At 44.1% G+C, this 122,230-nt stretch overlaps 3 protein-coding genes and 1 long non-coding RNA gene across 11 annotated transcripts; 3 read left to right on the top strand and 1 right to left on the bottom strand.

The window, feature by feature from the left end:
* Positions 1–25,000: 25,000 nt before the first annotated feature.
* LOC311136177 (phosphoglycerate kinase-like) lies at positions 25,001–43,321 on the top strand. The gene is made up of 11 exons (XM_084170276.1): positions 25,001–25,137; positions 33,991–34,041; positions 34,172–34,327; positions 34,534–34,678; positions 38,517–38,620; positions 38,952–39,071; positions 40,310–40,424; positions 40,695–40,874; positions 41,199–41,376; positions 41,716–41,814; positions 42,068–43,321. The coding sequence occupies exons 1-11, from the start codon at positions 25,073–25,075 to the stop codon at positions 42,106–42,108; spliced, it is 1,254 nt and encodes a 417-aa protein (XP_084026402.1). The 5' UTR covers positions 25,001–25,072; the 3' UTR covers positions 42,109–43,321.
* An 8,128-nt stretch (positions 43,322–51,449) lies between these two features.
* On the top strand, positions 51,450–95,620 carry LOC311136502 (angiomotin-like). Of its 4 annotated transcripts, XM_084170649.1 has the most exons (15): positions 51,450–51,552; positions 54,456–54,506; positions 73,641–73,850; positions 74,415–74,473; positions 74,603–74,663; positions 75,946–76,975; positions 78,524–79,166; positions 79,400–79,544; positions 83,775–83,867; positions 84,225–84,370; positions 86,373–86,522; positions 88,083–88,411; positions 88,744–88,979; positions 90,096–90,344; positions 91,088–95,620. In XM_084170649.1, the coding sequence occupies exons 1-15, from the start codon at positions 51,465–51,467 to the stop codon at positions 91,204–91,206; spliced, it is 3,609 nt and encodes a 1,202-aa protein (XP_084026775.1). In that variant the 5' UTR covers positions 51,450–51,464; the 3' UTR covers positions 91,207–95,620. The 4 variants fall into 4 exon arrangements, with proteins under 4 accessions (XP_084026775.1, XP_084026776.1, XP_084026778.1 ...); XM_084170650.1 differs by lacking the exons at positions 51,450–51,552; positions 54,456–54,506; positions 73,641–73,850 and having other exon boundaries at positions 73,969–74,473; XM_084170652.1 differs by lacking the exons at positions 51,450–51,552; positions 54,456–54,506; positions 73,641–73,850; positions 74,603–74,663 and having other exon boundaries at positions 73,969–74,473.
* LOC311136503 lies at positions 59,998–63,165 on the top strand. The gene is made up of 2 exons (XR_014613870.1): positions 59,998–61,023; positions 62,351–63,165. It is a non-coding gene; the product is annotated as an uncharacterized lncRNA (long non-coding RNA).
* Positions 95,621–96,603: 983 nt separating the features above from the next.
* On the bottom strand, positions 96,604–118,088 carry LOC311136176 (mitochondrial fission factor homolog B-like). Of its 5 annotated transcripts, none has more exons than XM_084170271.1 (8): positions 117,824–118,080; positions 116,215–116,430; positions 115,831–115,970; positions 113,010–113,101; positions 112,232–112,297; positions 101,887–101,961; positions 101,664–101,739; positions 96,604–97,708 (listed from the first exon to the last, which is right to left on the bottom strand). In XM_084170271.1, the coding sequence occupies exons 2-8, from the start codon at positions 116,423–116,425 to the stop codon at positions 97,577–97,579; spliced, it is 792 nt and encodes a 263-aa protein (XP_084026397.1). In that variant the 5' UTR covers positions 116,426–116,430; positions 117,824–118,080; the 3' UTR covers positions 96,604–97,576. The 5 variants fall into 5 exon arrangements, with proteins under 5 accessions (XP_084026397.1, XP_084026398.1, XP_084026400.1 ...); XM_084170272.1 differs by having other exon boundaries at positions 116,215–116,433; positions 118,049–118,070; XM_084170274.1 differs by lacking the exons at positions 101,887–101,961; positions 112,232–112,297 and having other exon boundaries at positions 116,215–116,433; positions 117,700–118,088.
* Positions 118,089–122,230: the final 4,142 nt, after the last annotated feature.

Below are 122,230 nucleotides of genomic sequence, written 5' to 3'. Positions count from 1 at the left end.
GAATCTCAAATATAAAATCTATTTTGATTTGTTTAACCCTTTTTCGGTTACTACATGATTCCATGTGTTATTTCATAGTTTTGATGTCTTCACTATTATTCTACAATGTAGAAAATATTAAAAATAAAGAAAAACCCTTGAATGAGTAGGTGTTAAAACTTTTGACCGGTAGTGTATGTGATGAGTAAAAAAAAAAAAGTGAGTACAAAAAGGGTAAATGAAGTTAGTCCGGGTAGCTATTTGGTTAACTATTTAACCAACTATACTGAACAAAAATATGAAACGCGACATGCAACAATTTCCACGATTTTACTGAGTTACAGTTCATACAGAGCCCTGTCGATGTGAATGGGGACGTGCTCGGCCCTCCATTTCTTGTAGTCCATGCTCCTTTGTCTTGCTGACGTTGAGGGAGAGGTTGTTGTCCTGGCACCACACTGTCAGGTGTCTGACCTCCCTATAGGCTGTCTCTGTCATCGGTGATGAGGCCTACAACCATCGTGTCATGAGAACCTACATCATGAGTACCCCCCACTGGTACATATGTGGACCCCTTGTGCAATGTATGTAGGCCCTACTTGTCTGAAATTAAATCACATCAACCTGGTTCTCCAATATGTCATGACAGAAATATGTCTGTATGTCTGGTGTTTTCAGTGTTGCAAGATATATTCATATCTTTGGTTGAGTTCCCCTGCTTAGACGTCATGGGCTTTTCATTCGACTGACCGATTGCTATAATATATGGTTAGCTGATACGTAAAATACCTATGCAGGCGTTGTAACGTCTCGATCACACCGACAGCGTCATTGCGTTTTGAACACCAGACGTACATTAATTTCCAATGGAACGCTGCATTTGCCTTGCAGGATTGCTTTGCAGAGGCGGTTGCAGTGCGTTCTGTGTGGTGCATACATTATCCAACGTATGCCTCAAATTGTATGCGTAGACAACAGAAATAGTAGCAAAAGGTGAATATTAAACTTTTGTTGCACACATATCCACTAATAAATGTATTACTCGCATTGATGCAGTCGGTCTGATTGAGGCGTAAGATCTGGCATGCATCAGCCCTTATGCCGCGTTCAAAACAACTGGGAACTCTGAAATCTCCTACTTCAGTGCGTTCAAGACAACTGGGAACTCAAGGGGGGGGGGGGGGGGCAGACACTAGGCAGACACTAGGCCCTTGTTTTTTCCTTTCAATTAAGACCTAGACAGCCAGGTGAGGGGAGTTCCTTACTAATTAGTGACCGAGTGGCGCAGCGGTCTAAGGCACTGCATCTCAGTGCTGGAGGCGTCTACAGACCCTGGTACAATTCCAGGCTGTATCACAATCCGGCCGTGATTGGGAGTCCCATAGGGTGGCGCACAATTGGCCCAGCGTCGTCCGGGTTTGGCCGGGGTATGCAGTCATTGTAAATAAGAATTTGTTCTTAACTGACTTGCCTAGTTAAATAAAGGTTAAATAAAAAATGAATAACAAAATGTATCAATCAAGTACTGTACAAGGGAGGCCGAAAACACACTGACACGTGCATTAAATTAGAGTATACAGTGCGTGTCTGACTTTTAAATAGATTGTCATATTTCCTGGAACATAGAGGTTTATTGAGTCAATGTCAAAGTAGATTCCGTAAATGTAGATCTACTTTGAATGCATTAGTAAAGGTGAGCAATGAAGTTGAAAAAAACTCTGGTCATGAAAGAAGTAATGGCTACTGTCTTTTTTGACATTGAAAAGGCTTATGACGCTATGTGGAGAGAAGGCCTACTGATTAAGATGGAAAGACTTGGTATTGGTGGGAGATTATATAACTGGGTTTTGGCCGCCTTATTTAAAATCGCTCTTTTCGAGTTAAAATAGGATACATTTTATCTGATGGAGTTGACAATGGTATTCCTCAAGGCAGTGCTATCAGTCCTATTTTGTTCAACATTATGATTAACGATGTGTTTTCAAATGTAGGTAGGGGTATTGGGGCTTCCCTATATGCTGATGATGGAGCTATTTGGAAGAGGGGAAGGAATGTCTCATGATCAAATCTATTCAACTAGCTATAGTGGATGTTGAAAAATGGTCAATTGACTGGGTTTTTAAACTGTCAGTGGCAAAGACTTCAATCAATTTTTCAATTTTATTTTATATAGCCCTTCTTACATCAGCTAATATCTCGAAGTGCTGTACAGAAACCCAGCCTAAAACCCCAAACAGCTAGTAATGCAGGTGTAGAAGCACGGTGGCTAGGAAAAACTCCCTAGAAAGGCAAAACCTAGGAAGAAACCTAGAGAGGAACCAGGCTATGAGGGGTGGCCAGTCCTCTTCTGGCTGTGCCGGGTGGAGATTATAACAGAACCATGCCAAGATGTTCAAAAATGTTCATAAGTGACAAGCATGGTCAAATAATAATCAGGAATAAATCTCAGTTGGCTTTTCATAGCCGATCATTAAGAGTTGAAAACAGCAGGTCTGGGACAGGTAGGGGTTCCATAACCGCAGGCAGAACAGTTGAAACTGGAATAGCAGCAAGGCCAGGCGGACTGGGGACAGCAAGGAGTCACCACGGCCGGTAGTCCCGGCGTATGGTCCTAGGGCTCAGGTCTCTCAGTTGGCTTTTCATAGCCGATCATTAAGAGTTGAAAACAGCAGGTCTGGGACAGGTAGGGGTTTCGTAGCCGCAGGCAGAACAGTTGAAACTGGAATAGCAGCAAGGCCAGGCGGACTGGGGACAGCAAGGTGTCATCATGCCCGGTAGTCCTGACGTATGGTCCTAGGGCTCAGGTTCTCAGAGAGAAAGAGAGAACGAGAGAATTAGAGAGAGCATACTTAAATTCACACAGGACACTGGATAAGACAGGAGAAGTACTCCAGGTATAACCAACTAACCCCAGCCCCCCGACACATAAACTACTGCAGCATAAATACTGGAGGCTGAGACAGGAGCGGTCCGGAGACACTGTGGCCCCATCCGAAGAAACCCCCGGACAGGGCCAAACAGGAAGGATATAACCCCACCCACTCCGCCAAAGCACAGCCCCCGCACCACTAGAGGGATATCCCCAACCACCAACTTACAATCCTGAGACAAGGCCGAGTATAGCCCACAGAGGTCTCCACCACAGCACAAACCAAGGGGGGGGCGCCAACCCAGACAGGAAGATCACGTCAGTAACTCAACCCACTCAAGTGACGCACCCCTCCCAGGGACGGCATGAAAGAGCACCAGCAAGCCAGTGACTCAGCCCCTGCAACAGGGTTAGAGGCAGAGAACCCCAGTGGAGAGGGGAACCGGCCTGGCAGAGACAGCAAGGGCTGTTCGTTGCTCCAGCCTTTCCGTTCACCTTCACACTCCTGGGCCAGACTACACTCAATCATATGACCTACTGAAGAGATAAGTCTTCAGTAAAGACTTAAAGGTTGAGACCGAGTCTGCGTCTCTCACATGGGTAGGCAGACTGTTCCATAAAAATGGAGATCTATAGGAGAAAGCCCTGCCTCCCGCTGTTTGCTTAGAAATTCTAGGGACAATTAGGAGGCCTGCGTCTTGTGACCGTAGCGTACGTATTGGTATGTACGGCAGGACCAACTCGGAAAGATAGGTAGGAGCAAGCCCATGTAACGCTTTATAGGTTAACAGTAAAACCTTGAAATCAGCCCTTGCCTTAACAGGAAGCCAGTGTAGGGAAGCTAGCACTGGAGTAATATGATCAAATTTCTTGGTTCTAGTCAGGATTCTAGCAGCCGTATTTAGCACTAACTGAAGTTTATTTAGTGCTTTATCCGGGTAGCCGGAAAATAGAGCATTGCAGTAGTCTAACCTAGAAGTAACAAATGCATGGATTAATTTTTCTGCATCATTTTTGGACAGAAAATTTCTGATTTTTGCAATGTTACGTAGATGGAAAAAAGCTGTCCTTGAAACAGTCTTGATATGTTCGTCAAAAGAGAGATCAGGGTCAAGAGTAACGCCTAGGTCCTTCACAGTTTTATTTGAGACGACTTTACAACCATCAAGATTAATTGTCAGATTTAACAGAAGATCTCTTTGTTTCTTGGGACCTAGAACAAGCATCTCTGTTTTGTCCGAGTTTAAAAGTAAAAAGTTTTCAGCCATCCACTTCCTTATGTCTGAAACACAGGCTTCTAGCGAGGGCAATTTTGGGGCTTCACCATGCTTCATTGAAATGTACAGCTGTGTGTCATCCGCATAGCAGTGAAAGTTAACATTATGTTTTCGAATAACATCCCCAAGAGGTAAAATATATAGTGAAAACAATAGTGGTCCTAAAACGGAACCTTGAGGAACACCGAAATGTACAGTTGATTTGTCGGAGGACAGACCATTCACAGAGACAAACTGATATCTTTCCGACAGGTAGGATCTAAACCAGGCCAGAACTTGTCCGTGTAGACCAATTTGGGTTTCCAGTCTCTCCAAAAGAATGTGGTGATCGATGGTGTCAAAGGCAGCACTAAGGTCTAGTAGCACGAGGACAGATGCAGAGCCTCGGTCTGACGCCATTAAAAGGTCATTTACCACCTTCACAAGTGCAGTCTCAGTGCTATGATGGGGTCTAAAACCAGACTGAAGCATTTCGTATACATTGTTTGTCTTCAGAAAGGCAGTGAGTTGCTGCGCAACAGCTTTTTCTAAAATTTTTGAGAGGAATGGAAGATTCGATATAGGCCGATAGTTTTTTATATTTTCCGGGTCAAGGTTTGGCTTTTTCAAGAGAGGCTTTATCACTGCCACTTTTAGTGAGTTTGGTACACATCCGGTGGATAGAGAGCTGTTTATTATGTTCAACATAGGAGGGCCAAGCACAGGAAGCAGCTCCTTCAGCAGTTTAGTAGGAATAGGATCCAGTATGCAGCTTGAAGGTTTAGAGGCCATGATTATTTTCATCATTGTGTCAAGAGATATAGTACTAAAACACTTAAGTGTCTCTCCCGATCCCAGGCCCTCGCAGAGCTGTGCAGATCCAGGACAGCTAAGCCCTGGAGGAATACGCAGATTCAAAGAGGAGTCCGTAATTTGCTTTCTAATGGTCATGATCTTTTCCTCAAAGAAGTTCATGAATTTATCACTGCTGAAGTGAAAGCCATCCTCTCTTGGGGAATGCTGCTTTTTAGTTAGCTTTGCAACAGTATCAAAAAGAAATTTTGGATTGTTCTTATTTTCCTCGATTAAGTTGGAAAAGTAGGATGATCGAGCAGCAGTGAGGGCTCTTCGGTACTGCACGGTACTGTCTTTCCAAGCTAGTCGGAAGACTTCCAGTTTGGTGTGGCGCCATTTCCGTTCCAATTTCCTGGAAGCTTGCTTCAAAGCTCGGGTATTTTCTGTATACCAGGGAGCTAGTTTCTTATGACAAATGTTTTTCGTTTTTAGGGGTGCAACTGCATCTAGGGTATTGCGCAAGGTTAAATTGAGTTCCTCAGTTAAGTGGTTAACTGATTTTTGTCCTCTGACGTCCTTGGGTAGGCAGAAGGAGTCTGGAAGGGCATCAATGAATTTTTGTGTTGTCTGAGAATTTATAGCACGACTTTTGATGCTCCTTGGTTGGGGTCTGAGCAGATTATTTGTTGCGATTGCAAACGTAATAAAATGGTGGTCCGATAGTCCAGGATTTTGTGGAAAAACATTAAGATCTACAACATTTATTCCATGGGACAAAACTAGGTCCAGAGTATGACTGTGGCAGTGAGTAGGTCCAGAGACGTGTTGGACAAAACCCACTGAGTCGATAATGGCTCCGAAAGACTTGTATGTTCTTCTCGAATAAGAAAGTTTCTGATAATATACAGTTGTTTCTGTGTGGACAGTGCAGAGCCTGTTTCTAAGTACAAATATTTGGGTCTATGGTTCAATGAGCAATATACATGGAAGGATCATGTCGTAAATGTTGAAACAAAGTGTAAGAAAGTGTTGAATCTTATGCGCTCAGTCTCTGGTTATTGTTATGAGAATTTCTATCACAATGTTTCAAAAATGAACTTATTACTCAGTCTGTATCCCAGAGGTTGTAAATCTCTAATAATCAGACCAAGCAGCCCAGCATACAATCATCAGGGTTTATTCATGAGAACATTCTAAAACAAAATGGCCGTACAATATTTTTATATGCACACGTCAGAGAAAAAATCCCTCCCCTATGTAGGCAGGCTGTAGTTTTCCACTTTATAATTGCTCTCCTGACCATCAGTTCACACACACACACACACACACACACACACACACACACACACACACACTCACAAGCCTAAAAGTTTCTCTCCTCCCTAAATTCCTCAGTTATCTTGGTTTCTCAGTTGCCTGTAGACAGTTATCCTTGTCCTTTGTTGTCTGGCCTAACTCTTACTCACATTGCTAAATAGTAGCACAATGTCATAATCTTTACTGGTCCTTCACTCACACATTACCAGGTAGTAGATTCTAACACATCTCACACAGTTTCAGAGTGTAATAATTAGTCACTACTAAGAAAGTACTAATCATACTTAAAACAATAACATTTCACAACTATATTTAAGGGTGGAACATTTAGTCATTACTTTTAACCTGATTCCTATATCAATCCACCCTTTGACTAAATTATCCACACTTTAATACACAGAAAATCATTACAATTACTTTTAAACTAGAGATGTATAGTTCTAGGAAAACATCCAGTCTCAAACTATCTGAATCGTCGTCGTCCTCCACCAAGCCTGGTGGGTCATATTCTTCATCCCTTAGGTCGGAGTCCGGGATTGGGCCGTATCTCACCATCTGCTGTGATACTACATTCTCCAACGCCTTTCTCACCAACCCTCGGACACAGGGAATAAGACAACATCCACAAAGAACAAGTATACCCATAGAAGCTATAGCTGCACCCAGAATAGTTACAACAATAGTTTTCCATTTACCAAACATGTTATCAAACCAACCAGTCATTGATGTATTCACCCCCAAATTCTCAGCCCATTCTTTACTTAATGCAGTGAGACCTGCCAGTGCTCTAGTTACTGTACCATCTGGGGCTGTATTGTTGGGGATAAACATACAACAATGACCTCCCACCATCTTGCAAATCCGCCCTTCTCTGCTAAAAGCATTTCGAGAACCAAACTATTCTGCAGGTCATGAGTGAGGTGGCGGATAGTTGGCCTGAGATTCTCTTCACTGCATCCCTTGTCTAATTAACAAACCTTTGTAGATGTAATTAATCCAGTCAACATTTTTATCAATTGTAACCCACCAGAAAAACGTTGTAAACCCTTCTCCAATTTGATCTGTGATTCGCATTACTTTGGTGTCTATAACACTGATAATCTCCTGGGTTCATGGTGAATTGGGGTGCCTTAGTATTATTCTTTTTAAGAGTGGTTATTTTAATATCAGAACAATTAGGTGAGGTTTGGTTTGATCCCAAATCTATCACACAAGAGAACATAGTCTGAGGCATAGGTGCAGTTAGAAGGGTTGGCCTACCTGTTGAACAGGCATAACAATTAGTTTGACCCAACACCCTAGCTGTGTAGTTCATCCACCTTACCCAGAAGTTCTCATTTGAAATTCCTTCTACTTCTCCTTGGTTCATTTCCTGCAAGAGGAAATATTCTACCCTTGGTGGTTTAGTACTATTTAGGATTCCTTCTGAGGGCCTTCCAAGGGGTATTAGACTATTTGTTGATACCTCTGGTGATAACATTGGATCTACCTGCTGATCTGTCTCGGAGGTGGAAGATTCATTTCTCTCCTGAAAAATGAACCTCAAACATATATCTGCCCCGTAATCATCAACACAGGCCCAATAGTTCCTTGCTATGTCATTTTGCATAATTGACTTTACCGTTATCACCAGTTCCGTTTTACATTTATCATGGGTTTGTTTAATTCCCCATCGGTGTACTGCGTCCATTCCATTCTCATAGTATGTTCCCCAGGTATGTTTAAACACCCTTGCCCAAGGACATGAGCGTTCCCCAGTGCAAATGTATTTACCATACCTTCTAGGACCTAACTTTCTTGTACACGCCCCCTTCTTACCAAAGCCCCCAAAACCTCCTATCTCTTCATGGGAGAAGTCGAAATGGTATCTTGAATCCCCCATCTTGTCCTAAACTGACTTTAACTATTAAAATAATAATTCCCCCAATAGTCTTTCTTGGTTTCAGTATTTCTACGAGATCGAATCAGTGCATAATTTCCCTGTTTAGGTTGACCTGGATTAATCCATAATATGGTTAACATGATGATGCAGCTCAGAGTCCCCCAAAATCCCCAAAACCGCCATCCCAATCCTGTCCCTGACCCACCTGCCTGGTACTTCCCCATACCCACACCTCTATAAACACCCCACAGTGATGAAAGGTCGGGGTAGGGTTTCTTCGTTAACAGAGTTTACCCCCGAACCCTAGTGGTTCAGTTCTTCTCTTTAACTCTGTGTGTGTTCAACGGTGTTAGTATGTGGGCCTACCTTTTTGCAGTGGGTAACGTGGACCCAAGTGGCTCTCTCAGCTATTCTTATAGCGAAGGCAGTTACCAATAGGACTTGGTATGGTCCCTCCCAGCGTGACTGCTTTCAATCCTTTTTCCTCAACGATTGGATCCACACCCAGTCTCCAGGTTATATACTATGAATCACCTTCTCCTTTAATTCTCCTGTAGGACACAAATTCTTAGACATACGGGTGTGGTTAATAAACTACCTTCTCACGTGTTCTGCTAGGGTGCTCTCAATTTCTATTTCTGCCTGCTCCGGTCCTCCTAACTCGGGCATTCTGTATGGTCTACCAAATCACTTCTCCAATGGCAATAACCCTTCTTTATCTGGAGTTCTCCTGATTGTAGTTAATACTATCTGTCACGCCCTGGCTCTGGGGACTCTTGTATGTTGAGCCAGGGTGTGAGTTTTCATTGTTTTGTGTTCTAGTTTGGTATTTCTATGTTGGCCAGGGTGGTTCCCAATCAGAGACGGCTGTAGCTCGTTGTCTCTGATTGGGAGCCATACTTAGGTAGCCGTTGGGCATTGTTTTGGTGTGGTATCTTGTTCCGTTTGGTTTGTGTAACCGTAGGACTTCACGTTTCGTATCGTTTGTTGTTTTGTTCTCTAATAAATAAGTATGTTCACTCATCACGCTGCGCATTGGTCCACTTCCTCCAGCGATCGTGACAGAAGATACCACCATAACTGGACCAAGCAGCGTGTCCAGTAGCCAACGCCAGAGAGGACTCTAATGAATATCAACCTCGACTGGGTCAAGCAGCGTGAGGAGGAGAGAGGCTGGACTTGGGAGCAGAGGAGCGAGAGTCTGGCGAGAGCCATGGAGGCCTGGCCCACGGGGAGGAGAGACGCCCAGAAAGTTTTTAGGGGGGGGGCTCACGCCGTGGACGACGGGGCCGCAGGAGGCCGGGATGGAGTGGTTCAGCGGGTTGGCAAAGGAGGCCGCCAGGTTAAGGGAGTCACTGGTCACCAGGGGGAAGGAGAATGTAGAGGCACGGCGAGAGGTACTGGGGTGTGTTGCCAGTCCGGTCCGGCCCGTTCCTGATCCCCACGTAGGGCCAGTGGTGTGTGTCCCCAGTACGGTCCGGCTTGTTCCTGTCCCTCGCACCGAGCCTGTGGTGCGCGTCGCCAGCCTGGTCCGGCCTGTTCCTGCCCCTCGCACCAAGCCAGTGGTGCGCGTCGCCAGCCCGGTCCGGCCTGTTCCAGCTCCCCGCACCAAGCCAGTGGTGCGCTTCGTCAGCCCGGTTCGGCCCGTCCCTGCTCCCCGCACCAAGCCAATGGTGCGCGTCGTCAGCCCGGTCCGGCCTGCTTCGTCAGCCCGGTTCGGCCCGTCCATGCTCCCCGCACCAAGCCAATGGTGCGCGTCGTCAGCCCGGTCCGGCCCGTCCCTGATCCCCGCACCAAGCCTGTGGTGCGCGTCGTCAGTCCGGCACAGCCCGTGCCTGTTCCACCGGTCAGCTGCTCCACTCCGGAGGGGCACCGACCAGGGGCACTTTGGGGGGTTAGAGAGGGAGTGGGGGTCATGCCCGGAGCCGGATCCGCCGCCGAGGCGGAGTGCCCACCCGGCCCCTCCCCTGTTGTGTTTGGTTGGCGCGGTCGGAGTCCGCGCCTTTGGGGGGGGTACTGTCACGCCCTGGCTCTGGGGACTCTTGTATGTTGAGCCAGGGTGTGAGTTTTCATTGTTTTGTGTTCTAGTTTGGTATTTCTATGTTGGCCAGGGTGGTTCCCAATCAGAGACGGCTGTAGCTCGTTGTCTCTGATTGGGAGCCATACTTAGGTAGCCGTTGGGCATTGTTTTGGTGTGGTATCTTGTTCCGTTTGGTTTGTGTAACCGTAGGACTTCACGTTTCGTATCGTTTGTTGTTTTGTTCTCTAATAAATAAGTATGTTCACTCATCACGCTGCGCATTGGTCCACTTCCTTCAGCGATCGTGACACTATCGGTAGACATTGTACCCCATTTCTTCCTGCTCTCCTGTGTGTTTTCCTTAACCCCTCTCTAATCATACCGTTCACATTAGTATTCTCTTTCTAGACTGTATCTAAAAAAAACTTTTTATTTATTTAAAGTATTTAATCTTTACTTCGTCTGTTTATCTTTAATCGTACCATCTACCATCATCCCCCCTCTTGACACATGTCACACGTGTCAATATTACCACATACCTAAACAATCACTTAGGTAATATTGGTCATTTATCATCCAAGTGCCATCCCTTATTTATTTTTGAGACTGTCCCTTGCTTCTTTATTGCTCCTATCTTCCTGATCTCATTACTAAATCAATGATCTAGGTAATAGCTGTTTCGCATTAGATTGTGCCTTCCTCTGATTACTGCAGCTCATTGCATTAATTTAGTTTCAAATACCAACTTGTTGTTTATTAAAGCATAATAAAATTTAAATTTAAATGACAACATTTGATAATACCTCAACTTACTTCTATCCCGTAAAAGTAATCCAAGATTAGTACAATTGACTAGCAACAGGTATCCCTCATTCAGGGAAAGCTCTCTCTCTCTCTTCTGTTATTTTATGGTTCAAATCATATATATTATTACCAAATTATAATCTTCACACTTTTCACAGTATTATAAATTACCCTCAACTTGGTAAAAGAAACTATCTTAAAGTCCTCCTCTCATGCCTTTAGAATTACCAGTGTGGATGATTAATTAACACCAGAAAGTCAAAACAGAGTTCAGAGGCAATTGAAATCATTCAATGAACTGTTCCATCCCATAGTTTACTAAACATTCCCATCATCCTAAATATTTCATAAATGTTACTTATCCCAAGTGTTCATTAAGTCCTCATGACATTTATTCTCATAAGAAATCATATATATCCTAAACTCAGTCAAAACAGAAAAACTCCATAAAATTCACTGTGTGTGCTCCTTTAAGACTTACCTGTTGAAAACCCCCTAAAATTGAAATAACAACCCTTTATAAACATCATACTAGGTGTGTTGTTTTTTATTTGAAAAACCCAATTGAAAAACAACAACCAAAAATAGCCAGGCCCCACTTAATTTGGTAACTCACTTTTACGACCTAAATACTGCCTAACTCCACTAAACTGCTCCCCCTATCCCTGGGCAACATTCCAATGAGATAAGCGAATCTCTTTCTCCTGGAAGAGAAATTATTCATTTTGTTAACCTTCAATTACCATCAGTAATCTAAAGATGGTAAGTACACACAAAACATGATACAGATATCCCCAGTCCTAACTCATCAATAATCGTTTGTATCAATCTAATTCCTCATAACTAATCCATAAAACCACTCAAAATTCCTCGAGTATACAATGATTATGTTTAATTGATTACCCTTCAGATCATATCCTCTTTAAATCTCACAATGATTATTGAACCCCTAAATCTGCTCCATGTGATCTCATCTCAAATGATCCATTATCAATTATTTGATCAACACCATAGGAAAATCTGTCTCCCCTTCTATTGTTCCTGTCGCCCCTGTAAATGTCATATTTCATTCATTAGCCAATACAATCACATACTCCGTGTAAGTAAGACATTATATTTTATCCCAGGCATCCCCTTAACATAATGCTATAGGAGACTTCCATCAATCCTGGAAGACACTATATAATACCACGTTTCATTAAGTTCACTACACCTTCTAATATAAACCTATAACCCCTTTCTATTAATTTAATCATCGCAACCTGTTGCATTGGTGTTTTTAAAATATAAACCTATTGTTTAATAACTTCATACTTATAACCAATGTTTATTCAATCCATCATCCTAATAGTCACAACTATATCCCATTGTTCAACGTATCATAAACAGTTTATCATTTTAGAAATCACCAATTATTTTCATACACCACTGGTGTTACTCAACCTATACAATAAAGTAATAACCATTAGAATTTGTCAAAGAAATGCATTTCATTCAACTATTCAAACTTCTGCTCGATACAGTCAAGCAAGTACAACTCTTTTACCCGCGAACTAGAACCATAAATTATTTTCCTTTGTTCTCAATTCAAATCATTGTCCCAACTCTATAGCAATTTTCAGTTCGCTATTCAATTTCTTTAACTGTTCTCTCTGATTAGGCCCTAATTAATAAAACAAATACTTGCTATCGTTGATAAGCATACATTTAATTATATTCCTATCATTTGAACTATGTACTGTCTCTCACCCCCCCCCCCCCCCCCCGCTCCTTCCTACACAACGGGGGAGGCGCGGGGACCTGCCCTAATCATCTTCCTTCTTACGAAATCATGTCATTAGTACTTGTAACCACAACCCATTACTACTTAATAACATATTTTCATAGACCTTTCTAGAATACTCATCTACTTAAGCTATCTAATTCAACCTTTCACATTTCCCAATCCACCTAGTAATCTAGGTCCATAGCCCCAATGCGAAAGCTTTACCCACTGTCCCTACCTGGGTTCGAACCAGGGACCCTCTACATACATTGCCAGTCACTCCACAAAATCTGCGATCCTTTCAAAGCAACTACTTCCAGTTCATAGAGCAAGTGACATCACCAAATGAAAACCGCACTAGCTCTCACCTCATTCAGCAACACAAAAACTATCTCTCCCCGCACCTATTCCTGTTGAATAAGTGAGTATTTCTATTTAACTCAAACCACGCTACAAATCTTCCATTCAACATCACCAAACCAAATACTCAGTAGTATCCGGTTACCACCCATACCAGCCGTTGAATTCCACTCATACATACAGATTTCACCTTATGCCATTGAAATGCCCAATAAAACCATAATAGTTCAATGGAACCCTATATTGGCTTTCTACTATATTATACATTACTTCTATAACCACATTATTTTTTACTTTTAGTCAAAACAAACAAAACATCTGTTCCCAGAGCTGCAACTTAAACTACTCTGTTATACTAACCGCTATGTGTTGCTAGGACAATCTCTTTTCTCACCCTTGACGTATATCTATGTTTGGGTGAGCAAGTCAATATATAATTATTCTTCCAATTATTATTTTATGAAATCTCTCTCATTTAACACATCCCCTTCATCAAATATACTCCCAGCAGACCTGAAAAAACAAAAACAGACTGTGATTTCCAGGACACTGCCCCTTTGTTTCTGGCCTCACTATCTCCCCGAGAGTTGGCACTCCCTTAAGGTCTCTCCCAATCTGCTCTTGGTAAACTGCAAACCTTTTAACCTCAATATGTGTTGCTGTGCTTTTCTCCACCCTATCAAAGTATTTTTAATGGTCCTGCTTATCTCTGGTCTCATTCCACTGAGGAACACTATATTTTTAATTGCTGATGGTAGGGCGTATCATTCCCCTGTCTCTGGTCTGGCTTGGGTATGCCACTGTTTGCATTAAACACATCTTTAACCCTCTCTAAGTACTGGCTGACAGTCTCACTATCCTCTTGTTTACACTCGTGTGCTTTAGAGAAGTCTGCATGACGATGGTAATGTTCTCTGAGGCTATTACACAATTCAGTTATTTTCCCAACATACTCTCCGTGATCGGCCCATGGCAAAAGTGCCCTCTGGGCATCCCCTGAAACCCACTGCCCTCTAACGGCAGCCCAAACCTTACTATTCCTGTTTTGGGGTGGGTCATTCCTTCTACCGCTCGGTTGCTGGGGCCCCTTCTTCCCTGCCAATAGATTAGGTAAGGCTATCAGTGGGTACTGGCCCCCTCCTACTCTCTCATCTCCTGACTCATACTGACTCCCTCCTGAGCTTAGCTCTGAACTGGACCTTTTTGGGGTTCAAGTCTCCTCAGGGACCTGGGTCTTCCACCCTTCGGTCCCTTGACCCCCCTATTGTACCCTAGTACTCTAGTTACTTTCTTAGCCTTCTCTTTCCGTCTCTCTCTCTCTCTCTCTTTCTAATTTCTGCAATGACCAATTGGGTTGCTGCTGTTATTCCAAACATTTCCTTAGAACCTCAACTGTACTATCTTCCTTTGCCTTATCCTCAACCCCCCTCTGTGCTGCCTCAGCTTCCCCTTGGTTCTGGTAAGGGGGTGGAAACTCCAAAATGGCAGCCTGCTGTGGCACCCTTCCCCTCACCACTACCACCTCATCGTCTGGATTTATTCCTCCAGGCCTGATCTGCCAGGGAGGTGTATAGTCTTGATCTAGACCTTTCTACAGGGGGAGCTGTGGGTTCTGTCTTAGACCTCTCTCTCTCTCTCTCTCTCACTGCTTCTTTCTCCTTTACACACCTTATGTATCTGTTTAAGCATCGATTCGAGTTTATCTGCATCCAGACGTCCCTCAAAACCATACCTCTCCCTCCACCTGGTTACATAATGGAGATTTCTTCTATCCCTGGATTCCATAAATCTCTCATCTCCGGTTGACCCTGGGACCTCCTTGGAGGGTTTGCTTCCCTTATTGGCAGGACTCTTTGATCGTCCTATACCCAAAACTTTGAACAATTACTTTATGGCTTTTACCAAATTCCTGAATCTCACCTTTATTTGAATTTAGATTACTTCCAACTCTCTAATAATTGTTTTTGTCACTTTAACTGAGTTGTTAGGTATTAAATAATTTTACAATTTTGCTTTTAATGATTTATTCGATCTTTAATTAATTTCTTATATGTTTCTTCCTCAAAATAGTCAATTATACTTACTTACTTCCTCACACGACCTATTTTGGTCCCTGTCTTTGGAATGTATTCTTAGATGTGACTTTTGAGCAAATATTAAGTCTCACACAAGATTATTGGTTAACACTATCGGCAACTTGGATTTGTACTTAGACAAATTACGGCTCCAGTTTCATGGAACGGATAGAGTTACTGCTAATCTACAGTTGTTTATTACTTATAATATTCTATTTCTCACACATACTATTTTAAATTCCCTTTACTTGATATTTATTGACGATCCCAGACCGTTTCACTATCACACTCTCTTCCTTTGAAGTTTCACCCCCGTTTTCCTATTTATCTAGAATACTCACGCTAAAGTTTACTCCCTTCTTGTATACTTTTGACAATCCTCTTTCATATTGTCTCAACACAAGGCTAGTTTATGTTCGGTAATGGCCTCTCTACCCGGAGTCTATTTCGGACCCCCCCCCCTTTGCTACACCAGTCATATTTCCTACTTATTTAGAATACTCACGCGTGGTTTTCTCTAGATAAGCGTCTAAAAACACGATGGCAAGACTTCCTTGAGGGATTTGGTAATCATTCTCTGTCCTTTACAAGAATTACAACAGTTATTGCAAGTTCAGATAATTTCCCCCAAAATCATGAATAAAGACTACTGACCTTATTCTTGTAGCTGGGACTCAATTTGGTTGGATCTCGTCACCGTTCCTGTCGTGAACCAGTTCACCGCCGGCCTGGATTAACCCTCAATCTTAGAGGTCAGGACTTTGTCCCACGGATCCTAGATCCGCCCATGCACAGTTTCGGGGTTCCCTAGGACGACAGACAACGGGTGTTGAGATCCGGCTCGAAGGACCAAGCTGTTATGAGAATTTCTATCCCAATGTTTCAAAAATGAACTTATTACTCAGTCTGTATCCCAGAGGTTGTAAATCTCTAATAATCAGACCAAGCAGCCCAGCATATAATCATCAGGGTTTATTCATGAGAACGTTCTAAAACAAAATGGTCGTACAATATTTTTATATGCACACGTCAGAGAACAAATCCCTCCCCTCTGTAGGCAGGCTGTAGTTTTCCACTTTATAATTGCTCTCCTGACTATCAGTTCACACACACACACACACACACACACACACACACACACACACACACACACACACACACACACACACACACACACACACACAAGCCTAACAGTTTCTCTCCTCCCTAAATTCCTCAGTTATCTTGGTTTCTCAGTTGCCTGTAGACAGTTATCCTTGTCCTTTGTTGTCTGGCCTAGCTCTTACTCACATTGCTAAATAGTAGCACAATGTCATAATCTTTACTGGTCCTACACTCACACATTACCAGGTAGTAGATTCTAACACATCTCACACAGTTTCAGAGTGTAATAATTAGTCACTACTAAGAAAGTACTAATCATACTTAAAACAATAACATTTCACAACTATATTTAAGGGTGGAACATTTAGTCATTACTTTTAACCTGATTCCTATACAGTGGGGGAAAAAAGTATTTAGTCAGCCACCAATTGTGCAAGTTCTCCCACTTAAAAAGATGAGAGAGGCCTGTAATTTTCATCATAGGTACACGTCAACTATGACAGACAAATTGAGATTTTTTTTCTCCAGAAAATCACATTGTAGGATTTTTTATGAATTTATTTGCAAATTATGGTGGAAAATAAGTATTTGGTCACCTACAAACAAGCAAGATTTCTGGCTCTCACAGACCTGTAACTTCTTCTTTAAGAGGCTCCTCCGTCCTCCACTCGTTACCTGTATTAATGGCACCTGTTTGAACTTGTTATCAGTATAAAAGACACCTGTCCACAACCTCAAACAGTCACACTCCAAACTCCACTATGGCCAAGACCAAAGAGCTGTCAAATGACACCAGAAACAAAATTGTAGACCTGCACCAGGCTGGGAAGACTAAATCTGCAATAGGTAAGCAGCTTGGTTTGAAGAAATCAACTGTGGGAGCAATTATTAGGAAATGGAAGACATACAAGACCACTGATAATCTCCCTCGATCTGTGGCTCCACGCAAGATCTCACCCCGTGGGGTCAAAATGATCACAAGAACGGTGAGCAAAAATCCCAGAACCACACGGGGGGACCTAGTGAATGACCTGCAGAGAGCTGGGACCAAAGTAACAAAGCCTACCATCAGTAACACACTACGCCGCCAGGGACTCAAATCCTGCAGTGCCAGACGTGTCCCCCTGCTTAAGCCAGTACATGTCCAGGCCCGTCTGAAGTTTGCTAGAGTGCATTTGGATGATCCAGAAGAGGATTGGGAGAATGTCATATGGTCAGATGAAACCAAAATAGAACTTTTTGGTAAAAACTCAACTCGTCGTGTTTGGAGGACAAAGAATGCTGAGTTGCATCCAAAGAACACCATACCTACTGTGAAGCATGGGAGTGGAAACATCATGCTTTGAGGCTGTTTTTCTGCAAAGGGACCAGGACGACTGATCCGTGTAAAGGAAAGAATGAATGGGGCCATGTATCGTGATATTTTGAGTGAAAACCTCCTTCTATCAGCAAGGGCATTGAAGATGAAACGTGGCTGGGTCTTTCAGCATGACAATGATCCCAAACACACCGCCCGGGCAACGAAGGAGTGGCTTCGTAAGAAGCATTTCAAGGTCCTGGAGTGGCCTAGCCAGTCTCCAGATCTCAACCCCATAGAAAATCTTTGGAGGGAGTTGAAAGTCCGTGTTGCCCAGCGACAGCCCCAAAACATCACTGCTCTAGAGGATATCTGCATGGAGGAATGGGCCAAAATACCAGCAACAGTGTGTGAAAACCTTGTGAAGACTTACAGAAAACGTTTGACCTGTGTCATTGCCAACAAAGTGTCACGGTTTCGGCCGAGGCTGCTCCTCCTCCTGGTTCGGGCAGGCTTCGGCGGTCGTCGTCCCCGGAGTACTAGCTGCCACCGATCTATGTTTCATGTTCGTTTGGTTTTGTCTTGATGTTGTACACCTGTGTCTTGTTAGTCCTCGTTAGTGTCCTATTTAGTTCTCGTTGTGTGTGTTTGTCTTTGTGTGTGATTGCTCTTCTGTTTCGTGTTGGAGCTACGTACTTCCCTCCAGTGTTTTGGAGAGGTTTTTCGCACATGTTAGTGCGCCGTTTGTTTGACGCCTGTGTGCGCCGTTATTTCGCCTTCGGGCTTATTGTGCTTAGTTTCTACGTGAATATTGCACTAAAGTCTTTTGGACTGAGCTTCTGCGTCCTGCGCTTGATTCATGCACCACACCCACCTTCAGCACCCCTTGACAGAATCACACACCAAAATGGAATCAGCAGGATCTGCAGTTACGCCTGAGTCGCTCGAGGAGCATGTTCGCGGCCAAGATGACCAGATACGACAACTGGGGACCGCTCTACAGGACGTCATCAACACACTGCACCGATGGGAGGCCAGCGGGGTACCCACACCTCCACCTACCCTGCCAACCCCATCGGCCGGTCCACCAGTCCCAGGTCCGGAACCCAGGGGGATTCGGCTCTCGCTCCCGAGGGCGTATGACGGAACAGCTGCCGGGTGTCAGGGGTTCCTCCTGCAGGTGGAGCTCTACCTGGCCACTGTACACCCGGTGCCCTCGGGACACGAGAGCGTTTCCGCCCTCATCTCCTGTCTCACGGGCAAGGCGTTGGAGTGGGCTAACGCCGAGTGGAGGAAGATGGACGCCAACACCATCTCCTACGCCGAGTTCAACACCATCTCCTACGCCGGGGGAGCGTCTAGTCCACCTGAGACAGGGGAGGAGGAGCGCACAGGCGTTTGCTCTAGAGTTCCGGACTCTAGCGGCGGACGCAGGGTGGAATGAACGGGCCCTCATCGACCATTTTCGATGTAGCCTACGGGAGGACGTTCAACGTGAGTTGGCCTGCAGGGATACCCATCTCACCTTCGACCAGTTGGTCGATATGTCCATCCGTCTGGACACCCTGCTGGCCACCCGTGGACGTCCCGAGGGGGGGTCCGTCCATTCCGCCCTCCGGCACCTCCGAGCCGAGCCCTATGGAGCTCGGGGGTGCCGGCGCTAGAGAAAGGAGGAGGAGGAGCCCGAGGGGGCCTGTCTCCTGCACCAAGTGCGGTCGTGGAGGGCACACTGCGGCCAGGTGCTGGGGAGGGTTCTCCGGGGGAGAAGACAACAGGCCACGCACTGGGGGGGCCTCCCAGGTGAGTAGACGTCCCACTTACCCAGAGCTTTCTGTTGCGCACTTTTGTATACCTGTGTGTTTTCCACAGGTTGCACCTCATTCCCAGCATAAGGCGCTAGTAGATTCAGGCGCAGCTGGGAATTTTGTTGATCGGAAGTTTTGTTTAGATTTAGGGATCCCTCTCCTACCTGTTGACAAACCTTTTCCCGTTCATGCCTTAGATAGCCGCCCGTTGGGGTCGGGGTTGATTAGGGAGATCACAGCACCACTTAGGATGTGTGCGCAGGGGGGTCATGAAGAGACTATACAGCTGTATCTGATCGACTCTCCTGCGTACCCAGTGGTGCTGGGAATTCCCTGGTTAAGCACCCATAACCCTGCTATTTCGTGGCAACAGAGGGCTCTCGATGGGTGGTCTGCTCAGTGCGAGGGGCGATGTCTGGGTGTTTCCGTGGGGGCGACTTCGGTGGAAAGTCCAAACCAAGTGCCCGCACTGCACATTCCGCCTGAATATGGGGATTTAGCTCTCGTGTTTAGTAAAACTAGGGCGACGCAGTTGCCTCCTCATAGACAGGGGGATTGTGCGATTGATCTCCAGGCAGGAGCAGCGCTCCCACGGAGTCACGTGTATCCTTTGTCTCAAGAGGAGAGAAAAGCTATGGAGACTTACATAGCCGAATCTTTGAGACAGGGATACATTCGGCCCTCCACTTCTCCCGCCTCCTCGAGTTTCTTTTTTGTGAAGAAGAAAGATGGAGGGTTGCGCCCGTGCATTGATTACCGTGGTCTCAATCAGATTACTGTGAAATACAGTTATCCACTCCCTCTGATTGCGACCATGACAGAGTCATTGCATGGAGCGCGGTTTTTCACAAAATTGGATCTCAGGAGCGCGTATAACTTGGTGCGCATTAGGGAGGGCGACGAATGGAAGACAGCGTTTAGTACCACGTCAGGTCATTTCGAATATCTCGTCATGCCATATGGGTTGATGAATGCTCCATCAGTCTTCCAATCCTTCGTAGATGACATTTTCCGGGATATGCAGGGACAAGGGGTGGTCGTGTACATTGATGACATTCTGGTGTACTCGTCTACCCGAGCCGAGCATATAACCCTGGTGCGTCGTGTATTGAGGAGGCTGTTGGAGCACGACCTATATGTCAAGGCAGAGAAATGTCTGTTTTTCCAGGAGTCGGTCTCCTTTTTGGGTTATCGGTTGTCCGCGTCAGGGGTGAGAATGGAGGTGGATCGTGTGTCCGCTGTGCGTAATTGCCAAACTCCAACCACTGTAAAAGAGGTGCAGCAGTTCTTGGGCTTTGCGAATTACTACCGGAGGTTTATCTGGGGTTTTGGACAGGTGGCAGCTCCCATCACGTCCCTTCTGAAAGGGGGTCCGGTGCGCCTGCAGTGGTCAGCTGATGCGGACAGGGCCTTTAGGAGACTGAAGGACCTGTTTACGTCGGCTCCGGTGCTGGCGCATCCGGATCCCGCATTACCCTTTCAGGTTGAGGTAGACGCGTCTGAGGCTGGTATAGGGGCCGTTCTCTCTCAACGGTCCGGCACGCCACCTAAACTCCGCCCCTGTGCTTTTTACTCAAAAAAAGCTCAGCCCGGCGGAGCGTAACTATGACGTTGGGGACAGGGAGCTGTTAGCTGTAGTTCAAGCCCTTAAGGTGTGGAGGCATTGGCTTGAGGGGGCTCAACACCCTTTCCTCATTTTGACTGACCATCGGAACCTGGAGTACATCCGGGCAGCGAGGAGACTGAACCCTCGCCAGGCTCGATGGAGTATGTTTCTCACCAGGTTCGTATTTAAAATCACGTACATCCCTGGGTCCCAGAATGGTAAGGCAGATGCGCTGTCCCGGCGGTATGACACGGAGGAGAGGTCCGTTGAGTCCACTCCCATACTACCGGAGTCTTGCCTTGTGGCACCGGTGGTGTGGGAGGTCGATGCCGAAATCGAGCGAGCGTTGCGTACCGACCCCAGCCCTCCACAGTGTCCTGAGGGTCAGAAGTACGTTCCGCTCGAGATTCGGGATCGACTCATTTACTGGGCTCACACGTCACCCTCCTCTGGACATCCGGGTATTGGCCGGACAGTGCATTGCCTTAGCACTAAATACTGGTGGCCCACTTTGGCTAGGGATGTGAGGGTTTATGTCTCCTCCTGCTCGGTGTGCGCCCAGTGTAAGGCGCCCCGACATCTGCCCAGGGGTAAGTTACAACCCCTGCCCGTTCCACAACGACCATGGTCCCACCTCTCGGTGGATTTTGTGACAGACCTTCCCCTCTCTCAGGGGAATACCACCATCCTGGTCGTTGTGGACCGGTTCTCTAAGGCCTGTCGTCTTCTCCCTATGTCGGGTCTTCCTACTGCCCTACAGACCGCTGAGGCCCTATTTACCCACGTCTTCCGGCATTACGGGGTACCCGAGGATATAGTGTCTGATCGAGGCCCCCAGTTTACCTCCCGTGTTTGGAGAGCGTTCATGGAGCGTTTGGGGGTCTCGGTTAGCCTTACCTCAGGGTACCACCCGGAGAGTAACGGGCAGGTAGAACGTGTCAACCAGGATGTGAGTAGGTTTCTGAGGTCGTATTGCCAGGGCCGGCCGGAGGAGTGGGCACGGTACATTCCCTGGGCCGAGATGGCCCAGAACTCTCTCCGCCACTCCTCTACCAACCTAACCCCCTTCCAATGTGTGTTGGGTTACCAGCCGGTTCTGGCACCTTGGCAGCAGAGCCAGATCGAGGCCCCTGCGGTGGATGATTGGATGAGGCGCTCGGAAGAGACGTGGAACGCTGCCCACGTCCACCTGCAGCGGGCCGTACTTCGTCACAAGGCAAGCGCCGATCTCCACCGCAGTGAGGGGCCGGTGTACGCACCCGGAGATCGAGTCTGGCTCTCTACCAGAAACCTACCCCTCCGCTTGCCCTGCCGGAAGCTGGGTCGGCGGTTTGTGGGGCCCTTTAAAGTCCTGAGAAGATTGAACGAGGTGTGTTATAGGTTACATCTACCTGTTGAGTATAAGAATATTAACCCCTCGTTCCATGTGTCTCTTCTCAGGCCGGTGGTAGCTGGTCCACTCCAGGACAATGAGATAGGGGAGACTCCTCCGCCCCCACTGGACATCGAGGGGGCTCCAGCGTACACCGTTCGGTCCATCTTGGACTCAAGATGCCGGATGGGGGGTCTCCAGTATCTCGTAGAGTGGGAGGGGTACGGCCCGGAGGAGCGGTGCTGGGTGCCGCGGAGGGACATCCTAGACCCATCTCTCCTGTCGGAGTTCCACCGGGACCATCCCGCGCGCCCTGCTCCGCGTCCTCCTGGTCGTCCCCGAGGCCGGGGTCGGCGCACGGCTGGAGCCGCGCGTCAAGGGGGGGGTACTGTCACGGTTTCGGCCGAGGCTGCTCCTCCTCCTGGTTCGGGCAGGCTTCGGCGGTCGTCGTCCCCGGAGTACTAGCTGCCACCGATCTATGTTTCATGTTCGTTTGGTTTTGTCTTGATGTTGTACACCTGTGTCTTGTTAGTCCTCGTTAGTGTCCTATTTAGTTCTCGTTGTGTGTGTTTGTCTTTGTGTGTGATTGCTCTTCTGTTTCGTGTTGGAGCTACGTACTTCCCTCCAGTATTTTGGAGAGGTTTTTCGCACATGTTAGTGCGCCGTTTGTTTGACGCCTGTGTGCGCCGTTATTTCGCCTTCGGGCTTATTGTGCTTATTTTCTACGTGAATATTGCACTAAAGTCTTTTGGACTGAGCTTCTGCGTCCTGTGCTTGATTCATGCACCACACCCACCTTCAGCACCCCTTGACACAAAGGGTATATAACAAAGTATTGAGAAACTTTTGTTATTGACCAAATACTTTTTTTCCACCATAATTTGCAAATAAATTCATTAAAAATCCTACAATGTGATTTTCTAGAGAGAAAAAATTCTCATTTTGTCTGTCATAGTTGACGTGTACCTATGATGAAAATTACAGGCCTCTCTCATCTTTTTAAGTGGGAGAACTTGCACAATTGGTGGCTGACTAAATACTTTTTTCCCCCACTGTATCAGTTATGAATGGGGTGCTGACAGACAATCGTTGATGGATATTTATAGAGCTCTGATCATTTAAAGTTATTGATTACGGGTGTATAGTTTATGGAACAGTGGCGAAGACTTGGCTTCAGAAGCTGGACATAATCCAGTATATAGCTTTAAGGATATGTATTGGTGCATTTAAATCAATGTCTGTATGTGCCTTACTAGTAGAGGCAGGTGAGATGCCTTTGGATATACGGCGTAAAAAGTTGTCATTAGCTTATTGGGTTAGGTTGAAAAACTGTCAGGTTGAGCATCCCACTGCTACTTTTCTAGATGACTGTTGGGAATATACTAGCAGACAAGCCAGTGGTTTTGGTTGGAAAGCTTGCTGATGAGAGTGGTTTGAGGGAGTCGGAGGTTGGCCCTTCTGTGGTGATAGGGCACGTTCCTCCATGGTTACTCCCAGATCCTGTTGTTGATCTAACCTTGGTAGAGAAAAGCTTGTGATTACTTGTGACTTAGAAAGTTAGCACTTACCTAGTAGATAGTTTCCTTCAGCAGATGTTCCCAGGTGCTGTTTTGAGATAGCCATCTTGAACAAATGTATGCACTGTCAATCGAAAGAGTAGAGCCAAGTCTTTGCAATCGCAAAAAAATGTCTTTGAACTAATAAGATTAAAGAAGTTTCATATAAATTCATCCACAAGTGCTACCCTACTAAACATAATCTTTAAACGTTTTTAAAAGATATTGATGTTTCTTGTACCTTCTGTAATGAACAACCGGAGACTGTTTTACATTTATTTTGGTATTGCAATTATACCCGGAAGCTGTGGCAAGATATCTGTTGATTAGTTTTAGATCATATACATGCTAGTTTTGCCCTTCTACTTGAAAATGTGATATTTGTTTTTACAAAATATAGCAAAGACTATGCAAAGCCTTTCTTCTTAATAAACTTCATTGTTTTAGCTAAATTCCATATTCATAAATTACATTTTAGTCGAAAACCTCTGTTTATTATTTTTGAGAATGAAATTCAACAATATATAAACACAATGTCTTCTCATAACAAAAAAGCAATAACTTTAAATGATTGTAATTTTTACAAGGTCTTTATATAATGTATTGTTTTGTATTCAGGACGACTGGGGCGGCAGGTAGCTTAGTGGTTAAGAGCGTTGTGCCAGTAACCGAAAGGTCGCTGGTTCTAATCCCCGAGCTGACTAGGTGAAAAATCTGTCGATGTGCCCTTGAGCAAGGCGCTTAACCTTAATTGCTCCTGTAAGTCGCTCTGGATAAGAGCGTCTGCTAAATGACTAATTATTATTATTCCCCTGGCTGTTTGCAATGTTTGTATACTCCGTTGTATACTCTTTGTTTTTCTATATTGTATATTTTGAATTGCTTTACAATTATTTGTATTGTATTTTATTTTTAAATAATAACAATAGTCTTCGAGCAAAACGTTACGTGACTTGCGTCACACGCCGTTTCCCGTTAAATTGAGCTTTCAATGGAGGGCATGGCTCATATGACTGGCACTGGCATAACCCAATGGCAGTGCTGATGCAGCAGTTCCGTACTAGCTTTTGACCAATACACCGTCGATGGGCGTGTAACGTCCCGCCCACCCGAAGTGCTTCCTCGCTGCGCGATAGTCATTTCATTCGGGAACTACCCATCAGCAGAGCGAGGTAAAGACAGAAAAGCAGGTGCAAGTAAACTATCCAAAATGTCGCTGTCAAATAAACTCACCCTGGACAAGGTGGACGTGAAGGGGAAGCGCGTGATCATGAGGTGAGTTCCATTTATGAAGCTTCAAATTGAGCCATCGGAAAGGGTATTATTGGTGCCTTCAAGACAACTTGGAACTTGGAAAAAAACGAGGTCAAATCAGTGATCTTCAGATCGGAAAGTCGGAGTTCTAGAAAGATGCCCGAGGTTCCGACATGGAATTCCGAGTTGGATGACCGTTCAAAACGATTTCCCTAGTCGGAGGTCATTTTTTTCCGATGTTCTAGTAGGTTAACGCACTGAAGTCAGAGATTTCCAAGTTCCCAGTTGTTTTGAACGCGGCATTAGACATCGCTAGCAACCATCTTTGGCACTGTGATTTGTAACAGAGAGACGCTTGATACTTTGTAGCGTTGGAAACATTCACGATACGTTATCGAAGAGCTACATTGAACTTCATTGCAGTTACAAAGTATCAATTTGGGTAGCTATTAAAAATATCGCCTAGTCAGACCGTTATTAGTGTTCTTTCGTGGTGATACGGGTCCTCACTAGTTACCACAGCCACAAAGTCAGAAATACCGCTTATTTCTACAATTTATTTTCTGAAAATATGATTTTAAACCTAACCTTAACCACACTGTTAACTTTCTGCCTAACCCTAACCTTTAAATGAACAACAAAAAGCTAATTTTTGTTTTCATGAATTCTTACGATATAGCCAATTTTGACTTTGTGGCTGTGAAAACCGGTGATACATTTGCAGTCTGCATGTAGGCTACATGTGACAGATCAGCTAGCTTGCCACTAGCTAGCTATAATGAACAAAAATATAAACGCAACAATTTCAAAGATTTTACTGAGTAATCAGTCAATTGAAATAAATTCATTAGGCCCTAATCTGTGGATTTCACTAGACTGGGAATACAGATATGCATCTGTTGGTCACAGATACCTTTTAAAAAAGGGTAGGCTGTTGATTATGGCCTGTGGAAGGTTGTCCCACTCCTCTTCAATGGCTGTGCAAAGTTGCTGGATATTGGCGGGAACTGAAACACGCTGTCTTACACGTCGTTCCAGAGCATCCCAAACATGCCATGGAAAAACTGGGACATTTTCAGCTTCCAGGAATTGTGTACAGATCCTTTCAACATGGGGCCGTGCATTATCATGCCGAAACATGAGGTGATGGCGGCAGATGAATGGCACGACAATGGACCTCAGGATCTTGTCACGGTACCTCTATGCATTCAAATTTCCATCGATAAAATACAATTGTGTTTGTTGTCCATAGCTTATGCCTGCCCATACCATAACCACACCGCCACCATGGGGCAATCTGTTCACAACATTGACGTCAGCAAACCGCTCGCCCACACCACGCCATACACGTGGTCCGCAGTTGTGATGCTGGTTAGGCGTACTGCCAAATTCTGTAAAATGACATTGGAGGTGGTTTATGGTAGAGAAATTAACATTAAATTATCTGGTGGGGTGGACATTCCTGCAGTCAGCACGGCAATTGCACACTCCCTCAACTTGAGACATCTGTGGCATTGTGTTATGACAACTGCACATTTTAGTGGCCTTTTATTGTCCCCAGCACAAAGTGCACCTGTGTAATGATCATTCTGTTTAATCAGCTTCTTGATATGCCACACCTGTCAGGTGGCTGGATTATCTGGGCAAAGGAGAAATGCTCACTAACAGGGATGTAAACAAATTTGTGCACAAAATTGGAGAGAAGCTTTTTGTGAGTATGGAACATGTCTGGGATCTTTTATTTTAGTTCATGAAAGATGGGACCAACACTTTACATGTTGCGTTTTATATTTTTGTTCAGTGTAGTTAGCTGGCTAACATTATAGGTTTACAGAGTCACGTCTAACAATACAAATAATTGTTTTCTATTTCCGGGGTAATATTTGTGTAAACTCTGGAAAATTGTGTTCTGTGGGTGTCACTGAGTAGGCTGTTACCCTATTTCATGGGGTGCACAGTCCATAGTTAAGGCTGTACAGTGCAATTCGAATATTCAATACGCACAATAGGCTGACCAGGAAGGTGATTTCCCACAGTCAAAGTCCTTCAATAAGAGCTAAGACAACATTTGTGTGAACTCTTGAGGTTTGTTTTTCTGTGGGTGTCTCTGAATATGCTGATACCTCATTTCATTTACATTACATTTACGTCATTTAGCAGACGCTCTTACCCAGAGTGACTTACAAATTGGTGCATTCACCCTATAGGGAGGGGGGGGTAGAAGGATTACTTTATCCTATCCCAGGTATTCCTTAAAGAGGTGGGGTTTCAAATGTCTCCGGAAGGTGGTGAGTGACTCCGCTGTCCTGGCGTCGTGAGGGAGCTTGTTCCACCATTGGGGTGCCAGAGCAGCGAACAGTTTTGACTGGGCTGAGCGGGAACTATGCTTCCGCAGAGGAAGGGGAGCCAGCAGGCCAGAGGTGGATGAACGCAGTGCCCTCGTTTGGGTGTAGGGACTGATCAGAGCCTGAAGGTACGGAGGTGCCGTTCCCCTCACGGCTCCATAGGCAAGCACCATGGTCTTGTAACAGATGCGAGCTTCAACTGGAAGCCAGTGGAGTGTGCGGAGGAGTGGGGTGACGTGAGAGAACTTGGGAAGGTTGAACACCAGACGGGCTGCGGCATTCTGGATGAGTTGTAGGGGTTTAATGGCACAGGCAGGGAGCCCAGCCAACAGCGAGTTGCAGTAATCCAGACGGGAGATGACAAGTGCCTGGATTAGGACCTGTGCCGCTTCCTGTGTAAGGCAGGGTCGTACTCTCCGAATGTTGTAGAGCATGAACCTGCAGGATCGGGTCACCGCCTTGATGTTAGCGGAGAACGACAGGGTGTTGTCCAGGGTCACGCCAAGGCTCTTCGCACTCTGGGAGGAGGACACGACAGAGTTGTCAACCGTGATGGCGAGATCATGGAACGGGCAGTCCTTCCCCGGGAGGAAGAGCAGCTCCGTCTTGCCAAGGTTCAGCTTGAGGTGGTGATCCGTCATCCATACTGATATGTCTGCCAGACATGCAGAGATGCGATTCGCCACCTGGTTATTTCATGGGTGCACAATCCATATAAGGCTGTACAGTGCATGTAAGTATACCCCCAATTCAATTATGCAGTCAAATACATCCACGGTGGGATTTCAAGTTTTTTTTGTTTATTTATAATTTATAAACGAATTACATGTGACAGATCAGATGGCTTGCCACTCTAGCTAGTTAGTTAGCTGACTAACATTATAGATTTACAGAGTCATGTCTAACAATGCAAATTATTGTTTTTAATCTATTTTTGGGTTAATGATTTCTATTGACTGTAAATACTTTTTATGCATGCTTATGGTGTTATCGCACAGTTTCTAAACCCAGAGGCGCAACATTGCAAGACTTCCGGAAACACTTGCGAAACAGACCAGGCTGGGGTTTGAGAAGTCAATGAGAGAAGTGAAAAATTCTTCCTCGAAATCTAAAGGCACAACCTAGATTCGAGCCAATGTCTTAAGTAGTTGGACATGTTATTACTCCAACCTTGTGAAAGTGACAAACTGGCACATTTTCGTCCAAAACAACTTAATATCGAAGGAGTGCCTTTGATTTGATGGCCTGCACATTCGCAGTTCGGCGCGAGACGACCGTTAGACCCGATGACGTGTTTTTGCGCATGCGCTTAGCTAGCCAACAACGCCATGACATCGCCTACATGTGTGATCTGAGATTTCTATTGGAGAAGCAGTTTTAGCCTCTCTTCCTAATGTACTGTCTTTGGTTATAGTTCATTTTTCACATGTTGATTATTATTTTTTACTCTGTTGCTATGGTCACTGGCGGCTGTAATCCTCCATGTGTGGAATTCGTGGTTCGCCTTCAAAATAAAAGTTATTCATTGAAAGTGATGCAAACGGATACAAATAGTGAAATCATTACATATTTGGACTTGCTAATGCTAAACAATGTTGGAATGTTACATAATTTTGTAAAAACCAAAAAAACTATTAGTTTGACAATAAACTGAAATCCCACTGGATGTATTAGACTGCATAATTGAATTGGGGGCATACTTATATGCACTGTGCAGCCTTACCTATGGATTGTGCACCCAAGAAACGGGGTATCAGCCTACTCGGTGACACCCACAGAACACAATTCTCAAGAGTTTACACAAATATTAGCTTCTTAGCTCTTATTGCAGGACTTTGACTGTGGAAAATCATAGGTAAGGCTATATAGTGCATAGAAGTATGCCCCAATGCAATTATGCAGTCTAATAAATCCAGTGGAATTTAGTTTTCTGTTTGTCAAACTAATTATTGTGTTTGACTTTAAATTATGTAACAACATTCCAACCCTGTTTAGCGTTATCTAGTCCAAATATGGCATGATTCCATTATTTGTATCCGTTTCTATCACTTTCAATGAGGGACCTTTTTATTTTGAAGGTGAACCGCAAATTTCACTATTGTGGCTAATTGTTATTATGGCTTGCTTCACATCAAATCACATTTTATTTGTCACAAGCGCCGAATACAACTGGTGTAGACTTTACCCTGAAATGCTTACTTAGGAGCCCTTTCCCAACAATGCAGAGTGAAAATTTGCACAAAAAAAGCAAAGGGTAACACAATAAAATAACAATAACAAGGCTATAAACAAGGACTATCGGTACAGAGTCAATCTGCTGGGGGTACGAGGTGATTAAGGTAACATGTACATGTAGGCAGGGGTAAAAGTAACTAGGCAATCAGAATGGATAATAAACAGAGTAGCAGCAGTGTGTGAAAGTGTGTGGCGTCAATATGCGTGTGTGTGTGTGAGCATATGTAGTGTCTGTGTTGGAGTGTCAGTGTGGGTAGAGTCCAGTGAGTGTGCATAGAGCCAGTGCAAGAGAGTCAGTACAAAAAGGAGAAGGATAGGCTAAAACGACCAAGAGCCAACAGTTAGGCAGGCGGCTACTAAATATTCTTAATTAAGTTGTTGTTATTTGTAACTGTAGGATGCACTGCAGCCTCAGTTAGCCTAGCTAGCTAACATTAGCTAGCTTAACTAGTTTCTCCCGGTTGAATGCAGTCCAAGACAGGTATTACGTAATCATATTTGATGATAAATAATCTAGCTAAGGCAGCTATTAGTCTACTATAGTGCGAGTCGGCTTGGTTGGTTGCTGTCTCCCCTCCCTGCTCCCATGTCATTCACTCACAGTACGGCCTCTCCCCCGCCTGCTAGAACGGCACCCCTCTCCCTCCTCTCGTGCTTTATCAGCTCCGGTTAATAAAGTAGCTTAAATGACTTTTCTGCTGCTCCCCTCACTCTGATCGGACCGGTTCTGGATCTGACCAGGTCTATACGGAATGGGTCTAGTTGTCCTCGGGTCCGTTTGGAACGGGTCTCTATATTAAAAAAAATATATTTATGCATATCGGTTCCGGTTGGGAAAGCCCCAGGTCCGTTTCGTGTGGACCATGATAGGTATTTAGTGATGTGGACACTGAGGAACTTGAAGCTCTCGGCCCGGTCCACTATAGCCCTGTCGACGTGAATGGGGGTGTGCTCAGTCCTCCGTTTCCTGTGGTCCACGATCAGCTCCTTCCTCTTGCTGACGTTGAAGGAGAGATTGTTGTACTGGCACCATACTGCTAGGTCTCTGACCTCCTTCCTGTAGGCTGTCTCATCGTCGTCGGTGATCAGGCCTACCACTGTTGTGTCGTTGGCAAACTTAATGATGGTGTTGGAGTCGTGCACGGCCACCCAGTCGTGGGTGAACAGGGAGTACAGGAGGGGACTAAGCATGCGCCCCTGTGTTGAGGGTTAGCGTGGCGGATGTGTTGTTGCCTACCCTCACCACCTGGTGGTGGCCCGTCAGGTGGCGTTATAAGGTAGGTAATGTTAAGCACAGCACAGAGAATTTTCAACCAACCTTAGTCCTACGTTAGCTTTGGGAAACCCTGCACAAGATGACTGAGAGGGCGCTATGTTGAAGACACCGTACCTCCATCTTGGCACTCCCCCACCATTGAAAAATATATTTAGGAAGCTATAGAAATGCATTCATGTCTACATTTTTTGTTTGTTTTTTGCCAAGTTTGTTCTATTATAGACACCTTTTAATGCATACTTTTAAATTATATTATGTGAACTTAAAATATAAAATAATATATAAAAACATTTTCTTTAAAGTATAATTTCTGTTGAGATTACTAATGTTACTTTCCGCTCTACAACAGAAACACACTTAAATACAATTGTTTTTATATATTGTTTTTATAATAAAATGTTTAATTGAAATACTGTGGAATTCCATTCATTCCTATGGAGGACTGCTCTTACTGAGGAGTGCAAATATGGCCGACCGGTGTCGTCAAAGCCTCTCGATGGCCAATGCATAGCATCATCAATCCAGGGTTTATATACATCATTGGTGTCCACCCCAAAGTCGAAGGTGCGTACACATTGTTGGATTACTTCTTGGAGCAAATGTATTTAATTTAACAATTCAAACGAACCCCCTGCAACTAGACATGGAAGTTTAGAAGACGTGTTGTCTTCCAAGTTGGGAATTGAGGAAGTATCGCCAAGTAAAGGTTGGTTGAAAAATTCTGTGCTACACTTAACATTACCTACCTAATAACACGTATCAGCTAGCTGGAACAGTAATAATGACTAGGTTACATTTTTTAATAGCTATATTTTGGGTACTTGAACAGGTGATGCATGCCACCACTCGTGACAGAACACAGGTAGTTGTCTATCGAGTCTCACGTTTTCCCTATTCAAACCAATTTACATGCCATAGGAGTGATGCAGAATGTATGCAAGAATCCCTAAAAATCCCAAAAATGTTAATTGCAATAATTTTAAAGTTTTATTTTGCATTAAGATATCAGATTCAAAGTCAAGAAACTACAAAGCTCTAAGCTGAGGATGCACTCTCTACTGTATTCATATTCAATTAACTAGTTGAATATCTTAACATCATCCTATCCGTTTTCGCTGATGACATTTGCTCAGATATTGTTGTCATGTGCGGCTCCCAAGGGTGCTTCAGTACACTGAAAAACGACACCCACTTTTAAATGTCATAGGGCCATCCTGGAGTCCCCAGCTCCATGTACCCATGATGACTGCAGGAGATACATTAGGCCTTTTCCTTACTAAAGGTCAAATCCACACTCCTACTACACAGCTGATTCAAATAACCAACTCATAATCAAGCTGTGTAGTGCTAGGGCAAAAACCAAAACGTGGACCCAGGAGGGGCCCCAGGACCGAGTTTGGGAAACCCTGGAGTAGACAAACTATACTATAACAATGAAAATATCTCATCACATTCCATCCTGGGCTTGCCATAACATGCATATTTGTCTATGAACATCCTACTTCTATGACGCGGCATTGCATACCCATATGGCATTCTATGACGAGGCATTTATCCCATATGTAACTCTGTTGTTTTTATCGCACTGCTTTTCTTGGCCAGGTCGCAGTTGTAAATGAGAACTTGTTCTCAACTGGCTTACCTGGTTAAATAAAGGTGAAATAAAACAAAAATACTAGGCTTACTTGTGCAGAATGGGACAAACTGTAACTGACTGTCAGGATCTCAGGGGCTGCTATGGAGACTTCGCTGTGGTAGAGAGAATACTCTTAGTGCCAAGCCTGTCAAGCAGCCAGTGTGTTGGCCTTATTCTGCGTATATGCATCTCCTTGCTCCACCTCCAGTCTTTTATCCCTCTTATAAAACACCTGCCTTTATCGGCCCTGTAGTGTAAGGTGCCTTGGGTTACACAAATTGTAGCCTATTACAAGGGCATCACTAGTGCGGCTGTGAATAATTGTGTTCCCATTTACCCATTGAAGGGAGCATTTCTGTGTAGTGGGCATTGCTAACAAAGGCATTCCATAGCAGTATCATTCTTCCCCAATGCTGACTGTAGGGTTCTAGTACAATAGAGTACAGTTATGGCACCACTGCCTGATCCTGCATGCGCCTCAGTGCATCAAGTGGGCCTGAGGAGAAACTGAGAGGGGGGGGTGGAGTTACGTAATCGGCCGGAGAATGAGGGATACAGCATGTTCTCATGTCAGTGCGTGTGTCATACAGGAAAGTTTGTCACTGTTGCATCATTTCCTTTCTATACTAACCCCAGTGTCATGGACACATTTTATTAGGGTTGCAAGACACTGGTAATTTACCAAAGTTACTGGAATCTTCAGTAATTCTGTTAATTAACAGAAAATCTATGGCAATCTATCATAACTTTGGTAATTTATACTTGAATAGCTTTTAAAAAGTGTATTAATATATAGTATTCCTTTATTATACAGTATATGTCTATTTTCCATGAGTTTCTAGTAGATAGACCATATGGTTTGAGGGAAAATTGCCTAATTTAATGAACAATGGCATTATTTTCAATTAACTCTGCAACTTCCAACTATTGACTTTTTTTTTCACAACTGCCACCAGTTTGACAACAAATACATATTGACATAGTAAAATAAATGTTAGTAAAATAAATAAAGGATATTTCATGCTGAAACCTTCATATTAAACACCAATGGTATTCACTAAGCTGATTTATATTTAGGATAACGTTTTACAGCTTTGTCATTCAATTTTTTCATTTTAATTATTATTTTAGTATTTCATATTTTACATGTGATAAGGCCACACAGAGGGCCAGAGGTAATTACAGACACCCAAAAGGGCCACTAGATGTCTTGTGATAGGTTACATAAAATCCTTGAAAGATACCAAAATTCTGGTAGTTTACTGGTAAACTTAAGTTTCCAATAATATACCCTTCCTTTTCAACACTACATTTTTATAACGCTCAAAACACTATTTATTATTACTGTGCCCAAAACGGAATGTTTTCAATGTCTTTTGCAGGGTTGATTTCAATGTGCCAATGAAGGACCATAACATAACGAACAACCAGAGGTAATAATGAGCTTGTTTTCATTTTATCATCTTCTATTAGTAATACACATGATTAGACCAAATGCTGCTAATTCATTCTATAGGAGCCCGATTCCAGCCTTTGCTCATACTGTGTACCTGTGTATTCCAGGATCAAGGCTGCTGTCCCCACCATCAAGCACTGTCTTGACCATGGGGCCAAGGCTGTGGTGCTGATGAGCCACTTGGGTCGTCCTGATGGGAACCCCATGCCCGACAAATTCTCCCTGAAGCCTGTGGCCGCTGAGCTCAAGAGCCTGCTGGGCAAGTGAGTGAGACCTCCTGGCATAGCTGGTTATTACCATGATGCGAGTGAAATATAACTATTGTATGTGTGTTACTGTGCCATTGACTGAGTGAAGCATTGGTATGATCTCTATTGACACACTTGGGTTCTCTCAACTGACAATGTTTCAGTGAGTATCTGAATAAAGTACTCAATCGTGCACGTGTTTCCTTTGCACCCATTCTCAGGGACGTGCACTTCCTGAAAGACTGCGTAGGTCCCGACGTAGAGAAGGCCTGTGCCAACCCCGCCATCGGTTCAGTCATCCTCCTGGAGAACCTGAGGTTCCACGTTGCAGAGGAGGGCAAGGGCAAGGACGCCTCTGGAAACAAGGTGGGTGCATCGCCATGTCAATGACTGCAGTAGCCATTCCCAGAGACCCTTCCTATTTACATAAAATGAGGGCTCCTACCCTGCATAGGCCCAAGCTGCAACTGTCACTGTCCTGTTGGCGTCAGCAGAGCTGCTAAGGGCAACGCAGAGAAGAAAATAAAGCCAAGCTGCAAAAGAATGAGGCACCAGTCAGACATCTGACCTAAAAAGCAGGAATTGTCATTTGGAAACCAGGGTACAGAAAATGGCATCTCATCTGTTTGAGGAGTACAGCCACAAATTACTGAATCACTGAGTACATCCATACTAAAACTGTTAGCAGCTCTTTAGAATGTTGCACCCCTGAGAGTATTATGTAAATTCTTAGGTTTATAGGATGAGTTTTCTGTAGTGTCTATGCCTGTGCCTGCCTGTATCAATGGCCAGGATGCTACTTCTACTTCTCCCCCTACTCCATCTCCTCTCATTCACCCGAGGTGACATTTTCACCTGCTGACATTTGAGTGAAGGGTAGTGGGTTGTCCCGGGTCTAGCGTGTTACTTTTCTTGTCTTGTAAGCCCTGGCTGGAATGCAGCCCTTAGAGGGGGGAGGAGATTGGGAAGGGGGGTAGCTGTCGACCTTTCACAAGATCCCTCAATGGCTGGGTGGTGGCAGGCGACAGAGTTGGTAAGTCTAGATGTTATCCCTAACCACTGATTCGGGGTCAAATATTTTTCATTCACCTAATGGTTAAGGTTAGGATTGGGGGATAGTGTAATCCGATCCCAGGTCTGTGGTTAAGGGTAAGTTCTATGATGACCTGGTTGAATTGTGCTAGTGCCAACGCCTGGCATTTGGATGGGACACCATAGATCAGCCATGACCTTTCTGTGAAAGAGTCAAGAACTTTGCCTGTTAAAGTGCAGTAGGAACCTGATATAAAGTACTTAACTTATATTCACATACATTACCCTCATCATGCAGTCACCTCCCCTGGCATCACTGCAGTATATTCACCATGTGCTCTTGTAGATACACTGTCTAGAATTGGTTATTCAAAGAAAACCGAACCATGGTTTACAGTCTCTTCTGGCCCATAGACTACTTTCAGGGTGAGGGAGCCTCTAACATTCATATTAGGTTGTAAAATACAGAACTTCCCTTTTTAGTTTATGTTCAGTAGTCCTGAGCGATTTAGTGCTTTTGAGGTCGGTGTCAGTTCGATTATTACAAAATAATAACGGTTTTTGGTTTCAATTATTATTTTTGACATTAAATGCACTATGCATTGTGGATTGAATGCTGTCACACAGAATAAAACAATTAATACAAGTTTAAAAATAAATAATAATAATGGTAATGACTTCCCATTACTGCTTATCACTTATGAACCATCATTTATTCACATTACTTTACTTTTTAATAAAATATTTGTTTTATTTGATGACAAGTCATCTCATATCTATAGAGCTGCTACCTATGCTCGGACAAAATCACTATTTTAGTAGTTCTTCAAAGTACTGCTGAATACCAACTATCATTCACTTAGATAATGTATTTTCAGGTAGAGATACCTCACGAAGCAACTGCTTTCTATCCCTCCCGATCGCGCATTCTCTCTTTCAATCGCCGTGCCTGCTCCACACCATTTCTATTATAGCTCAATGCTCCACACAGACCGGACAAGTAGGCAGTAGGATTATGGTAGTTGATTACCTTTTTTTTCCCCTTTTCGCTACACTATGTAGAATATTGGCCTGTTGGAAATGACAACTCCCTACTACATGCACAGTTCAGGCTGGATCTGATTTATCTCTACAGAAACTGCTCATTGAGCTCACAGAAGAAGGAAAAAAAACGAACAAAATGGAATTCAAGTAATTGAACTGACATTGGTCACTTAGTTGTTTAAAAAATATATATATGGTTAATCGCTCAGCGCTAATGTTCAGTAATGCTCAAAGTGGAGCCCAGCGTTTTCTACCATTTGTGTAAACCACCTTTATTTGGTACCTTTTATTCCGTGGCGTGTGTGTTGAGCCTCTGAATTGTCTTGCATAACTACTTTTCTATATGTCACACTCAGTGTTCTGCCACACTGGTGGAGTTAATGCAGGCACAGCTTTACCTGGTGGCCTAGAGGTGTAGTGCATAGGAGAATTCAGAGCGCTCACACATTTGCACCAAAATGACGTAGACATTCATGGATGGATGATGGATCCCCTCACTGTTCCATGGCTGCAGGGGGAAGGCAAAGAAGTACTGCCAGAAGATCAAAGGGAGCTCCTCCTAAACATCCTGAAGAAACCACCAGGTGTCCAAAGATGTGAGATGAATAAAGGGTCAAAGGAGCTATGGAAAGCTCTAAATAACATGATGGATGTGGCACTAGATGTGCACCACAAGGCCTGGCAAACAGAACCGGATGCATTGGCCAGGAGTGGTACTCTACAGTGTATCGTCAGCATGGAGAATGGACACTTACTCATCCAGTCCCCTGGGGAAGAAGGGGCTGGGTTTGGGCAAGAAGGCCAAGGTTCTGTCAGCAAGCCAGATAATGGGGAACATGAGCTAAAGGCTCAGCTAACTGCCGAAGCTGAGAAAAGGAAGAAGGCTGAAGAAAGCCTGCTGAAACAAGAAGTCGCTCTCCAGAAAGAGCAACAGCGAGCCGCCAAGCTGGAGAAGTATTGGAGCGGAACTTTGCAGGAGCTGCAAACTTTGAAATGGGTAACTAGAAGAAAATGTGCTCCACATGATGAAGCTGAAGAGTTGAAGAGGAGGCTAAAGATTTTTCAAGATCTCCTCAGCAAAACTGAAGAGGAGAAAAAGTGTCTTCGAGAAGAGATTGAAGACCTCAATGAAGAATGCACAGTCCAGAGAGCGTGCATTGAGAACCTGAAGTGGGAGAATGGTGAGCTACAAGCCAAGGTGGGAGAACTGGTACAGGTACCCAAGAGTCAAGATGAACAAACCCAGACTGGTGAGTCTTATACTGTTCCTCAAGATGTAAGCTGCCAAACCAGCACATTAATAGATGGTCACAGCCAGACGGACACCCAAGCATATTTGATCTCTGTGATTAATCAGACTGACGGTCTTGGTAAATCTCACAAGAATGAAGAATCTCAGACCTGCCCATCACATGTTGATGTTAACCATGATGCCTGTGAGTGTGACCCCAGTGCACTGCAGAAGGCCCAGTGCACTCAAGAAGAAGAGTGGTGGTGGGATGCTGAGCGGGAGATGGATGATGAGTGCTATGCACTGAACTACCAGGAACCCACAAACTCGGTGAGTGAATCCATTTCATATGGGGACGATTTATGAGAAACATTCAGAACCAGAGGAAGAAGGATGTATGACTAACAACCATGGAAGCGAGTCTCACCTCCCAAACACTAAGGTTGCAGCTGCCAGCACCCAATTCGCCACAACAAAGATGGCCGCTCAAATGATTGGACCACGTTTGGACCATTTCTGTAACTCCCCTTTTTGATTTAAGAAATACACCAGCTTTTGCCTGGTTTTGAATCGTGCCTTGTGTGTTGAGCCTCTGAATTGTCTCATCACTACCCTCCTTGGTGCCACACCAAGTGTTCTGACACATGTATAATAAACCCTTAATACAGTTGCTCAACATAGATAGATGATATGGGCCATATTGTTGAATGTGGAAAATGGCTATCTTCCCATGAAGGATGACTAGTATTCATCGACGTCATCAATATGAATAAATTAGGCCTCAGTTTGCTGCACAATAGACCATACAGCTCTGTGTGCTAGGTGTGTAAACAGTTCCTGCTAGTAGTAACCTGATCCCTCTGCAGCATGAACAAGAGTATATTCTTTCTCTTCTAGACTAAAGCCACCCAGGAGCAGATTGATTCCTTCAGAGCCTCTCTGTCCAAACTGGGAGACGTCTACGTGAACGATGCTTTCGGCACAGCACACAGAGCCCACAGGTAGGGGTCACCACATATTTCTGTGAAGGAGTTAAGCATAAACTCTGATATTTTGGTATCAGTTAGCTGTTTTAATGAGAAATAGAAGCCATCACTCATTGCCACTCCCTTTCTCCTATACTTTCATTTAAAAAATACTTTGTCCCTTCCTGTCATCTCCCTGTCTCTTTCTCTTCCTCTCCTTTTCAAATCAAATTGTATTTGTCACATGCTTCATCAACCACAGGTGTAGACTAACAGTGAAATACTTCCTTACGGGTCCTTTTCCAAAAATGCAGAGATAAAAAAATAAATAAAAAAAGTGAAATAGTGACTTCCTTCCCTCCCCCAGCTCCATGGTTGGAGTGAACCTGTCCCAGAAGGCCGCAGGCTTTCTGATGAAGAAAGAGCTTGACTACTTTGCCATGGCTCTGGAGAAACCAGCCAGGCCTTTCCTGGCCATCCTCGGAGGGTAAGTAACTGGTCAAGTTTAACTGCTTTAGTTTAACATGTCACTGATTATGGACGGGCAGGGATAGCTGATCTGTGATGAGTTAAGAATTAAGTACCCAGAGGACTGTATCTGCTTCTATGGTATCACTCTACTGGGGACTGGCTCTTCAACTGGTTGACCCGGTTAAAATAGACTTCATCTGGTCTTATTATAGGCACAATGAAAGCCATGCAGCATTACTTAATATTTATCTCACTCTGTCGCTCTCTTTCAATCTCTTTCTATTCTCTCTGCCACTCATTCACTCACTCAATCTCTCGTTCTCTGTTGATACATCAGCCTTGGGCTGTTGTAGTATCATTCTCAAGTGCAGGTCTCTTTTAAATACACAGAAGGCAGTCCAGGAATAGAGACCTTAAGCGTGTTATGTAATACCTCAATCTGTGTGACAGTGCGTTTTTTTTCCTACTACTGAGCACAGTGGAGGCTGCTGAGGGAGGACGGCTCATAATAATGGCTGGAATGGAGCGAATGGAATGACGTCAAACTGTGTGTTTGATGTACTTGATACTATTCTACTCATTCCGCTCCAGCCATTACCATGAGCCCGTCCTCCCCAATTAAGGTGCCACCAACCTCCTGTGACTGAGCACTTTACAGCCTAGCACAGTGGGGAAAACTAAAGAACATGCATGAACACACAGCTAACTACCGTTGCTCACATATCGAAATTGGCCACATGTCGGAGCCCATTTCAGCTGGGCATTGTGCAACCGCCATATCCAATCAGTGTCTCTGAGTGCAGCCAATCGGGTTCTGTCACTGCCACAGTTGTGTATTTTCAAAAAAAAATTACCCAGTTCAGCTTTTTGGACCCCTGCCAGTGACAAAGTACATTGATATGAATTGGCTAATGATACACCCCTCAACAATGGATGAAAGACAGTAGGATTTAGCGCTAAATTTGACAAAAGAAACAAAAGTGTCAACTATAACAAACACTGTACAGCAAAAAAATGGTCTGTCCCAATATGACCATCTTCCTCAACTAGAAACCTTTCCATATGTTTTACCATGTATGTTTAACTACACGTACACTGAATTATGACTGCATTATAACTCATCCTGAGTTTTATAATGGATTATAGATATGGGCTTCATATCATTGGGCTATCAATGGGTTATCAATGTTTTACTATGTTTAACAGTTTTCATATGTTTTCATAGAGTTTTTCTCTGTCGGTTGTTGTGTGCAGAGCCAAGGTCAAAGACAAGATTCAGCTGATCAACAACATGTTGGACCAGGTCAATGAGATGATCATTGGTGGTGGCATGGCCTTCACCTTCCTCAAGGTCCTCAACAACATGGAGGTGAGGACAGAGAGAGGGAGGAAGATTATACTTTCTGTTTGAGGGAGACGTTGGAGGGGAGAAGGCAGTAGGGAGGGTGGGAGAGATGATACCCCTTTTTTGGCAAATTGTATTTAAATCATAATTTTAACCTCAATATTTGATTGCATATAACTCAGAACTCACTTGTGCCTCTGCACAATCTAGTTACATTTGTTTAATGTTAGACTATGGTGTATATCGCGGTTATAGTTGACATCTTACAATGAGTGATCCTTTCCTCCCTGGCAGATCGGCACCTCCCTGTACGATGATGAGGGTGCCAAGATAGTCAAGGAGCTGATGGCCAAGGCTGAGAAGAACAAGGTCAAGATCAACCTCCCCATCGACTTCATCACTGCCGAGAAGTTTGACGAGCATGCCCAGACTGGCACCGCAACTGTGGCTGCTGGCATCCCCGCAGGCTGGATGGTGAGGAGAGCAACCTGGGTCATGTTCATTAGGGCACGCAACATAAAATGTTTAAAAACAGTTGTAACAGAAAACAAAAATAAGCGTTTCTTATTGGACAAATCCAGGGTAGTCCCTCCCTGATTTGTTTTTTTCCCCTCCGTTTGATGCCTAATAAACATAACGCTGATTGGGTTTTTTAGTCTTCTTGAGGGGTTTTTATGGGAATCTTTCTGATAGTTCTTGTGCTAGCTAGAAATGTGATATACTGTATCACTGAGAGTGAAATAAATAACAACACACAAAACTGTGGTTGAGCTCTGTGTCTCCCTCTGTTCTCCCCAGGGTCTGGACTGTGGACCAGAGAGCAACAAGTGCTTCGCTGAGGCTGTAGGCAGAGCCAAGCAGATCGTGTGGAACGGCCCCGTGGGTGTGTTTGAGTTTGAGAACTTCGCCAAAGGAACCAAGAGCCTGATGGACAAAGTGGTGGAGGTCACCAAGTCAGGCTGCGTCACAATCATCGGTAAAACCCTCGACCACTGTGTTTATATACAATGACCAAAAAACATGTCTTTCACCCTGCACCTAAGCCCAACCTTTTCAAATAAATACACATATGATTGAGATCATTCATTGAACAAAGCCTGCTGCTGCGTATTATGTTAAGGAATTTAATGAAGTTTATACTTGCACTGCCATTTTGATTGGAAGCTTTGGTTCATCCACTCTTGATATCATTTTCACCACCAGATGGCGCCAAACACATTTTCTTCCTCACATCTATAGTAGTGAATGATCACTATCACAGTGAAGGATCTCTATGATTCTAATGTTACCCACCTGTTGTCTTGGTGATGCCCAGGTGGAGGCGATACCGCTACCTGCTGCGCCAAATGGGGCACAGAAGACAAGGTCAGCCACGTCAGCACAGGAGGCGGAGCCAGCCTGGAGCTTCTGGAGGGTGAGGGATCACAGTCTAATCCTGACCGGTATCATCCTGACCTTTTGACCTATGTCCAGTTCAAAATCTGTTTCAGTTCTGCAAGGTGGCATGATGTAGTGTCTAAGGGGATGCAGGCTAGAAAGAACAATTACATGTTGGTACTGCTACCAATAGTTACAGCATACATGGATATGATGACTTAAGAACTAATGCTGAATAGTTTTTTTCCAAAGCAGTGACCATATTGCATGTCGTTCCTTTCTGCCCACAGGTAAAGTGTTGCCCGGTGTGGATGCCCTCAGCAGCGCCTAAGCCCCATCACCGAGGCGAGGGGGAAGTGAAGACAAACTCACCCGCCAGCGTTTGGACCCCCAGCCCCCAAGGGAAAGCTCTCCCTAAGTGTTCCACCCTGCATTAGCGCCTCCTCTACCACCATCCAGTGACCCAGACGTCAAATCACCTGCTCTCTAGTTTACTACTGTACAGACGGCTGGCACAAACGGCAATGAGCTCTCTCTCCCTCACTCCTGCCCCACATCCACATCACTAAGGAATTGGAGGTGTTCGTAGCTGAAGCCAACCTCACTCCCTCATATGCACTTATGTATCACTGTTCCTTCCTGCTGTGTTTCTCTAAGAGACAAGGGCCAGAGACCAGTCAGCTGCAGCTACAGCCATTTTCACCATACAGGAATTTGGGAATGTGTCATCTTGTGTTAAAGAGCGCCTGCGTGTGCGTACATGTGTGTTTGTGTCACTCTTGTATAGGCAGCCAGCCAGCCCTGGGAGTATTACAACCCTTCTAGCGTAAAACGTGTGTTGTAACTATCTAGACCTTTATATTTGTCCTCAGCCTCCACACAAATGTTGGCTCTGTGTCACAGTTGCCCCCCTTGTCTCAACCATGTTCTCTCCCCTGTTATGTCATCCATCCTATGACCCTGTGGCCTGTAAGATAGTCGTTCCCCAGTGGGGGTTTCAGAGGGGTCGAGCTACTGTAAGTCATGTGACCTGAGAAGATGCTCACAGAATAAAACACTTGGTGTAAAATATATGTTTGATAATTTATTTGTATGTCATTCTCATTGCTAATTATAAGTGTGTATGCTGAACACAATGCTACATGTACTATGCTTATGCTGAATTGTGAATACTATGCTGAATACCATGGCACTACTACACAGGGTTGGGGAGTAACTGATTTCATGTAATCAGTTACATGTAATCTGACTTACAAAAAAACTAACCATAATCAGTTACCAGCTAAAATATTGTAATCCGATTACAGATACTTTTGAAAAACTAGACCATTACTTCTTGGATTTGTTTTAAATTCAGATGTATTTTTATTACACCTTTTCTGTTTTCTAGTTCTGAGCGATTAGTGCTTTTTGAGGTTGTTTTTGGTTTGATTATTTAAAAATTATCACAGTTTTTGGTTTCAATAATTTTTTTCCAACATTAAATGCACTATGCGTTATGTAGGTTGAATGCTGTAACACAGAATAAAACAAAAGTCCCTTGATTGTAGTGACTGCCCATTACTGCTAATCACTTATTATAAACTGGGTGGTTCGAGCCCTGATTGGCTGACAGCCGTGGTATATCAGACCGTATACAACGGGTATGACAAAACATTTATTTGTACTGCTCTAATTACATTGGTAACCAGTTTATAATAGCAATAAGGCACCTCAGGGGTTTGTGGTATATGGCCAATATACCACGGCTAAGGGCTGTATCCAGGCACTCTGCGTTGCGCCTAAAAACAGCTCTTAGACTTGGTATATTGGCCATATACCACCCCCCCCCCCCCCCCAGGCCTTATTGCTTAATTAACCATTTATTCACTTTACTAAAATATTTCAGTTGTGTGTATTACGTTTGTTTAGACTTTTTCATTCCAAGTTATCTCTATAGCACTGCTGCCTATCCTGACAAAATCACTTTTGTATTTCTCATTAAGTAAATAAGGCATACTTTTATGACTGCTGAATACCAACTATCAATCACTTAAATCATGTATTTTCAGGTATAGATACCTTGCGAAGCTGCTCTCTATTACCCAAGATATTTATAATTAACCAAAGATAGCCCACAGCCTGTCATTTCCAATGGGAGAAAATGTATCATAGTGGGCAGAACAAGCAAGGAGGTGGGCAGAGCCAAGCATGAACTAGCGAGATCCTATTGGGACGTTCTAGCATGTATTTGTATATTTCCGTTAGTGAACGCCTTCTGAAGTGCGCGTGTGCAATAACTCAATTCGCCCTTGCACTCCTAAACAACAAAATTTTTAGAAACTTTGGTAAAGGGTAAAGTCTACTAAATTTAGTCCACTCTGTTCTTAACAGATTATAGTAATGGGAACAGAAAACGTTATTGAGATAAAATGTTTCATTGATTAGAAAATTAGCAGAATGTCGGCAAAAAGCCATCTTGCTTCATCTTCTGCAACTGGGCTTCCTCCCATCACCATATTTGGTGGTAGGAGGAATTGCCTGCCAATGCTTCAGATTTATACATCCGGTGAAACATCAGGTTCATTTCAATTTAAGGGACTTTATTGGCATGGGAAACATATGTCTACATTGCCAAAGCAAGTGAAATAGATAATACACAAAAGTGAAATAAAGAAAAAATTTACAGTAAACATTACACTCACAAAAGTTCCAAAAGAATAAAGACATTTCAAGTGTCATATTACAGTTGAAGTCGGAAGTTTACATACACTTAGGTTGGAGTCATTAAAACTTGTTTTTCAACCACTCCACAAATGTCTTGTTAACAAACTATAGTTTTGGCAAGTTGGTTAGGACATCTACTTTGTGCATGACACAAGTAATATTTCCAACAATTGTTTACAGACAGATTATTTCACTTATAATTCACTGTACCACATTTCCAGTGGGTCAGAAGTTTACATATACTAAGTTGACTATGCCTTTAAACAGCTTGGAAAATTCCAGAAAATGATGTCATGGCTTTAGAAGCTTCTGATAGGCTAATTGACATTATTTGAGTCAATTGGAGGTTTACCTGTGGATGTATTTCAAGGCCTACCTTCAAACTCAGTGCCTCTTTGCTTGACATTATGGGAAAATCAAAAGAAATCAGCCAAGACCTCAGAAAAAACATTGTAGACCACAAGTCTGGTTCATCCTTGGGAGCAATTTCCAAACGCCTGAAGGCACCACGTTCATCTGTACAAACAATAGTACGCAAGTATAAACACCATGGGACCACGCAGCCGCCATACCACTCAGGAAGGAGACGCGTTCTGTCTCCTAGAGATGAACGTACTTTGGTGCGAAAAGTGCAAATCAATCCCAGAACAACAGCAAAGGACCTTGTGAAGATGCTGGAGGAAACAGGTACAAAAGTATCTATATCCACAGTAAAATGAGTCCTATATCGATATAACCTGAAAGGCCGCTCAGCAAGGAAGAAGCCACTGCTCCAAAACCGCCATAAAAAAGCCAAACTACGGTTTGCCACTGCACATGGGGATAAAGATCGTACTTTTTGGAGAAACGTCCTCTGGTCTGATGAAACAAAAATAGAACTGTTTGGCATTAATGACCATAGTTATGTTTGGAGGAAAAAAGGGAGGGTTGCAAGCCGAAGAACACCATCCCAACCGTGAAGCACGGGGGTGGCAGCATCATGCTGTGGGGGTGCTTTGCTGCAGGAGGGACTGGTGCACTTCACAAAATAGATGGCATCATGAGGAAGGAAAATTATGTGGATATATTGAAGCAACATCTCAAGACATCAGTCAGGAAGTTAAAGCTTAGTCGCAAATGGGTCTTCCAAATGGACAATGACCCCAAGCATACTTCCAAAGTTGTGGCAAAATGGCTTAAGGACAACAAAGTCAAGGTATTGGAGTGGCCATCACAAAGCCCTGACCTCAATCCTATAGAAAATTTGTGGGCAGAACTGAAAAAGCATGTGCTATCATGGAGGCCTACAAACCTGACTCAGTTACACCAGCTCTGTCAGGAGGATTGGGACAAAATTCACCCAACTTATTGTGGGAAGCTTGTGGAAGGCTACCCGAAACGTTTGACCCAAGTTAAACAATTGAAAGGCAATGCTACCAAATACTAATTGAGTGTATGTAAACTTCTGACTCACTGGGAATGTGATGAAATAAATAAAAGCTGAAATAAATCCTTCTCTCGACTATTATTCTGACATTTCACATTCTTAAAATAAAGTGGTGATCCTAACTGACCTAAGACAGGGAATTTTTACTAGGATTAAATGTCAGGAGTTATGAAAAACTGAGTTTAAATGTATTTGGCTAAGGTGTATGTAAACTTCCGACTTCAACTGTATGTCTATATACAGTCTTGTAATGATGTGCAAATAGTTAAAGTACAAAAGGGAAAATAAATCAACATAAATGTAGGTTGTATTTACAATGGTGTTTGTTCTTCACTGGTTGCCCTTTTCTTGTGGCAACAGGTCACAAATCTTGCTGCTGTGATTGCACACTGTGGTATTTCACCCAATAGATATGGGAGTTTATCCAAATTGGATTTTTTTTCGAATTCTTTGTGGGTCTGTGTAATCTGAGGGAAATATATGTCTCTAATATGGTCATACATTTGGCAAGAAGTTAGGAAGTGCAGCTCAGTTTCCACCTCATTTTGTGGGCAGTGTGCACATAGCCTGTCTTCTCTTGAGAGCCAAGTCTGCCTTCGGCTGCCTTTCATAGCAAGGCTATGTTCACTGAGTCTGTACATAGTCAAAGATTTTCTTAATTTTGGGTCAGTCACAGTGGTCAAGTATTCAGCCACTGCGTACTTTCTGTTTAGGGCCCAATAGCATTCTAATTTGCTATTTTTTCTTGTAAATTCTTTCCAATGTGTCAAGTAATTATCTTTTTGTTTTCTCATGATTTGGTTGGGTCTAATTGTGTTGCTGTCCTGGGGCTATGTGGGGTCTGTTTGTGTTTGTGAACAGAGCCCCAGGACCATTTTGCTTAGGGGGCTCTTCTCCAGGTTAATTTCTCTGTAGGTGATGGCTTTGTTATGGAAGGTTTGGGAATCAGTTCCTTTTAGGTGGTTGTAGAATTTATCGGCTCTTTTCTGGATTTTGATAATTAGCGGGTATCGGCCTAATTCTGCTCTGCATGCATTATTTGGTGTTGTACACAGAGGATATTTTAGCAGAATTCTGCATGCAGTCTCAATTTGGTGTTGTGAATTTTTGGTTGGTGAGCGGACCCCAGGGACTCAAATCCTGCAGTGCCAGACGTGTCCCCCTGCTTAAGCCAGTACATGTCCAGGCCCGTCTGAAGTTTGCTAGAGTGCATTTGGATGATCCAGAAGAGGATTGGGAGAATGTCATATGGTCAGATGAAACCAAAATAGAACTTTTTGGTAAAAACTCAACTCGTCGTGTTTGGAGGACAAAGTTTTTCTGCAAAGGGACCAGGACAACTGATCCGTGTAAAGGAAAGAATGAATGGGGCCATGTATCGTGAGATTTTGAGTGAAAACCTCCTTCCATCAGCAAGGGCATTGAAGATGAAACGTGGCTGGGTCTTTCAGCATGACAATGATCCCAAACACACCGCCCGGGCAACGAAGGAGTGGCTTCGTAAGAAGCATTTCAAGGTCCTGGAGTGGCCTAGCCAGTCTCCAGATCTCAACCCCATAGAAAATATTTGGAGGGAGTTGAAAGTCTGTGTTGCCCAGCGACAGCCCCAAAACATCACTGCTCTAGAGGAGATCTGCATGGAGGAATGGGCCAAAATACCAGCAACAGTGTGTGAAAACCTTGTGAAGACTTACAGAAAACGTTTGACCTGTGTCATTGCCAACAAAGGGTATATAACAAAGTATTGAGAAACTTTTGTTATTGACCAAATACTTATTTTCCACCATCATTTGCAAATAAATTCATTAAAAATCCTACAATGTGATTTTCTGGATTTATTTTTCTCATTTTGTCTGTCATAGTTGACGTGTACCTATGATGAAAATTACAGGCCTCTCTCATCTTTTTAAGTGGGAGAACTTGCACAATTGGTGGGTGACTAAATACTTTTTTTCCCCACTGTAGGTAGCACACAAGGACATTTTCCTCTGTTGAGATAATTTCCTTATTAATTTCTAGCCAGATGTCAAATGTTCCTGTTTTGACTAATTTAATAGAGTGGGTTAAGTCTGCTCTATACCAAATTAGCATACACCCAGAGTCTCTTCCTTGTTTCACACCTGGTATTTTGGTGGATGGGACTACCAGCTCTCTGTAACCTAGAGGGCAACCAGTGGGTCCGTCTCCTTTATACCATGTTTCTTGTAGGATGACAGTGTCTGTATTTCCAATTTCTTTGATGAAGTCTGAGTTCCTGCTCTTTAGGCCAAAGGCAGATGACCTCAGACCTTGTATATTCCAGGATGAGATAGTAAAAGCTTTGTGTTCCATAATGTCTAGTGTTGTTTTTGTGTGGTTTAGGCCCGGACCATCACAGTAGGTGTGAGCAGAGCATGTTGAGCATCTGATACATACCTCTTAGGTCGCAGGATGGTGCTTGGGCGGGTGTAATAGTGGGGGTTGGGCCTGTTGCTCTGCTCACGGCCTGGGCATATGTCCTGCTGTCATGTTGAGGTCCTTGCCACAGGGGTGAGGGGCATGGGGTGGGCAGAAGGGGCATAGGTCTGATATGGGGGAGCCTATATAGGGTGTGGCCAGGGTTTGCTTGGGGTGGTCTTAGCGTGTTGGGGTGTGGCTGGTGATGCTGTGGTCTGGGTGTAGGTCCTCTTGGCGTGGGTTCTCTCGGTGCAGGTCCTTCAGGAGGGGGTCTTGCAGGTCTGGGAGGGTGTCTTGCTGGTCTGGGCGGGGTGTTGGTTGCTCTGTTACTCCTGTGTGAGGTGCTGGGGCTACGGTTGAGAGTGACGTCCTTCAGGGTCCTGGCAAAAGTTGGGGTTTCTGCCTTGTAGAGGTGGACCTGGTCGTAAAGGCTGTTCAAGTCCAGGGTGGAGTGGTTGTCCAGGTAGACATTAGGTTTTGAGTCACAGTCTCATGAAATGCTTGCATTCACCCGCTGTATGGTGGGAGGGTGAAAGTATTTTCGTGGTAGCAGGGTGGAGATAACCACTTGTGCGTTAGGGAAAGTGGAAGAAGCTTTTTCAATCACTCCCTTGAGTGCTGTGGCCACCCTTTCCTGCTGGGCCCTCAGGTCATTTGTGCCCATGTGAATTATGATGTGGCTGGCAACAGCTCCAGGGCATGCCTAGAGTTTGGGCACCGGAGTTTAGCCACTTTGTGTTTGGGAAAAAGTTTATCCTCTTGAATGTATTTGCCATTTGAGTCACTTAGGAAGCAACACTGATTGACAATAAATTTCACATGCTGTTGTGCAAATGGAATAGACAACAGGTGGAAATTATAGGCAATTAGCAAGACACCCCCAATACAGGACTGGTTTTGCAGGTGGTGACCACAGACCACTTCTCAGTTCCTATGCTTCCTGGCTGATGTTTTGGTCACTTTTGAATGCTGGCGGTGCTTTCACTCTAGTGGTAGCATGAGACGGAGTCTACAACCCACACAAGTGGCTCAGGTAGTGCAGCTCATCCAGGATGGCACATCAATGCGAGCTGTGGCAAGAAGGTTTGCTGTGTCTGTCAGCGTAGTGTCCAGAGCATGGAGGCTCTACCAGGAGACAGGCCAGTACATCAGGAGACGTGGAGGAGGCCGTAGGAGGGCAACAACCAGCAGCAGGACTGCTACCTCCGCCTTTGTGCAAGGAGGAGCAGGAGGAGCACTGCCAGAGCCCTGCAAAATGACCTCCAGCAGGCCACAAATGTGCATGTGTCTGCTCAAACGGTCAGAAACAGACTCCATGAGGGTGGTATGAGGGCCCGACGTCCACAGGTGGGGGTTGTGCTTACAGCCCAACACCGTGCAGGACGTTTGGCATTTGCCAGAGAACACCAAGATTGGCAAATTCGCCACTGGCGCCCTGTGCTCTTCACAGATGAAAGCAGGTTCACACTGAGCACATGTGACAGACGTGACAGAGTCTGGAGACACCGTGGAGAACGTTCTGCTGCCTGAAACATCCTCCAGCATGACCGGTTTGGCGGTGGGTCAGTCATGGTGTGGGGTGGCATTTCTTTGGAGGGCCGCACAGCCCTCCATGTGCTCGCCAGAGGTAGCCTGACTGCCATTAGGTACCGAGATGAGATCCTCAGACCCCTTGTGAGACCATATGCTGGTGCGGTTGGCCCTGGGTTCCTCCTAATGCAAGACAATGCTAGACCTCATGTGGCTGGAGTGTGTCAGCAGTTCCTGCAAGAGGAAGGCATTGATGCTATGGACTGGCCCGCCCGTTCCCCAGACCTGAATCCAATTGAGCACATCTGGGACATCATGTCTCGCTCCATCCACCAACGCCACGTTGCACCACAGACTGTCCAGGAGTTGGCGGATGCTTTAGTCCAGGTCTGGGAGGAGATCCCTCAGGAGACCATCCGCCACCTCATCAGGAGCATGCCCAGGCGTTGTAGGGAGGTCATACAGGCACGTGGAGGCCACACACACTACTGAGCCTCATTTTGACTTGTTTGAAGGACATTACATCAAAGTTGGATCAGCCTGTAGTGTGGTTTCCCACTTTAATTTTGAGGGTGACTCCAAATCCAGACCTCCATGGGTTGATAAATTTGATTTCCAATGATAATTTTTGTGTGATTTTGTTGTCAGCACATTCAACTATGTAAAGAAAAAAGTATTTAATAAGATTATTTCATTCATTCAGATCTAGGATGTGTTATTTTAGTGTTCCCTTTATTTTTTTGAGCAGTGTATTTGAAGTGAGAATGAACAGAAATTAACATACAACAGTTTGATTTACACAGTGTTGCTCCCATGATGTTAACATTGAGGCCAGGGGCTCTCCAGATTAAGTCATGAACTTCAAGTAAGGCAACATACATATATGAATTGATATGAATGTATGAGTATTCCATATATCATACATTTCAAAGGACTGAGATTCATGCATGCGATACATTTTCATCATGTCAGGGGCACCCGATTAGACTACGGGTGTCAGGGGCTATGGAGGAGTTGACGAATACAGTAGGGCTGTAAAACGACACTACCTACAATGCACCGGACTGTTAACGTCTCCACCCTCTACCTGGCGAGGTGCGCATTGTCCAGCTATCACAGCTCTTGACAATACTAGGTAACATTTTGATTTGTTGCCTTTTACTTTTGAGAAACAAGGGTACATTTTACAAAGGTGTGCACGCACTTGGCGTATTTATGTGGTCGCGATATACAATTGTTGCAAATAGTTTACTCCCGGGGCGTTCTTCTGGAAGCCTAAAAGTAGCCTACGGAGGGCTTCCATTGTTGACTCACATGCCCATTCCCCATTGTAATTTGCGTAACCTTTGAATAATGGGAGATGCACGGTAATTGACTGCACTACCGTAGTGACACCATGTGACAGCCTACGCCATTTCAATGGCGATTTAAAATGTTGCGTCTGAGTTGGCAACTTTATCAGTAGCCTAGTTTAGCGGTATTGTACAACAAAGTAAACGGACCGTAGACCTATGACGTTATGTAACATTTTATTCCTTTGTTCCTTTAAAGGGAGGAATGGCGGTGAGATCTGAAGAAAACAACTTATAATGATCTCAGCCGAACACTGGAGTCCCGAGGAGGTGGCGGAATGGATCCATCTCATTGGGCTTACAGAATGCGCACAGAGTTTTCTCGGTGAGTTCAACAATGCGCAGCTTACATACAAATTCATAATCACAATGAATAAATTATTGAACATGTTAAATGCCGGGTTTACATAACTCTCTCCAAACTTTGGAGGAGGGCATAACATTCTTTCCAGGCCCCATTGCAGTTAATATTTCCACCACACAGTGGTGAACATCATACGCCAAACAGCATCCCCTGGACCAGCCCGCTCATTCGGCAGTTAGGCGGGCAGATTTACGAGGGCGGCATTTTTCAACATCTCCAACAATACATAAAACATTTTTAGCGCTGATGCTGCACTGTGATAATCAGTGCCCACTTTGTCAAAGGCAGGGGCGCTTGTCCATTCCTAGCACGACTCTCCAGGGTGCTGTTGGAGAGAGGCGGCGCTCCACCAATGTTCCATCAAAAAATAATCTAATTGATTAGTCACAGGAATCAGGACGAAAAAAGCCAATGCAACTGTATGTTTTACAAACGGTAGACCTACCACATGGATGGGCATTCATAAAATTCTATTGTGGCTGACATTGTAGGCTACACCCAAGTAAGCATGGACTGACACAGAAGTCTTTTGGAAGTATTTTTTTGTTGTGTTTTACAAACGGTAGGCCTACCACAGATGGGCATTCATAAAATGTAATTTCACACCACACTGTAGGCTATACCTCAGTAAGCACAGACCAACATCTTATTTCCACATCCATGGACGTTGGTTTTTGGTCCGGACCAAATCTGAACCAATCATGGATGTCTGTTTGGTTCCAAATTTGGTCCGGTCTGGACCAGCCTTGATTTGGCCCAAACATTGACGTCAATGTTTGGTTCAGATTTGGTGCGGTCCGGACCAAAAACCAACATCCGTGGACGTGGAAATAAGACGTCCAAAAGGCGTTGGCGTCAGTCCGTGTCACATACTTTTTCTACTATACAGTACATTCGGAAAGTATTCAGACCCCTTGACTTTTTCCACATTTTGTTACGTTACAGCCTTATTCTAAAACTGATTAAATAAATAATTTTCCTCATCAATCTACACACAATACTCCATAATGACAAAGCGAATACAGGTTTTAGAAATCTTTGCAAATGTATTAAAAATAAACCTACCTTATTTACAGAAGTATTCAGACCCTTTGCTATGAGACTCGAAATTGAGCTCGGGTGCATCCTGTTTCCATTGATCATCCTTGAGATGTTTCTACAATTTGATTGGAGTCCACCTGTGGTAAATTCAATTGATTGGACATGATTTGGAAAGGCACACACCTGTCTATATAAGGTCCCACAGTTGACAGTGCATGTCAGAGCAAAAACAAAGTCATGAGGTCAAAGGAATTGTCTGTAGAGCTCCGAGACAGGATTGTGTCGAGGCACAGATCTGGGGAAGGGTACCAAAACATTTCTGCAGCATTGAAGGTCCCTAAGAACACAGTGGCCTCCATCATTCTTAATTGGAAGAAGTTTGGAACCACCAAGACTCTTCCTAGAGCTGACCGCCCGGCCAAACTGAGCAATCGGGGGAGAAGGGCCTTGGTCAGGGAGGTGACCAAGAACCTGATGGTCACTCTGACAGAGCTCCAGAGTTCCTCTGTGGAGATGGGATAACCTTCCAGAAGGACAACCATCTCGGCAGCACTCCGCCAATCAGGCCTTTATGGTAGAGTGGCCAGACGAAAGCCACTCTTCAGTGAAAGGCACATGACAGCCCGCTTGGAGTTTGCCAAAAGGCACCTAAAGGACTCTCAGACCATGAGAAACAAGATACTCTGGTCTGAAGAAACCAAGATTGAACTATTTGGCCTGAATGCCAAGCGTCACATCTGGAGGAAACCAGGCACCGCTCATCACCTGGCCAATACCATCCGTACGGTTAAGCATAGTGGTGGCAGCGTCATGTTATGGGGATGTTTTTCAGCGTTAGGAACTGGGAGACTAGTCAGGATCGAGGGAAAGATGAACAGAGCAAAGTAAAGAGAGGTCCTTGATGAAAACCTGTTCCAGAGCGCTCAGGACCTCAGACTGGGGCGAAGGTTCACCTTCCAACAGGACAACGCAGGAGTGGCTCTAGCCCAGAGCCCAGACTTGAACCCGATCGAACATCTCTGGAGAGACCTGAAAATAGCTGTGCAACGACGCTCCCCATCCAACCTAAATAAGGCTGTAATGTAACAAAATGTGGAAAAAGTCAAGGTCTGAATACTTTCCGAATGCACTGTAGGCTATATCTGCTACATTATTTTTGTATTTGTTATTTTTACGGAACGATGGTGGAGCGCCGCAGCGATGCATCTGTCCAACAGCACCCTGGAGATGCGCGCTGGGAATGGACAAGTGAAATATGTTACATCCCTGCCTTGGACAAAGTGGGCACTGCTAATCACAGGGCGTCATCAACGCTAAAAAACCCATTTGCCACTGGTTAAGCGAAATTTGCATTGTTTTTGGGCAGAACTATGTGACGTTTTATGTGATTAATGTCCACGGACATTGATTTCTGGTCCGGTCCAAATCTGAACCAATCATAGACGTCTATGTTTGGTCCCATCTGGACGTCTTTTCAACTTTCATTCAGAACCGAAAATGAAACCGATATCAACGTTCTAAAAATGTATTTTCAGCTTTCTTTCAGAACAGTTAATGCACCTGATTTCGATGTCAGGAAAATACGTATTTTAGAGGCCTTTTCAACTTAATTTTGCTTAGGGGACTATTCTAGTTCTGCAGGGGGCAGCAAATTTTGTCTAGCTGAGGGCTGCAGAACGGCCAGGACCGGGCCTGAGCATCCCTACTCTCTAGTTTACAATTTGGCAATAATGTAGCCTACAGGATATCAGACAGTACTGTGTTCAGCATTGTCCTCAAACAATTTGTGACACATTGATAGACATTTCTCTTTTCTCTCACAGAAAATGCAATAACTGGCGTGGATCTCTTGGAAGTCAGTGATTCAGTGTTAGGTGAGTTAAGTTATAGCCTCTATCCTTTCAGACATATCCCCCCAAAAAACAAAGGTTTTAATATGATTTATTCATATTGAAAGCACACAAGGAATAGTAAAGTTCTGGAAACCTATATAAATTCAGTGAGTGGGATTTTTGTCAAAACATTAATACTATTGGGGGTAGGAGAATATTGTTCAGTGGGGGGGAAAAACACTACCTTGGCCTACTTCCATATCACATGATGAGTGAGGTGTGTTATGTTCTTTTTTAAATTGTATTATTAATTTTTATTTTTTATTGGGGGTAGATCAGCTTTAATATTGCAGATAGATTGTAACTTCCATCAATGTAATTGTTTGCATCACTTCCAATCCCCCATGTTTTTTTTTCTCACAAATATACAGTGGGGAGAACAAGTATTTGATACACTGCTGATTTTGCAGGTTTTCCTACTTACAAAGCATGTAGAGGTCTGTAATTTTTATCATAGGTACACTTCAACTGTGAGAGACGGAATCTAAAACAAAAATCCAGAAAATCACATTGTATGATTTTTAAGTAATTAATGTGCATTTTATTGCATGACATAAGTATTTGATCACCTACCAACCAGTAAGAATTCTGTCTCTCACAGACCTGTTAGTTTTTCTTTAAGAAGCCCTCCTGTTCTCCACTCATTACCTGTATTAACTGCACCTGTTTGAACTCGTTACCTGTATAAAAGACACCTGTCCACACACTCAATCAAACAGACTCCAACCTCTCCACAATGGCCAAGACCAGAGAGCTGTGTAAGGACATCAGGGATACAATTGTAGACCTGCACAAGGCTGGGATGGGCTACAGGACAATAGGCAAGCAGCTTGGTGAGAAGGCAACAACTGTTGGCGCAATTATTAGAAAATGGAAGAAGTTCAAGATGACGGTCAATCACCCTCGGTCTGGGGCTCCATGCAAGATCTCACCTCGTGGGGCATCAATGATCATGAGGAAGGTGAGGGATCAGCCCAGAACTACACGGCAGGACCTGGTCAATGACCTGAAGAGAGCTGGGACCACAGTCTCAAAGAAAACCATTAGTAACACACTACGCCGTCATGGATTAAAATCCTGCAGCGCACGCAAGGTCCCCCTGCTCAAGTCAGCGCATGTCCAGGCCCGTCTGAAGTTTGCCAATGACCATCTGGATGATCCAGAGGAGGAATGGGAGAAGGTCATGTGGTCTGATGAGACAAAAATAGAGCTTTTTGGTCTAAACTCCACTCGCCGTGTTTGGAGGAAGAAGAAGGATGAGTACAACCCCAAGAACACCATCCCAACCGTGAAGCATGGAGGTGGAAACATCATTCTTTGGGGATGCTTTTCTGCAAAGGGGACAGGACGACTGCACCGTATTGAGGGGAGGATGGATGGGGCCATGTATCGCGAGATCTTGGCCAACAACCTCCTTCCCTCAGTAAGAGCATTGAAGATGGGTCGTGGCTGGGTCTTCCAGCATGACAACGACCCGAAACACACAGCCAGGGCAACTAAGGAGTGGCTCCGTAAGAAGCATCTCAAGGTCCTGGAGTGGCCTAGCCAGTCTCCAGACCTGAACCCAATCGAAAATCTTTGGAGGGAGCTGAAAGTCCGTATTGCCCAGCGACAGCCCCGAAACCTGAAGGATCTGGAGAAGGTCTGTATGGAGGAGTGGGCCAAAATCCCTACTGCAGTGTGTGCAAACCTGGCCAAGACCTACAGGAAACGTATGATCTCTGTAATTGGAAACAACGGTTTCTGTACCAAATATTAAGTTCTGCTTTTCCGATGTATCAAATACTTATGTCATGCAATAAAATGCAAATTAATTACTTAAAAATCATACAATGTGATATTCTGGATTTCTGGATAAAAATTACAGACCTCTACATGCTTTGTAAGTAGGAAAACCTGCAAAATCGGCAGTGTATCAAATACTTGTTCTCCCCACTGTATATATATCCTTTCAAAATATATATTTCCCTTTATTACTTTCCAACCCCACAACCCCTTCCCTAATTGGAGTAAAACTAGTGAACAACAACGCTTAGGCCTCTATTTCCAGCTTATACATACTAAATAAATTTTATGGACACAGTCAATTTTACAATAATTATATTTTGTTTGTTTTTACTCCTGAACTTCCTCTACCCTCAACCTCTCCGATCATTTTCATGATGTCCATCCGGTTTTCTTCTATATGCCATATCTTTCTAACTGTGGTCTTTCACAAAAGCTCTCAACCTATAACCCATATACTTATTATGGACATATTATGCTTCACATTAGTTATCTTGTTGTTATTAGTCCCATCCTTCAACTCCATTCAACACCTCCAATCTATCTCTTAACACCATCCATATTGGATTTCTATTTGCCATATATTTTTCAACTGTACTGTGATTTTTCACAAAAGTTCTGAACCCTTCTATTCTCATTGTTTTTACATATTGTAAATTTAAAATAAATATTTGTGCTAAAAGTATTATTATATTATTGATCGATTGACTGACTTTTCAGATCACCCAGTAGTGCTATCTGCAGGGTTAGCTCCAGGTAAATATTGAAATCCTTCAGCCATTCCTGGACCTGTGACCAAAAACAAGCTACAAATGGACAGTACCAAAACAAATGATCTAATGATTCTGTCTCTTCGCAGCAAAATCTGCAGAGCTGGGAAGATTGTATCCCCCATATACAGTGGGGAGAACAAGTATTTGATACACTGCCGATTTTTCAGGTTTTCCTACTTACAAAGCATGTAGATGTCTGTAATTTTTATCATAAGTACACTTCAACTGTGAGAGACGGAATCTAAAACAAAAATCCAGAAAATCACATTGTATGATTTTGAAGTAATTAATTTGCATTTTATTGCATGACATAAGTATTTGATACATCAGAAAAGCAGAACTTAATATTTGGTACAGAAACCATTGTTTGCAATTACAGAGATCATACGTTTCCTGTAGGTCTTGACCAGGTTTGCACACACTGCAGCAGGGATTTTGGCCCACTCCTCCATACAGACCTTCTCCAGATCCTTCAGGTTTCGGGGCTGTCGCTGGGCAATACGGACTTTCAGCTCCCTCCAAAGATTTTCTATTGGGTTCAGGTCTGGAGACTGGCTAGGCCACTTCAGGACCTTGAGATGCTTCTTACGGAGCCACTCCTTAGTTGCCCTGGCTGTGTGTTTCGGGTTGTTGTCATGCTGGAAGACCCAGCCACGACCCATCTTCAATGCTCTTACTGAGGGAAGGAGGTTGTTGGCCAAGATCTCGCGATACATGGCCCCATCCATCCTCCCCTCAATACGGTACAGTCGTCCTGTCCCCTTTGCAGAAAAGCATCCCCAAAGAATGATGTTTCCACCTCCATGATTCACGGTTGGGATGGTGTTCTTGGGGTTGTACTCATCCTTCTTCTTCCTCCAAACACGGCGTGTGGAGTTTAGACCAAAAAGCTATATTTTTGTCTCATCAGACCACATTACCTTCTCCCATTCCTCCTCTGGATCATCCAGATGGTCATTGGCAAACTTCAGACGGGCCTGGACATGCGCTGGCTTGAGCAGGGGGACCTTGCGTGCGCTGAAGGATTTTAATCCATGACCGCGTAGTGTGTTACTAATGGTTTTCTTTGAGACTGTGGTCCCAGCTCTCTTCAGGTCATTGACCAGGTCCTGCCGTGTAGTTCTGGGCTGATCCCTCACCTTCCTCATGATCATTGATGCCCCACGAGGTGAGATCTTGCATGGAGCCCCAGACCGAGGGTGATTGACCGTCATCTTGAACTTCTTCCATTTTCTAATAATTGCGCCAACAGTTGTTGCCTTCTCACCAAGCTGCTTGCCTATTGTCCTGTAGCCCATCCCAGCCTTGTGCAGGTCTACAATTGTATCCCTGATGTCCTTACACAGCTCTCTGGTCTTGGCCATTGTGGAGAGGTTGGAGTCTGTTTGATTGAGTGTGTGGACAGGTGTCTTTTATACAGGTAACGAGTTCAAACAGGTGCAGTTAATACAGGTAATGAGTGGAGAACAGGAGGGCTTCTTAAAGAAAAACTAACAGGTCTGTGAGAGACGGAATTCTTACTGGTTGGTAGGTGATCAAATACTTATGTCATGCAATAAAATGCACATTAATTACTTAAAAATCATACAATGTGATTTTCTGGATTTTTGTTTTAGATTCCGTCTCTCACAGTTGAAGTTTACCTATGATACAAATGACAGACCTCTACATGCTTTGTAAGTAGGAAAACCTGGAAAATCGGCAGTGTATCAAATACTTGTTCTCCCCACTGTAAATAACATTCTATTGGTAGCAAGAATTTAGTATAATAATTTCAATTGAAAAATTCTAAGTTTTGAATCTGGCGTCGTTTTGCGTATCAGTTCATAAACACTATGCCATGGAATCGGTACCTCAAAAATCTCTTCCCAACTATTTTGCAATCTATATGGGATGGCGGTCAATCCTTTGGTCCTTAAATGAAACTGGTATACTTTTTTATTTATCACAATTTTCTTTAACCAATTATGTTCTTTAATGCATGGCCGACAGACAAGTTGTGTTATGTCCTTTGTTGAATGATGTAATGAGTCTTGTCATTGATGTTTTTGGGGTCAATTTGTCTGGGATGGGCGCAGTCCTCCATGTTTCTGTCTAATCATGTGTTCTTCCTCTGTTCACATGTAGTGTACACAAAGGTGATGATGCATCATAGACCACTCCCTGGATAATAGACACTTGACTGAACATTTTAGTAACATTATTAAATGCTTGAGATTTAAGTATTTTAGGCTATGCATATTTATAGCCTAGGCTACAGTCGAGTGTTGGTAACTGCAATTAATTTGGTCTGATGTGACAGCAACATGCAGTCAGTCATCAGGGGCAATAATTGAATTGGGACTGAAAAGCTGTATTGCATTGAAAAGGATTTTGCATTTTTCCAAAGTGCACTTATTAGGACTCGAGTCGACTCTGTATCAATACATTTGAATCAAATTGGGATTACATGGTACAAGTCACTTTCCTCTCCCAGTAGACTATTTGCATAAACTGTTGCCATAAATACGAATCGATAGGCCTACCCAGGAGTTCATAAGACGGAGAACAATAATACCAGAACAATACTACCAGGCCAGGTTTATGTGCGTTTGTAAAGTCGGAAAACTGCTCATATAGCCTAAATACATTTACTGATATTTATTTTACTGTTGTAACCATTTTCATATCGAAAAGGTTTAACGAAGTTTGGTCGTGTAGGGGCTTTGGACTTGCCCGCGGAGTTGATCTCCTAACATACAAAAGGCTTTTGTAATTGTTTTCTTTTTTTCTTGCCTGAGTGACGGTTCCAAAATCCAACCGAAACGCCTGCAAAATTTGCTTACTTCCTATAGCAGACTGGAGAAGGAGGGATTTTCTTCCTGTAAACTTTGGACTTCTTTACAACGAAGGGGTTGGGGGTTGCGCTTGTCCGGTCTGATGCATACACTGCTACCGCGACTTTGCGGTTCGGGGCCGTTCTTTTATGCATTCCCTTCATAGCGCAGTCAAGTGGAAAAAAGATTCCTCAACTTTTTCAGCAGATTAAATATGAAATGGGAACAGAAGCATACGCTTTATTATGTGGAAAAGGACAAACAGCCTGCTATTCGAAGGAAACTCCTGAAGTAACATGGATTAGTATTCATATAAGCATTTTTAGAATTGTTTGAGGAATTTTGCACGGTATCCGCTCTGTATCAAATCTATGGAAATAGCGGAGCAGGGACGCCGACAACGGAGCAGCAGTAGTTTCTTCGTGAAGTTTAATTGAAAGGTAAACACGACTACACAACGGAATATTGTTTGCCATAACTTGTAAAAGTGTATGACATAGGCTATTGGTTGGTCACTCTACAAGAGGTCGGTTTGTGTAGTTTATCAAAGAGAGCAAAACAGTAGTCCTAGATACATTTGTTGACACTTCGGTGGCATAACAGTGATATTACAGTGGAAATAACAGTGATCAATGATGCTCATGTTTGGACTCACCTATGTACTGTCACTGAAAGGGTTGGCCATGTTTCCTCTTTCTTGCTCTGGCATTCTGGCTCCATTGATGAATGTGTATGGAGTGAGATTTGTTTCTTAATTATGTAACTCACAAATAAAACCATAATCCGTAAAAATATTTCGCAAATTAAACCATAAATCACTAACAAATCTATGATCAATTTGAACAAATGTAGAACAATTTGTGAGCCAATGTTCAGAAATCCTGTGGCATGTCCATTTGCACATTCAAAAAGTGCTTGTGGATCTGTATTCTGTGTTTATAGAATAGAGTTTTTTCCCACATGTCTATGTATTACGATCCACAAATGTGGCTTCGTATGAGTCGGCGATCTCCATTCATTGGGATAATCTTTGTCACGTGATGCGCAGTGGCGACCTCTCATCACGTCTGTGTCCTTAGGAGAACGCTTTCTAGCTAGAAGATAAAAAACATTACTTCATGAAATGTGAGTATAACGTTTATTTAACATTGTTAATGTTCAGAAAATGACATTCATAGGAATGTTAAATTCGACCATTGGGGCATGCAACGCCGAGTGTGTGCTTTTGACATCAGCCCACTAGCTAACGTTGGACACTAACGTTACTGATAGATAGCAGGTAATCTCGTGAGAAGGGTGCAATTGCGATCCGCAAACGGTAGCTAGCTAGCCATACACTGGTAGACTATGTCCTTCAACCCCGCCTTTCTGGCGCTGTTTTCCCACAGTTCTGTTAACGACGGCTAGGGCAGGTGTTCGGCAGGCGGGAGCGAAGGACACTGTTCTAGTTTAGCCAGCTAGTCCTAAAGAGGAGTCCGGTACATGGGAGGTGGGGGTGACACCGTGTGCTAGGTCGTCAGCTGTTAAGACGAACAACCAAAGTTACTTGTTAATTCAGGAATGTGTCAATTATGAAGAACTGCTCAGTTTTGAAATCCTGAATTGGTGATTTGGCTAGCAAGCTAATGAGAAATGTTGCAAATCATATTTTTCAATCCGTTTTCTTTCAGGGACTAAACAGGGCAAATGATGTCACTCTTTCCCGACTGGTGTTGAGTTAAGAAATTGTAACACTATCTGATTTAAATACGTTAGAAATTCAGCGAGCTGTTTTTTGCTCCATGTAAGATTGCTTGCTAGCTAGCCAAGTCATTTGTTGTTCATCCTTACCTACATTTTATGAATATGTTGTCAATACATGCATTCCGTATCTGATTATTGTCAGTTCAATCCCTCTCTGTATTGTGTTGCACCATTGGGTTGAGGGGCTGGGCAATGTACCAGTTGAATAAAAGGCAAAGTTATTCTACTCATACTGTAAAGACTATTATCAGTAAAAATGATTAACCTGACAATAATAACGTGAGGGTTTAATTGTGTAACAATGCACAAGCCATTATGATGGTTGAAGGTAATCTGATAATTGCTATGAAGAAAATGTTTTTTAGGATGAAATTACCCATTAAAAGTAAACCTATTACAACTTGATCAAGCTTATGAATATGTAAAACTGCATAATGATGTCACATTGAAGTGCATAAACTATACATGCACTGATTCACACACATTGACACAGGGAAGGAGTTAACAAGTCATCAGGAACAGAAACCGTGTGCTATTGGCTTGGGTTCCAGCATATGGTCCTCTTGCCTCCATTTATTGAGTGACTCCTGTTTATAAGCTTGACCAAATAACTTAATAACATGCTATTTCAAATGTCTTGTTCTGTGTAACAAGTGGTGTGTGTGCTGCCCAACTCAATATTGTTATTATATTCCTACTATTCCCACAGAGCTGTCCATTCTGAGTCAAGCTAGAACCATGACCCCTCTTGGCCTGTTCTACCACTGACCAGCTGCATTTGGACCCTACTGCAACTCCCCACTAGTCAAGCTCCCATATTTTTCAGGCCCTTCCTGAGTTGTTTGATCTGACTGCTGACTCGGCCAAGGACCTATAGCAGCGTTTCCCAAACTCTGTCCTGGGGACACCAAGGGGTGGATTTTTTTTTTTTTTTTTTTGCCCTAGCACCACTACACAGCTGATTCAAATAATCAACTCATAATCAAGCTTTGATTTATTTAACTCAGCTGTGTAATGAAGTAAAAAACAATGTGCACACCTTGTGGTCCCCAGTTTCGAGTTTTGGAAATGCTGACCTAAAGAATATGGTAAAATGTCAGTGTGGTTCAGCATATACATTTAAGAGATGTTTTGCTCATTTTGTAAAGGGTGGGCACAGTCAGACATGATGGATTCTCCACTGTCAAGACCAACCGGTACAAACACTCATTTACCCCTAATGGCCATTGCCCTTTGAATACAGGGAAGAGGAGGTAGGCTAGTCAGTCTGATGGAGACTGGTTTGGGAGGCTTACTTTTTTTTTTTTTCCTGTTTATACTGAATTTGTTATCACTTAGTGGCAGCCTACAGGTACATATTTTATAAACGTATCATTTGAAATTTATAAACGTATCATTTGAAATGGATGATGTACCTGTAATGTACCTGTTGCATGCCCCAATAGTCGAATTTAACATTCATATGAAAGTCAATTGTTGAAAATGTTAACATAATTTGTTGAATAAATAAATGTTATACTCATATTTCATGAAGTTGTTCTTTCTTCTAGCTAGAAAGCGTTCTCCTGAGAAGGACACAGCCGTGATGTCATCGCTCTTCACATCATGTGACACACAGATTATCCCAATGATTGGAGATAGCCGACTCATCTGAAGCCACATTTGTGGATTGCAATACATCGACATGCAAAAACAAAAGCACAGAATACAGATCCACAAGCACTTTTTGAATACACAAATGCACATTGTACAGTTGTAAATGTTAGGGATTTCTGAACATTTGCTGATATTGTAGTTTTATTAGTGAGCTATGTTGAATATATTTACAGATCCATTTATTTGTGAAATATTTTTAACGGATTGTTTTATTTAGTAAATATTTTAATATATTTACAGATCATAATTTTATTTGTGAGTTATGTGGAATATATGCACGGATCGTGATAGACACATTTACAGAATAAATAAACAAATCTCACTCCATAAATGTGATGTAGCAGGTCGAGTTTACAGTACACTGACACTTAAGTTACAGCATACAATGTTGCCCTGTCCCACGTTTTGCTATTACAGTAGTTACCAATACATTACCCCACCCCCTTTGTCCCTTTCATATGAGTCATAAATCCTGTAATTGACTACTGCACATTTCATACATTTTTGTGTCCTGTGCTCAGTTTTGAACATTTTATTCCTTTAATTATGCATTTATTATACAGTAGTTGAGACACAGACATGGGACCATTTCACTTGGCTTGTGGAGGTCCTCAAAAAGCTTTCCAACTTCATCATAACAACAATCAGTCCTTCCATTCATGGCAAATGAATGAGCCTTATCATTGAGTGTATTATCAGTCTATTTTCACTCACATTCATCCTCTAGCCTTTGTTGTGTGACAATACCATTGGCAGCTCTGTTTGCCTGTGAGGAGACTTCTGTTAAATTATTAAGCTGAATGCCCCTCTGTTATCCCCCTGTAGGTTCACTTAATGTGGACAGATGTCCCCCTGCTCCTCAGGAATGTGGTAGGCTAGTAGAAGTCCACGGGGTAGCTGGTCTGGCACACATGCTCTCCGCTATGACAAGGAATGAGTCTTGTTGGTATAGTCAGAAAGAAAGGGTATGTAGACTAAACATGTTTAGAAACTTGTATCATTATAGACTGTAAGTATGATTTACAAGTAATGATCACACATTGAGATGTATGTGAGAATTTAATTTCTATGTGATAACTGATCATGCTAAACTAAATATAATCTGTAGTTGCTAAGTTTCCCAATTTTTAAGGGAGTTGTGGATTGTTTTGTTCAGGTCGCTCTGATTACACACTAGTTACAGTCTAACTCTGATTACACACTAGTTACAGTCCAACTCTGATTACACACTAGTTACAGTCTAACTCTAATTACACACTAGTTACAGTCTAACTCTGATTACACACTAGTTACAGTCTAACTCTAATTACACACTAGTTACAGTCTAACTCTGATTACACACTAGTTACAGTCTAACTCTAATTACACACTAGTTACAGTCTAACTCTGATTACACACTAGTTACAGTCTAACTGATTACACACTAGTTACAGTCTAACTCTAATTACACACTAGTTACAGTCTAACTCTGATTGACCCTTATGTTCTTAATTGACCAACTTAACAGTGATGCCTCATGGAATGATCTTATTCTCATGGGATTTTGAGGGAAGTGGATTTTATTAATTCATTTGATCTTATCAAATTCTGTGATACTAGGCCTACATCTGCCCAATTCATACCTAACCCATTGAAATATTTTCATATTACATGAAAGTGTGTGTTTGTTAGGATACAGTCCATAGGGAAAGCTAGGGTTATTCTCTTTGACCACAGGGATTTGGTTCCTTCGGGTTTACAGGATTCCAAGAAATGCTCAAATTACAAAGAACAATGACCTGTTCTGGTCTCTGGTCTGGTCTCTGACTGTTTGGATCTGAGCCAGTGTTGATTATCCCTCCCTTGTCCTGTCCTCCTTCCTCTGTATGGTGGCCCTGCCTGGGCCAATGGGGAGCCATGGAGTCGGGGGCCTTTGAGTCGTAGAGGTGGTGGTGAGTGTCTGCCAGAGCAGTGCCTAGCACCATTGACTCACAGCACTGGAATGTCTCTGACTGTTCCACTCACTCTGGCTCTCTCGTTATCTGTCCTATCTCTCTCTCTGATTTTCTCTGTAGTGCTCTGTCTTGGTATAGTTTGCTCCCTCAGCCTCCCCTTCTATCTCTCTCCTTAGCCACTTGCTCTCAACCTCAGTCCCTAATTTTTCTCTCATTCTCTCTCCCGCCTTCCCTCCTTTCCCCTCTCTCCTTCTGTAGAGGAGGCCCAAAGTCCTGTCTGCTGACAGCCTAGGATTAACCCAAATGCCTCTTGTTTTCTTCTGAGCTCACACGACATCCACAATGGATGCAGATGATCCACAATCTGCTTAATAATATGCAAAAGGCATGGCCAGACACACACACTGGCACACTCACATCCTGACTCATTTACAGACACACAAACACCCCAGACCATTCATTCACTAGGTCCCCAGGCGGATGTGTCACTCAGTACAGTATCAGTGTTTTGGGCAAAACCGTCCCAGCACTTCCCTGCTGTGATCCCCTGGCCCAACTCCACTTCCAGATGGAGTTTGTTTTGGGCACAGGAACATTTCCGTCATGGACTCACTCACTCCTGAATCCTGATGAAGTTCTAATCAGTGGTAGTTTCATTCAGTCTACTGGGACAGAGTAGGACGGAGCACTGAGTCTGAGTCAGCCGCTGCTGTCAGTCGTGATCGACTGTTGAGTTGTAGATCTGGCATTATAAACCCAGAGAGTTGGGTGGGTTTGATATTCTTTACACTGTTGCTCCAGAAACATGGAAAGGATTGAGGTGAAAGGGTTGAGGGGAGGGGGAAAGATGGGGGGAGTAGGAGGCGAGGTGACAGAGACTGGTGAGGTGACAGGAAAAGGGGGTGAAGAGAGGGTAAAGAAGGAGATGTGAGAGGGTGATTTTCCCTGCCATAACTGTAGAGGAAGACCAAATCATTCCACAGCCAGTGTGACAGAGATAAAAAGCGATTTCATCTCTGCAGCACATGCTTCCCATCAAGTGTGTGTGTGTGTGTGTGTGTGTGTGTGTGTGTGTGTGTGGCGTGCGTGTGGTAAGAGGTTTAGGGAGTTGAATATGAGGGGGTTTGGTGACCGAAAGGTTGGCCCTGTATCAGGAACATTTGTATGTGTTGCGGAGAGAATGAAACCACATTACAGAGATTGTGATTGAGTTGGAAAAAGAGCGTGATGGAGAGAGAATGAAGGAGAGAGGCTCCAGAGAGGAAGCATGTCAGCATTGTCAAAATGGCTGCTGCTGGGTTTGGTCTGTTTATGATAACTGTTTCTCATTTAGGGAACGGGCCAAAGGTCTTCAACTCGTCAGATAAAATCACCTTCCCCACGTCAGCATCTCTTAGCTCCCCAAACTCTCCCTGACCAACCAGAACTAGAGTTTTTAGCCATTCAGATTGAGGGTTATTAAATTCCTTCTCCCCAACAAGGGACTTTCTGAAAAACTGAACCGGTATGAGCCATTCCACGGTAACAGAATGACGTTGAAACTCCAAACAAAAACAATTTGTTGCAAAGTTAAACAAACCATACAACTATATGCACAAGGAATACTTTTAACAATTTCCACTGAACATTTTACAAAAACACATTTACCCAGATGTACAATTTGGTAGTAGAATGAGGGGAGAATCTCGCTCAGTTTTTTTATGTGACCACATTTTCCATAAACGCTTAAATATCTGCTCCGAATTAAGATTCAAAGATGTCTGCAGAAAGAATGGGGTGTCAGTTATGATATGACACCTTGAGTTCGAAAACATCTATTTTGGTTATTGAACTACAGTAAGTAACACCCGGTAACAGAATGACATCATGGGTCTCTGATCTGTACTGTACAGAAATGCATCATTATGAATGTCATTCTATTCATGGTCATCTATCCTGAATAGGGACACAAAGATAGAAACATGTCATCTCCTTTGCATGTTTGGTTATTATTCTACACTGGCTATTATTCTAATGAATAATAAGACTAAACTTGGTTGGACCGGACCAAAACTGTACCAATCACAGACGTCAAGTTTGGACATTACAGTACAGCACAGTACGGTAGAGTTCAGTATAGTACAGTACAACACAGTAAATTATACTTGTGTGCTCTACTGTACTAAACTCTACTGTACAGTACTGTATTGTACTGGCCTATACCCTACTCTACTCTTCTTTACTGTACTGTACTGTGCTGTCTAAACTTGTGAAATACATTTCTGATTGGTTCAGATTTGGACTAACCATATCTCAACAACTTTTCAACGTCAATAGACGTTCGTTGTCAGTCGGTGCTCAGTGGGTGAGAGGGCTGGTTACAGTAAATGGAAAGAGAGGGGGCTCATGGGTAGGTGTCAGTGAAAGCCGGGAGAAGTGACATTAACTGGAAAGAGAGAGAGAGAGAGAGTGAAGAGAGACAGGGAGAGAGAGAGAGAGGCTGGGGTTTTCCAGACTGTTTTCACACTCTTGCTTTGACCACCACGCAACAGAAAGAGAAAGAAAACAGTTATGTTGAAGGTAGGACAGTAGCAGGTGATCCAACTGTGGTTTGTGACTACTATGAATTCCTATTGTAGCCAATTCAGTTGCAGTGTTTCTGTTACAGATTTTTTAAATAATTATTTGGTAACAGAATGACAGAAATTCCTAAGAAATGTGCAAACATTTCTAAAAACCTGTTTTTGCTTTGTCATTATGGGGTATAGTGTGTAGATTGAATCAATTTTAGAATAAGGCTGTAACGTAACAAAATGTGGAAAAAGTCAAGGGGTCTGAATACTTTCCGAATGCACTGTATATGCTTTAATTTCTCAAAAATATAGACTCTTAGCTTTCATTTGACACAACATTTGATGTGTTCCTATGAACTTTACATGTTAGTGGTCATGGGGCTTTTTACATGGAAATTCCCATATGCCTCTGATATGTAGGTCAAACTGAATTAGTTGAATACTCTGGCGTGGGGCTGCTGTTTTTGAAAGGCAAAGTGAAGGGCGCTGATTGACAGATTGCGGTATTGTGACAAAGGTCACAACAATGGCCACCTTACTCGTCCAAGAGTATCCTCACTGGAGCTGAAGTAATGTGGCCCCTGTGGAGGACTCTGCTTTCTCTCTTTCCACCCCCTTCTCCCTCGTTCTCTGTTTAATGGAACATGATCCAGCTCCTCATAATAAGCATTGCAATGGCCAGCCTTGGAGTGACTGAGGAAGGAGGGAGGTGGAGAGAACGGGGGGAGAAGGGGTTATGGAAAGAGGTAAAGGAAGAGAGTGTACAGATGTGTCAGATTTTCTTGGCATGTTTCTGTCTTCCCCAGTTGTGCTGCGGTGGGAGAAACTCCCAGGCCAGAGCCCAGTGTAATGGACACCAAGGGAGAGTAGGCTTCATGCTCTCTACCGCCAGGGAGGGGGGGGGGGGGGGAACGGAGAGATGGGCGGCCTTTCCAGATTGGAATGTTGCATTTCCTGCTTGGTTCCTGCCATGTTTCTCAGTTTTCCATTGTTCCCCCAATCGCTCTCTCCTTTCTCTCTCTCTCTCGCTCTCTTGCTCTGCACCAAATATCCTCTTTCACTCCCCTCATGCCTTTCTTGTGACCTTCCCTACATATTTCTCTCCTCTCTGCTCTAGCCCTCTCTTCTCCATCTCCCTTCTACCTCCCTCCCTGTTCCTCTCTCTGCCCTCCTCTCTCTCCCATAACAATATTGTCAGTGTTATCTTGTCCTACATTAAGTTGAGAGAAAAGCTGAACGTGGACGAGCTCTCTGGAGTTCATTAAACCACTGGAAGCCTTCCACTAATGTTCCGCTCTTACATAAACACTGCCGAGAAAGATGACCGTTTGTGCATGCGTGCGTGTTTGTGCGCGTGTGTGTGAGTGAAGGGGGCCAGTATGCTTTAGCTACAGGGTTCTTTGGGGTCAGTTGTCTGCTCTCTCTCCCCCAGTGTGTTTGTGTGTCAGAAGGGGGTTGCCATATTGGGATCAAAAACCCACACATTCCCTGGAATGTTCCCTGGGGCTAAGTGTGCAACACATACAATGTTTGTTACTGTACAGTTGACAGAAGGCAGATCCAGGACAAAGACAGTCATCTCCTTCAGTCCCATCTCTCTACGTAGGCAGAGCAAACTGAGTGGAACTGAACCAGATGGGAACTAGGACACTGTTATCTGCCCTCTACAGCTGCATGTGTATATGGAGCCCTGTGTGAGTCCCCTCTGAGAAAACATGACTGGGACTCTTTTGAGACACAGGGAAGTGACGGTTGAGTGTTTGCTTACCATCCTAGTTTCCCAGCCCATAGCCCTGGGCAGACCAGGGTTCAAATACTATTTGAATTATTTGTAAATACTTTGGCTGGTTGATTGAGCTTGCCTGTTGCAGTGAAACCAATGGAAAAGTCCTGAAGGTGCAAACCCACTATTGCATGGCAGTCCAGGCAGGCTAAAGCAAACGCCAGAAGTATTTGAAATATTTCAAGTAGTATTTGAACCCAGGTCTGCCCCTGGCTCTATTCCTGGTCTGAATAGAGAGTAAATCATCTTCATCTTACCTACTGCTCCTATTTATGATTCCCCTGGGGAAAACGTAGTGTGTTTGTTTGTACTTAGTGGTGGGTGATGGGTTCTCAGGACCCCATATGTAACCTGTAGTATCACCCTCCAGGGAAAACGTGTGTCCGTGTGTGTGTCCATGGTGGGGTGTGTGTGTCCGTGTCCGTGGTGGTGTGTGTAACCTGCACTATCTCTCCTGATGGAAAAACTACTTGTGTAGGTGTGTGTACAATGTGTTCTCTGGAGACGGCAGGATACACACACTGTGTGCGTGTGGTGCGCTTTCAGGACCCAGTGTGTGTATCCTGCAGTATGTCTCCTGAGGGGAAAAAGGTCTGAAACCTGCAGTGTCTCACACTGATAAGGTCAAACGTCAACCTTACTGTCGGGACGTTTCTCTCTTTCTCTCCCTCCCTCCATCTATCCCACTCTATAGTTCTCTCTCTTTCTCTCCCTCCCTCCATCTATCCCACTCTATAGTTCTCTCTCTTTCTCTCCCTCCCTCCATCTATCCCACTCTATAGTTCTCTCTCTTTCTCTCCCTCCCTCCATCTATCCCACTCTATAGTTCTCTCTCTTTCTCTCCCTCCCTCCATTTATCCCACTCTATAGTTCTCTCTCTTTCTCTCCCTCCCTCCATCTATCCCACTCTATAGTTCTCTCTCTTTGTCCTTCCTGTCTTGTTTCACGTTTTATTAGTCATATGTACAGGATACACATGGTATACACCGTCCAATGAAATGATTACTTTCCCGTGGCAACCCTCCTCTTTCCTTTTCCATTCTCTCTCCCTTCCCCCTCTCTCCCTCTGCTGCTTATCCCACTCTGCATTCCTGGTGTATTAGCAGAATAAACAGGCCATGTGCGGGGCGCTGGGAAACTTGCACATTGAAGGCAAATATTTACATAAGACAGTGCAACCCCAGGCTCCATTCAAAATATGAAAGGGCATTTCATAATATATATAGCTAGCTACTACTGTATATCAGTGTATCTCAAAGCTCCCAGTTAATCACGGGTTGAAGCTAGGAGCAGAGGTTGAAACAGTGTCTCTCTACACAGGTCTGGGATCAGGCTAAAGGCTGAAGGCCTCACTCACTCAGATGAGATATGTTTCTGGTCATAAGCCTGTAGGTCTTAGAACGGCTACCTGTGATTGATGCCATTTTAATTAAATGGAGCTCTGAGAGAGGGAGGGAGGGAAATATATTATCTTTCTATCTCCCTTTAACTCTCTCTCGCTTTCTCACTCACTCACTCTTTTTCTGTCTCTGCCTCTCTCTCTCCCGCTCTCTCCTTCTCTTCCCTCTCCCTTTAGGGTTTTTGTAGAGAGACTGACTAACTCTTGCACAGCTTTTCCAGCCATTCTATCTGTGTAGGCCTGTCTGTCCCTGTCTGACTCACTGATCTGGGGCCAGCGGGAGCCTGCACCTGTGCCCGTCCACTCCCACTCCCACCAGCCTCCATCTGATTCCAGACCTGCCTGCCAGGGTTGACTTTGGCTCCCCCAGCCTGGCTGCTGATGAAAGACAAGGAGAGAAGTTAACAAGATTTTAGACAGACTCCTGCACACACCACACACACAGCACAGGTGGTCAGGAGCCTCACCAGGGATCAAAGGACATGAATCAGCTTAATTTGCACATATCTTCTCCCTTTCTCCTGTGATGTTGAGTTCAATGAGTCCATGTTATTTAGCCGACCTGAGTCACCCTTAGTTTGTTTTGGTCCCACACCCATTATCACCTGTTAGTGATTGTTCCTCAATGGGTTTCATAATATGACTATGTTTTGGTGTCACATCTGAATCACCTGCCTTTAACTAGGCTACTCAACTCTCTTACCTGTCTGTGAGAGTCCCTCTCTCCTGACTCTCTCTTTCTCTTCCTTAATCCTTCGATTTTACCTGTCTGCTACGCTCCCTCTCATCTCTCATATCTCTTAACTCTGTCTCACCCATCTCTGCCTCTATCTCTCTCTCTCCTGACTCATCTGTTTGTCTGTCCCTCCATTGGTACGACAGGTGAGGGCTGGCCCTCTCTAAAGAGGAGGTGTGTGTGTGGTGAAGCAGCAGGTGGCTGGCGGGGTAATGGTATAATGGTAAACGGTGTAAAGGAACGGTTACACCAGCACGCAGGTATGAGGGCGTGACGAGATCCTGGAGGTCCTCCAGATTCACCTGTCCTCCTAGTCCAAGCCCCACCTGCTGGAACGAGGGAGGCAGGGAGAGAAGAGGGAGATGTGTGCCGTGCCGTGGTAGCTCTTTGCACTTTGAAGTGAGAGCATTGTGTGATTGTGCATTACTGAGCTGCTTCGTGGGAAAGATTGAATTGGATTGAATACAGTAAGCTGGATCTCTTGGCGTTGTTTTGGTTCTGTGGAATATCTCACAATATTCCATTGTAGCCTACTGCTCACTTGGTATGTGATTCTTTTTAATACTTTGTGTGAATTTGCAGTTGAGGTACATCATGTCAGTGGTATTTCAAACAAGGTGGATGGATGTGAGCCATGAACTTGAATGATATTTCTCAAATCGTGACAGTGGAATTTCAAACAGTGTGCGTGTTGAGGTGAATGTCATGGCTGTGCTCTGTATGTGCTGCTGAGACCCAGGCCAGACCCAGACCAGACCCAGGCTAGCTCAGGTATGTGTAAAGGTACGCCAAGCTCCTGACTCTCTGTAGGTGTTGTTTTCAGTCACGACTGACTCAAACCATGGCCAGACCAACACTTAAACTGTCAGCAAGGTGTGTGTGGCTGACATGACACACCTGCACAGAGGTCAGAGCCACTGGAAACACTTACAGGGAGACCTATCTGAGGAACGACCGGAATGCCAGATTCCCTGAGTCCACTGCGGCCAGCTCTGGCTACGGAATAAACTGTTTATCTGAAACCGTCAAGGAACTTACAGTTTGAGCGTCAGCAAACGGTGGGAGAGGGGGTTGAAGGGACCATCTGGAAGTCATTTTTCAGAGGGGAGGGTGATTAGTCCTTGTTGTGATACTGATAGTCTTTCTCATCATACTGTCCTATCGTGTGTGTGTGTGTACTCTTTGTTTTTACGTGTATGTACGTGTCTTGGGTGTGTGTGTGTTTTGAGAAACCAAATCTGGCTTTATCAGCACTGATTGCTCTCACTGTGTTAGAGGAAGGGCAGTTCGTGTACGTGTACATGTGTGTGCATGTGTGCGGTATGGCTGCTGGGTCAGTAGGTTCCATTTCTGTTGAGAGTTTGACTATCTCTCTGGGATTTCACCCACTTCCAAATGCCTGTTGACAAAGAGCCTAGGGAAGAACATTTAAGCGGACATTCTCTTTCAAAGTAGTTTTTCCGAACACTTGAACTCTTGTTTTTTCTGTAACTGTCTCTCACCAATGTTCAGTAACCTCCCGCGAAAGATTGTGTTCAGAAAATCACCTCTGGTTCACACAGAGATGGGAGTTGTCTTGTTTTGTCAAGAGAAAGCTCAGATCCCCTTTCTCTCTGTTCTGACCGAACCCTGAACATCCTCATATCCTGTGTTTAATTCCAGCCAAAGGCCCCACACACACACACGCGCACAGTTACTTCCCAAACCCCTGCACAGCCAGTCACACAGCTGTAGGGGGCAAGGATCACTCTGGCTCTCGCTATCTGCTCACGGCCGAACCAGAGAGAGAGGAAACGACTTCACTGAAAGTGCCCCCCATTTCACATTCCCAAAACCATCGCCCCTCCTCCTCCCCTGAGCGGCCCCTGCAGCCATGCGTGTGGGACCCCACCCCCATTGTTGAGGCTGTATTGGTTGAGAGTGGCTCTTCCTGTTGCAGAGTGGCTGGGGCTAAGCGACGTGGACCAGCGCCTCTACGTGTTGGAGCGCCTGGAGGAACTGGTGACGCTACAGGACCAGCAGGAGACCCCCACCGGACCCCCCGGAGACCCCCATCTCGGTACCTGTCCTCCCCAGCATCAGCAGCACCATGAGCAACAGAGCCCAGTGAGAGCAGTGCCGGAGGAGCGCAGTGAGAGCAGCCACACAGGTAGGTGACCAGGGGGAGGGAGTAGAATAAGTCTAGGGGGGGTATAGAAGATGGCAGGGGTTATGAAATCACAGAGAGGGGGGAGGTGGGGGTAGAGGAATAGTTAACGAGCAGATTTTAAACGAGCCAGTACAGTAAGACTGAGTTTTGATTTCAAGCAACCTAACACAATTCTGCTGGCATAGTAGTAGTTTTACCCTTTCATGAATTTGATTGAGTAGAAGTAAACGATTCTGAATGTTATTTCATAAAGTAGCATCAGTACAGAGTAGAGACTACTATGTGAAAGTAAAAGGAGTTAAGAAATGCCCTGCCTGTTCGGGGTCCAGTCTAGTGTGCTGCCTGCCAGCCTGTCAGATTCCCTACTTCCTCTGTATACAGGACGCAGGCAGGCAGGCAGGCAGCAGCCTTTAAATAAGCCATGTCACTGTGTCTTGCTGTGTCAAAAACCAATGCCTTCTGTCATGCCACTGCATCCTTCATTTCTCTCCCCGTTTATTTTCAGTTGTTTGTGTTTTGTTTCTGTTCCATCCTCCATTTGTCCATTGTCCTGGTTGGTACTAGTTGGTTCTGAAGAGTGGGAGACAGAAAAAGGAGAAGAGCGGCAGGAAATAGCAGTCGAAGTATGTCGGGGAGAGTATACTACCATTGTGACATTAATGTTTCTCTCTTTTCCTTCTACGACTTGGAAGAGAGCCCCGCGAGGGGATGGCCCCAAAGCTGACTTTCTTATATTTATTTATTTACCACAGATGTTTCGGAAAAAAGCTTCGTCCTCCTTGAGAATGAGAAGAATATCAGAAAGCAATAGATGTAATAATTTCACCTTCATTACTTTGTAGATGGTGCCTCTTTAACCACTAGATCTCTTTAATGGCATTCAAAGTTGTCAGTGGAAACCACTCCATAGAACCCAGTTTGAAAGAAAACCAAAACATGAAAGAAGTCAGAGTTTCTAAATAACTCCTTAATCTAGTGAAGCCCTTTAAGCATAACACTTGCTTGTGGCTTTTTATTGGAGGAAGTTAAAGAGTACATTTTAACTCTCCGGAAATGAGTGTGTTTGATTTAGACCTGCGTGTTAGCTAATTAACAGCTAACATGCCCTGGGTGGTTTCTACTTTATGACTTTGTATGTTTTTTACTAAAACACATTTGCCTTCCCCTATTGTATGATTGTCATATGTCTACCAATCACAGTGCCTAGCTTGGGATCAAAGAGTTTACATTTTCGAATCAACGGTTTTGCTTTCTTCAAATGATCTGCTGGGTAATGATAAAATTAGTCGGGAGTAATTAAAATGGGCACGATTCATTAGACGATAGTAGTGCTCACTGCATGTTGACAGTAAAAATCTGATCTTCAGTCCTGTCCTACACCAGGGGAGTGGGGTTACAGTATACGCTCCTGGGTGGTCCTTAACACTCTGACACTGGGATTTAGTACCATATAATCGGTTGGTTTGGGTGACCATCAATTTGGACTGACTATAAGTCAGTATTTCTGCTGACGATGGTGTTGTATAGTCATATGTTTAATTTGGCACCAAATAGCCTTGGAAACCGACATTTGTAAGCACCAGATTTGGCCTTTAAAACCCATAATATACCCTCCAATGTTACCCATCTGTCAAAGTGAGTTTTGGTTTTATATGCTTTTTTCTGGTTTGGGCTGAACTACCTCGAGTGGTTGCGGGGGGGGGTTCATATCTTCTCCAGTTTTCTCAGAGGATAGTGGTGGTTCAGTCCGTTTGTCATTGTTTTCATCTCCATTCTGTGTTTCACCTTAACATCACTTATGTCTGGTGTTCAGTGTGCTCAGCTATGACTCTCATGAGTGTTGGGGATGGTTGGTAAATGGCTTGTGTGTTCTCTGACTGCCTCTCCTCCTCTCTCTCGCTCTCTCTCTCCACCTTTCATCCTTTTCTTCCACCTCTACATCTCTCCCCATCCGCCTACCCTAACTCCTCTCTCCCCCATCTCCTCTCTCCCTGCTTTCACCCTCTCCATCTCAACCCCTCTATTCAATCACTTGTTAACTCATCGCCTTCCTCCCCTCACCCACCCTTCTCCGTCCCACCCTCCCGTCTCCCAGGGAACATTGACCGCGGGCGCAGCTCGTCCTTCCATGAGGTGCGTGGTCTTCGGGAGGCTGAGATGAGGGCGGCGGCCGACGAGACGTCCAGCAGCAGCAGTGGCAGCAGCAACACCGTCCTGCAGCGACTCCTACAGGAGCAGATGCGCTATGACGAGGGACGCAACTACCAGCTGGCCATGCAGCAACAGCAGGAGCAGCAACGACAGCAGCAGCAGCAGAGGCAGCAGCAGGAAGGAGGGGTGAGCGGGGGCTACCCGGGCCAGGGAGGCCCCAACGACGACCGGCACGACGCCATTGTGCCCCACATCGCCCGGCAGGAGCCCCAAGGACAGGAGCTGCAGGCGGACAGTGGCATGGAGAAACTGGGCTCCCGCGGCGGGGGTAGTAGTGGAGGAGGAGGGATGAGTGGTGTTGGGGGAGGGAGTGGCCAGGGCCCCAACCCAGAGGACTTACCCACCTACGAGGAGGCCAAGGTGCAGTCGCAGTACTTTCGCGGCCACCCGCACCACCAGCTACATCAACAACAGCAACAACAACATCAACAACAACAACAACAGTTGCCTCCATCAGTGGGCGCAGCGTTTTACGTGACGGCCGTAACCAACAATGGCAAGGTGCGTACGGAGGGGCGTCCCACGGTTCAGCGTCTGAGCAGCGGGGGAAAGGTGCACCAGGACGACGGGCTCAAGGACCTGAAGCAGGGCCACGTGCGCTCCCTCTCCGAGCGCCTCATGCAGATCTCGCTGGCCACCAGCGGGGTCAAGGCCCACGCCCCTGTCACTAGTGCCCCCCTTTCCCCCCAGCTGCCCCCTCCGGGTCCCCCGGGGGACTACTACAAGCCCTCGGGCCAGCACCGGGGCCCCCCGCCTGACTACCCCTTCAAGAACATGGGCTCCTCTCCCAAACAACAGCCGCAGCATCAGGAGCAAGGAGGGCACTATTACCAGGACCATCGGCCCAGGGAGCAGGGCAGGAACGAGGTGCCACACGTCCGCTACCAGCCTCCGCCAGAGTACGGCTCCTTCAGGTGAGTAAGATAAACAGACATCCCCCTCCCCCCACCGTACTGACTCACTGGCTGTCTGACTGTCTGAAGGAACATCCTGCCTGTCTGAGCTATATCACTTTTACTATAGTATCAAACTTTTAATAGTGCCATGTTGTTGATGTGGCTACCAGTACTTAGGTAACAAAAACGGATACAGTCTTGGTTAATTGAATGACACACACCTGGCTCAGCTGAGAAACACACTCCTAACATGGCCCTAGAGAGACAGACTGCCCTGTGTCTGCTGGCTATTTATTTAAAGTCTCTTCTGGGGTGGCCTCCATAACTTCAACAAATTACATACCCACTGCATCTTGAGCTTTTTTGGACAAGGCAACATGATTGAGAGCTTCTCTTCTAACATTCGTAGGGGTGATTTAGGCTTTTAGGAGTGATTGTGACTTTCATTTATAATTGGGGTCATTGCCTACACACACACACATACACACACACTGCTAGAGGGTGACTTACTTGTCCTATCCGTATATAGCTCAGTCCCCTGTAGCTCAGTTGGTAGAGCATGGAGCTTGCAGCGCCAGGGTTGTGGGTTCGTTTCCCACGGGGGGCCAGTATGAAAAATTTATGCACTCACTAACTGTAAGTTGCTCTGGATAAGAGCGTCTGCTAAATGACTAAAATGTAAATGTATATCATCCTGCCTGCCTATCTGCCTCCCTACCTGCCGTCCTGTCTGCCTCCCTACCTGCCGTCCTGTCTGCCTCCCTACCTGCCGTCCTGTCTGCCTCCCTACCTGCCTTCACACCTGTCTGCCTCCCTACCTGCCGTCCTGTCTGCCTCCCTACCTGCCTTCACACCTGTCTGCCTCCCTACCTGCCGTCCTGTCTGCCTCCCTCCCTGCCTTCCTGCCTGCCTCCCTACCTGTCGTCCTGTCTGCTTCCCTCCCTGCCTTCCTGCCTGCCTCCCTACATGCCAGGCTGTCTGTTGAGGTGAGCAGGTTTCTTGATTAGCTGGAAGGCTGATGAGGAAGGCATGTCTCCACTGCCTGTTGGTTCCCACACACACACGCACACACACACACACTGAGCCAGTTGTTGGGAAAGAGGGGCTAGACACATCCTGTTCTGCCTGTTCCCCTCCTGCTTGATCATTTGTTTACCTCAAAGTAAATAATTGGCAAACAGCTATGAATACCACAGCATTTTGATCATCAGCTGAAACCTGTGGCGACACGATTGTTCGCTCTCTGATGACGTCCCATGTAGACACAGGAATGTTTGCTTATTTCCAAAGTGGTTCACAATAGTTTTTTGGTCATTTGAAAAAAAACTTGTTGGTGTATGGCAGGTGAATCACCATAGTTTACATTAAACAGATAGTATCACTGTCTATGTTTTGCCTGGTGATATATTTATATAAACAAGCACTAAGATAGAAGTTATGATAATATCTATGGACTGTTGGTGTCAGCACGTGCTTGAGTGACCCAAAGACCCACATACATTCATAAGGTAAACAAACTAACATTCCATTAGTATTAACCTCTCTGATTGGCTGTCGTGTCCACAGGTCCAATAAGGAGAGCTCAATCCACTCCCAGAGGTCTGTCCATCACCACAGCCCCACCTCCTCGGTCACCTCAGTCGGCTCTCTGTCCCGAGCCCAGTCCTCCACCCTCAGTAGTCTTCTCAGCGCCTCCCACTCTTCCCACCCCTCCCACACACACCCCCACCCACAAGGGGACCCCTATGCCTCCATGGGTCCCCGAAGCCCGCAGGGCCCTGGATCACATCAGGGAGACCCGTATGGTCCCGGGCCCATGCACCCTCCACTTCAGAGGGGCCACGGCTTCCCACACGACCCCTACGGCTCCACCTCCAGGATGCACTACCAGCAGCAGCACCACCAGTATCAACAACAGCAACAACAACAACAACAACAACAACAACAACAACAACAACAACAACAACAACAACAGCAGCAGCAGCAGCAGCAGCAGCAGCAGCAGCAACAACAACTCCAACACCAGCACCAACAGTACCACTCCCAGTCATCCCAGGGCCACCCTCCCCAGCACTACCCCCACCCCCAGGGGGACCCCTTCGCCATGATGGCCCGCGCCCAGCAGATGGTGGACATGCTGTCAGAGGAGAACCGGCTGCTCAAGCAGGAGATGGAGGTGTGCTGCGAGAAGGTCACCAAGCTGCAGAAGGTAAAAGGGGGACAAATGAATCGTTTACACATGTAAAATCAATGTAGGGCACTTAATGTATATCTGAAAGGTTTGAATGGGTATAAGCAGTATGGTTATAGTTTCACCTTGCCCTCTTCTGACATATTGCAGACACCCATCCAATCCTTTTAGATCCACACAATTGCCTAAGTGCTAGCCCCTCCCCCATCTCTCTCTCTTTCTCTCCCCATCCCCTTTCTCTCCCTGGTCAGTTGGAGACAGAGATCACGCTGGTGTCGGAGGCCTATGAGAACCTGGCCAAGTCGTCCACTAAGAGGGAGGCTCTGGAGAAAACCATGAGGAACAAGTTGGAGCTGGAGGTGCGCAGGCTGCATGACTTCAACAGGGACCTGAGAGGTGAGTGGCCATAATCAGCTGGAATATCCAAGGCATGCATAGTTTAATGTTAAAAGGATACCTGTTCATGGATTTATGGCAGTAGATTAAACCTATTCCATGCTCAATTTATTGAAAGAAAACATAACTTTTTGTGAGCAAAAAGTGTGTGTGTTCTTTCTACATTAGATTTAGGATACTTCAACAGCTTTGCCTGCATATTTGTTCAGTAAAATGTATTTATTCATGTTCAGAAGCCGGGTTTGGTTTGCATTGATTCCACTATTACGTTTGATTTGAATGGATTGTCTGAGGATTTGGAGATATCCAGCTTCCACCAATTCCGTCTGGTCCTATTTATAAGCATTTGACTAGAGTGCTGTGATGTTGTTGAAACCTGTGTTGCTCATAATGGCATTACAGTGTATTGAGTAGGGCTGTCGCGGTGACCGTATTACCGCCATACCGGAAGCTATGAGTCATGACCGCAGTAAAATTCCACGTGACCGTTAAATCCCGGTAATCTCCTTTTATGCACTCTGGACATGTGTTGGTAGTACCCAACTCGCTAACTACCATCAGGTCCTAATGGCCTGGTACTCAGGGCTCTATTGTCCCTCTAACTTCTCTGACATCAATGCAAATGAAATTGAAAATCACATCAAACACTTATCATCTAAACAGTATGTGCTATTAAAACTCACCTCACTGTGATTGATCAATTTGAAGAAAGAAGTTCAACAACAGTTTGAAACTGAGTGGAAAACATGGTCGTTGTGGATATTGTTTCAAAGCTTAACACAACGAAATGGACAGCATAAGGTGATGATTAATTCAAAACACCCATACGCATATTAGAGTTATGCATACGTATAGGCCTATATATGAGCCCAAGCCCGAAAAAACCCCCCTGAATTAAAATAAAGATTGTGCCATTATACAATGCATAGCCTACTGCATATTATGCACGGCAGAAAAACATTTAAAAAAACGCATTTAAGATGTCTTTGGGACATAATTGGTCTAGCCTATACTCAAAAATGTAATAAATTCTAGTAATCGCCTTTAAGTGTGGACTGTATTATTATGCATACTGGGTGGACTGGTTACCTTATGCTACGCTCCAAACTTTCTATCCATGAGTCTGGGAGAAAACGTATAGGCCTAGGCGATGATGTTGGTTCATTGACTGTGCAGGGCAGTTTACAGAGTTAGCCTACAATTATAGTGAATTTGTATTTGATTTTGAATACCCTAGTAGTAGGGCATTTTTTATATTTTCATAATTAATAGGCTGACACATTACCTTTAGCTACAGAATATCTCCCTACCGTGCGTTTCCATCTCCTCTCTCTCCTTCATTCCTTTCTTGAGCGCGCAGAGAGAGGGGCTGTCAACAGTTTAATGAAATATGTTTTGTTGTGAAAGCATGTTACTATCAATGTTCCCGAACAGATTTCACTTGGTTTCCCAAATTAAGTACTGTGTAGTTGCAGGAAAAGGTTTGGGGAGCTCATGGCATACAGAGTTTGGGCCGAATATCACCTGTCGTGTAGCCTCTCGGAGTGCATATGGATGACATGTCTTTTTCCCCCCCTGTTCCTGCCCATTTGATAATGGGCCATTCTAAATCGAAACATATTTTACATATTGGTAATGACAAGATTAAATTGAGAATATTCTGATGGGTGAAAATATGATCACTTGATGAGAGAACAGCATTTGCAGCCTGAGGCAAGGAACAGAGCGCAAGCTTTTTTTTATATAGTCGCATCATGCAGCCAATATATGTTTTGATTTCGAAGACATTCTAAGGATTGTATCATTCACAACTAAAGTTGCCAAATAACTCTAAATCTAGCATATAGGACCTGTTTCAATATATCACTTTTATGCTCAACATAGCCACTTCACATGCGCACTTGCTCCTGAATGTGAAAAATATCCTTCCTATTTTATTCAGGGAGTTCAATTATATTCTTCTTACTATAAAATCATATAATATAAAATAATGGCACAGGATTTATAAGCATATCTTGACTGCTAAATGAACAAGCCAACAGCCTATGGCATGCCTGTGGCATGTTCTTCTGAAATACATTTTCTTCATATCATGTTTCTTTAGACCTGCCTAAAATAAATAATGGATTTATTGTGATGGTGTATATTAAATTGATTTATTATACTTTTTTAAATGTAGATGTTCCAAAGGCGCGCATCAGTGGCTTGTATGCATGGGGGCCTGGAGATGCTAAATGTGTTTATGTTAATTAACAGTCAATTACCGTGAGACCAGCAGACTTTGCATTACAATAACCGGCTGACACAATGCCATGACACCCACAGCCCTAGTATTGACTTTGGCACAGAGGAAAAGTACTGAGCAAAAGTAAAAGAGCAATCAATTGGTCGATCTGTCAATTAATCAATATGATCAATAAAATAGATATGTTAGTGTTTACAGGCAGTCCAAAGTCTCAACTTCATATCTTTACCAGAAAGCAGACCAAAGACCCTTAGAGCTCCAATCCTCACACTCTGTTTCTGTAGGAATTTCTGAGCTGAAGCAGAGTGGGTGGAGGCAGTTTCATGTCTCTAGTCTGTACTTCACTGGGCTCTTCAGTCCTGCAGAGGAAAGAAAAACCTCCATTCATGGCTCCCTGCCCAGACCAGGTCCATGGGGAGATTCCAAGCTTTTACAACAAATCGCATATAACTTTTTTTTAGGTCTCTCCTTCCTCTCTTTTTTTCTCCCATCATATTGGCAGCTGTACACATGTGAAATGGATCTTGCTCCACTTTTGGGGGTTTAGGCTAAACACATACCCCAGTCATTGTTGTGTTTCGAGAAACACAGGGAATGGAAATGGAACAACTGAATATTTGTTTCTGGAATGCTCTCTGTATGTTTCATGGCCCAGCCTGGTTGACTTAACACTCAACAAAATATTATTTTAAAGGTGCAAAATGCAGAAATCGCTCCACCATTTCCTGGTTGCTAAAATTCTAATAGTTCGCCTAATTTCAGTTTGTGACAAAACAAGCAATGTGTAGAGATTCATTGTACCGTCTAAACCGCTGTGAAATATCTGTTCAATAATCCAAAATATTTAATTTTCAGCTGTTTTGAAGATGGTGTACAAAACCGAAAGTAAAAGATGCAAAAATGAAACGCGCACATAGAACAGATCTACCGCTTCTTAGACTTGCTTTCAATGAGAATGACAGATCTATAACTCACATTTCTGTGAGAATTTGGTGGTGTCGCCCCAAAAAGTTACATATTGCAGCTTTAACGTTTGGCCCAGAAATAATGGCCTGTTTTGTTTATGGACAAAGTTCTCCTGACTCCATTTTTTTTCTTTTCTTTTTTTCTTACCATACTTTTCAGTTCTTTCTTACTTTTTGGTTGTAGTTGACCTACAATAAGTAGTTATATGTACATGGGATGGTGGGGTGGGAAGGGATAAGAGGTGGAAGAATTGTGGGATGGGAGTGGATATCAAGAGGACACTAAATAATATTTGGTGCCTGTTGTACTGATTTTTATATATATTTAATGTGATGAATTTGCACCATGTTTTAAATGACAAATAAATAATAAAGTTGTCCTCACATTATGGTGTAGGTGGGCAAGAAAAAGAGAATGATGACCACCTCCTCTCCCCCTCTGCGGGGAAATAAAGTTATTTTATTTTATTTTGCTCCATTTTGCCGAGCAACCGGGCCCCAAGGCGTTTAATGTAAGTGGAACGAAGGCTGGGATCTTAAGAACTTAGAGCCGTTCCATGTTAAATTCTCTTCAGGGGATAGTGAATTCCCTCCACCTCCATATTCACTTCATTCCACGGCCCCTCTGTCTGTACGGCTACATTTACACAATCACAGAGCCGTATGTTAAAAGTCTGTTTGAGCTGTTTAATAGCACCAAAATCACAATACCTACTACGCATATCCTGCATATTAACTAGAGGCTGGTTACATGGAATGTGCAACTCTGCAAAGAGTTTGAGTGTTCTCTTTAAGGAGCTTTATTCCCTTGTTTGACCATGTTGTGTTGCCATATTATGATCTAATCTGCAAATATTTGATTTACAAAAATAAGAGTATATTTGTGTATGCGTGTGTGCACGCACAGGTGTGTGTGTGTGTGTATTCACACGTGTGTGTGTGTGCAGTGTGTGTCTCTTCGGCCACTAGGCCATCAGGCTGGATCGGACCTGACTTTAGCAATGCCATTCTCTGTTGCAGAGCGCATGGAAACTGCCAACAAGCAGCTAGCTGCTAAGGAGTGTGAGGGAACGGAGGACAACCGCAAGACCATCTCTCAGCTACTCACCCAGAGTGAGCACATCACTCACACTATCAGGGAACGCCAGGCTAGACCAAGACTCTCTGACGTTCTACATCCACTCTGAACATACCTCTGTGTGACCTCATCAGTTAGAAAAATAACCAGGCAAAGGGTCTGGGGCTCATGTACTGTAAAAACACTACTTATTCACTAGAAGTTGCATTCAAGTCATTGTTTTTAACAAAAATGACACACACACACACACAAAACACTGGTTAAGATGTTTAGTTAATATGGACAATGCCATTTCAAAAAGTCAGCTCATGACATAACTATTTTTAGTAAATGAAAGGAAGATCACTTCTTTAAAGGGCTAGTCCTCAGCGTGTTGTGTATGTGTCTCTCAGACAAAGAGACGGTGCGTGAGAAGGAGAAGCTGGAGATAGAGCTGAACTCCCTGCACTCCTCCACGGACGACCAGAGACGACACATTGAGATCAGGGACCATGCTCTCAACAACGCCCAGGCCAAAGTAGTCAAACTGGAGGAGGAGGTGAGGATCTGACTGTATTAAATGCTGTGTTTACACAGGCAATCCAATTCTGATATTTTGCCCAATTATTGGCAAAAGAGATTATCTGATTGGTCAAAAGACCAATTATGTTGGAAAAATATCAGAATTAGGCTGCCTGTGTAAACGCAGCCATGATGTTCTCCCTGTTGCTTCATGAATAGGTGATATCAGAAATGTCTTGGATACTTGAATACTTACTGGCATTAGTTCAATTGATTGAACTCGAGGGTATATTTAGGCCTCCTGGTGGACAAGCATAGGCATGAGTTTCTGTTGCGCGTAAAAAAATAATCTAGCTACAGTATGTTCCCCGTCTTTCTCTGGTTGTGTCACCATTAAGCTTGATAGCCTGAGAATATCAGTATTGAACCACAATGTCATCCATCCTATCACCTGGTATTGATGATGTCGTTGGCGGAAGACGGGGTCTGGTATGTGTTCAGTTGTGATCCATGGGGTTGGTTTGCACTGTTTAAAAGGTAAGACCAAAGACTGCAAAATGAGTTGTTTACATTTACTCAAAACATCATTCGTTGTTACCCAAGCAACTGCTACCTGTCCTCAGATCCAAAACCCAGTGAAAACTACAAACAATCCCCAAAATAAAATTCCTTCCTCTTTAAATTTGCTTCCCTCAGAAGTCAGTGTTTCTGATAAGATCAATGTGTCCCACTCCAGTGAGCAGATGGCAGTCCCTGATCGCCACTAGAGGCTAGATCACCCCAGTCCCTGGCCCAGCCTGCTAGAGGCCAGAGGAATGGCCCAGCCTGCTAGAGGCCAGAGGAATGGCCCAGCCTGCTAGAGGCCAGAGGAATGGCCCAGCCTGCTAGAGGCCAGAGGAATGGCCCAGCCTGCTAGAGGCCAGAGGAATGGCCCAGCCTGCTAGAGGCCAGAGGAATGGCCCAGCCTGCTAGAGGCCAGAGGAATGGCCCAGCCTGCTAGAGGCCAGAGGAATGGCCCAGCCTGCTAGAGGCCAGAGGAATGGCCCAGCCTGCTAGAGGCCAGAGGAATGGCCTGCTAGAGGCCAGAGGAATGGCCCAGCCTGCTAGAGACCAGAGGAATAGCCTGCTAGAGGCCAGAGGAATGGCACAAAAGACTGGCCTCTGTGTGGGCCTGGACATAACTCCCATGTGGAGCTGCTCCGAGTTCTGGAGCTGCTCCAAGCTTTTATGCCCCTGGCTGGTTGGTTCTGTTGGTTGGCTAGTAATGTGTCTGAAATAGCCCAGATGGCTAGTTAGCCAGTTCGGGCCGAGCGGAGCGGGAAACAGACCTGGAGTGTCCTAAAAAGCACAGGGCTGCTCCACTTCTTCTGCCCGGCACCGCCACAAATGCCCGCTTGTTTCCGTGAACAAAGGCCGTTGAGTTAGAGTTTTATATCTGCCATGAAAGAGCTCTGAACAGTGCCAGATTCTTGGCCTGCTCTCTCTCTCTCCTCTGTTTCTCTGTCAGTGTGGGAACTCTGTATATGCTCCTCTATTTCTCCCTCTCTTTCTCTCTCTTCCTTTCTCGTCTTTCTTAAAAAATAGTCTCCCTGAGCTAAATCAGTCCATTGAATAGAGCCACAGTTATAGCTCCTGCTGCAGTTGAAACTGACTGCAGTGCAGAGAGACTTTGAAACATGGTCATCAAGGACACAGACTGCATTATCTTGGATTGGGGAGTTGGAGTTGGGCACTAGGTGGGGGATGTTTGGAGGAAGGGGGGCAGGGAGTTTCCCTGTCTCCTCCCTGGCCGTATTTCAACTCCTGTGTTTTCATTCCTTGTCAACGACCTAATAGGACTGGATAGGTGAGAGCAATTATTGTGGTGCAAACAAGGGGAAACCATTGCTTTCACCAACCCAGTCAGAACGGGAGTGAACAAGTCGTCTTAAAGGGGGGAGCAGGTTTCTGGAATGGAATGCAAACCCCCTACTTCCTGTCTACTTCCTGTCTGTGCCCTGACCACATCCTGTCTGTGTGTTTTGTCTCCCTGGCTGCAGCTGAAGAAGAAGCAGGTGTATGTGGAGAAGGTAGAGCGCATGCAGCAGGCCCTGGCCCAGCTCCAGGCTGCCTGTGAGAAGAGAGAGCAGCTGGAGCACCGCTTACGCACGCGGCTGGAGAGGGAGCTGGAGTCACTGCGCATGCAGCAGGTGAGAGACACACATACAAGCTATACACTCATCAGATACAGTCAGACACACATGGTGTGTTAACCCTCTTGAGTAAATTTCCGCGGCCCCGTGAAAATCTAATCCCCAGCAAAATCCGTCTGTTTAAGATAGAAATATCTGTTTTTTTGCATGGGCTGCGTCTCAATCCACCGCATCTCACGAAAACGTCTGTAGCGTCCAACAGTTTGGGCTACACACTAATATGACCCCTCTAAGGTGAGTCTCTCACGAACACGTACACTACCGGTCAAAAGTTTTAGAACACCTACTCATGCAAGGGTTTTTCTTAATTTTTAAAACTATTTTCTACATTGTAGAATAATAGTGAAGACATCAAAACTATGAAATAACACATATGGAATCATGTAGTAACCAAACAAGTGTTAAACAAATCAAAATATATTTTATATTTGAGATTCTTCAAATAGCCACCCTTTGCCTTGATGACCGCTTTGCCCACATTTGGCATTCTCTCAACCAGCTTCACCTGGAATGCTTTTCCAATAGTCTTGCAGGAGTTCCCACATATGCTGAGCACTTGTTGGCTGCTTTTCGCCAGGCATTACTGGAACCATGTCGTCCAAAAAGTTATACTTTTGAATCATCTGTCCATAGAACGTTCTTCCAAGAGTCTTGATGATCATCCAGGTGCTTTTTGGCAAACTTGAGTCAACTTTTTGGACGAGATGGGTCCCATTATGCCTGGCGAAAACCAAACGCTGCATTCCACAGTAAGAACATCATACTAAAGGTCAAGCATGGTGGTGGTGGTGTGATGGTTTGGGGATGCTTTGCTGCCTCAGGACCTGGACGACTTGCCTTAATAGAAGGAACCATGAATTCTGCTCTGTATCAGAGAATTCTACAGGAGAATGTCAGACCATCCGTCTGTGAGCTGAAGCTGAAGCGCAGCTGGGTCATGCAGCAAGACAATGATCCAAAACACACAATCAAGTCTACATGAAAATTGCCAAAATTCCTCCACAGCGACGTGAGAGACTGATCAACAACTACAGGAAGCATTTGGTTGGAGTCATTGCAGCTAAAGGTGGCACAACCAGTTATTGAGTGTAAGGGGGCAATTACTTTTTCACACAGGGGAATTGGGTGTTGCATAACTTTGTTTATGAAATAAATATGTAATTGTTGTGTTATTTGTTCACTTATGTTCCCTTTATCTAATATTAGGTTTTGGTTGAAGATCTGATAACATTCAGTATCACAAATATGCAAAAGTAGAGAAAATTAGAAAGGGGGAAAATACTTTTTCATAGCATATTCCATTAGCGCCTTTGGGAGCAGACAGACTGCCTGGTCAACAGAGACTACCGACAGACTTGGAGCCCTACCTCTCTACCAGCCAGTGTTGCCATAGGCCAATGATTTAGGCAGAAATTGTGTGTATTGGTAATACAAATGTGTCTGTGAATGTGAGTTTATTGCTCACTTGGATGGCGGTCGAGCTCTTGAATAATTATGTTTACTAACGACCATACCTTCCACCCCCATTGTCTCCCTGCCTCCCTTCCACCCATCCAGAGACAAGGCGGCTCCCAGAGCAGCAGCAGTGGTCAGGAGTACAACTCCACGGCTCTGATGGAGCACCTAAGGGAGAAGGAGGAGAGGATCCTGGCCCTGGAGGCAGACATGACCAAGTGGGAGCAGAAGTACCTGGAGGAGAGCGTCATGAGGCAGTTTGCCTTGGACGCCGCCGCCTCCGTCGCCACCCAGAGGGACACGTCGTCGTCAGTGATAAGCGACTCCGCCAGCAGCAGCTATGAGCAGCAGCTGTCAGTGGAGGCTCGTATCCAGAAGGAGGAGGAGGAGATCCTCATGGCCAACCGCCGCTGCCTAGACATGGAAAGCAGGTGAATAGTTATTAGACACATTCTGCACAGGTCTATTCAGATCAACTGATCTTCAAAATGCCTGGAGAGGCGTTAAACCTATCAATTTCATATAATAATCATATTCTGTACAGTGCACTGTACAGATACTATCCTTAACAGCCTACACAACCACTTACCCTAGACCCGTTATAGGGTGTAACCGTGACCCCAGTCAAATCCAGTCTATAACTCCCATTGTTCTCACTGATCATACAGAACACAATCAAATGAAAATGTTAATGCAGTCTGCACTTTACAGGATGTTGTACTTTATTTTATTTGAATAACTGTACTCATGTCCCGTCCCACAGGATCAAGAACCTGCACGCCCAGATCATTGAGAAGGATGCCATGATCAAGGTGCTCCACCAGCGTTCCAGGAAGGATCCCAACAAGGACCGGGATGCCGCAGCCATCATGCGACCCTCCAAGTCCCTGATGTCCATCGCCAACACGGGCGGCTCGGGCCTGCTCTCCCACAGCTTGGGCCTCAGCAGCTCCCCCATCACAGAAGAGCGCAAGGACAGCAGCTGGAAGGGCAGCCTGGGTAGGAATTATATTGGTTTTCATGGGGTTGGGTTATGTTATGTGCCACATGACAAAGGCTATTTGAGCTTTCCCCTGTTATATTTGATGGATACATTTGAATTGAGTGGGTTAGATAGTGGAACTGCAGACTTAGGGAGGGCACTACTTTTGACCAGACTCAGCCTAGGGCTCTTGTGAAAAGTAGTGCACTATAAGGGGAATAGGGTGTCATTTCAGATGCAGAGTAGAGGGACAAAAGCTGGAAGTCTGGTTTGGAGGAAGAGGGCAGGGAGGGTACCGGAAGTTGATTCACAGGCCCCTGAGATGTGTGCGTCAGAGAGTGATGACGGAAAGACAAAGGGGTGTGGAGGGTATCATTGACATGAATGGTCTTCAGCTGTGGGTTTGGAATGTAACTTAGAGTTCAGTAGTAACATTGGTCGTGCTGCTGCTCCAGTTTCAACTGCCTGCAGCTAGGGAACCCTGACCTGTTTACCAGACATGCTACCTTGTCCCGGACCTGCTGTTTTCGACACTCTCTCTCTCTACCGCACCTGCTGTCTCGACCTCTGAATGCTCGGCTGGTCATCTATGAACGTTTGAACATCTTGAAGAACAATCTGGCCTTAAATGGCAATGTACTCTTATAATCTCCACCCGGCACAGCCAGAAGAGGACTGGCCACCCCTCAGAGCCTGGTTCCTCTCTAGGTTTCTTCCTAGGTTCCTGCCTTTCTAGGGAGTTTTTCCTAGTGCTTCTACATCTGCATTGCTTGCTGTTTGGGGTTTTAGACTGGGTTTCTGTATAGCACTTTGTGACATCTGCTGATGTAAAATGGGCTTTATAAATACATTTGATTGATTGAATCATCAGGCTGAGTAATAGTCTCCTGGTCAGGAAGGAGGGTGGGAAGTTTAATATTATGCAATGGTGCTGTGCTGCTGGCTCACTCAGATTTAATATTTTCAGTATGGGCTGATTGAATCCTGCTTAATTGTTGTGTGTATGTTACTATCTACTATTTTATCTTACTTCAACTTGCTTCCATGTGCATCAATAAACAACTTTAGAGCTTGTCATGGGTAACCCAGCACCACCACATGCCTAACGGATCTCCTCTGTTCCCTCCCCTCAGGAGTTCTGTTGGGTCCAGAGTACCGTACCGATTCTCTGAGGACAGAGTCCATCTCGTCATCTCCCTCCCCAGTCCTGCCCCTGACAGTGGGCCACTCTAAGACAGGCAGCAGGGACAGCTGCACCCAGACAGACAAGGGCCAGAGCCAGGAGGCTAGCAGCAAGCCTAGCACCCCAGCCCTGCAGAGCATGACCCTGCCAAGCCGACTCTCCAGCCCCAGCCCCGTCTACATACCTGACCGCATCGCAGGTACAGTAGGACAGGGCAAGCCGCCATCTTTAGGACTATGTTACAGTATAGTACATTAGATAAACAATTTTTTACATCACTCCACATTTGTGTAGTCCGCCGTGAACACAAGTAGGGCCAGGAGTTTGTCCTGACCACAGGTCCTAATTATATGCTTTAACTATAGGATTTAACTAGAGTCCAGAGTCAGACCCAGTTAATATCAAGTATTTTAGAGTGTTCGCTGTCTACAATTTGAGAAATGTAAACTTTCAATTAGTCTAGACGTGACCCACGAGGATGCTTCTGCAATGCGCAGTGCTAACGTAGCAGAATGGCAAACGACGCTTGTGATTGTCAGTGTAGCCCAACACTTCAGGCTGAACTGAATCGTTTCTAGGAAAATTATTTAACCAAGCGCAAATAGGCTTTTGTTTAAAATCTGTTTTGACGTGGTGCGAGACTAATTCAATAAATAATCAAATTTGTTTCAACCAAGCAGTAGCTGGGGGGGAAGTGGTTAAGAGGGAGTGGGTCAGATGCTCTGGGTGGGCAATATGTGGTCAAATCTCCTATTCAAATATAGTGTGCAGGATATTATTTTCTCCAAGGCAAATGGCCTATTCCCTTTATAGTGCACTACTTATGTGGCTCTGGTCAAAAGTAGTGCATTATATGGGGATTGGGGAATAGGCCAAATCTTTGTTTTGGGGGTAGACGTACCCTTTGATCAGTTGACTAACCTTCTCCCGGTGTGTCTGTAGATGTGCCAGTGTTCCACAGCAGTATCCTGGAGAGGCGTGCCCTGCTGCAGTCCCACCCCCAGGCCCCATCAGCCTCTCAACAGGAGGTGGACAACGACATGGTGGAGATTCTCATCTGAACTGAACCATGGCCTCTATAGGTCACAGGACAGGACAGGAGGACAATGTGTGTTTGTGCACAATCAATACACACACATTCACAGACACACACTTTCAAAATAGGTGAAGGATTCCTTTTTTTGTTTCATTTTTCAATGTTTGGTGTTTAACTAGTTGTCGGGTGACCGAGGGTGTGTTAAAATGCACTACTTTTTAGATGTGTTTTAATGAACAATACCGTGTACAGTTTGTGAGTCGGGAGGTTTTAGTGTCATCAGAATGATCAATGAACTCTCTTGAACAGTGTTGCTGGAGGCTATTGGTTAACTAGTCCCCTTGGACCAAATGTATTGGCTTTATTGCACTACTTATTTTTTTTGAGTGTTTACAAATATATATTTTTACTTTAAGTCTGACTTAGGTAATCTATTTATGTGTTGTAGACAGTGCATTATTCACCAATGTTAGACGTGGCACTTGGGTAATCAAAGTGATATTGTAAACTACAAAACATTATTTTAACCTGTAAATACTGTATTTAGATACTGTATGTATGGCATGTGTATCATTTAACTTAACTGAATGGAATAGGTTTTTAGAAGCCATTCAGTTACATGGCACTGCCAGCCAAGGACCACAGTGCACTGTTTAAAGTATTGGGGGCCTGGCCCCCCAAGTCACAGTGGAAAACTTGGGGGAGCGAGACTCACACATTTCTACTGTGGTCCAATGTGCTGCCTGTGTGACCCCACTGGATGGGGTCTGTCTCTTTTGAAGTGCAGCAGTAGAAGAGGTTTGGTGTTCACCGATGTGCCTATGCATCAGTTAAGATATCCACTATACCTGTTAAGTGACCTTCATTCCAGTCTGGCTGGGTTTGGTAGGGTCTTCCGCACAGACTTGCTTCAAATGATATTAGGCCTAAAATAGTCTGTTGGGATTTTAACTAGTTTATGCAACAATCTGATAATCAACTGTCTTTCTACACCTATTTACAAGCTTGATTTACATTGTATATATGAAACTATGTGGCTGCGTTTAAAAAGAAAGCCCAATTCTGATCTTTTTCCACTAATTGGTCTTTTGACAAATCAGATCAGCGCTTTTGCCAATAATTGGGCAAAAGATCAGAATTGGGCTGCCTGGTTAAACGCAGCCTATGTGGTGATAAGTGTTAGCAGTTGAAATCCAAGCCAGTTTCAAAACCGCACATATCCCTTTCTTTTGACCAAAGGTAACAGAATGAGTTTGTCTGTAGCTCGTATTACAGACAATGATTTATAGATATCACATCAGCTACTTTTTAACAGTGACTGAAATATCCACTCACATCACAATCTAGGTAGCAGTTGTGAGCATTTTTAATCCAAAGCCAAAAATGTGGGACCAAAGAAACACTCCACCAGCCAGTCTCCTGGCCTGACCCCACTATTGTCTTTAATTTCAATAGGTTACAAGTGGACATTTTAAATAAAAAAACACTGAGGTCAATACTGTCTGAACAAAACTGAACTTCCCCTGCTCAAACAAACTGTCCCCTTGTAGCTCAATTTCTCCAACCTGGCTGATGCAGGTAGGCCAGTGTTTGAAAGAAGTACACTACATGACCAAAAGTATGTAGACACCTGCTCGTCGAACATCTCATTCCAAAATCATGGGTATTAATATGGAGTTGGTCCCCCCTTTGCTGCTATAACTGCCTCCACTCTTCTGGGAAGGCTTTCCACTAGATGTTGGAACATTGCTGCGGGGACTTGCTTCCATTCAGCCACAAGAGCATTAGTTAAGTCGTGCACTGATGTTGAGCGATTAGGCCTGGCTCCAGTCGCCGTTCCAATTCATCCCAAAGATGTTCGATGGGGTTGAGGTCAGGGCTCTGTGCAGGCCAGTCAAGTTCTTCCACACCGATCTCGCAAACCATTTCTGTATAGACCTCGCTTTGTGCACGGGGGCATTGTCATGCTGAAACAGGAAAGGGCCTTCCCCAAACTGTTGCCACAAAGTTGAAAGCACAGAATCATTTAGAATGTCATTGTATGCTGTAGCAGTAAGATTTCCCTTCACTGGAACTAAGGGGCCTATCCCGAACCATGAAAAACAGCCGCAGACCATTATTCCTCCTACACCAAACTTTACAGTTGGCACTATGCATTGGTGCAGGTAGCGTTCTCCTGGCATCCGCCAAACCCAGTTTTGTCCGTCAGACTGACAGATGGTGAAGCGTGATTCATCACTCCAGAAAACGTGTTTCCACTGCTCCAGAGTCCAATGGCGGCGAGCTTTACAAATCAAATAAAATCAAATTTTATTTGTCACATACGTGTTTAGCAGATGTTATTGCGGGTGTAGCGAAATGCTTGTGCTTCTAGCTCCGACAGTACAGTAATATCTAACAATTTCACAACATATACCCAATACACACAAATCTAAGTAAGGAATGGAATTAAGAAAATATATGAATATGGACAAGCAATGACAGAGCGGCGTGGACTAAGATACAGTAGAATATTATAGAATAGAAACAGTATATACATATGAGATGAGTAGTGCAAGATATGTAAACATTATTAAAGTGACTAGTGTTCCATTTCTTAAAGTGGCCATTGATTTCAAATAGGCAGCAGCAGCCTCTGTGCTAGTGATGGCTATTTAAGTCTAATGGTCTTGAGATAGAAGCTGTTTTTCAGTCTCTCTGTCCCAGCTTTGATGCACCTGTACTGACCTCGCCTACTGGATGATAGCGGGGTGAACAGGCAGTGGCTCGGGTGGTTGATGTCCTTGATGATCTTTTTGGCCTTCCTGTGACATCGGGTGCTGTAGGTGTCCTGGAGGGCACCTTAGGCTTTTGTGCGGCTGCTTGGCCATGGAAACCCATTTCATGAAGCTTCCAATGAACAGTTATTGTGCTGATGTTGCTTCCAGAGACAGTTTGGAACTCGGTAGTGAGAGTTACAACCGAGGGCGGACGATTTTTACGCGCTTCAGTACTTGGCGGTCCTGTTCTGTGATTGCGTGGCCTACCACTTCGCGGCTGAGCCGTTGTTGCTCCTAGACATTTCCACTTCACAATAACAGCACTTACAGTTGACCGGGGCAGCTCTAGCAGGGCAGAAATTTGACGAACTGACTTGTTGGAAAGATGGCATCCTATGACGGTGCCACGTTGAAAGTCACTGAGCTCTTCAGTAAGGCCATTCTACTGCCAATGTTTGTCTATGGCGATTGCATAGCTGTGTGCTCGATTTTATACACCTGTCAGCAACGGGTGTGACTAAAATAGCCAAATCCACTAATTTGAAGGGGTGTCCACAAACTTTTGTATATATAGTGTACAGTATGTCAGTTTTGTAACTGAATAAAAAGCACTATTCCAGTGTTCAGAAATTAAAAATGTCCAGCACAGGGGGCAATTTCTCCCCTTATAGTGTCAAGTTGGCTGTCCAGGATAGACAATGGACCCTGGGATTGGAGACTGAACCTTGGGTGGGGACTATGGTGTTGAACGCTTCATTCTTATTTATTTTTCTGTACATTTTCAGCTTCGCTAAGGCTCATTTGGATGGCTATCAGTTGCACTTGCTGTTTTACTGTTTGTAAAATGACACTTTTCAATGGTTACATTTTCAAAAGGCCAATGGATTTAATGTTCAACTTATTGGGAGAGCATCAAATGTTTTCTCATGGTGTGACTCACAATCATATAGACATTTCAATGTCCCCATTATCAAGTACTGTACCAGCCTGCACCTGAAGCTTCTGAAAATATAATTTATACTTAAATTATTTCAACTCTTTAAAGCAAAGGTGTTCCGCTTAAACTCTGTACTGATAGCATATGCAACTCTTTGCGGTCCCACCCGAGGGCCAGTCCTTGGGTCTTGCTTCAAATTTCAACACAATGTCATAAGGCCCTCATTGTTCTGAGCAGAAAAATATGTTCTGTACCCATTACTGTCGAACAGACGATTTCACAAGTGCTCAACATTTACATGTTTAAGTCAAAGTGAGCCTGCAGACCTGCCTTATCAGTGTGGTGATGGGAATGATTATCATCAAACTTTGTGGTCAATGTTGAGCGGATAGTTGGTGAGTTTACCAGTACCTCTGGTAGGAATGTATGTTACTTTTTTAAAGATGCAAGGTCTTCTAGTATTTGTGCCTTTACACAAAGTCTGTAAAATAGATGCTGCTTGACAATGTCATTACTGTACAATCGCCATTCATGTTTAATTAAATTGTATTTCTAATCAACCATCTGGTTTTTACAAAAAAATAATCTCATGCGGTTTCTATTTGTGGTTTAACTTTTTTGGGGTGTAATTTATGTACTCCTGACAATGTTCCAAATAATGACTTTCCAAATGTTTCAGATAGTGAGTTTACTTGGTTTAGTATTAAATTTTTGTTAAATAAATATACATGCATTATGCTCTATTGGAATGTACACTACACATTTTTCTTTATTTTTTTGGTCTAGACCACCACAGAATGAGTCATAATACCCATGAAACCTAGCGGTCAAACAGGGAAATGGTTCCAATCCAAGTTTTTCCACCATTCATTTTTCCCATAGGGGATTTTAGAAACACTTAAAATTAGGGCTGTGTTTCGTGTAGGCTTACCCTGGCGTGACGTTTTGATAACCCTGTAAATCTCTCTAGGACAAGGGGACTTATCAATATATTTGCTTGTGTGTCACACCCTACATACGGAGCCTCCGACCACCCTGCTGGGTTTCTGTTCTAGCTGATAATTGCACCCACCTGGTGTCCCGGGTCTAAATCAGTCCCTGATTAGAGGGGAACAATGAAAAAAATGCAGTGGAACTATACTAATTGACCTCTTCGATATCTAAGGGCTAGATTAAAATCAGATTGACATACACATAGCAGTGTCTTGGTGGGGTCAGAGGTGGAACTGCATTAGAGCTGTCAAATCCACAAGCAGCTTGTTGCCTATCGCGGACACTGCCATTGGATGCAACAAAACCACACCAATCCCATGCAGCCAAACGTTTTGCAACAGAATCTGCATAATGAATACACCCCATATGTTTTGGAGGTGGAACTGCGGTATGAGCGGACATAGGTGTGCGGTTGCTCGTGTCACAAACCACTCCCTTATCCCTACTGTGTTAGAAGTTCAAAACGGCGCTAGAAAGTGTAGGCTCAATCGATGTTTAGAAATAATGACTCAAATGTCAAACCATTGGTGTTAGGCTATGCCTGTTTAGTCCAAACGGAAAACATTTTAATTGGGAAATGTTTTCCAAGTTTATATTGGACAAATTCAGGTCCCTCCCTCTTTTGTTCTGTTTAAGAAACTTTTTGCAACAGAATCGACGTAATGAATATGCCCCCAGACCTAAGGTTCAAGCAGGTGAAAGACCCAACGGATAAAACACAATCAAACCTCACTCAACATATCAAATCTAATTTATTAAATACACAAGAAAACCCAGTACAACTTCAAAAATGGAAAAAGAACAAGAAACCCCATGTAATAAATTAGTGTTAAATTTACATTCATGGTTAATGTCGTTTGACTTCTGAGAAAAACATGACATATGACTGTATATCATTTCATAGGATAAATTGAGGCAGCCAACTTCAAAGCACTTCATATTGCAGGCATTCAAACGCAGACACACAAGTCTTACTAAAGTCTTGATTAAATTAGGCCTTACGGAAGGACCTTATTACCTATGTACTGTCTGAAACGGATTACAATTTAGGCTTCTTTAAGTCTGAAGAGTTCCAAGTAAATCACACCATAATAGTATACTAGACACTTTGGACCAGTTACCAACTGACCCATGGCATTCCACCACCAGTGGTTACCAACTAGATTGAAATGTTAAAAGTTTACATAAGCTGTGTTTTGACAGACCTATGACGTGAATCTGATTATCCAACTTAGCAACAAGAATATAGAAGAGCCTCAGCAGTAACACTATCATTTCCTATCACCACCTCCAGCCGTGGTAAGCATTAGCTGTTCAAGTCACAGAGATGGCCAATCCTTTATGCAAACATGACATGGATCAATCCCTGATAATGTTGAAATATGCCGGCATCCACCTTCACAATAAACTTAGTCCATATTTGTCCACATCTAACTCTCAACACCTTCATTTTATCCTCATAGTCAAGGCCCTACTTAAGTGGTCCAAATTGCTTCCTTTCCTCCTCCCCTGGCCTTGAAAGAAAGGAGATGGGCCATTTCGATCTATACGTGCTCAGAATCTAACACCAACGTGTGTATGAATAAATTCACTGACAAACTACCCAGCTGAGTGGATGTGGAATGCAGAGCTGAGCAAAGTAGCTGGTTGGAGCGGACCAAGGGTTGTAGTGCAGATGAGTGGGCTGTTTGAGTGACGCGTGTCTGTTATCTGCGTATCCAGAGCCATCCGTTGAGCAGGCAGGCAGAAAGGAACAGGGAGAAGAGCACCAGCTCAGTCTGTCTGCGTTCAGCGTTCTGCCTCTCCAGACCCGCCAGACGACGACTCATCTTCACCACCTAGACACGAGAGAGAAAGGCGCTGATCTGTTATACTGTAAGTGACCGATTATTTTGGTTTTTACACATTTGCCATAGTGTAAAGATGGCCTCGATTTCTGAGCATGAGAAGAAAGGACAACTTACAGAAATGCAACATACAAGTATCCATAACACAAGCAACATTAGTGACTCAACAACGGCCAGAAGAAAATATTGAAGTTATGGTTTCTGGCTCCATCTACTGGTTGTACACAGGCTACACTATCATGACGGCATAGACGGAACCAAAGCGTAAGGCCGCACTAACAGTAAAGGGGTTTATCGCGAGCGATACAGGCCTAAATTATGCCTAAAGACGCTACTGATGTCTCTCACCAAGTCCCCTAATGTCTTACTAGCGCCATAAGATACTGTCATTAATTAATATAGGCCTATATAAACATATTTGATGCAATTTCTAGCCTACTACATTTTATGACTGTATACATTAGCAGAATCTTTTTAATATGACATAAAATACAGGGTAGCCTGCCACTGACAGTCAGCGCACTGCCACTGACAGGTTTGTGGTGTGAAAGAATAAATTAATTAATTTCTCTGCCCGTTTTATTTTATTTACAATGCATCAGTGCAGCAATGTATTACATTTAGCCAATGTGATTACATCACACTAGAGCTACATGTCACTCTCGCCCTTCAAACTTCCCCGCCAGTTCATTGCCAACACTGTAACCTATTTTATAGCAATTCAGCAAGCAAGAGGATCGATCAATGCTTTTTAAATTGCTCGAAATAAGTTTCAAACTACACCGAACAAAAATATAAACGCAACATGTAAAGTGCTGGTCCCATATTTCATGAGCTGAAATAAAAGATCCCAGAAATGTTCCATATGCACAAAAAGCTTATTTCTCTAAAATTCTGTGAACAAATTTGTTTACATCCCTGTTAGTGAGCATTTCTCATTTGCCAAGATAATCCACCTGACAGGTGTGGCATATCAATAAGATGATTAAACAGCATGATCATTACACAGGTGCACCTTGTGCTGGGGACAATAAAAGGCCACTAAAATGTGCAGTTGTGTCACAGAACACAATGCCACAGATGTCTCAACGTTTGAGGGAGCGAGCAATTGACATGCTGACTGCAGGAATGTCCACCAGAGCTTTTGCCAGATAATTAAATGGTAATTTCTCTACCATAAGCCGCCGCCAATGTAATTTTAGAGAATTTGGCAGTACGTCCAACCGGCGTCACAACTGCAGGCCACGTGTATGGCGATCCTGAGGCCCATTGTTGTGCCATTCATCTGCCGCCATTACCTCATGTTTCAGCATGATAATGCACAGCCCCATGTCGCAAGGATCTGCACACAATTCTTTGTAAGCTGAAAATGTCCCAGTTCTTCCATGGCCTGCATACTCACCAGACATGTCACCCATTGAGCATGTTTGGGATGATCTGGATCGACGTGTACAACAGCATGTTCCAGTTCCCGCCATTATCCAGCAACTTTGCACAGCCATTGAAGAGGAGTGGGACAACATTCCACAGGCCACAATCAACTGCCTGATCAACTCTATGCAAAGGAGATGCGTCATGCTGCATGAGACAAATGGTGGTCACACCAGATACTGACTGGTTTTCTGATCCACCCGCTACCTTTTTATGTGACCAACAGATGCATAACTGTATTCCCAGTCATGGGAAAGCCATAGATTAGGGCCTAATGAATTTATTTCAGTTGACTGATTTCCTTATATGAACTGTAACTCAGTCAAATCTTTTAAATTGTTGAGTTTATATTTTTGTTCAGTATATATATATATATATATATATATATATACATATACACACTGCTCAAAAAAATAAAGGGAACATTTAAACAACACAATGTAACTCCAAGTCAATCACACTTCTGTGAAATCAAACTGTCCACGTAGGAAGCAACACTGATTGACAATAAATTTCACATGCTGTTGTGCAAATGGAATAGACAACAGGTGGAAATTATAGGCAATTAGCAAGACACCCCCAATAAAGGACTGGTTTTGCATGTGGTGACCACAGACCACTTCTCAGTTCCTATGCTTCCTGGCTGATGTTTTGGTCACTTTTGAATGCTGGCGGTGCTTTCACTCTAGTGGTAGCATGAGACGGAGTCTACAACCCACACAAGTGGCTCAGGTAGTGCAGCTCATCCAGGATGGCACATCAATGCGAGCTGTGGCAAGAAGGTTTGCTGTGTCTGTCAGCGTAGTGTCCAGAGCATGGAGGCGCTACCAGGAGACAGGCCAGTACATCAGGAGATGTGGAGGAGGCCGTAGGAGGGCAACAACCCAGCAGCAGGACCGCTACCTCCGCCTTTGTGCAAGGAGGAGCACTGCCAGAGCCCTGCAAAATGACCTCCAGCAGGCCACAAATGTGCATGTGTCTGCTCAAACGGTCAGAAACAGACTCCATGAGGGTGGTATGAGGGCCCGACGTCCACAGGTGGGGGTTGTGCTTACAGCCCAACACCGTGCAGGACATTTGGCATTTGCCAGAGAACACCAAGATTGGCAAATTCGCCACTGGCGCCCTGTGCTCTTCACAGATGAAAGCAGGTTCACACTGAGCACGTGACAGACGTGACAGAGTCTGGAGATGCCGTGGAGAATGTTCTGCTGCATGCAACATCCTCCAGCATGACCGGTTTGGCGGTGGGTCGGTCATGGTGTGGGGTGGCATTTCTTTGGGGGGCCGCACAGCCCTCCATGTGCTCGCCAGAGGTAGCCTGACTGCCATTAGGTACCGAGATGAGATCCTTAGACCCCTTGTGAGACCATATGCTGGTGCGGTTGGCCCTGGGTTCCTCCTAATGCAAGACAATGCTAGACCTCATGTGGCTGGAGTGTGTCAGCAGTTCCTGCAAGAGGAAGGCATTGATGCTATGGACTGGCCCGCCCGTTCCCCAGACCTGAATACAATTGAGCACATCTGGGACATCATGTCTCGCTTCATCCACCAACGCCACGTTGCACCACAGACTGTCCAGGAGTTGGCGGATGCTTTAGTCCAGGTCTGGGAGGAGATCCCTCAGGAGACCATCCGCCACCTAATCAGGAGCATGCCCAGGCGTTGTAGGGAGGTCATACAGGCACGTGGAGGCCACACACTACTGAGCCTCATTTTGACTTGTTTGAAGGACATTACATCAAAGTTGGATCAGCCTGTAGTGTGGTTTTCCACTTAAATTTTTAGGGTGACTCCAAATCCAGACCTCCATGGGTTGATAAATTTGATTTCCAAAGATAATTTTTGTGTGATTTTGTTGTCAGCACATTCAACTATGTAAAGAAAAAAGTATTTAATAAGATTATTTCATTCATTCAGATCTAGGATGTGTTATTTTAGTGTTCCCTTTATTTTTTTGAGCAGTGTATATATATGACAGACACACACACACAGCTGTTCAATGTCTACTCATTTAAGAGCTAGAGAGAGGGAGAGATAGGCAAGTTGCCAGTCGAGATGCGTGAATGACAAAGAACAGTGAAATATCCGCCAAAGTTTAGGCTACCCTTATCAATGTGGTTGCACAGATTTAGATAAATACATTTACACACAAATAAAAATGTAGGCCTAGTGTCAACATAACCACCCACTGCTTCATTAAAATTGATCAACGGCTGATAGGCTATGGACAGTTTGCGTGCATGTGTTTCTATTTTCAAATGGTTGTCAATTTCATCTTCATATAGCCCTATATCACAGCTGTCTCTATATCGTCCCCTTAACTTTCCTCGTCAATTTATATTATATTGATTTAGCATTATCCTATAATGTAGACTAGTTTTTAGATGCAGGTATCAAGCAGACGTTAGTAAGGCGTTGGTATCATAACATATAAGTCAGACGTTCAATGGTAGGCGACAGTAGCTCATCATTGTCTCTTTTCACCCGCGATAGGATTTAATAGCCTGCTTACCTGTCTCCTGAGTACGATGAACTCCACAGCTGCACTTCCCTCATCATCTGGGCTCATCCACGAGTCCTGCATGGCACTGCCAACCACACACACAGGTGTAAAGGTAAATGGTGCGTGCACAAACCCACACAAATGCTTTAGGCTTCAGAAATGTTTTATTTTTTTCGTACCCTGAAACAAGCCCAATAATAGGAAATGCTAATGGTGTGCCAGAACTTATCACCTTTTCCTGGCTGGTTCGACATACGCAGGGGGCGCCTCAACCACAGCAGTAGTTGGGTGTTCAGTATAGCTGAACCTTTAAACCAGGGAGAGAGACCACAGTCTGCAAAAGGGTCCTTCAACACAAGGCAGATAGAAGAATAACAGGGAAGGATCCACAAGAGGAAAAACAACCAGAAGTGTGCAACAAAAGACAGCACAAAGCAGTAATAAGATGAAGTTGCCCCATGGATGCAGATCTAAGATCCGTTTTCCATTGTTGCCTGTAAAGGCTAAGGTTAGGATTAGGGTTGGGTGGGCTGATCCAAGATCTGTGCCTACTGGCAACTTCTACCCAAAGCAAGAGCAAAGCAGGGAGAAGCGGCAAGCAGAGTTTAGAGTGCAGAGGGACGGGACAGTTCATCACAAAGGACTTAACATGGTCCACACACACCCGCACATTAATGAAGTGGGCACGACAGCGTCTCTTCCCCCTCAGGTGGCTGAAAAGATTTGGCATGGGCCCTTGGATCCTCAACAAGTGCTACAGCTGCACCTTCGAGAGCACCTTGACTGGCTGCATCACCACTTGGTATGGCAAATGCACCGGCCTCAACCGCAAAGAGCTACAGAGGGTGGTGCAGACGGCCCTGTACATCACTGGGGCAGAGCTCCCTGCCTTCCAGGACCTCTATATCAGGCGGTGTAAGAGGAAGGTCCGAATAATTGCCAAAGACTTCAGCCACCCATGCCATAGACTGTTCACTCTGCTACCGTCCAACAAGCAGTACCGGAGCATCAGCTCTCAGACAGCTTCTACCCCCAAGCCATAAGACTGCTAAATTGTCACCCGGACTATCTGCATTGACCCCATCTTGCACGGTCTCTATACATACACTCACAAGACTATATACACTGAGTGTACAGAACATTAAGGACACCTGCTCTTTCCATGACATAGACTGACCAGGTGAAAGCTATGATCCCGTATTGATGTCACTTGTTAAATCCACTTCAAATCAGTGTAGATGAAGGGGAGGAGACAGGTTAAAGAAGGATTGTTAAGCCTTGAGACAATTGAGACATGGATTGTGTATGTGTGCCATTCAGAGGGTGAAAGGGCAAGACAAAATGTTTAAGTGCCTTTGAACAGGGTATGGTAGTAGGTGCCAGGCGCACCGGTTTGTGTCAAGAACTGCAACGCTGCTGTTTTTTCCCCCCATGTGTATCAAGAATGGTCCACCACCCAAAGAACATCCAGCCAACTGGACAACTGTGGGAAGCATTGGAGTCAACATGGGCCAGCACTAATATACAGTACCAGTCAAAAGTTTGGACACCTACTCATTCAAGGGTTTTTCTTTATTTTTATTATTTTCTACAGTGTAGAATAATAGTGAAGACATCAAAACTATGAAATAACACATATGGAATCATGTAGTAACCAGAAAAGTGTTAAAATCAAAATATATTTTAGATATTAGATTCTTCAAAGTAGCCACCTTTTGCCTTGATTACAGCTTTGCACACTCTTGGCATTCTCTCAACCAGCTTCATGAGGAATGCTTTTCCAACAGTTTTGAAGGAGTTCCCACATATGCTGAGCACTTGTTGGCTGCTATTCCTTCACTCTGCGGTCCAACTCATCCCAAACCATCTCAATTGGGTTGAGGTCGGATGATTGTGGAGGCCAGGTAATCTCGATGCAGCACTCCATCACTCTCCTTCTTGGTCAAATAGCCCTTACACAGCCTGGAGGTGTGTTTTGGGTCATTGTCCTGTTGAAAAACAAATGATAGCCCCACTAAGCGCAAACCAGATGGGATGGCGTATCGCTGCAGAATGCTGTGGTAGCCATGCTGGTTAAGTGTGCCTTGAATTCTAAATAAATCACTGACAGTGTCACCAGCAAAGCACCCCCACACTTCCTCCTCCATCCTTCACGGTGGGAACCACACATGCAGAGATCATCCGTTCACCTACTCTGCGTCTCACAAAGACACGGCGGTGGGAACCAAAAATCTCAAATTTGGACTCATCAGATCAAAAGGACAGATTTCCACCGGTCTAATGTCCATTGATCATGTTTCTTGTCCCAAGCAAGTCTCTTCTTATTATTGGTGTCCTTTAGTAGTGGTTTCTTTGCAGCAATTCGACCATGAAGGCCTGATTCACACAGTCTCCGATGAACAGCTGATGTTGAGATGTGTCTGTCACTTGAACTCTGTGAAGCATTTATTTGGGCTGCAATTTCTGAGGTGCAGTTAACTCTAATGAACTTATCCGCCGCAGCAGAGGTAACTCTGGGTCTTCCGTTCCTCATGAGAGCCAGTTTCATCATAGCGCTTGATGGTTTTTGAAAGTTTCTTCAAATGAAGTCGCAAAGTTCTTGACATTTTGCGGATTGACTGACCTTCAAGTCTTAAAGTAATGGACTGTCGTTTCTCTTTGGTTATTTGAGCTGTTCTTGCTGTAATATGGACTTGGTCATTTACCAAATAGGGCTATCTTCTGTATACCACCCCTACCTTGTCACAACAACTGATTGGCTCAAACGCATTAAAAAAGGAAAGAAATTCCACAAATTAACAAGGCACATCTGCTAATTGAAATGCATTCCAGGTGACTACCTCATGAAGCTGGTTGAGAGAATGCCAAGAGTGTGCAAAGCTGTCAAGGCAAAGGGTGGCTACTTTGAAGAATCTTAAATATATTTTGATTTGTTTAACACTTGTGTTACTACATGATTATTTCATAGTTTTGATATCTTCACTATTATTCTACAATGTAGAAAATATTACAAAAAAACTGGAATGAGTAGGTGTCCAAACTTTTGACTGGTACTAATATATATATATATATATATAGTGCTGTGAAAAAGTATTTGCCCCCTTTCTAATTTTCTCTACTTTTGCATATTTGTGATACTGAATGTTATCAGATCTTCAACCAAAACCTAATATTAGATAAAGGGAACATAAGTGAACAAATAACACAACAATTACATATTTATTTCATAAACAAAGTTATGCAACACCCAATTCCCCTGTGTGAAAAAGTAATTGCCCCCTTACACTCAATAACTGGTTGTGCCACCTTTAGCTGCAATGACTCCAACCAAATGCTTCTTGTAGTTGTTGATCAGTCTCACATCGCTGTGGAGGAATTTTGGCCCACTCTTCCATGCAGAACTGCTTTAACTCAGTGACGTGTGGGTTTTCAAGCATGAACTGCTCGTTTCAAGTCCTGCCACAACATCTCAATTGGGATTAGGTCTGGACTTTGACTAGGCCATTCCAAAACTTCCAATTTGTTGCTTTTTAGCAATTTTCATGTAGACTTGATTGTGTGTTTTGGATCATTGTCTTGCTGCATGACCCAGCTGCGCTTCAGCTTACAGACGGATGGTCTGACATTCTCCTGTAGAATTCTCTGATACAGAGCAGAATTCATGGTTCCTTCTATTAAGGCAAGTCGTCCAGGTCCTGAGGCAGCAAAGCATCCCCAAACCATCACACCACCACCACCATGCTTGACCTTTCGTATGATGTTCTTACTGTGGAATGCAGCGTTTGGTTTTCGCCAGGCATAATGGGACCCATCTCGTCCAAAAGGTTGACTCAGGTTTGCCAAAAAGCACCTGGATGATCATCAAGACTCTTGGAAGAACGTTCTATGGACAGATGATTCAAAAGTATAACTTTTTGGACGACATGGTTCCAGTAATGCCTGGCGAAAACCAAACTCTACATGATCAGTCTATCATTTTAATGGTAGGTTTATTTGAACAGTGAGAGACAGAATAACTAACAAAAAATCCAGAAAAACGCATGTCAAAAATGTCATCAATTGATTTGCATTTTAATGAGGGAAATAAGTATTTGACCCCTCTGCAAAACATGATTTAGTACTTGGTGGCAAAACCCTTGTTGGCAATCACAGAGGTCAGACGTTTCTTGTAGTTGGCCACCAGGTTTGCACACATCTCAGGAGGGATTTTGTCCCACTCCTCTTTGCAGATCTTCTCCAAGTCATTAAGGTTTCGAGGCTGACGTTTGGCAACTCGAACCTTCAGCTCCCTCCACAGATTTTCTATGGGATTAAGGTCTGGAGACTGGCTAGGTCACTCCAGGACCTTAATGTGCTTCTTCTTGAGCCACTCCTTCGTTGCCTTGGCCATGTGTTTTGGGTCATTGTCATGCTTGAATACCCATCCACGACCCATTTTCAATGCCCTGGCAGAGGGAAGGAGGTTCTCACCCAAGATTTGACGGTACATGGCCCCGTCCATCGTCCCTTTGATGCGGTGAAGTTGTCCTGTCTCCTTAGCAGAAAAACACCCCCAAAGCATAATGTTTCCAACTCCATGTTTGACGGTGGGGATGGTGTTCTTGGGGTCATAGGCAGCATTCCTCCTCCTCCAAACATGGCGAGTTGAGTTGATGCCAAAGAGCTCGATTTTGGTCTCATCTGACCACAACACTTTCACCCAGTTCTCCTCTGAATCATTCAGATGTTCATTGGCAAACTTCAGATGGCCCTGTATATGTGCTTTCTTGAGCAGGGGGACCTTGCGGGCGCTGCAGGATTTCAGTCCTTCACGGCGTAGTGTGTTACCAATTGTTTTCTTGGTGACTATGGTCCCAGCTGCCTTGAGATCATTGACAAGATCCTCCCGTGTAGTTCTGAGCTGATTCCTCACCGTTCTCATGATCATTGCAACTCCACGAGGTGAGATCTTGCATGGAGCCCCAGGCCGAGGGAGATTGACAGAATAATCGCACCAACTGTTGTCACCTTCTCACCAAGCTGCTTGGAGATGGTCTTGTAGGTCTACAACCTTGTCCCTGACATCCTTGGAGAGCTCTTTGGTCTTGGCCATGGTGGAGAGTTTGGAATCTGATTGATTGATTGCTTCTGTGGACAGGTGTCTTTTATACAGGTAACAAACTGAGATTAGGAGCACTCACTTTAAGAGTGTGCTCCTAATCTCAGCTCGTTACCTGTATAAAAGACACCCGGGAGCCAGAAATCTTTCTGATTGAGAGGGGGTCAAATACTTATTTCCCTCATTAAAATGTAAATCAATTTATAACATTTTTGACATGCATTTTTCTGGATTTTTTATTGTTGTTATTCTGTCTCTCACTGTTCAAATAATAAATAAACCTACCATTAAAATTATAGACTGATCATTTCTTTGTCAGTGGGCAAACGTACAAAATCAGCACGGGATCAAATACTTTTTTCCCCTCACTGTGTGTGTAATCTATCTATCTATATCTATATATATATATCTATATATATATATATATATATATATCTATATATATATATACACACATACATACACACACACACACACACACACACACATAACCGTTCAAAAGTTTGGGGTCACTTAGAAATGTCCTTGTTTTCGAAAGAAAAGCAATTTTTTTTGCCCATTAAAATAAAATAGATCAGAAATACAGTGTAGACATTCTTAATGTTGTAAATGGCTATTGTAGCTGGAAACGGCTGATTTTTTATGGAATATCTACATAGGCGTACAGAGGCCCATTATCAGCAACCATCAGTCCTGTGTACCAATGGCACGTTGTGTTTGCTAATCCATGTTTATCATTTTAAAAGGCTAATTGATCATTAGAAAACCCTTTTGCAATTCTATTAGCACAGCTGAAAACTGTTGTGCTGATTAAAGAAGCAATAAAACTGTCCTTCTTGAGACTAGTTGAGTATCTGGAGCATCAGCAATTGTGGGTTCGATTACAGGCTCAAAATGGCCAGAAACAAATAACTTTCTTCGGAAACTCGTCAGTCTATTCCTGTTCTGAGAAATGAAGGCTATTCCATGCGAGAAATTGCCAAGAAACTGAAAATCTCGTACAATCCTGTGTACTACTCCCTTCACAGAACAGCGCAAACTGGCTCTAACCAGAATAGAAAGAGGAGTGTGAGGCCCTGGTGCACAACTGAGCAAGAGGACAAATACATTAGAGTGTCTAGTTTGAGAAACAGACGCCTCACAGGTCCTCAACTGGCAGCTTCATTAGATAGTACCCACAAAACACCAGTCTCAACGTCAACAGTGAAGAGGCGACTCCGGGATGCTGACTTTCTAGGCAGAGTTGCAAAGAAAAAGCCATATCTCAGACTGGCCAATAAAAATAAAAGATTAAGATGGGCAAAAGAACACAGACACTGGACAGAGGAAGATTGGAAAAAAGTGTTATGGACAGACAAATTGAAGTTTGAGGTGTTCGGATCACAAAGAAGAACATTTGTGAGACGCAGACCAAATGAAAAGATGCTGGATGCAATGTGATGGTCTGGGGGTGCTTTGGTGGTGGTAAAGTGGGAGATTTGTACAGGGTAAAAGGGATCTTGAAGAAGAAAGGCTATCACTCCATGCCATACCCTGTGGACGGTGCTTGATTGGAGCCAATTTCCTCCTACAACAGGACAATGACCCAAAGCACAGCTCCAAACTATGCAATAACTATTTAGGGAGCAGTCAGCTGGTATTCTGTCAATAATGGAGTGGCCAGCACAGTCACCGGATCTCAACCCTATTGAGCTGTTGTGGGAGCAGCTTGACCGTATGGTACGTAAGAAGTGCCCATCAAGACAATCCAACTTGTGGGAGGTGCTTCAGGAAGCATGGGGTGAAATCTCTTCAGAATACCTCAACAAATTGACAACTAGAATGCCAAAGGTCTGCAAGGCTGTAATTGCTGCAAATGGAGGATTCTTTGACTAAAACAAAGTTTGAAGGACAATTATTATTTCAATTAAAAATCATTATTTCTAACCTTGTCAATGACTATATTTCCTATTCATTTTGCTATATTTCCTATTGAAGCTCATTTCATATATGTTTTCATGGAAAACAAGGACATTTCTAAGTGACCTCAAACTTTTGAACGGTAGTGTGTGTGTATGTATATATATAAATAAAAATACACACACACACACACACATTTCCACTGCATTTCAGCCCTGCCACAAAAGGACCAGCTGACATCATGTCAGTGATTCTCTTGTTAACACAGGTGAGTGTGTTGACGAGGACAAGGCTGGAGATCACTCTGTCATGCTGATTGAGTTAGAATAACAGACTGGAAGCTTTAAAAGGAGGGTGGTGCTTCAAATCATTGTTCTTCCTCTGTTAACCATGGCTACCTGCAAGGAAACACGTGCCGTCATCATTGCTTTGCACAAAAAAGGCTTCACAGGCAAGGATATTGCACCTAAATCAACCATTTATCGGAACATCAAGAACTTCAAGGAGAGAGGTTCAATTGTTGTGAAGAAGGCTTCAGGGTGCCCAAGAAAGTCCAGTAAGCGCCAGGACCGTCTCCTAAAGTTGATTCAGCTGCGGGATCGGGGCACCACCAGTGCAGAGCTTGCTCAGGAATGGCAGCAGGCAGGTGTGAGTGCATCTGCACGCACAGTGAGGCGAAGAGTTTTGGAGGATGGCCTGGTGTCAAGAAGGACAGCGAGGAAGCCACTTCCCTCCAGGAAAAACATCAGGGACAGACTGATATTCTGCAAAAGGTACAGGGATTGGACTGCTGAGGACTGGGGTAAAGTCATTTTCTCTGATGAATCCCCTTTCTGATTGTTTGGGGCATCCAGAAAAAAGCTTATCCGGAGAAGACAAGGTGAGCGTTACCATCAGTCCTGTGTCATGCCAACAGTAAAGCATCCTGAGACCATTCATGTGTGGGGTTGCTTCTCAGCCAAGGGAGTGGGCTCACTCACAATTTTGCCTAAGAACACAGCCATGAATAAAGAATGGTACCAACACATCCTCAGAGAGCAACTTCTCCCAACCATCCAAGAACAGTTTGGTGACGAACAATGCCTTTTCCAGCATGATGGAGAACCTTGCCATAAGGCAAAGGTGATAACTAAGTCGCTCGGGGAACAAAACATCGACATTTTGGGTCCATGGCCAGGAAACTCCCCAGACCTTAATCCCATTGAGAACTTGTGGTCAATCCTCAAGAGGCGGGTGGACAAACAAAAACCCACAAATTCTGACAAACTCCAAGCATTGATTATGCAAGAATGGGCTGCCATCAGTCAGGATATGGCCCAGAAGTTAATTGACAGCATGCCAGGGCGGATTGCAGAGGTCTTGAAAAAGAAGGGTCAACACTGCAAATATTTACTCTTTGCATAAACTTCATGTAATTGTCAATAAAAGCCTTTGACACTTATGGAATGCTTGTAATTATACTTCAGTATACCATAGTAACATCTGACAAAAATATCTAAAAACACTGAAGCAGCAAACTTTGTGAAGACCAATACTTGTGTCATTCTCAAAACTTTTGACCACGACTGTACACACACACACTTTTACAATTATTATTATCTATCCAGATTCCTAGTCACTTTACCTTGCCTTTATGTACAGTGCATTCGGAAAGTATTCAGACCCCTTGACCTTTTCCACATTGTTACGTTACAGCCTTATTCTAAAATTGATTAAATATTTTGTTCCTCATCAATCTACACACAATACCCCATATTGACAAAGTGAAAACAGGTTTGTAATAAAAAACAGAAATACCTTATTTACATAAGTATTCAGACCCTTTGCTATGAGACATGAAATTGAGCTTAGGTGCATCCTGTTTCCATTCATCATCCTTGAGATGTTTCTACAACTTGGAGTCCACCTGTGGTAAATTCAATTGATTGGACATGATTTGGAAAGGCACACACTTGTCTATATAAAGGTTCCACAGTTGACAGTGCATGTTAGAGCAAAAACCAAGCCATGAGGTCGAAGGAATTGTCCGTAGAGCTCCGAGACAGGATTGTGTCGAGGAAAAAAATGTCTGCAGCATTGAAGGTCCCCAAGAACACAGTGTCCTCCATCATTCTTAAAAATGGGAGAAGTTTGGAACCATCAAGACTCTTCCTTGAGCTGGCCAAACTGAGCAATCGGGGGAGAAGGGCCTTGGTCAGGGAGGTGACCAAGAACCCAATGGTCACTGACAGAGCTCCAGAGTTCCTCTGTGAAGATGGGAAAACCTTGCAGAAGGACAACCATCTCTGAAGCACTCCACCAGTCAGGCCTTTATGGTAGAGTAGCCAGACGAAAGCCACTCCTCAGTAAAAGGCACATGACAGCCCGCTTGGAGTTTGCCAAAAGGATTCTCTGGTCTGATGAAACTAAGATTGAACTCTTTGGCCTAAAGGCCAAGCGTCACGTCTGGAGGAAACCTGGCACCATCCCTACGGTGAAGCATGGTGGTGGCAGCATCATGCTGTGGGGATGTTTTTCAGCGGCAGGGACTGAGAGACTAGTCAGGATCGAGGGAAAGATGAACGGAGCAAAGTACATAAAGATCCTTGATGAAAACCTGTTCCAGAGCGCTCAGGAGCTGACTGGGGCGATGGTTGACCTTCCAACAGGACAAAGACCCTAAGCACACAGCCAAGACAACGCAGAAGTGGCTTTGGGACAAGTCTCTGAATGTCCTTGAACCCGATCGAACATATTTTTAACACATTTGCAAAAATTTCTAAAAACCTGTTTTTGCTTTCTCATTATGGAGTATTTTGTGTAGATTGAGGGGGAGAAAACTATTTAATAAATTTTTTGAATAAGGCTGTAATGTAACAACATTTTGAAAAAGTCAAAGGGTCTGAATACTTTCCGAATGCACTGTACATATCTATCTCAAATTCCTTGTACCCCTGCACAGTGATATGGTACTGGTACTCCCTGTATATTGCTTAATTCTTGTATTTTATTCCCAGTGTTCCTGTTTGTATTTTTCTTATTTTTAACTCTGCAACGTTGGGAAGGGCTCGTAAGCAAGCGTTTCACAGTATAGTATGATTTCAACATAAGTCGTGAGTAAAGGAAGTTATCCTGTAGTCAAGACTGAATCCTTTCTCGAAGCAAAAGCTTTGTAAAGAAAGTGAGAACTAGTAGTGTAAGGACAGTAATGCAAGCCCAAGCAAGGAAGGAATGGAAGGAGGTTAGGTGCCATTTGTTAAGATTTAGGAGTGGGTAGGCAGCGGTCACTCAGGTCGGAGAAGGTAGGAGTAGCCGCTATCCCCTAACATGTAATTCTGAGTGACAGAGTCTGCAGGAGGCACTGTGAGGCCTGCTGGCCCAGTTCCTTGGCAGCCTGCAGCATAGTCTGTGGGGACAGGAGGCTGGGTGGGATGGCAGGGAGCCCCAGGGGCAGGGGCAGGGGCAGGGTGTCTGCAGCTGCAGTAGAGCGCTGAGGGGGGCGTCCTGCACCGCCGCAACTATAACAGGCACGAGGAGGAGTGGGGGTGGGTAGGATCACCACAAATGACAGAGGGCAAACAGAGAGGGGCACAACACTTACCAAGCAGTGACAAGGCCAAATAACTTCAAATGACTTTGACTGTCTCCACGTTGCCTCGAATATAACCTACATGTAAGGAGAGGCTAGAGATCAGAGGAACCAATGTTTGTCTCCCTCTGCTGGAAACACAGGTGAAGAATAGGAGGACATCGCTGCAGGGGCCTGAGGCAGCGCAAAGTCAATAGAATTTAGTGTCCCAAGCCGACAATGCAACTTTCCCTTTGTGTCTTTCTAAAATGTTCCAGGCTTAAAAGGCAAGCTGGTTTGAAAAGCAGGCAAGTGTTGTGTTGAAATAATGTTGATAAGTAATTTATCCTACTATGCTTACATATGGCCAAGTTGTTTCGTACACAAGGTGATGAAAACCAGCAAAAATAATGTTTTAAAGTGAAGAGTGTTCTGAAAACATTCAGCACCATATGTTTTGGGAGCTTTTTTCCCCTGCTTCTGAGGAAGCGTTGGACATGTAACCCCCTCACTGGGCAGAGGAGCACTTCGAGAGGCAGGTAGCCTAGTGGTTAAGAGCTTTGGGCCAGTAACCGAAATGTCGCTGGTTTGAATCCCCGAGCCAACTAGGTGAAAAATCTGTCGATGTGCCCTTGAGCAAGGCACTTAACCCTAAATGCTCCTTTAAGTCGCTCTGTATAAGAGCGTCTGCTAAATGACTAAAATATAAATCTAGTAAGCCACTCAGTCTGGTCCAAGGAAAGAGATGGATCGCGATGGGGACATTTAAAAGGAGTTAAGAAGTGTTTAATCCAATGTGTCTTGTACTTACGAGATAGGGGTGTGCGGTGTCTGTTTGCAGGTGGGGGTGCCAGGGTCGCTCCTGCCAAAAGCCTGGTCACTGTAGGACCTACGCAGTGGACTCTGTTACAGAAGAGAGAAATAGTAACATGAGTTAGATAAGGAAGGGATGGGACACTGGCGGCCCCCTTTTGTAGGCCTGCGGATCAATTTCTAAATCTCTTTTGGAGGAGGGGGGACTCAGTCGGGTAGAAGAATAGAATACACAAGGTGCAATTTAGAAATGTGGTTGTGCATCAGCAGTTTTTCTCTTGTTACGTCAGTCACTCAATTAGCCCATGTCAGCTAACATGTTTTAGATTGTAAGTTAGTCTTGCTGCCAGCTAAACTTGTTGTAATCTTGGTCAAATTACCAACCGGGGGTCCCATACTGATTTAGTTAGTCACTCAGTCAGATCAAATTTAAAAAATGCAAACATTTCTCTCCACCCTATGGCAAAATGTGTAGAATTGCAGGAAATGAACTCTAAAACTTCACATTTTGCTTAGGCCCCCCAAAAGGCTAGGCCCGGCTAACTGCATGTTTGGGTATAGATGTGGGCATGAAGACCCGCGAGCCATTGCAGATTTTTTTTGTGGCCCCCACCCCCATCAAAGTTGGCCATCCCGGAGTTAGATGGTGAGGGTAGGGCAAGATGGAAGCTGCTGGGAATGTTTCAATCCAGGTGGTGCCTGCAGATTGAATATTTTGTTATAACTCCATCTCATCAAATGCTCTCCCTAAGCATGACTCTGAACACTTTAAATAATGACACCCAGAGCAATGGCTTGACACTATATATTACCGGTCAAAAGTTTTAGAACACCTACTCATTCAAGGGTTTTTCTTTATTTTTACTATTTTCTACATTGTAGAATAATAATGAAGACATCAAAACTATGAAATAACATATGGAATCATGTAGTAACCAAAAAAGGGTTAAACAAATCAAAATATATTTTAGATGAGATTCTTCAAATAGCCACCCTTTGCCTTGATGACAGCTTTACACTCTTGGCATTCTCTCAACCAGCTTCATGGGGTAGTCACCTGGAATGCATTTCAATTGTGGTCCTCTGTAGCTCAGCTGGTAGAGCACGGCGCTTGTAACGCCAAGGTAGTGGGTTCGATCCCCGGGACCACCCATACACAAAAAATGTATGCACGCATGACTGTAAGTCGCTTTGGATAAAAGCGTCTGCTAAATGGCATATTATTATTATTATTTAACAGGTGTGCCTTGTTAAAAGTTAATTTGTGGAATTAATTTCCTTCTTAATGCGTTTGAGCCTATCAGTTGTGTTGTGACAAGGTAGGGGGGGGTATACAGAAGATAGCCCTATTTGGTAAAATACCAAGTCCATATTATGGCAAGAACAGCTCAAATAAGCTTTATTTTAAATGACAACCAAATGTTAACGTTTGCGTTATGCGTATGTTGGATTACGTTCTGATTAAATGTATGTTTATTTATTGAAATATTTATTAATTCAGTTGAATGTTTTTTTAATGTTGCATTTCAAAATGTGTTTAAGTTCGATGCCAAAATTGCTCTGCTCTAACTGTATTGTACAAACTACACTTATGTTTATGCATCTATTTACTCTGCTGCAGAGGATAAGTTCATTAGAGTTACCAGCCTCAGAAATTGCTGCCCAAATAAATGCTTCACAGAGTTCAAGTAACAGACATATCAACATCAACTGTTCAGAGGAGACTGTGGGAATCAGGCCTTCATGGTCTAATTGCTGCAAAGAAACCACTACTAAAGGTCACCATTAAGAAGAAGAGACTTGCTTGGGCCAAGAAACATGACCAATGGACATTAGACCGGTGGAAAGTTGTCCTTTGGTCTGGAGTCCAAATTGGAAATGTTTGGTTCCAACCGCTGTGTCTTTGTGAGACGCGGTGTGGGTGAACGGATGATCTCTGCATGTGTATTTCCCACGTAAAGCATGGAGGAGGTGGTGTTATGTGTGGGGGTGCTTCGCTGGTGACACTGTGATTTATTTAGAATTCAAGGCACACTTAACCAGCATGGCTACCACAGCATTCTGCAGCTATACGCCATCCTATATGGTTTGGGCTTAGTAGGACTATCATTTGTTTTTCAACAGGACAATGGCCCAACACACCTCCAGGCTGTGTAAGGGCTATTTTACCAAGAAGGAGAGTGATGAAGTGCTGCATCAGATGACCTGGCCTCCACAATCCCCCGACCTCAACCAAATTGAGATGGTTTGGGATGAGTCGGACCGCAGAGTGAAGGAAATGCAGCCAACAAGTGCTCAGCATATGTGGGAACTCCTTCCAAGACTGTTGGAAAAGCATTCCAGGTGAAGCTGGTTGAGAGAATGCCAAGAGTGCGCAAAGCTGTCAAGGCAAAGGGAGGCTATTTGAAGAATCTCAAATATAAAATATATTTTGATTTGTTTAACACTTTTTTGGTTACTACATGATTCGTTATGTGTTATTTCATAGTTTTGATGTCTTCACAATTATTCTACAATGTAGAAAATAGTAGAAATAAAGTCCCCTGTAGCTCAGTTGGTAGAGCATGGCGCTTGCAACGCCAGGGTTGTGGGTTCGTTTCCCACGGGGGGCCAGTATGAAAATGTATGCACTCAATAACTGTAAGTCGCTCTGGATAAGAGCGTCTGCTAAATGACAAAAAAAATAAAAAAATACCTTGAATGAGTAGGTGTTCTAAAACTTTTGACCGGTAGTGTATGTATCAGTGACACTACACTTATCCAATTATTGTCAGACAACTCATTCCCAAAGAAAAGGTCCAGTCTACAGTCTCACATACCTGCACTGGTTCCCTCATGTAGGGTTCTCTTTCTCTGTCCCAGGCACTGTGCTGCTGTGCCTCCCATGCAGGCCCCAGGGGGAGGGCTGAGCCTTGCTTGGATGACGTGAACAGTGGACGGGGGCTCATGTCCGGGGCATCTATTAGTAAGTCACAAAGATATCAGAACACTGAGATATCATAGGGACACACACAGATCCCATTACTGCTCCGACTCAAATCCTGAGAACATCAACAGAGCTTTTAGGACCAGCATTGTTAAGTGGCTAAAATAGTTTTTCTTCTGACCCGTCTCCGTTCTATCCCAACTCTACTTCTAACTTAAGCTATATAAATGTTTTGTCTTTATCAATAGGTCTACCTCCAGACCAGCCATGCACCCACCTGTGAGAGACAGCCTGTCTGGGATGTGCATGCTGTAGGATGCGGGACACTCCGCACACCCCTGCCTCTCCTCTTCCCATCTCTGTCCCATGCCTGGCCCCACTCTCAGGCGGTCGGGGACACGCATCTTCTGGTTGATGGCCTCAGAGAAGATGGAGTCACGGCCGCCGCGCACCTGGGAAACGTCACCCCGAAACCCCGAAGAGGCCATGGCAGCTGCTGTTTTAAGATCAAAATGTGTTACAACTTCTGAAGTCACACAGTGCATCTTTGACAAGTCTATACTACCCCTGTAAGACTATACTTGGATGTAGTTAGCTGATTAGGCAACAGGATGAGTCAAATGTTAGTAGGTTCGTTTCCTGCAGTGTGGATTAGCTGGAACTATCCTGTGTAATTGCGTGTTATTCTTTGGGTGCTTAAATCCAGTCCGCCCACACTAGTCGCCGCCCAACTCCATCGTAAATCGTTGAGTTTAATAGGCTAGGGGCCTGTCAAATCATTGCAGATGGCAGGCAGCTCACTTCAATTAATGATGTGAGAACTGCGTAACTAGGTGGCGAGTAGTCTGATTAATCAGGCTGTAATACACAATGAATTGGTATATACATTCTTAAAGTAATGCCTGCAAATCGTGTACATTTTCCTTACAAGACAGAATGTTGAATAAAATTACATTAAAAACTTACTCTACTGGTTGTCTGTGCAGTTTGTCCTTCAGTTGCTCTATTCAACAAAGCATGCCATGACAATGAAAATGGTTCTGAATCAGGGGAGAACAATCCACACCTTTTTGGGAATTGCAGATTTTTGTTTAGATATAAATCAGAATATTTGTTTTTTTAATTCACACACAAAAAAAGGTGTTGATCGTTTTCTATTCTCCCGATTCAGATAATAGCCTACCATTTCCATTGTCATGACATGCTTTGTTCAGTAGCTCGGCATATTGACAAGATAAAAACCGAACATCCAATATAAAACTAATTTGACCTCGGTGCTGAACAGAACCATAAACCTACCTGCTCTCTAAAAAGTCGGGTAAACAATATGGATAGTCCTATGGATAGTTTGTCCCGGTAGATTAATTTAAAATGTAATTGAATTCAAAATTATGGCTTGTAAGGAACATTTACACGATTTTGCAGGCATTAGCGTCAGGCTGTATATACCAATTAATTGTGTATTAACGTTACAACCTGATTAATCAGACTAGGTACTAAACACTACTAGATAGCTATGGCTGAAGACAATTGTTGTAGTTAGTTAAAATAGGTGTGAGAATAGCTCATGACAAGCTAAGAAGCTAGCTATGGCAACACAATTTGGTTATGGTAAACCAGTGTTGGCATATTGGTCGCCAGTTAGCTAGCAAGCATAGCTACCTAGCCTGAAAAAGAGATGTCAAGTAGTGCTAGCTAGCTACTTGTTGCACTCAAACACCAAGAGCTAGCTAAGTTACCAAGGCCAGGGCTAGCGCGTTACCTAGCTAACGTTATTCATCGGTTTTTCATCATCATACTTTGATCATTGTCCTGTTGTCATCACACTTTCTACAGTAAAATAACCAAATAAATGCAAGATATATCTAGCTAGAAAGATGACAGACCTGAGGAGTAACTTGCAGGTCAGAGATCTTTGGCGAGCTAGTAGCTAAAGTTAGCTGGCGTAAAGCTGATAGCCAAATACATTGGTCAACTATCACGAAGTTGTCAGCAGCAATTTTGACATTATCTTTAACAACAACGTAGTTAGACAGTTTATCAATCAAACACTATAGCTATGTAGCTCAACTTTATAAAGTTGACATTAGCTAGCTGGCTACCCTACAAACCTTCTTCTTCTTTGCTATCATGGCGTTTGTGCATGCCGCCACCTACTGTGCGGGAGTGTGTGGTCCATTACATTTTGTGATACAAAAAAAAAAAAAACATTGCACCACCAACCAACCCAACACATACAGTGAGGGAAAAAAGTATTTGATCCCCTGCTGATTTGGTACGTTTGCCCACTGACAAAGAAATGATCAGTCTATAATTTTAATGGTAGGTTTATTTGAACAGTGAGAGACAGAATAACAACAACAAAAATCCAGAAAAACACATGTCAAATATTTTATACATTGATTTGCATTTTAATGAGGGAAATAAGTATTTGACCCCCTCTCAATCTGAAAGATTTCTGGCTCCCAGGTGTCTTTTATACAGGTAACGAGCTGAGATTAGGAGCACACTCTTAAAGGGAGTGCTCCTAATCTCAGCTTGTTACCTGTATAAAATACACCTGTCCACAGAAGCAATCTCTCCACCATGGCCAAGACCAAAGAGCTCTCCAAGGATGTCAGGGACAAGATTGTAGACCTACACAAGGCTGGAATGGGCTACAAGACCATCGCCAAGCAGCTTGGTGAGAAGGTGACAACAGTTGGTGTGATTATTCGCAAATGGAAGAAACACAAAATAACTGTCAATCTCCCTCGGCCTGGGGCTCCATGCAAGATCTCACCTCGTTGATAGATTAATTATTAATGACTAATTATTACACCCTGAAACTGTGTATAATGTGTTAGAAATGTGTGAGTGTAGGACCAGTAAAGGCTATGGCATTGAGCCACTATTTAGCAATGTGAGTAAGAGTTAGGCCAGACAACAAAGACAACTGAGAAACTAAGATAAAGAGGCCTCCCAATTTAGGGAGGGGAGAAACTGTTATGAAAACATGGTGCAGAATATTGTGAGAACGGCAATAACTGAGTAAAGCAGGGAGTAGGATATGTGTGTATGCATGTGTGTATATGTGTGTGTGTGTGTGAACTGAAGGTCAGTAGAGCAGTTTTAGAGTGGAAAACTACAGCCCACCTACAGAGGGGAGGGATTTCTTTTTGTATGACGTATGAGTATAAAAGATGGACTCTGAAATTGTGATGGCAGAATTCTCAATGAATAAATATCTCTGACTATGCAGACCGGGACTCTGGCCGTTACTTAAATCCCAAAAGACTTACAACCTTTTGGGAGACGCACAGAGACACTAAAATAGTTTGTTAAATAATTCACATAACACTTGTGGAGTTGCAATGATCATGAGAACGGTGAGGAATCAGCCCAGAACTACACGGGAGGATCTTGTCAATGATCTCAAGGCAGCTGGGACCAACACCATCCCCACCGTCAAACATGGAGGTGGAAACATTATGCTTTGGGGGTGTTTTTCTGCTAAGGAGACAGGACAACTTCACCGCATCAAAGGGACGATGGACGGGGGCATGTACCGTCAAATCTTGGGTGAGAAACTCCTTCCCTCTGCCAGGGCATTGAAAATGGGTCGTGGATGGGTATTCAAGCATGACAATGACTCAAAACACACGGCCAAGGCAACAAAGGAGTGGCTCAAGAAGAAGCACATTAAGGTCCTGGAGTGACCTAGCCAGTCTCCAGACCTTAATCCCATAGAAAATCTGTGGAGGGAGCTGAAGGTTCGAGTTGCCAAATGTCAGCCTCGAAACCTTAATGACTTGGAGAAGATCTGCAAAGAGGAGTGGGACAAAATCCCTCCTGAGATGTGTGCAAACCTGGTGGCCAACTACAAGAAACGTCTGACCTCTGTGATTGCCAACAAGGGTTTTGCCACCAAGTACTAAATCATGTTTTGCAGAGGGGTCAAATACTTATTTCCCTCATTAAAATGCAAATCAATTCATAACATTTTTGACATGCGTTTTTCTGGAATGTTTTGTTGTTATTCTGTCTCTCACTGTTCAAATAAACCTACCATTAAAATTATAGACTGATCATGTCTTTGTCAGTGGGCAAACATACAAAATCAGCAGGGGATCAAATACTTTTTTCCCTCACTATATATATATATATATATACAGTGCTATGAAAAAGTATTTGCCCCCATTCTAATTTTCTCTACTTTTGCATATTTGTGATACTGAAAACAAAATCAGCAGGGGATCAAATACTTTTTTCCCTCGCTGTATATACCACTATTTCGTTAAAAAAAAATACTAAAGCAAACACCACCCCATCCCACTACTTTGACCATAACTGATACATTTGATAACCACTGCAATGAATGGTAAGAAGCCAACCTTACTGAAGCACACATTTGTATCACTCTGTATTGGCCTACTACATTTTAGTCATTTAGCAGACGCTCGTATCCAGAACGACTTACAGGAGCAATTATGGTTAAGTGCCTTAATCAAGGACACATCGACAGATTGCTCTCCTAGTCGGCTCAGGGATTCGAACCAGCAACCTTTCGGTTACTGGCCCAACGCTCTTAACCGATAGGCAGCTAGGCTACTACTCACCTTTGACCCATCCTCCTCTACTCTCTTCATTGCCTCAGCATACAACACCTTCTATTCTACTCTGACCTCAACCTGTCTCTCTCGCACCAGGCATTTCTTATTCCCAGCAACATGGGCACCCCCACAATTGACACACACAGTTTTTTCCTCCGATACTACACATTCCTTTGTCCCATGCCCTCCTGCACACTTCTCACACTCTCATCAGGTTACATTTCTGAGCCATCAGAAACAGCAGAGTACGGTTTGTAGTACTTGGCCCCCTTCTTCCTCAACACACATCTTCCCTCTGCACTCTGCTCTTTTCCTTTTTCCTCGCTGTCTATACCCACGTCTATCCGTTCACCACGCTCATGCCGCGCCTTCATCCGCCCTATTGTTTGCAGAACACGCACTGATGGCCTTTGTTGGGTTCTATTTTTCTCATAATTGGATCTGTATGTGATGAATAACTTAGAAGGAATGCATTAATGATAAGCATAGGTTTTTACTATACTGATATAAATTGTTTCACATAACAGGCTGTGATTCATGTAAGGAACGTTAGGGGGTAGGACAGATAAGACTTGTATTTCTTACAGATACGAACACTCTCTCTTTGTTGTCTGTGAAACCGTCCTTGAACGTAGGTACATAGAGTACAGATTGGAAGGGTGTCTTTTGGGTGCTGACTCTACAGGTTATTATGATAGCAACTTATGCCTGGGAACGGTGGAGCGCCAAGGGGTGGAGCGCCAAGGGATTGGGACTAATCCGTGCACCAACGGATTGGCTGAGTAAAGTCTAAACCACACTCAGTCCTTTACTCTGATTGGCCAACAGAAGAGGTGGGAACTCTCTGTCAGAGTATTTGAGAAAGAACCTGTAAACAATGGTTTAGTTCTCTGTCTGCCCTGCGTGGTATTTCAGTGAGCCCGTATACGAACCAACATACTTATCATACATACATTTTGCATATAATAAATTTAGCTTGGATTGAATATCTCTTGATTATGTTTTCTCTTATTCCAATACCAGATTTGAATTACGCAATTTCTAACACCTTTCAACAATACCCAACTTCTGTTCCTTAGCCCAATTTAGTAGTCTTGCTATATCTTGCATCTCCATGCTCGCAAAACGTGCCACAGTCATCAGCCAGGGCTCCTCCTCGTCATCCCCAGAACTCTCACTGGGAGACGCCACGTTGCCAGCCAATTTTCCCTGATGACGTTTCAAACCGTAATCACTAGTCACCTGCAGTTACGTCATATGTGTTTCGCCACTTCCATACCAGGGGTCCTAACCTTCTCTGCTGTCTGCGAAGTGCTGCAAAAATGTTGACAACAGACCTGATACCGCCCCCTTTCGATGCGGTCACCCAACCATCTGTGAATGGTGGGTTAGGGAAAATGCCATGTCATCATATCAATCAAATGTATTTATAATGCCCTTTTTACATCAGCAGATGTCACAAAGTGCTATACAGAAACCCAGCCTAAAACCCCAAACAGCAAGCAATGCAGATGTAGAAGCCACCATTCAACCAGCTCAAACATTATGGATAATATAAGAATCTTTGTTGATATCAAATGTACTTTCTGTAACAGGGAATGGTCTTCAAAAATCCAGTGAGATTGTAAACTAGTCCTGCCAGTGCCAACTTTTTCAAAGGAGCCTAATGGCCATTTGCTTCATGTGTTACAGTAAAATGTA

Source organism: Coregonus lavaretus (genome assembly GCF_964263955.1).
Source record: "Coregonus lavaretus genome assembly, chromosome: 10".
Classification (NCBI taxonomy): Eukaryota; Metazoa; Chordata; class Actinopteri; order Salmoniformes; family Salmonidae; genus Coregonus; species Coregonus lavaretus.
This window is presented reverse-complemented; position numbering and strand designations above follow the sequence as displayed.

Bases quoted from the DNA above. Each gene is read 5' to 3' on its own strand.
- LOC311136177 (XM_084170276.1), top strand. From the start codon at position 25,073: ATGTCGCTGTCAAATAAACTCACCCTGGACAAGGTGGACGTGAAGGGG. The intron at 34,042-34,171 runs GTAATAATGAGC...TGTGTATTCCAG, and splicing joins AACATAACGAACAACCAGAG to GATCAAGGCTGCTGTCCCCA. The intron at 41,815-42,067 runs GTGAGGGATCAC...TTCTGCCCACAG, and splicing joins CAGCCTGGAGCTTCTGGAGG to GTAAAGTGTTGCCCGGTGTG.
- LOC311136502 (XM_084170649.1), top strand. From the start codon at position 51,465: ATGATCTCAGCCGAACACTGGAGTCCCGAGGAGGTGGCGGAATGGATC. The intron at 74,664-75,945 runs GTAATAATTTCA...CCCGTCTCCCAG, and splicing joins AATATCAGAAAGCAATAGAT to GGAACATTGACCGCGGGCGC. The intron at 83,868-84,224 runs GTGAGCACATCA...TGTGTCTCTCAG, and splicing joins CTCTCAGCTACTCACCCAGA to ACAAAGAGACGGTGCGTGAG.
- LOC311136176 (XM_084170271.1), bottom strand. From the start codon at position 116,425: ATGGCCTCTTCGGGGTTTCGGGGTGACGTTTCCCAGGTGCGCGGCGGC. The intron at 115,971-116,214 runs GTGGGTGCATGG...ACTTACTAATAG, and splicing joins AGACAGGCTGTCTCTCACAG to ATGCCCCGGACATGAGCCCC. The intron at 101,740-101,886 runs GTGATAAGTTCT...TGTGGTTGGCAG, and splicing joins GTCGAACCAGCCAGGAAAAG to TGCCATGCAGGACTCGTGGA.